Below are 144,179 nucleotides of genomic sequence, written 5' to 3' on the forward strand. Positions count from 1 at the left end.
TTAGATTATTAATTTTTTTTTCATCGGCACTAAAAAAGACACTCTTATCTTCTGACTTAGGAAGTGCTGAATATCTATAAAAAGTCCACTCTTAACTCAAACAGCAGTAGTCAGCAATATTCACGTTCACAGGAAACATTTTTCATCAGAAGAAGCTTACAGCACATCAGTGGATTTTTTTGCTTCTAAGCAGAAAAAAAATGAATAAATGGTCTCAATCACTGTCTAGACAACAGAAAATAAAACAAATAGCAATCTTGGAACTACTTACACTTGTTTAAGTCTCCAAATATTTTAGTTTTTAGCCAGTGACTCTGCCTTCTAGGTATAATGACTGTCCTTTAAAGCTCCTTATGCCTCTAGGCTAAAGAGAATCTTTGTAGCTATTATCATGGGAATTGTTCTGCAAATTCACCTACTGCCATGTACACGAAAGTCAATCAGTTGTGTCCAACTCTGGGACCCCCATGGATTATATGGTCCATGGAATTTTCCAGGCCAGGATACTGGAGTGGATAGCCTTTCCCTTCTCCGGGGATCTTCCCAACCCAGGGATCCAACCCAGGTCTCCAGCATTGCAGGCAGATTCTTTACCATCTGAGTCACCAGGGAAGCCCTTATTCAACAGCTTAGCCACCAGAAGGCTTCCCTGGCCTTCACTATCTCTTGGAGCTTGCTCAAACTCGTGTCCATTGAGTCAGCGATGCCATCCAACCATCTCATCCTCTGTTGTCCCCTTCTTCTCCTGTCCTCAATCTTTCCCAGCATCAGGGTCTTGGACACAAATGGTTTAGGGAACTTCTCCTGAAAGGTGGGGATTTTATTAGATAACTTCGAGAATTCTGTGCTATAATTGTATAAAACGCAGAAAAGACAAGGAATGAACAGGTAAAAAGGCCCACTGACTAGTTAAGCAGAGTGGCAGAAAATACTTTATCCTTTCGAAAGGACAAAACTGTGTTAACTACATTCTTTACTGATTTATTAGAGGATTCCCAGGCAGCACTAGTGGTAAAGAACCCACCAGCCAATGAAGGAGACGTAAAAGACGTGGGTTCAATCCCTGGGTTGGGAAGATCCTCTAGAGGAGGGCATGGGAACCTACTCCAGGATTCTGCCTGGAGAATCCCATGGACAAAGCAGCCTGGCAGACTATAGTTCATAAGGTCGCAAAGAGTCAGACAAGACCGAGCAACTTGGCATGCAGCTCTGTTCTCTTCCCCTCTGCAAACAGTACCTCGCGTTACTCTTGGCCACTGATTTATTACAAACAAAACCCTCGCAGGAAACAGAGGCTTGGAAAGACCTGAGAAATCACTTTGCTGACATCCTAATTCTTCTCTTCTGAACAATGACAAGTTCAGTATTTCTAGTATTATGTTAAAATTAAAGATTCATTTCATATATATTTGAAACCCAGTCCCCCTAAAATTGAGTTCCCTTTGGAGTTTATAATTAATCTCTCTATCTAAAACTCTTTCCTTTGGTCCCCTCTGACCTCCATCCTATATTAATTTAACGTCAACCGGACTCAGGTAACTAACATTGCTATTGTGACAACACTATGAATGACTATAATTATGATTTAGGTATCATCAGTTAACAACAGAATCAAGTTGTTTCTCCAGGGAAAAGATCAGCCCCTGAGCCATGAGAATGTAAACTGGATGCAACCTGACTTCCCTGAAACTAACATTTAAGAAAAGTCACAGAAATTTCACAATTTTAAAATACCCTCAAGCCTTCCTGGAGAAGGAAATGGCAACCCACTCCAGTGTTCTTGCCTGGAGAATCCCAGGGACGGGGGAGCCTGGTGGGCTGCCGTCTGTGCGGTTGCAGGGTCAGACACGACTAAAGTGACTTAGCAGCAGCAGCAGGCTTTCCCTGGTGGTCCAGTAGTTAGGAACCCCCCTGCCAATGCAGGGAACACAGGTTTGATCCCTGGTCCAGAAGATTCCACGTGCAGCAGGGCAACTAAGCCCATACGCCACAACTGCTGAGGCCCTGTGCCCAGACCCTGTGCTCTGCAACAAGAGAAGCCACTGCAATGAGGGGCTGCTACATCCTCGCCAGAGAGTAACCCCTGCTCGCCACAACTAGAGAAAGCCAGTGTGCTACAACAAAGACCCAGGGTACCCAAAAATATAATAAAAAAAAGACAACTCAAAGATCAAGTTGGAGTGGATCTAAGACTTGTCTCCACTCCCTATTCAGTGCCCTGAAAATAAACCTTTACTTTGCTGCAAACAATACTGTCAGAGCTGCTCTCTGCACAGGGGCACACCAGTTCTATGTTTTGTTTGCATATAAGCTCGCCCAAAGCTTTATTCACAAGATATAGTGGTATCTATGCAAAAAAGTGACTCATACCCTGAAATCACACGGATTATGCTTTCTGAGTTTGCTGCTTGGCAAAGTGATTCATTTACCTGTGCAGGTCCAGGTCCACGTAGGGAAAAATGAGTTTCTCTTTAATCAACTCCCAAATGATTCGTGTCATTTCATCTCCTTGCATCTCTACCACAGATCCGCCTTGGATTTTGTGAGACATGTTGACTTCAATAAACCTCTAAGAGGAAAAAAAGATAAGACACATACCTCATCATTTGTTTCATTACCATGTAAAAGCAAAATACAATTTGGTGATTACTAAAAAGAACAATTCATAATAGCATGATTGCACAGAAAGCTAATAACAATTATATTAACCATTAGAATTGAATACATTCTCTGTATAAAGCATTGTGTTACATGCCTCTTGTGTGATTTGAGTCAACAGTCACAACAACCCTGTACGATGGAAATTGTTTTTCCATTCTACTTTGCTAAAAGAAAGCAAGCTTTCCAAGGCCATCCAGCTAGAGCGTGGGGGAGCCGGAGCCTGTCACATGCCCTTAATAATGTCAATCACTATTCTTTATTCTTGACTGTTGGTTTGTCTTATCAAATGGGATTATTTCCAAAATATCATGTTTATTTGAACACTTCTATCCAACGCCTCATTGGGCTACACCTTCAAGATGCACAGAATGACAGGCACTACTATTTCCCCTCTTTTAAGAGGCTGTTTTGGTTAAAACAACTATCCTTAAGAAGATTCAACAAGTTCTAGTGACCCATTTTAAAGAAAATTTAATTAAGTCTTTTTACAAGTGAAAGATGAAGAATTCCTGGTGGAACTCTATTTTCCTAGAGACAGTAAAAGATAGTGGTGGTGATACACTGAATACAAAGTGATTTCTCAGTTAGAGCAATCTGTATGTATAGAGATGTATGTCTTCCTGGTAGGTCAGAGGTTAAAGCGTCTGCCTGGAATGCAGGAGACCCGGGTTCAATCCTGGGTTTGGGAAGATCCCCTGGAGAAGGAAATGGCAAGCCACTCCAGTACTCTTGCCTGGTGAATCCCATGGAGGGAGGAGCCTGGTAGGCTACAGTCCATGGGGTCACAAAGAGTCGGACACAACTGAGCGACTTCACTTTCACTGCTCAGAACATATCCCTGGCCTGTCCTTGGTATCCCAGCTCCTGGACTATTCTTCCAGCCATTAGTGGGCAAAGGCAAACTGCCAATGGGTGGGAGAGGGGATTGGAGTTGTTCCAGGAAGAGGTGTCTTCCTGGGATGTGGGGGTAGCAGATGCTAATCCATCTGATTCCCAGAGACAGCAGGGCTACACCCTATGGACGCACTCAGTCACCTCCCACTCTTTGCGACCCTTTGGACTGTACCCACCTGGGCTCCTCTGTCCGTGGGATTCTCCAGGCAAGAATATTGGAATGGGTAGCCATGGCCTCCGGGGGATCTTCCTGACTCAGGGATTGTACCCGTGTTTCTTATGTCTCCTGTATTGGTGGTTTTTTTTTACTATAAGTCTCACCTGGGAAGCCCTTTGTAAAAAGTGAAAGTGTTCGTTGCTCAGTCACATCTGATGCTTTGGAATGCATAGACTATAGCCTGCCAGGCTCCTTTGTCCACGGAATTCTCTAGGCAAGAATTCTGAAGCAGGTTGCCATTGGGCTTAGGCTTAAAGAAAGGGATGTTTCCTGAGAGTAAGAGGCACTGAGCCTGCTAAAGGTATCTGTTCCCTTTCACGGTGCTTTAATGGAAACTATTTTCCCCCCTAGAAGATAACAACAGATTGCTTTTATTCTATTAATTTACAGTTGAGGACTGAAAGGAGAATTGACTTTAAAATATTAAGGAAGAGGTCTATAAACATCTCAAAGAGTTGAGTTAAAGTTGTCTGGCCTTTATATTTTTAAATGTAATGATTGACTGTGAGCTTCAGTTCCTCATGACAAGCCAAGATATATTCCTAACCTCTAGGCCCATTTTCACTTCCCAATTTGCAATTCTGGGATTTTGCTTATTATATTAGTATTTAGGAGGTTCTCTAGACCATTACTGGGGGACCATCTGGAACTCAACTAGAATAAAAAAGTGAACACACTGGTATGAATGAGTCAGCTACTTCCCATTTGTAATTTCAAATATAATTTAAAGTACAGCTTAAAGTATATGATTTAATCACACTGATCCCACAGTCACATCTGTATTATGAACAAAACAAAAAGAGGCAGCAAACTTATCTCAGTTTTGATACATTTCCAAGGCCATATTCCTATGAAGTATTATGCAAGAGTTATGACTTGGCTATTTTTCTTTAATGGCAAATACAGTTAATAAAAGGCATACAGCAAACTTGAAATTTCAGTAATAAGTGATATTATTTTTTGGTTAAGCAAACACTTTCTGATTAATCTTTCTATATTTCATAATGCATAACTGAAACATTAAAGGTTTTCTTCCTGATACTTACCCATTACATTTTTAAATTTAAAATTCACTTTTAATTTAAAAAGTGAAGCTTTATTGTGGACCCTGGGTTACTACACTGTAGGACACTATTTTATTTCTTCTAGATTTGAATCCTATGAGGTTGGGCTTCAGATACCACTGAATTCACTTTCCACTCTAGTCCCTCAGATCTTTTGTCTCCACCCAAACCCTGATTTCAGAAGGAAGGCCTTTTCCAACAAGCTAGTTCATTTATGGAGCAGCTGAATTCCAATCTCCTGACACACATGTGCAATGCTAGAAAATAAACCTGAACTAACAACAAAGTAGCTTAAGAAAAGCTGCTTCCGGGGGTGTGTGGGGGGTGAGGGTGCTGAGTTCATGAACAACACTAATTTCTGTGCAAAAAAAAAAAAAAGTGTCTTGCAGAGAAGACTCTAGACTGAAAGAAACAAGGAAACAGTTGCAATTTATTGGTGGAAAAATTCCTGAGTCATTCCCTTACAGGGCCTCCGACCACCTCCAAGACCTCCACCAGTTAAACACAGTATTGCCATATGAAAGAATGGGGAGGAATTACTTATTCTCACCTTTACAATTTCTAATCACCCCAACTCCTCTCAGTCTCGCAGACTCAGCTTACCTCCTAAAACAAAACAAAAAAACAGAGACAGGGATAAGGTACAAGGCACTCCAGCACTCTTCTCCGGAGAATTTAGCTTTTTTTTTTTTTAAGCCAGGCAGCCCGGTTTATCTGTTTTAAAGTACAGTGCCAAGTGCACCCTAAGGGGCAAAGGGCAGTTTTAGGTTAGCATGCACTTTCCAAATACAGTATAATAAATACCCCTGTTTGCACACGGAGGAGGACGCGTCCGTGGGCGCGGCCCGGGTTCGTTGTCCGTTAGCTAGTCTTGAGGTTTGTGCGTCCTTCGGGGACCAGCCGGCTCTTGGCCTGCATGCGTCTTTGTGGCCCTTGTGCAACCGAAGCCAGCTGGGTTCCTCCTTCCACGCCCGACCCTTCCCTCCTGAGCGCAGGGACCTTTAACCCCTCTCCACCTTAACTTGAAATGCCGACAGCGACATTTCCTCCACCCCCGGCAACCACCAGGTGGCCTACCGACCGCCTCTCGCCGCCCCCTTAAAGCTCCCCAGGAGGACTCCTCCAGCCCGCCGCACCATCAGTCCCATCGGCCCCAGTTCCATGCACACGCTCAAGTTCTCCAACAGCCGAGGCCGCACGTCTTCTTCCTCCTAAACCCAAGTCTTCCACAAGTCCCTGCATCCTCCTACCGCCCGATTTTTTCTTCTGCTGCAGACCCGGCATTCCATCCGTCACCGTATGCCACCTCCCCCTGCCCAATTTGACCCTCCAATGCGAACAGCGGGCCGCCTACACAACCAGGCATCTAGCACAGTCTTCCTCCCATTTCCTTCTCCCACGCCCACCACCTGGATTTTTTTCCCGCTGCCGTGCGACCAGGACGTGCCGCTAAATTTCCCCTAGCATGCTCAAGATCTGAGCGTCCTTTTCCCCACATTAGCCACTAACAGCCTTCTCGCAGGGGCCAGAGACCGGGGCCGCCCCTCGAAGCCTGCGGCTACCTGCGGGGAAGGTACGTTGGCGATGACTCGGGAGCACACAGTCACTCAGTGTCTACTCTGGCAATCCCGGCTAGACCACAGCTGTTCCGGCTTCTCACGGGGCCTCAGCAGAAACCCAGAATCTGGCCACCCAGGCAGGGCTTTTTCTCTTCCCGGCTTTTGTCCAGACCCGGGCCCGGCCCCCTCAGCCCACCTCCCGGAGCTCCGCCCCCGAGCCCCCGCCAATCGCCTCGGGCCGACCACCCGAAATGGGCGGGGCCATGGGGCGGGGCGGGCCCTTCCATTTGGGGCTAATCCGCGGCCCCGCCTTCCTTGCGCTGGGATGGGGAAAGGCGGGGCCAGCTGCGCGGCTGGGTTCCGCCGCCGCCCCTCTTCTGCTGAAGAACAAGCTTGCCACCTGCAGGCTGGCGTGTTGGGCGCGTCGGCGCTGGTATTCTGAATCCCACGCCACGAAGAGGCGCCCCGGGCTTTGTAACAACCTTAGGGTCAGGCTGAGTGAGTTTCTAGGTCTCCAATAAAGACAAACCGGAGACTTGGACCTATCCTGTTCCTGGCACGCTCCGGATGTGCGGTAGACTGGAACGCGCTCGGGCAGAGTTGTGTGGGCAAGCGTGAAGTCACTTTGGGGGCTTCTCCGCGCAGCTGGAATGCAAAGGATTGAACAGTTGCACAAGCAGGGACGCTACAGTAAATTTCACCCACCGCCGATGACTAGGTCTTCAGAGCTAATGTATCTATTACTTTCAATTTCTATTGCATGCTATAAATAGTGGAGAAGGAAATGGCAGCACACTCTAGTATTCTTGTCTGGAAAATCCCACAGAGAGCGAAGCCTGACGGGCTAGAGTCCATGAAGTCGCCAAGAGTCGGTGGCAACTTGGCGACTAAATAAGGAGAACTATAAATAAATGCAGTAGTTATTTGCGGTAGACAATAAGGTTAATGAAATCATCTGAGTTCCAGTAACATTCAAGTAAAGATCTAAGGAGGCCTTAGAAAAGAGGGGATTAAAATAAATTCTGTCCTCTGCAGGAAATTATTTTTAGTGTATTCCTTAATTTTGAAAACATGGAGGGCTGGGGAGAAGTATTTTAGATTATGATTTGTAGGATAAACCCATGCTTAGTCCAGGATTCAGTGCCCCCAAATTTATTTATTTTAAATTTTATTGAAATACGGACATCCTGGAATGAGAAGTCAAGTGGGCCTTAGGAAGCATTGCTAAGAACAAAGCTAGTGGAAGTGATGGAATTCCAGCTGAGCTGTTGTAAATCCTTAAAAATGATGCTGTGAAAGTGCTGCACTCAATATACCACCAAATTTGGAAAACTCAACAGTGGCCACAGGACTGGAAAAGGTCAGTTTTTATTCCAATCCCAAAGAAAGACAATGCCAAAGAATGTTCAAACTACTGCACAATTGCACTTATCTTACACACTAGCGAACTAATGCTCAAAATCCTTCAAGCTAAGCTTCGAAACACAGGAACTGAGAACCTGAAGATGTGCAGACTGGATTCAGAAAAGGCAGAAGAACCAGAGATCAAATTGCCAACATCCCTTGGGTCATAGAAGAAGCAAGAGAATTAAAAAAAAAACCAAAAACTGCTTTATTGACTATGCCAAAGCCTTTGACCATGTGGATCACAACAAACTGTGGAAAATTCTGAGAGAGATGGGAATACCAGACCACCTTACCTGCTTCCTGAGAAATCTGTATGCAGGTCAAGAAGCAACAGTTAGAACCAGACATGGAACAACAGACTGGTTCCAAATTGGGAAAGGAGTATCTCAAGGCTGTATATTGTCGCCCTGCTTATTTAATTTATATGCAGAATACATCATGCAAAATGCTTGGGCTGGATGAAGCTGGAATCAAGATTACCAGGAAAAATATCAATAACCTCAGATATGCAGATGACACCACCCTTATGGCAGAAAGCAATGAAGAACTAAGGAGCCTCTTGATGAAAGTGAAAGAGGAGAGTGAAAAAGTTGGCTTGGAACTCAACATTCAAAAAATGAAAATCATGGCATCCAGTCCCATCACTTCATGGCAAATAGATGGGGAAACAATGGAAACAGTGAGAGACTTTATTTTCTTGGACTCCAAAGTCACTTCAGTTGGAGACTGCAGCCATGAAATTAAAAGATCCTTCCTCCTTGGAAAAAAAGCTTTGACCAACCTACACAGCATATTTAAAAGCAGAGACATTACTTTGCTGACAAATGTCCATCTAATCAAAGCTATGGTTTTTCCAGTAGTCATGTATGGATGTGAGAGTTGGACTATAAAGACAGTTGAGGGCCAAATAATTGATGCTTTTGACTTCGGTGTTGGAGAAGAGTCTTGAGAGTCCCTTTGAACTTCTAGGAGATCAAACCAGTCCATCCTAAAGGAAATCAGCCCTGAATATTCACTGGAAGGACTGATGCTGAAGCTGAAGCTCCAATACTTTGGCCACCTGATTGGAAGAACTGACTCATTTGAAAAGATCCTGATGCTGGGAAAGGTTGAAGGCAGGAGGAGAAAGGGACAACAAAGGATGAAATGGTTGGATGTCATCACCAACTTGATGGACATGAATTTGAGCAGGCTTCAGGAGTTGGTGATGGACAGGGGAGCCTGGTGTGCTGCAGTCCGTGGGGTCACCAAGAATCAGACATAACCGAGCAACTGAATTGAACTGGAACTGTCATGGCACCTCTGGGTATGTCATTTCAACTTGCTGATTGAGGATCAAGGTCTAGTCTTATCTGCCATCTTGGCCCCATTTGTTTCTACTAAGTTTATGTTGTGTCCTTGGGCTATGTCATTCTTTCAAAACTTGTGCCTTGCCCCTTTCCCTCCTGTTATAATGGACATGAGTTTGAGGAAACTCAGGGAGATAGTGAAGGACAGGGAAGCCTGCCATGCTGTAGTCCATTGGGTCACAAAGAGTTGGGCATGACTTAGCAACTGAACAACAGCAACAGTTGATTTATAATGCTGAGCTGATTTCTGCTGTACAGCAAAAATGATTTAGATATACATTACATAAATATATTATTCTTTTTTAATCTTCCTTTCCATTATGGTTTATCACAGAACACTGAACATAGTTCCCTGTGCTATACAGTTGTTGTTACTTTTGCAAAGTCACATCCGGCTCTTTGTGACCCCATGGAATGTAGCCCACTTGGCTCTTCTGTCCAAGGGGTTCTCCTGGCAGGAATATGGAGTGGGTTGCCATTTCCTTCTCCACCAAAATTTATTTTTTAAGTTATCTCTAATATTGGATTTTTATTACTCTTGAAGATTATGAAGGGCACTATGCAAACTGCATTTTGGACATTTGAGGGCACTGGTATTTTTCCCAAGAGAAAAGGAAGATTTTTTAGGTTGAAAAAACCTCTTGATGAAAGTGAAAGAGGAGAGTGAAAAAGCCAGCTTAAAACTCAGCATTGAAAAAACTAAGATCATGGTATCCTGTCCCATTACTTCATGGCAAATAGAAGGGGAAAAGTGGAAACAATGACAGATTTTCTTTTTTCTTGGGTTCCAAAATCACTGCGGATGGTGATGGCTTGCATGAAATTAAGACGCTTGCTCCTTGGAAGGAAAGTTATGACTGACTTAGCCAGTGTATTAAAAGGCAGAGACATCATGTTGCTAACAAAGGTCCGTAGAGTCAAAGGTATGGTTTTTCCAGTAGTCATGTACGAATGTGAGAGTTGGACCATAAAAAGGGCTGAGCACCAAAGAATTGATGCTTTGGAATTGTGGTGCTGGAGAAGATTCTTGAGAGTCCTTTGACACCAAGGAGGTCAAACCAGTCAATCCCAAAGAAAATGTTTGTGCAGAATTGATTACATATGGTTTTGTAGTTTCATCTTGAATCCGAGACCCCAAATAACCTGAGATTATAAATTTACTTCATGTTATATCATGTTCTTGTGGTTTATTACCCCTTGCCCACTACTAAAATTATTTATAAGTGTATACACTCTTGTTCCAAAAAGGATTTAGGGCAGTCTTCAAGATGTATACAATATAGCATGACAGAAGACATTGAGTATAGGTGAAGAAAATGAGGTAAAGATTGAATAAATACAGGAAAGTATACAGAACCAAGGTGAGTTTAATCACAAAATGTATTTCGTCAAATCCTAAACAGTGCCAAAAGGGGGCTACACATTTGGCTCTAAGCCAATGTGGGAGGCAAGGTGACACTTAAGAGGGTCTCAGCATCTAAAACAGTGTTTCCTAAGCTAGTAATATAGGAAGTACTTTTCAATTGAAAAGCTTTTTTTTTTTTTTTTGTAGAGTCAGAGAAGTGGCTTATATTAATATATATAGATATATGCACCTTATACTGATACCTCTCATACAGCTATAAAATAAAAAATTTATAAGGAAAATGATTAGGACCAAAACTATAAAAAACATTACCATTGTGTGTTAGTTCGCTCAGTCATGCCTGACTCTTTGCAACCCCATGGACTGTAGCTCACCAGGGCTCACTGTCCATGGAGTTCTCCAGGCAAGAATACCGGAGTAGGTTTCTATCCCCTTCTCCACAGGATCTTCCTGACCCAGGGGTCGAACCTGGGTCTCCTGCATTGCAGGCATATTCTTTACTGTCTGAGTCACCAGGGAAGCCCATATTACCATTTACAACATCAATCAAATGTAATAGATAATAAATGCTGAAATTATATTACTCTTGCAATTTGAATATGAGACTTTCTGCTCACATTCTGATTCTTTTGAATTTAGCTTGGCTTTTCTATTGGATGCCATGTAAGGATTCATTTAGAAATTCTTCCAGACTTACAGACATAAAGAACAGACTTGCAGTTGCCAAGGGAGAGAAGGGGTAGGGAGGAATGCAGAGTCTGGGAGGAATAGATTGGAAGTTTCTGGTTAGCACATGCAACTATCATGTATTGTTGTTGTTCAGCCACTAAGTTGTTTCCAACTTTTTTCAACCCTATGGACTGCAGTGTGCCAGGCTCCTCTGTTCTCTACTGTCTCCCAGAGTTTGCTCAAATTCATGTCCAATGAGTCAGTGATATTATCTAACCATCTCATCCTCTGCCACCCACTTCTCCTTTTGCTTTCAATCTTTCCCAACATCAGAGTCTTTTCCAGTGAGTCAGCTCTTTGCATTAGGTGGCCAAAGTAGTGAAGCTTCAGCTTCAGGATCAGTCCTTCCAATAAATATTCAGGACTGATTTTCTTTAGGACTGACTGGTTTGATCTCTTTGCAGTCCAGGGGACTCTCAGGAATCTTCTCCAGCGCCACAATTCCAAAGCATCAATGCTTCAGCTCTCAGCCATCTTTATGGTCCAACTCTCACATCTGTACACGACTACTGGAAAAACCAGAGCTTTGACTATATGGACCTTTGTCGGTAAAGTGTTGTCTCTATTTTTAATATGCTGTCTAGATTGGTCATAGCTTTTCTTCCAAGGAGCAAGCATCTTTTAATTTCATGGCTGCAGTCACCATCTGCAGTGATTTTGGAGCCCAAGAAAATAAAGTCTGTCACTGTTTCCACTTTTTCCCTATTTCCCATGAACTGATGGGACCCGATGCCAAGATCTTAGTTTTTTGAATGCTGAGGGGGTTTTGTTTGTTTGTTTTATAGTTTTATTTATTCATTTATTTCACCTGCACTGGGTCTCCATTGCTGTGTGAGCGCCTTCTCTAGTTTCGGAGAGTGGGTGCTACTCTTTGTTGCAGTGCAGTGGCTTCTCTTGTTGTGGAGCACAGGCTCCGGGTACACTTGCTTCAGCAGTTGCAGCCTGCAGGCTCTAGAGCATGGGCTCAGTAATTGTGGTGCATAGCCTAGTTGCTGTACATCATGTGGAATCTTCCCATACCATGGATCGAACTCGTGTTCCCTGCGTTGGTAGGAGGATTCTTCTCCACTGTGCCACCAGGGATGTCCAAATGCTGAGTTTTAAGCCAACTTTTTCACTCTCTTCTTTCACCTTCATCAAGAGGCTCCTTAGCTCCTCTTCACTTTCTGCCATTAGCGTGGTATCATCTGCATATCTGAGATTGTTGATATTTCTCCTGGCAATCCTGATTCTAGCTTGTGAGTCATACAGCCTGGCATTTCGCATAATGTATTCAGCATAGAAGTTAAATAAGCAGGCTGACAATATATAGCCTTTACGTATTCCTTTCCCAATTTTGAATGCCAACCCACTTCAGTATTCTTGCCTGGAGAATTTCATGGACAGAGGAGCCTGGCGGGCTACAGTCCATGGGATCAAAAAGAGTTGGTCACAACTGAGGGACTAACACTTACACTTATTGTTCCATGTCTGGTTCTAACTGTTGCTTCTTGTCCTGCATACAGGTTTCTCAGGAGACAGATAAGGTGGTCTGACATTCCCATCTCTTTAAAAAACTTTCCACAGTTTGTTGTGATCCACACAGTCAAAGGCTTTAGCATAGTCAATGAAGCAGATGTTTTTCTGTAATTCCCTTGTTTTTCCTATGATCCAACAGATGTTGGCAATCTGCACTCTGGTTCCTCCCCCTTTTCTAAATCCAGTTTGTACATCTGGAGTTTCTCTGTTCCTGTGCTGTTGAAGCCTAGCTTAAAGGATGTTACCTTCTAGCATGGTAAAAAGGTTCGCATTCATGTGAAATGAATGCAATTGTGTAGTAGTTCAAACATTCTTTGGCCTTGCCTTTCTTTGGGATTGAAATGAAAACTGACCTTTTCCAGTCCTGTGGCCACTGCTGAGTTTTCCGAATTTGCTGGGATATTGAGTGCATCAATTTAACAGCATCATCTTTTAGGATTTTAAATAGTCCTGGTCCCATTAGTTCATGGCAAATAGAAGGGGGAAAATTGGAAGCAGTGACAGATTTCATTTTCCTGGGCTCCAAAATCACTGTGCTCGGTGACTGCAGTCATGAAATTAAAAAACTCTCATGTATAGAATGGATAAACAACAAGGTCCTACTACTGTACAGCATAGGGAACTATATTCAATGTCCTGTGATAAGCCATAATGGAAAAGAATATACAAAAGAATGTATATATATATATGTATAATTGAATCACTTTGCTGAAAGCAGAAACATAAGATTGTAAATCAAATATGTGTTGATAAAAACAGGCCACAATCAATTTTCTGTTTGATTTATACTGCGTGCCTTCACACCATTTGCCTTTCATTTGGCCAATAAGAAAATTTGAATATTTTAATGTTACCAGGTCCCAAATATTATAAACACAAATATAAACATGTGCCATGAAATTTCAGTTCAGTTTAGTCACTCAGTCACGTCTGACTCTTTACGACTCCATGAACTGCAGCACGCCAGTCCTCCCTGTCCATCACCAACTGCCAGTCTACCCAAACTCATCTCCATTGAGTCGGTGATGCCATCCAACCACTTATCCTGTCGTCCCCTTCTCCTCCTGCCTTCAATCTTTCCCAGCATCAGGGTCTTTTCAAATGAGTCAGTTCGCATCAGGTGGCCAAAGTATTGTAGTTTCAGCTTCAGCATCAGTCCTTCCAATGAATATTCAGGACTGATTTCCTTTAGGATGGACTGGTTGGATCTCCTGCAGTCCAAGGGACTCTCACAGTTCAAAAGCATCAATTCTTTGGCGCTCAGCTTTCTGTGTAGTCCAACTCTCACATCCATACATGACCACTGGAAAAACCATAGCCTTGACTAGGTGGATCTTTGTTGACAGAGTAATGTCTCTGCTTTTGAATATGCTGTCTAGGTTGATCATAACTTTCCTTCCAAGGAGTAAGCATCTTTTAATTTCATGGCTGCAGTCACCATCTGCAGTGATTTTAGTTCAGTTCAGTCGCTCAGTCGTGTCTGACTCTTTGCGACCCTATGAATCGCAGCACGCCAGGACTCCCTGTCCATCACCATTTCCTGGAGTTCACTCAGACTCACGTCCATTGAGTCCGGGATGCCATCCAGCCATCTCATCCTCGGTCGTCCCCTTCTCCTCCTGCCCCCAATCCCCCCCAGCATCAGAGTCTTTTCCAATGAGTCAACTCTTCGCATGAGGTGGCCAAAGTACTGGAGTTTCAGCTTTAGCATCATTCCTTCCAAAGAAATCCCAGGGTTGATCTCCTTCAGAATGGACTGGTTGGATTTCCTTGCAGTCCAAGGGACTCTCAAGAGTCTTCTCCAACACCACAGGTCAAAAGCATCAATTCTTGGGCGCTCAGCCTTCTTCACAGTCCAACTCTCACATCCATACATGACCACAGGAAAAACCATAGCCTTGACTAGATGGACCTTAGTCGGCAAAGTAATGTCTCTGCTTTTGAATATACTATCTAGGTTGGTCATAACTTTTCTTCCAAGGAGTAAGCGTCTTTTAATTTCATGGCTGCAGTCACCATCTGCAGTGATTCTGGAGCCCCCCAAAATAAAGTCTGACACTGTTTGGAGCCCTCCAAAATAAAGTTAGCCACTGTTTCCCCATCTATTTGCCATGAAGTGATGGGACCGGATGCCATGACCTTAGTTTTCTGAATGTTGAGCTTTAAGCCAATGTTTTCACTCTCCTCTTTCACTTTCATCAAGAGGCTCTTTAGTTCTTCTTCACTTTCTAGAACTGTGAGGAAATAACTTCTGTTATCTAAGCCACCCAGTCTGTGGCCTTTTACAGCAAACTAATTCAAGCCTGTGGGCTTTCCTGGTGGCTCAGACAGTAAAGGATATTCCTGCAATGCAGGAGACCCAGGTTGGATCCCTGGGTTGGGAAGATCCCCTGGAGAAGGGAATGGCAATGCACTCCAGTATTCTTGCCTGGAGAATTCCATGGGCAGAGGAGCCTGGTTGGCTATAGTGCATGGGCTCGCAAAGAGTCGGACAGGACTGAGAGACAAAATAACAATGAAAACATGTGTTGATAGTAGCTGAGGCCATACAGTGACTGAGATCATCCAGAAATAGAGTGAGAAGAAAAGTCTGCCTCCACAAGAACTCTGGAGAACACTTACTATCTCTAGGAGCCAGGTGAAGAAGTCCTGCAAAGAGAATGAGAGGGATTCTCAGTGGTGTGGTAGAAGAGTCAGCAGAGCCCAAGGGAGAGCCAAAGGAAGAGAAAGTTTCCATAAAGGAGGAAGTGCTACAGAGAGGTCAACGAAGACAAAGCCTGAAAATAATTTTGGTAAGTAGAATGCACTTTAAGAGGAGTAATTCCAGCAGAATGATTTTGATAGAAGTCATACTGCAGGACACTGGTCCCCAGCCTTTTTGGCACCAGGGATCGGTTTCGTGGAATACAATTCTTCCATGGATAAGGTGGGAGGGTAGGGGTGGGGGAGTCGAGGGGGTGGTTTTGACATGATTCAAGCACGTTACATTTATTGCGCACTTTATTATTATTACATCAGCTCCACCTCAAGATCATCAGGCATTAGATCCCAGAGGTTGCAGACCCCTGTTATAGGAGACTGAAATGTGAATGGGAGGTTGGGGAAGGGAGACATGAAAACTTTTTCAAGAAGATTGATTTCAAGTGAAGAAGCATGCTTTATTAAGTCTTGCATGCGTTTTGTGTCCAACTCTTTGCGACCCCATGTACTGTAGCCCGCCAAGCTCCTCTGTCTATGGTATTCTCCAGACAAGAATTTGGAGAAGGAAATGGCAACCCACTCCAGTGTTCTTGCCTGGAGAATCCCAGGGATGGGGGAGCCTGGTGGGCTGCCTTCTATGGGGTGGCACAGAGTCGGACACGACTGAAGTGACTTAGCAGCAGCAGCAGCAGAATGCAAAAGTGTAAATGAAACAAAGTAAAAACCCAACAGTTTAAAACGCTGGTTTGGATTCCAGTGAGACCACAAATGAACGGAATGATTAGGGCAAATTATAGAGGTACTCTTGCCTTCAATTACTCATGCACCTTCCAGCAACATGCCTTCAATTACCCATTCACCTTCCGGCAACAAAGAATCTTCAAGGCAGTTGAAAATTAAGTTTCTGGTCTCTATTTTAGGAGAATAGTTATTTGGCTCTTAGTTCTGATCCGGTAATTGTTACTCATTCAAGGGTTAAATCTTGGAGACGTCCAGTCCAAGGAGTAGTTGAAAAACAACTGTTGCTAGGTGTATTCTGGTAGCTAATGTCTTTCCCTCCGTAGGTAACTGAATTCTTCATCACCTATGATCACTTCTCTGCTTCAGCTGGTTTTTTCCTGCCTGCTTCTATGTCTGGGCTAGATTGGTACTCCCTTCTTCCTCTTCTATGTTCCTTTCAGTCAACTACCAGCTGTTACCCTCTTCCCTCTGAGATGTTCATAGGATAAATAAATGCATTAAAAAAAAAAAAGAATACTGGAGTGGGTTGCCATGCCCTTCTCCAGGGGATCTTCACGACACAGGGATCAAACCCATGTCTCCCTGTGGCTCCTGCATTGTAGGCCAATTCTTTACCACTGAGCCGTCGGGGAAGCTCTTATAAAGTCTTAGTAAGCATAATTTCTGATGATTGCATAATTGCCCATCACTTGATTGTATTACTTTTATGTTTGTGTTGATTAGAAATGTTTCCTTATTTATCTATTTACTTATTACTATTTTAAATAACTGTGACAAGGATATTTTATTTATTTATCTGGCTCAGTCAGGTCTTAGTTGAAGCATGCAAAGAGCTTCATTATATCATGTGAGAACTTTCATTGCAGTGCCGGACTGTCTAGTTGTAGTAAACAGGCTCAGTAGTTGGGGTACGTGGGCTTAGTTGGCACAGGCTCAGCAGTTGGGGTACGTGGGCTTAGTTGGCACAGGGTCAGTAGTTGGGGTGCGTGGGCTTAGTTGCACCATGGCATATGAGGTCTTAGCTCCCTGACCAGGGATCGAACCCACATCTCCTGCATTGCAAAGTGGATTCTTAACCGCTGGACCACAAGGCAAGTCCTGACAAAGATATTTATATATCCTTTATTTTACACTCAAATCAATTTCTTAAGTTAGATTGCTAGAATTACAATAGTGGAATCAAGGAGTACAAACATTTTTAAGGTGTTTATTAGATCCATCAAATTATTGTTTAGGAGGGATATACCAATTTATGTCTTCACGTGCAGTGTGAGAGAGTTCTGACTTCATTACATCCTACCCAGAAATGAATTTTGTGATTTTTAAAAGCATCCTTATATTACCTATGAAAGGGAACTATGCCTCCCTAGACAGCTGGCTGGTTCTAGGCCTGGGGAGAGGAAAGTTCAAGAGGAGCCTAGTACGTTTGTGACAGCATGTGAGGAAATGCTCAAAAAGTGATGGCGGCATGTTAAGTGGACTCAAAAGCCAGCTGATGGGGCTCTCACGGAGCAAACTGAGAACAACTCGAGCATCAGAAAGAATGGTCTCAGTAATAAATTATAACATATTAAAAGAAATCCTCACAAATTCATACTGATAGTGTTAAAAGATAAACTGAGGCACGTTACAGTTTTTAAGAGTTTATTTGACCGAGAATTGGTCATCACCAAATGGAAAGTGGTTAAGAGCACTCCATAGAAAGGGGCTAGAGGAAAAGACTTTTATAGAGAAGAGGCAGAGGTCAAGCAAGGAACTTTATTTAATTGGCTATGGCTTAAGCTAATGGCTTATTCGAGAAAGCCTAGGTGGTTGGTTGTGATTTTGTCCCTGGGTTTTGAATGCCTAACCTTGAGGCATTAGAGGCTTAGGTTTTGGTTTGCTTACACAGGCTACTAAGGCACTGGAACTGCCTCAGTCTAATGGCTTCCTTATTTAATTCATTTAATATAACTAATCAATATATAAAAAAAGAAAGACTAAGACTTTATTTTCAGTACAAGTACAGATAATACATATAGAGGAATATAAGCATAGTACTGTCATAAGAACAATAGACTCAGCAAAAATGATAAATACGTGCCCTGATTGTTACCGAAAGGAGTGTGCGTGTCTGGCTGCTCGCTGCTCAAAAGCTGATAAACAAGCCAGGTTAGTGGAAAGGAAAGTTTGTTTGTTCAGATGCTGGCAACTGGAGCGGGGGAGGGTGGCAGACATCTGTCCAAAGGCCGACTCCCCGACACCCCAGCCACGGGGTCCCACCCTCCCTCAACACCCACCCCCCAACAAGCAGGGGGTGAGGAGAGCTTTTATAAACAGAGTGGTGGTGGGAGGGGGTGCTACATGCAGAAACATCTCTAACAGTCATCTTCAAATTTGTCATCAGTGGTCTGACCAGCATTATCTTTATTGTTTCAGGTACAATTAATCTTCAGTTCCAGGGTCCATTTGTTCCCATTTTGAACTGTGGCAGCTCATGTCCTGGGTACAGTCTGGTCATCATGTCACTAACTTCTCCACCTGGTGTTTGGTATCCATAAGACAGTTCATAGGCTATGATAACCCAGAATATTATCTACAGCCCTTGAGAAAGAACTAAAGGTCCTTGACTATGCTTAATGACGACATTATTATTATCTAGTCTCCTTTCACTGTTTTCCTTTGTTTACACATGTTCTCATTTCTCTGATTAAACTTATTCTTTGACTAAAGTTTTCCACAGGCAAGAGGCAGGTAGATGACATGGTGCAGGGAGGTCCTGCTTCGTTTCATGATGAGTTTTTTTTTCTTTCTACTATATATATATATGATATATTTGAAGTATAATTGATTTACAACCTATGAGAGTTTTAGAGGAGAATGTTTACACAAATATCTCTCTACAGATATAATTCAACTGGAGTTAATTTTGATGTCTGGAGCAAGTTGAGAATGTAAACTGATTTTTTTCCCCGTGTTTTCTCTTTCCTTTTCACAGAAATTAAACTGTATGCCAATACATATATTAGACTGTAAGCTTCTTGAGGACATCCTGTTCACAATTTTATCCCTTGTGCAGAACTAACACATTTTCCATCAAATTAGTCACTCAAAAAATATTCATCAAATAACTGTTTTGTTTACCATTATTAAGTTAAACCAGGAGGATCTTAGACAGACTTGGCTCTAATGTCCTAGTAGCCTAAGTAAGCAAACCAAAACCTAAGCCTGTAATAACTTGACGTTAGAAATTTGAAACCAAAGGGTAACCAATTACCAATGGCCACGTAGGCTTTCCTAAATAAGGCAACTGCCTAAGCTAGAGTCAATCCATTTTCTTACGTTGACTCTTTGTAAGTCTATCCCCCAATTCCTGTTTCCGGAGTGCTTCTAACCACTTTGCATTTGGTGACGCCCCATTCTTGCTCAAATAAATTCTTGAAGGTTTTAATATGCCTCAGTTTATCTTTTACCATGTATGGAGTTTCTTTATTTACTAGGGTCTTAACTGGACTATCCTGTTCATATGATGTCTTGGTCTAATCTATACTTTGTTGTAGGTTTGTGAAGTATTAACATCACCAGGCTAGTTTTCTGAAAGGCATAGACATTTACGAGCTGAGGAGGAGTCACTGGAAAAAGAGAGGTTGAAGACATGATGTCAACTCCTGTAATAGGGAAGACACTTTGTACGCTACTACAGCTGCTGCTGCTGCTAAGTCGCTTCAGTTGTGTCTGACTCTGTGTGACCCCATAGACGGCAGCCCACCAGGCTCCCCCGTCCCTGGGATTCTCCAGGCAAGAGCACTGGAGTGGGTTGCCATTTCCTCCTCCAATGCATGAAAGTGAAAAGTCAAAGTGAAGTCACTCAGCCGTGCACAACTCTTAGCGACCCCATGGACTACAGCCTACCAGGCTCCTCCGTCCATGGGATTTTCCAGGCAAGAGTACAGGAGTGGGGTGCCATTGCCTTCTCTGACTCTACTACAAGTTAACCACTAAAGGGATATTACCTCTAAGCTTCTGTGCATGTGTATTCAGTTGTATCTGACTCTACTATAGTCTGCCAGGCTCCTCTGTCCATGGGGATTCTCCAGGCAAGAATACAGGAGTGGGTTGCCATGTCCTCCTCCAGGGGATCTTCCCTGATCCAGGGATTGAACCTGCGTCTCTTCTGTCACCTGCACCGGCAAGCAGGTTCTTTACCACTAGCACCACCTGGGGAGCCCTGCCTGTAAGCTTAAATTATACATAATAACCCACCTCCAGGAACTTTGCCTCCTAGGTAATGAGCATTAAACTAAATTGCCTTTGTTTAGCACACAGGAAACAACCCTGACCAGGCACACCGAAGGGAGGGAAAAATTAACACATCCCCTTAGGGGGCTGACTGGAATCTGGAAATGTTTGACTTGACTCCTTTTCCTTTTAGTATAAAAGAATCCTAAATTTTCACTCAGGCAAGATGGTTCTTTGGGGTATGAGTCTACCATCTTCTTGGTTTGCTGGCTTTCTGAATAAAGTCACTCTTTCTTGACCCAACAACTTGTCCCTCCATTTACTGGCCTGTCATGCTGCAGTATTATGAGCTTGGACGTGGTGACTTCCAAGGGGAGCAATGAGAAGGTGGGTTCCGAGCTGGGAGGACTGAACCTGGCAAGAAGAGGCTCTTTTTACTCAGAGGGCAGGAGTCAGGCCAGAGTGGGTGAATGCACGTGCATACTCAGTTGTGTCAGACTCTTTGTGACCCCATGGACTGTAGCCCGCCAGGCTCCTCTGTCCAAGGCATTTCCCAAGCAAGAATACTAGACTGGGTTGTCATTTCCTTCTCCAGGGGATCTTCCCGACCCAGGGATCAAACCCATGCCTCCTGCATTGGCAGGTGGATTCCTTACTGCTGCACCACCTGGGAAGCGGTAAGGGTGGATGTGGATGCAGGTAAATGTGGTAGGGGTGGTTAGGTACTTAGGGATTGCACTGAATAGCTCAGGCTGTTGCACTCAGGTAGAATAAGATTCTCTTGCTGAGGATAATATAGCGCGGGTAGGGGGGTGGTGGTGGTGGTGGTGGTGGTGGCTATTGCAGTAGCGAGGAATGGAAGAGGAAGTTGACTTACCAATTCCTAGGGTGATTGCTGAGGTGCTCAGCTGAGGATGGTAACAGATTTATTCCGCTACCAGACTTCAGGCTTCCATGCTACTGTCCAGTGGCTGCAAAGATCCAACTCAAGGAAAATTGGGTGAGAATTTGCCAAAACTCTTGGGGGAACTAGGCCTGCAGAATTTAATTAAAATAGCACCTCACTTTGGGGTTCATTTCCCTTCTGACTGCTCCTGCCAACTTCCACATCCTGTCAGCAGGACAAAATGATGGGTAAGGAGAGCCAGGCTGAGCAAGTCGGGGCTTGGTAACATGTGCACCAGTCTTTGCATCACAAAACTTGAATGAAAGAATCAGCTATAGCGCTAACATCACTGGATTAGACACATTGTACAAATGCTTTACTTACAGTGTTTTACCTAGCCTTCACAAAACTATCTGTGAAGGCTACTATCGTTAGTCCCACTTTACAGATAAGAGGTCTAGTGAAGTGAAGTCGCTCAGTCGTGTCCGACTCTTTGCGATCCCGTGGACTGTAGCCTGCCAGGCTCCTCTGTCCATGGGATTCTCCAGGCAAGAATACCGGAGTGGGTTACCGTTTCCTTCTCCAGGGGATCTCCCTGACGCAGGGATCGAACCCGGGTCTCCCTCATTGGAGGGAGGGACTTTAACCTCTGAGCCACCAGGGAAGCCATAAGTCTAGAGCCTGAAGAAATCGGTAATTTGATTAAGATCACGTGTCCATTTAGCAGCATCTCTCCAGTCTGATAACAGTGTTCGCTCTAGGCACAAGTGTCAGTCCGTAAGAAAGCTGAGCGCGGTAAGATTCATTTCAGTTCAGTTCAGTCGCTCAGTCGTGTCCCATTCTTTGCGACCCATGGACTGCAGCACGCCAGACTTCCCTGTCCATCGCCAACTCCCGGAGCTTACTCAAACTCATGCCCATTGAGTCGGTGATGCCAACCAACCATCTCATCCTCTGTCGTATGAGTGCCCATATTATCGAAAACATACGGTAACCACAATCCGCCTGCACCCGTCTGGTGACCCGGCACGCCTGATACTCACGCGCGCAGTCGCCGTGGCTTCCTCTAGGAAAACAGGCGGCTTAATCTCGGTCAAGGTGTCGAGCACGACTCTATCTGGGCTGGATTCCTTCTGCCTGAGCGTCCGATCCGAACGTCGTGAGGGCGGGGCACGGAGGGCGGAGCCGCCGCCCGGAGAGTTGCGGATTGGAGGGGAGGAGGGACAGGGGGCGGAGCCTTGGTGAGAAGCGAGAAGCTGCAGCAACCATGTAAGCAGCTTTGGTTCTGCCGCAACCGCCGACGGCTTCAGTACCGCGTTGCTAGGCTCTCAAACTGCTTTCCTGCGCCTGGACCCGGTGAACCCGAGGCTGGGGTGGAGGGTGGCCTGCGGGGTTGGGGCGGGAAGCTCAGGTAAGGGAGGGACTTGGCGCGCGGACGGTTGGGCCTGAGTGTGGGGAAGAAGGCGGGTTTAGGAAGCTCTATGGCTGGAGCGGTGGGGAACTCTGAAGTGAAGGAGACAGCTGGGCTTCACAACTAGGGCTGAGGCCGGGCTGCGGCGGAGGCCGGGTAAGGAAGGGCAGAGAACCTGTGCTCCAGTTCAGGCGGCTCCCCTAATTCCCCGGCTGCCCCTTGTGTAGCGAGTGGGGAAGGGATCTGGGTGGGACTGTCTTGGAGAGGTTTCCTTGGAAGCATTTGAAGTTCCCTTGCTCCTGTCTTGTTCCGTGTACTTGAACTTATTTCTGAGGTCCCTAGTCCAGTTCCTCCTCTCTCTCATGGATTAAGCTCTGAGCCTGTGTTTCAGAGGTGCATACGTAGACTAGACAAAAAAGTTCCTAATCTACAGAAACGATACCAATAGTGAGGTTTCAGATATGTATTTACTTCCTATAGTGCTTGTCTGCTCTTTGAGACCATTCCGTTTGTACCTGTGTCAGTCTCTTGAGGAGAAGACCTGATTTCTCAGTATTTTCCCCTTGCTTAGAACGTTCCCAACAAGCGGATGAGAATGGAATATTTTTAGGAATTTAGGGATCTTCTGGTTTATATAGAAGTTATTATTAAGACATTCAAAAATATGAGAAATACTGGAATTCCGTATGTCATTTCTGTTTATCTGATGCGTGTACTTATTAAATTATCCCGTACTGATTTAGTGCACATTCTTGTAAAATTACTCCGATATTGACAGGAGAGATGGTCTTTTGTTATATTGTAGTGTTTTGTTTCTGATTTATTTGAATCTTGTTTTCTAGCGCTCCCAAGCTCCCAATGTTAGAATTCTTACAAAAAATATTCTTAATTTTTTTCTGTTGGATTCGAGTTTGTGACAGAGGTGAGCAGGTTAAGTTTCTGTTGAAAAAGCAAGACTACTCTCCCATGTCCTCTTTTTCTTCTATCTGGGAAGAAGAATATGAATCATGTGGTTTTCCTTTAGAAAGCCTCCATCTGTTGGTTTGTCAGTCAACAATTGAACACAAAAAATCTTTGTAGATGGAAACTACCATTTCTAGTGTTCAGCTGTCCTGCAGTTAGATATATTTTGAGTTTGTTTTTTTTTTTTTAAACACTGTAGTACTTAGAAATGACTGAACTGATACTTGGGTTTTTCTGTCTGCTAACATTTTGATTTAACTAGTGGAGTAGGCTTATTTTCTAAATGTCAATTCCTGACAAGCCTTTTGATGGTGCTTAGTGGAAGTGCATGTACAAGTCTGCAAAGGAAAAGAGGCAATGTGTTGGTGATACATGAGAGAGGTCTTTGAATGAGTAAGTGAATACTTCACGTTACCTCTCAGATAGGAAATAATCGTAGTTTATGTCACAGACAGTTATTATTAAGCTACCAGAGAAAGAGTTATGTAAGGTAGGTTTTTCATGGTTGTGATATTGTTATATAATTATTATGATTAACTCTGTGTGATTGTATCTTTTAGAGACTCCATCGGTCAGTATTTTCATGGTAATTTTTATCCTCACATCTCCAAAGTCTAGTAAAAGTTGGTGGGTGACTCTCTTAGGTGTGATGCTAAGACTCTGCAGGAAGGTTGCTTTATTCCTCTCATGTTACTTGTGTCAAAGCAGAGTGTAGGATGTTCTCTGAGGCCTTCAGCTTGCTACTGTTGTTACTGCGGTCACCTCTCTTTTTACTTTTTTGAGTTTACACTTGGTCAGTCAATCATCAGCTAATTTCCCAACCCTTTCTGTGGCAGTGTGGGTTATCAGGACACTTTAGAAGGACGTGTCCTTTCCTTCCTTCTCTTCTCCTCCAGTCCCTTCCTCTTTTTCTTCCCCCTACCCCTTTCCAGTAAATGTTGCCAAAATTCTTTTTGTTAGTGGTTTTATTTTTGTTTTGTTTAATGAACAATTAAATTATTAATCAGGCAACATCCTTAACAGTTAGAATTCAAATAGAACAGAATTGAAAGTCTGTGAAGAGCTACAAAATAATTTTGTTCTAAAGACTAATTCTGTGCCTTTTATGGGCAAGTACTCTGCTAAAAGTGCTTCATATACACTATCCCACTTAGTCACACTATGCCTCAGTTTCCACTATGTAAAATGAGGATGGTAATATATATCTTACAAGGCTCTTAGGTGGGTTTATTCAGCTAAGAAATTTCATAGTCAAAATTTGAAACCGAGAGTGTATGCCTCCAAAACCATTACAAACTTGAAATACCTCTTTCATTAAAAGAGGAAATAGCTAGATAAAAAATGCTGCCCTTTTGGGGGGAAAAAGTATTTCTGGAGTGAAACTTGGCGTCTAGTTATAGTTGGACCACTGAAGAGCTTATGTGACCCTCAAGAAAGTTGTTTTGGGGTCAGTGTACATTGCTTGCCTCAGAGGTGAAATGTAGTAATAAGGCCAGTTCTGTGTTCCAGGCATTTATAGAAATGAAATGAGATGGTAGGTAGGATTTTGAAAGTGAAGAGCTTTTTATAAGAGTGTAGTGTCCTTGTAAATATAAGATTAGACGCTACAGCATTTTATGAGTTATGCGTAGTTCATGGTCTTCTGTTTTATTTGAAGTGTTAATCAATATGGCAGAAAATAGACATCTGTGCTTTTCTGGTACCTGCATCTGAGGATGTAGGTAATAGTCCTTTGGTTGAATTATGAGTTTTGGTTATTTAGGGAAAAAAAAGCACTTTAAGATCTTCATTTTAATGCCTATATGAGTTTAGACTTAAGGAGAAAAACCAGGCTTCTGTACCTTTCGAGGACATGTAATGGGGATCAGCTTTGTTGGTTTAGATCGTTCTCATAGCTGATGAGACATAGTTTGAGGTAACTTTTGAGGTTATATAGAAATGCATTAAGGAATGACTTTTATTTCCCGTTCTTGGAAGTATTTAGTTTTTAATACTTTTTTAAAAAGCAAACATGGGAATAAGTAAAATAAAACTTTGAAGAATTTGTATGCTTTTGTAAAACAAGTTTACCCCCCCCAACTTTAAAGAGCTGTTTCTTTTTCAAGAAAAAAAATCTTAAAATGAAAAACATATAAATAAAGTGAAAAATCTTTTTTTCCTTTTTGCCTGTTCACATTTTTTCCTTGCCTTCAAATTTTTAATACTTTTGGTTTTTTTTTTTTTTTTTTTTGGGTATTTGAAACTGCAATTACATATACATAAAATACAAATACCTAAAAATATATTAATTTTGAAAATGAGATTGACTGTAAACATTCCTAGTTTTAGATAATTGAAACTCTTCCTTATCATCTAGACTGCAGTGTTTTCCAGTATTGATTTGGAACGTATGTTGAAGTAGACTTAAGTACTCTGGTGTTCTTAGGTGTGAGCTTTTGAAGTCAGATTTCTAGACCTTTGGGTGCTGTTTGGGCTTCCTGAGGAACTTACTTTTGCTTATTTCTTTTGTTTATTAGACTCATGAAATGGCCACAGATGATAAGACTTCCCCAACATTGGACTCCGCTAATGACTTGCCTCGGTCTCCTACCAGTCCTTCTCATCTCACACACTTTAAACCTCTGACTCCTGATCAGGACGAGCCTCCTTTTAAATCAGCGTATAGTTCTTTTGTCAATCTCTTTCGATTTAACAAAGGTAAAGACCTGTTAAAGATCAGACATCCTGCCATCTTGATTCTCTGAAATTCTCTTGTTCAACTTTCATGCTGTGTCTTTAACAAGAAAGTGAATATTAACTAGGAAATAGCCTTCATCATAGGTCCTTGGGTTTAATTGCATAAGAAAAGAAAGCTAGAATTTTCTCTTTAATCTTAGTAATTACTGGAATGGAAAGTTGGAATTGAAAACTAAATGTTAAAACGAGGTTAAAGTTAGCATCATCATTTTTTTCCTTTGTTAATATATCTGTATTCTTAAGTCCATAGGATGGACTTCGCTCTTTAAGAGGTTAATAGCCAAAAGATTTTAATGAAAGCAGTGAAACTAAAGAATGAGCACATGGGAGGAAGGGTTCATATTTTGCAAAAATTAAAAGCTGTCAGCAGGCTTCTTGTTAATTTGTTTAATACATTTAATGATATCAAATGAAAATGTGTTTTTAAAATGAGCTCTTTCTAAGTAATATTTTTTTACTCATTAGAAGAGTTAAAAAACATGGTCTACATCTTATGCTTTATATTTGACAATATTGTTTGAAATGTGTTGGAAAGTAATCCCTCTCATTGAAAGGGATTTATGGGGTAATAGTTTAACTCAGTGGAAATTTTAATAGTGTTAACTGACTTTTATTAGCAGGCATGTTTAAAGCTCTGTGAAACCTCCCATTAGTCCCATCATTTTGAAAACAGTAATCTTTTTCTTTTTTTTTTTTAAAGAAACCTCAACAGTCTTATTTTGAATAATTCTGAATTTATGTAAAAATTAGGAAAATAATACAGAAAGTTCTCATATATCCCTACAGCCTGTTTTCCCTGTTACTAACATCTTACATTGGTAGAGTACATTCATTATAATCAGTGAGCCATTATTGACAAAATATTACGAACTAAAGTATGTATTTTATTCATTTTTCTCCAGTTTCTACCTAATGTCCTTTTTGTGTTCCAGGATCCTGTCTAGGATACATTACATTTACAGTAGTCTTTTTATTAAGCAAATGTTTATTGAGCACCTGCTCTCCACTGGGCACTATGTTAATAGTCAAGGAGAGTGAAGTGAAGTCACAGTCGTGTCCGACTCTGTGCGACCCCATGGGCTGTAGCCCACCAGGCTCCTCCATCCATGGGATTTTCCAGGCAAGGATACTGGAGTAGGGTGCCATTTCCTTCTCCAGGGGATCTTCCCGACTCAGGGATCGAACCCCGGTCTCCCGCATTGCAGGCAGATGCTTTACTGTCTGAGCCACCAGGGAATCTATCCCATAAATGAAATAGAATAACAAAAGATCCCAGCCTTCATGTGGAGCTTGCAGTCTATTTCCATTAACATGCTCAATAAATTTCTAGTGAAAAGTAAAACCCACCAAAGGTCACGTATACCAAGGATGTAATTATTGGCCTGTGATTTTGCCACCTGTTTTGAATTTTTTTTTTAACTCTTTTACTTAGTATGTGATACAAGTATACATTTTTTTTCTGAAAAATCTCCTCTATTTCCTTTTCTTTGCTGAGCTCTTGAGTCTTAGTTTTTCCAATAATTCCAAGTTTTCCTTTGCTACAGAGAGAGGAGAAGGGGGCCAGGGAGAGCAACAGTCTCTGAGTGGAAGTTGGACCAGCCCTCAGCTCCCTTCAAGGACACAATCTGTGAGATCACCTACACCTTATAAAAAGCGGCTTAATGAGGAGTTCCAGCGTCGATCTTCAGTGTTAGGTATGATACTGTTCGCATTTCATTCCTCTCTGAGTATTAGACTTTTCCCAGTCATTGTGTTTCCCAGGTTGTTTGTTGACTTAACTTTTTTGCTATTTGGAATAGTCAGGTACTGTTGAGAATTAATGAAACTTACCTGGATAGTGAAATAATTTGTTGATACCTAAACAGAAGTTCTTAAAACATTTCATTAAACTTTAATTTGGGCTTTCCAAGTGGTGCTAATGGTAAAGAACCTGCCTACCAATGTAGGAGACATAAGAAATACGGGGTAGATGCCTGGGTTGGGAAGATCCCCTGGAGGAGGACATGGCAACTCACTCCAGTATTCTTGCCTGGAGAATCCCAGCAACAGAGGGATCTCCAGGGAATCCTGGTGGGCTACAGTCCATAGGGTTGCAAAGAGTTGGACATGACTGAAGTGACCTAGCAAACAAGAGTTCTTAAACATTTCACTGAACTTTAATTTGGTCAAGGCAGAGATCTGATTTCACTGAACTTTAATTTGGGCAAGGCAGAGATCTCTTGACTGTTTTTTTTTGATTAATTACTTGCTTGGGTTTCAGCAGAGGACAGTTTGCAACACCCCCAGGAGAACTCAGGTTAGTCTGAACCTTGTGACTGCCACATCTGTTCTTGGGGTGGCCAGTGTAATGTGATGTGCATGCCGCTGGTTGCAGAAGTCTCTCAGTTCCATCAGTGGGCTGCCACTTGCTCTTGGCTTTCTGTCCTTGTCGGGGTGCAAACTGTCAGTGTGGCTGGATAAACTGAGCTCCTCTCCCCTGTTTGTTCTCCATCCTGTTCTGCTATACCGTCATCTCCTTCATTTTCATGCTCTTCTGTTGAGTACAGCCTGGGATCAGTGCCTGCATCAAGAGACTAGCTAAAGTGAGTTGTTGTATGTTTTATTTCTGTTAGATTATTCAACTCAATGCAGTGGTTTGCCTGACTCAAGGTGGTAGGGGAAGGGCAATGAGAGGTGGCGTAAGAGAGGGAAAGGGGTACAGCACTGAAAATCAGGTGTCTGCGAATGTCAGCTCTTGTCTTGTCTGGCCAGTCTTCCCCCCAGGGTCTCGAATGACAAGTAGGCAGGCACAGGTAATGGTGGTCGGCAGAAGCATATTTTATTAATGGCTAGTTGGGACTTGTCTCAGAACCTGCTACCAGTAGGTCAGAGGAGGCGGCGAAGCCGAGCAGAAGGAGAGCTTTTCCCAGAGGACTGGAGCAGAGCTGCCTGCATCACCTCTGCAGGTTTCCCAGGGCAGAGGGCCCTAGCCTGGGTTGTGTCAGCTGTTTGGTAGGAAGAATAAGAAGGAAGGAAGGGGGAGAGGGAGAAGTAAGTTCCTTTCTCCAGATGGATGGAAGGAAGAGACCATCCCAATCTGACTTTGAACCTTAAACTCCTTAGCTCTTGAACCCGGTTCAGAGTGTCACTCCTATTTTTGTTAAGGGTACTCTTTTGACTATATCCTATATTGAATTAAGCATAGGATTTCTTCATTTATAAAATTGAGGAGTTAGACTAGAATCTAGTCTTTTAGGGATTACAAACTGACAGCTTATTGTCTTGTTATTTTGATAAGCTTGCATTTAAATATTTCTAGGTGGAACTTGTAATGTCTAGTTTGCTGCATTCCTTACAGTCTTTTCTCAGTCCTCTTGCTTCTTTGATTCTTCCTTAGCAGCTTGAGGCATTTGAGTTTGATGAGCCTGCGACTGTTTGACCAGTCTAGTTCCTTTTCCTATTAAAATACTGTGATTCCACAATTTACCAGCTCTGTGACCCTGGCAAGTCATTTGATTTTCTATTAAGAATATTCATTTTACAAGAGAAGTAGCTGAGATGATTGCTTGAGGGCAGAGTGCTGAACCAGATTTTCTCTCCTTTTTCTTTCATCCTCATCCACGTTGAAGCCATCATCTGTTGTTTCTGGGAATAGCCTTGCTCCTGCTTTTTCAGGGGATGATGCTGTTTGTGTTCTCTTATACTCCTAAATGGCTATATGCAAGGGGCTTGGCAGTTAATTATTTCCCGTGCATGGGACCACAGCTTTACTGTTCTGACAGCTTCATCTGTCTCTCCTTTTGCAGTTCATAAATCATGGAGAGTTGGTTTATCGCAAAGACTCAATAACAGTTTTGTCATTCTAACCCATGTACATTTTTATTGTAGTAATAACGTATCTGCTGAGGTTAAGGTATTGTTTATAGAAAGATAAAGTTTTCAGTTTTGTAACGTAAGTGCCATTTAAATAATATATTTCCATAAATAATATATTTCCATAATTAATATATGGAGAAGGAAACGGCAACCCACTCCAGTACTCTTGCCTAGAAAATCCCATGGACGGAGGAGCCTGGTGTCCATGGGGTCGCAAAGAGTTGGACATGACTGAGCGACTTCACTTCACTATAATTAATATCGATGGAAGTTCTTCATCAGTTTAGATTTAAATATTAACTTCTCATTTGTTTGTAGTCTTTTCTTTGCCACTCATCCAAAACAAAGAACATCTAAAGCAAATGTAGCAAATAGTGAGTTTGGGAAGGATTTAGAGAGGGCCTTGCCATAGGTTATGAGGTTAATGAGATTAAGCTAATAGCGGTGTTCATCCATTTTGTCAGGCCAACTCTACTTCATCCTTAGGTTTAAAAACTGCTGGAGCCAGGGATAGGTAGAAACCTTAGTTGTAATCTTGGCTCTAAAATAAGGAAGTAACATGATAGCTTTGGTGGGCATAGCCCATTCTGGCCACGAAACTGGAATGTAGGCCTGTTTTTTTATTGACAGGACTGGCTTCAGTATTGCTGTTTCAAGAGCAAGTGATTCCTTCTTGTTTGGAGCTATAGGGGAGGGGAGGTGGCAGGGAAGGGTAGGGTTGGAGCTCTAGCAGTTCTTTGGTAAAAAGAAGTCTTTCTTGGACATTGGTGAAGGGAAGTCTGTGCATAAATTACCATCCTGGGTGTTCTGAAGTCTGTCAGACTCTGAGGTTGGCTATTAAATTCTTTCCTCATGATCTGCAACACAAGCCTTTGGTTTTGTGATCTGTAGGCCTAGCCGAACTGTTCAGCCCTGTTGCTGACCTGATGACTGTGGAGACTAGGCTAGGATAACTCACTGGCATTGCTTTTCCTTCTGCTAAATTTCTAGTGGAAATTTATTCTGACTTGGGACTGAAGGGCCCAAGAAATCACTAATGAGTTTTGTGCCATTTAAGTGATGCTCCCATCCAGGCCTCAAAATCATCAGTGGTCTCAAACGGTGCTGTCAGTCCTCATTTGCTTGTGAAGCAGTGTTTTATACTTTCAACAGCCTCTTACCCTTATAAAGACTAGTTTTAACTCTCAGTCTCTGTCACTGGCTGGCGAATGTAAGTATATGCTAAAAGTAAGCAGCACTTTGCACTGATACTATTAAAGTAGTTTTTTGTTTTGTAATCCTAACTCAGACACCAGAAGGAAGGCAGAACCTACTTTTGGAGGTCATGACCCTCGCACAGCTGTTCAACTCCGAAGCCTCAGCACAGTATTAAAACGCCTCAAGGAAATCATGGAGGGGAAGAGCCAGGTATTGTCTATATTCTTTAGAAGATTACTTACTAAGCACTTATATGGGGATCGTGCAGTGCTCTACAATGCCACTTGAAAGAAAGTTCAGTTAATGCTTACTCCAACTGTGGACAGCAGATTTTTACTCATAAGTTCCTTATTTTAATTTATCAAAACTTTTTCTTTTTATAAGTTGTGCTTTTTGTGCTCTATTTATAAAGTGTTTTTCTAACCCAGGGGCAGTAAAAAATGAACCATGGGAGACTATCTTCCATGGTTTCTTCGAGAAGCTTTATTATTGATATGAAGGTATATGGATCAAGATTCATTTTTTTCCCCATTGATGTTCACTTGGACCCAGTACCCTTTTCTTTTTTTAAAGACCATCCTTCACTGATTGCATTACAGACCTTGTCATAAGTCTACATATATGTGTGAGGGTGTGCCAGGGCTCTTTTCTTTCTTCCACAGCTCCATTTTTCCTTATACTGTATCTAAAATTACTGTAGGTTTAGAATAAATCTTGACAGACATTATAAGTCTTTCAGCTTATTCTTTAAGATTGCCTTGGTTGGTTCTCTTGAACTTTTGCATTCTCTTGTGAATTTTACAAATAGCTTGTTAATTTCTGCAAAAGAAATTTTCTAGGATTTTGACTAGCATTGTATTTGCCTTTGCATTTTGATAAATCAGTATTTTCAAGACGCCTTCACACATTTTTATTGTTGCAGGATAGTGACCTGAAGCAATACTGGATGCCAGATAGCCAGTGTAAAGAGTGCTATGACTGTAATGAGAAATTTACCACTTTTAGGCGTAGACACCACTGCCGACTGTGTGGGCAGATTTTCTGCAGTCGTTGCTGCAATCAAGAAATCCCTGGAAAATTTATGGGTTATACAGGTAAATGAGCTTCATTAACAATTCTACAGTTTTTAAAGGTCATAGCAATAAAATAGTTGCAATAGGGGACCCATGTTAAGTCATTTTTTATTTTGGACTTTATGTAGGAGACATGGGGAGATAAACATGAAGGAGACACGACTTTGCTTTAAAGGACTTTGTAGTCAAGTAATGAAGTAGATGGAGATGTTCATAAATAACAAGAGTAAAAGACAGTGTATCATAGGCGGTAGTGGAAAATCCACTGCACCATTCATGTTTATTAAGCAGGATGGTTAGAGTGATGGTTAGAGTGGTTTATGTTACCGTGAGAGTTTTTATTTTACAAAATACAAATTTTATATTTTATATATACAAAGTATATACAGATATATATTCCTTAACACTGTGCTCTAGCGAATTACATTTACTCATATTCTTTCCTAAACTTTAGTAATACAGAAATTTAAAGTTATTTATTGAAGTAGAAGAAAACTAAGCAATGGTGTGTGTAGCGATTAGGGAGTGGAAGGTGTACAGAAGTTACCAAAAAGAGAACATTCTCAGTATCTCTCTCATGTTATTTTTATTATCATGTAAATCTTCCTTGTGGCCTTATTCACTGAAAATTTCTTTTTAAACCTAAACTGCTTCAGAGTTCAGACCCCAGTTATCTTTCATCCAGATTATGGCTACAGCCTTTCAAAGTTTTTTTTTTACCTTTAATTTTTCCCTACCTCAAATTGTTTTTTCATACTCTAGTCAGTGTCCTGTTAAATGCTAGTTTGATCGTGTCAGGGTATTTCCCCTGCCTAATACCCTTTCAGAGCTCCCATTACTCTTTGGGTAAAATCTTGTCTTTTTAATGTGGTTGATACCTCAGTTGCCTAGGGCTCTCTTAACAAAATACCACAAACCAAGTGGCTTAGAACAAACAGAAATTTGTTGTCTGGAGGCCGGAACTACCATAATTGCCCTTACTCCACAGGTCAGGGAACGAATGTAGGGGTTTTGCCATTTGCTGAGAATGTCTATTCCAGTTACATATTTTAGAACTGAGATATAACTACTACTGGCTTTGCAGACCTGTTGAACCCACTGTAAGATGGACCTGAGCTGAAACTCTATTGATCATGACCTCTGTTAGCCCGTGCTGACTTGAAATCATAGTAACGTTTTGGGTTCTTGGTATTAGTGTTAGTTCAGAGCCAAAGTCCAGTAATCCCCGAGAAGTTTGACTATTACCTTTTTCTCAGTGCATGGTCACTCTGGTAAAAGGCTGTCGGTCCTCAGAGGAGACCTTGTAGGAAGATTAACAGTATATGTTTTTTGGCAGTGTAGTGGATTCCTACCTCAGGGTGACCCAGTGTCCATTCAAAGAACTCTGGGCCTGAGAATTTGTTGAGGGGTCATGACTCATTTTGATTCAAGATAGACTTTTGTCGTCTTGATCTAGAATGCTTTTTCTTATACAAATCCAGTAAGGATTTAGAAGACTGCCCATTTGCTTTAGGAGCACCACGGTCAGAGGTGTCACAGATCTCTATATGTGTTATACTATTCTGGTTACCTCTTTGACTCTGATGTCCGTTCATGCTAACCTTGTCTCTTGAGATTAAATGCCCCCATTCTGCCCCTGCCAACCTGGGATCCAGTGGTCCCAGTGCCTTCAGGTTTTCCAGTGCAGCACCAACAGTTCCATGATAATTCCTACAGAGAGAGGTGACTACAAAACTCTACAGGGGATGCTGGTGCTCCCTCACAGATCTTTTTTTCTCATAGTCATGGTGAAAGGTTTGTGCCCTGGGTCCTCCTGGGGTAAGTGAGCAGATCTTACCCGGTACATCTGCTCTTAGCAGACTCTCTAAACCTTTGGATCCCTTCCTTTAGAGCATTCTGCAGGCCTTCAAATTATTGGATGAGATGCATCCACATTATGGAGGGTAATCTACTTAAAATCACAGATTGTAAATGTGAATCACATCTTAAAAAAAAACAACCTTCTCAGCAGCAACTGGACTGTTGTTGGACTGACTCATCAGTCTTGGCAGGTTGACACATAAAGTTGACCTTTACAGTTGGGATGATAGATTCTGAACACAAATGTATATTGTGGCCCTGAATGCCTAGAATACTTAGGCACCTAGAAACAGATCAGTGGATGTTATTATTGTTAATGGTAGTAGCAGTGTTGTCTTTGTGTCCGCCTTACAACTTTTGAATTGTATGTGTCTTGTCTCCAGTGAACTGAGGGGCTGTGTCTTGTCAGCCTTTTCACCACCTCATGTAATTTTATTTTTTTTTTACTGCTCTATAGGCCCTTGCTGGTGAGGATTCTCCATGAAATGAAAACTTTTCTGGTCAAGCTTGGCTCCCTTAATTTACCTGATCATTTTCATTGTAATAGCTGACTGATTAAGGGAGATTTTCTTTACAGTGTAAGAACCAAGCCTTTGTTGTGGCAACTTAAATACTTTTCTGCAGGAAGTAATTTTATCTCTTTTCTGAAATGCAACCTTGGTCAGCTAGTGGTGGTATGTCCTCCACTCTCATTTATCCTGGGCTAGAGTTCAGTTTTTTTTGGTGGGGGGAAGAGGTTTGGGGTTGGTGGTGGTTCATGATTGGAGACATTTTTCTTTAGATTTGTCTGAATTGTGTTAGAAATGAGTAACCCAACAAGTGATATTTAATTTTGCTTAAAATACATGCATAATTTAATAAAATGGAGTACTATAAAATAGTTGTCTTAAAATAAAAAATAAGACCATATATTGCCCTTCGTAGTAATTATGGTAAAAACCCAGTACAGTTGACTTCTAGAAGTCTTTTGTTCCATGTCACTTCAGTTGTCTAACGTTAATGGTAAAAAGAAGGTAGAATTGCTATGTAACATGTTATTAGTAAAGTTTAATTATCTTACCTCCTTTTTTAGTATGCTAAAATGTTATAGAATCACACAAAAAATTGTTACAGAAGAACAGGGTAGAAATGAAACTTATATTTGGGTAGGACTGCTTCCAGGAAAAAAAAACCACTTAAAATTATTAAATAACCTTATTGTCTTCCCAAGAATATTTCATTTCCATCCTAACTTTTACCATGAGAATTTCCTTTATAGTTCCCCCATCCATATTTCTTATTGTCTGTAAGCCAGTTTTGTTTGTTTTTAAACAGTTTTTGAAACTGTGCCCCCTTGTGGAGGTAAATATGACTTCACATAAAGAACTAAATACCATTTTCCTCCTTCCTTGTTACCGAGGTAAAAAGTGTTCCTTCTATTTGTGTTGGTTTATGTATTCAACTAAAATTTTTTCTCCTGAGCCTCCTGTCTTTGATAGATTCCCTTACTTTACTTTTAGAACCTTGAGAAATACTCTTTTAGCAGTTTTCTAGTACATTGAATCATATTTTCTTAAGTTGTTAAAAATATTTGCAGTAATTTGGGTAGCTGGATGGATTTATCATAATTTTGGTTTTTATTTAAATTTTTTTCATTATTTTATATGGTAAATGCTTATTTACCCACATATTTGCTCTTCTTATTGCTTTTCTTTCATTTTTTAATTGGAGTACAGTTGGTTTAGAATGTTATATTAGTTCCTACTGTACATTGAAGTGAGTCAGTTATATGTAGACCATATCCCCTCCCTCTTAAACCTCCCTCCCACCCCCTTTGGTTTTAAAATATATAATGGAGCTAACAAAGTTACTTCACTTTTAAAAAAAGGTCTTGTTTGGTAGTCTTTACTTGAAGATGGTTCCCTGTTATTAGATTAACTATTAAGCCAAGGGTTTAATAGTACTGGTAAGTAGATACGTTAGTTATTGTCTAATAAGTTTTCTTCTTCTTTTTTTTCCTCCTCCTAGGGGACCTCCGAGCCTGTACATACTGTAGAAAAATAGCCTTAAGTTATGCTCATTCCACAGATAGTAATTCCATTGGTGAAGACTTGAATGCTCTTTCAGACTCTGCTTCCTCTGTGTCTGTACTTGATCCGAGTGAACCCCGTACACCTGTGGGGAGTAGAAAAGCCAGCCGCAACATATTTTTAGAGGATGATTTTGCCTGGCAAAGGTACAGTCACTTATGTATCTGCAATTCTATTCCACTTAGTTATGGGGACTAGGAATAAAATATTTGAACTCAGGATTTCTACCCCAAAGCACTTCTGTTTTGTATATGTGATGTGAAGAGTTCTATAAGTTGCTCGTTCAGCCAATTTTATTGTTTCATTGCCACCTGTTATACTTTATAACTAGGGCTTCCCTGTGGCTCAGCGGCAAAGAATACATCTGCTTGCAATGCAGGAGATGCAGGAAATGTGGGTTTGATCCTTGGGTTGGGAAAATCCCCTTTAAGAGGAAATGGCAACCCACTCCAGTATTTTTGCCTGGAAAATTTCGTGGACAGAGGAGCCTGGTGGGCTGTAGTCTGTAGGGTCTCAAAGAGTCAGACATGACTGACCATGCACGCACATGCACACACACACACACGTGCACACACACACATTCTCACACATATACCCTCACTTAATAAACTTCCTCTGTTGATCTTTTGGTGGTGTTATCCTGAAGACAAAATTTATCCTATTTCTACCTCCGCTGAAAGAAGAAAATAAGAATGACCCATAAGCTCATTATTGTAGAAAACAACCTGGTTTTAAATGTTATAGCACTCTATTGAAATTGGATTTGCCTGTAACTCTCAAATCATCTCAGTATATTCCTATTTTCTTTCTAGTTTAATTCATCCAGACTCCTCAAACACTGCTCTTTCAACAAGACTTGTATCTGTTCAAGAGGATGCTGGGAAATCTCCTGCTCGAAATAGGTGAACTGCCAAATGAAAACGCTGTGTTCTGTGCCTGTTATGTCTGTTTTTTTCCTTTTTAAAGTATTGAGAAGAACAAACACAAAATGGATAGGATTTATTTTTGTACATTTTCTTAGCTCTAAAAGCCGAATTAAACTTTCGTTTTCTTTTAGCTAGTCAGCTGTCACTTGCGTTCTCACAGTGGCCCTTTTCTACTCTTTTCTGCTGTCTTCAACCCTACTTTCTTCTGACTTATTAGCAAATGACTTCACTTTCAGCTACAGAGCAAAAAGGGGAGATGACAAAAGTGGATGACTCACCTCTTAGCATCAGTTACCAACTTGATTACGTTTGGAGCTCATTCTTTCCTCTTCACCTTGCTTCTCCATTTGTATTCTGCTTGTCATCCCTTATTCTTCCTTATTTAGTTCAGTTCAGTCGCTCAGTCATGTCTGACTCTTTGCGACCCCATGAACTGCAGCATGCCAGGCCTCCCTGTCCATCACCAACTCCCGGAGTCTACCCAAACCCATGTCCATCGAGTCGGTGATGCCATCCAGCCATCTCATCCTCTGTCGTCCCCTTCTCCTGCCCCTAATCCCTCCCAGCATCAAAGTCTTTTCAAATGAGTCGACTCTTCACATGAGGTGGCCAAAGTACTGGAGTTTCAGCTTTAGCATCATTCCTTCCAAAGAAATCCCAGGGTTGATCTCCTTCAGAATGGACTGGTTGGATCTCCTTGCAGTCCAAGGGACTCTCAAGAGTCTTCTCCAATACCACAGTTCAAAAGCATCAGTTCTTTGGTGCTCAGCTTTCTTCACAGTCCAACTCTCACATTCATACATGTCCACTGGAAAAACCACAGCCTTGATTAGACGGACCTTTGTTGACAAAGTAATGTCTCTGCTTTTTAATATGCTGACTAGGTTGGTCATAACTTTCCTTCCAAGGAGTAAGCGTCTTTTAATTTCATGGCTGCAGTCACCATTTGCAGTGATTTTGGAGCCAAGAAAAATAAAGTCTGACACTGTTTCCACTGTTTGCACATCTATTTGCCATGAAATAACGGGACTGGATGCTGTGATCTTAGTTTTCTAAATGTTGAGCTTTAAGCCAACGTTTTTACTCTTCTCTTTCAATTTCATCAAGAGGCTCTTTAGTTCCTCTTCACTTTCTGCCGTAAGAGTGGTGTCATCTGCATATCTGAGGTTATTGATATTTCTCCCGGCAATCTTGATTCTAGCTTGTGCTTCCTCCAGCCCAGTGTTTCTCATGATGTACTCTGCATATAAGTTAAATAAGCAGGATGACAATATACAGCCTTGACATACTCTTTTTCCTATTTGGAACCAGTCTGTTGTTCCGTGTCCAATTCCAGCTGTTGCTTCCTGACCTGCATACAGGTTTCTTAAGAGGCAGGTCAGGTGGTCTGGTATTCCCATCGCTTCCAGAATTTTCCACAGTTTATTGTGCTCTACACAGTCAAGGGCTTTGGCATAGTCAATAGAGCAGAAATAGATGTTTCTCTGGAACTCTCTTGCTTTTTCAGTGATCCAGTGGATGTAGGCAATTTGATCTCTGGTTCCTCTGCCTTCTCTAAAACCAGCTTGAACATCTGGAAGTTCACGGTTCACGTATTACTGAAGCCTGGCTTGGAGAATTTTAAGCATTACTTTACTAGCATGTGAGATGAGTGCAATTGTGCAGTAGTTTGAGCATTCTTTGGCATTGCCTTTCTTTGGGATTGGAATGAAAACTGACCTTTTTCAGTCCTGTGACCACTGCTGAGTTTTCCAAATTTGCTGCCATATTGAGTGCAGCACTTTCATAGCATCATCTTTCAGGATTTGAAATAGCTCAACCGGAATTCCATCACTTCCCCTAGCTTTGTTCGTAGTGATGCTTCCTAAGGCCCACTTGACTTCACATTCCAGGATGTCTGGCTCTAGGTGAGTGATCACACCATCGTGATTATCTGGGTCATGAAGATCTTTTTTGTACAGTTCTTCTGTGTATTCTTGCCACATCTTCTTAATATCTTCTGCTTCTGTCAGGTCCCTACCATTTCTGTCCTTTATTGAGCCCATCTTTACATGAAATGTTCCCTTGGTAACTCTGATTTTCTTGAAGAGATCTCTAGTCTTTCCCATTCAGTTGTTTTCCTCTATTTCTTTGCATTGATCTCTGAGGAAGGCTTTCTTATCTTTCCTTGCTATCCTTTGGAACTCTGCATTCAAATGAGTATATCTTTCCTTTTCTCCTTTGCTTTTCACTTCCCTTCTTTTCACAGCTATTTGTAAGGCCTCCTCAGACAGCCATTTTGCTTTTTTGCATTTCTTTTTCTTGGGGATGGTCTTGATTCCTGTCTACTGTGCGGTGTGACAAACCTCCATCCATAGTTCATCAGATACTCTATCAGATCTAGTCCCTTAAATCTATTTCTCACTTCCACTGTATGATCATAGGGGGTTTGATGTAGGTCATATCTGAATGGTCTAGTGGTTTTTTTACTTTTTTCAATTTCAGTCTGAATTTGGCAATAAGGAGTTCATGATTTGAGCCAGAGTCAGCTCCTGGTCTTATTTTTGCTGACTGTATAGAGCTTCTCCTTTGGCTGCAAAGAATATAATTAATATAATTTTGGTGTTGATCATCTGGTGATGTCCATGTGTAGAGTCTTCTCTTGTGTTGTTGGAAGAGAGTGTTTGTTATGACCAGTGTGTTTTCTTGGCAAAACTCTATTAGCCTTTGCCCTGCTTCATTCTGTACTCCAAGGCCAAATTTGCCTGTTACTCCAGGTGTTTGTTGACTTCCTAATTTTGCATTCCAGCCCCCTATAATGAAAAGGACATCTTTTTTGGATGTTAGTTCTACAAGGTATTGTAGGTCTTCATAGAAACATTCAGCTTCAGCTTCTTTAGCATTGCTGGTCGGGGCATAGAGTTGGATTATTGTGATATTGAATCGTTTGCCTTGGAAACGAAAAGAGATCATTCTTACTAGTCACCCTATTAATGTTCCTTATCTTCCACTTCTCTCTGCTGACTCCTTACCGTATGCATTTAAACAAACTCAGGTCTTACCTATTAAAAAGAAACAAACCCCCTTTGTGTTTTGCCTTTAGTTTTCTATATTCTCAATATATTTTCTTAGCCAAATTCCTTGAATTAGTTGCTTATAATTGTTCTGTAACTGCTCATTTCCTTTTCAACCTGCTAGAATTTTACTAACATCCACACCTCCCCCTGAAAACACTTTGAATTATTACGAAGTTAATCAGTGAGTAAGTTGTTGTAAACCCAAAGGAATAGGCATGTGACTCACCATGGTTTAACATACATTCAGTTTATTCTTTCAGCAAGTGCTTAATAAGTGCCTGCAAAGCAGATATTTGTAGTACAGCAGTAAATACCGTTATTGATGTGCTGTCCCTCAAAAGGTGCACCTCATTTGCTAATGTGATTCTAGTTGTCTTTCTAGTAAGAATGAGTTTGCATTGCTTCATCTAAATCAGAGTGCCTACTCTGTACAGGGTACTGTCTCAGTTAGCTTTGTACACTTTATTAATGTCTGGGAGCTTAGGTTTATGAGATACCTGGCCTGGGGTAAGGTTGAAGTCTGTAAATATGGGATAATGCAGGAACAGGTTTATGTCTGGAGGGGGCAATGGCAACCCACTCCAGTACTCTTGCCTGGAGAATGCCATGGACGGAGGAGCCTGGTGGGCTACAGTCCATGTGGTCAGGAAGGGTCGGACACAACTGAGTGACTTCACTTTGACTTTTCACTTTCATGCACTGCAGAAGGAAGTAGCAACCCACTCCAGTATTCTTGCCTGGAGAATCCCAGGGATGGAGGAGCCTGGTGGGCTGCCGTCTATGGGGTGGCACAGAGTCGGACATGACTGATGCGACTTAGCATCATCATCAGCAGCAGCAGTGAATCAGACAGAAGTTTAAAGGACACAAAAGCATAAGGAATAGGGGAGGAGGTTGGAATTTTGAATTCTGTGCTCAGTGAAGACCTCACAGAGAGGGTGATGTTTGAGCAAAGACTTGAGGATATGGGGGAGTAAACTATGCGGGCATTTTATAGAGAGTTTACCAAGCAGACAGGGAATAGCCAGTTCCCGAGAGGAAACATGCCTGGCAGGGAGTAACTGGGAGTCCTGTGTACCAGGAGTAAAACCGGTTACTGTTCATTGTAAGGATTTTGGTATTTAATCAGTGAGTGGGAAGCTGTTATAGATCTTCATTTTTTTATTTATTTTGAGAAAATTTTATACTTGCAAAAGAGTTGCAAGAAATAGAGTGGAATAAGTTTTCATACATTCTTCATTAAGATTCACTAATTTACATTTTGCCCATTTACGTTTTTTTTTCCCCTGGACTGTTTGAGAGTAAGTTGCAGACATCATCATCTTTTACTTTAAAAAAAGCGTATAAACTTCATTTTGTAGAGCAGTGTAGGTTCAGAGCAGAATTGATCGGAAAGTGCAGAGAGTTCCCATATAGCCCCTCCCCACAACGTCCCGCATTATAAACAAACATCCCAGGCTAGAGTGATATGCTGTTAAAGTTGATGAACGTACAATGACACATCACTTTTACTCAAGTCTGTAGTTTGTTCTTGGTGTTGTATATGCTGTGGGTTTGCACAATACATAATGACATACATTCACCACTGAAGTAGAATCAGAATAGTTTTAGTGTTTTAAAAAATCCTCTGTGCTTATTGATCCCTTACTCCCCCAACCCATGGTAACCACACATTCTTTTTACTGTCTTCATAGTTTTGCCTTTTCCAGAATGTTACATAGTTGGAATCATACAGTATATAGCCTTTTCAGATTGATTTCTTTCACTTGGCAATATGCATTTTAGTTTCTTCCATGGGTTTTGTTTTTGGCTTGATAGCTCATTTCTTCTTAGCATTGGAGAATAGTCCATTGTTTGGAACTACAGCAGTTTATTCATCCACCTACCTACTGAAGGACATCTTGGTTGCGTCCATGTTTTGGCAACGATGAATAAGGTTTCTATAAACATGTAAATGCAGGTTTTAGTGTGGATATATTTTTCATTCATTTGGATAAATACTAAGGAGTGTGATTACTGGATCCTACAGTTAAGAGTATGTTTAGTTTTGTAAGAAACTGCTTTCCACAGTAGCTGTACCAACAATGGATGGGAGTTGTGGTGTTCCCTATCCTTGCCAGTATTTGATGTCATCTGTATTCTGGATTTTGGCCATTCTGATAGGTGTATAATGCTGACTCATTGTTTTTAATGTGTGATTCCCTTATGACATGTGATGCTGAACATGTTTTCATATGCTCCCATCCTTGCTGTCTGTATACCTTCTTTGGTGAGGTGTCTGTCTAGGTCTTTGCCCTGCCTTTTAACTGAGTTGTTTTCTTATTGTTGAGTTTTTGGAGTTCTTTGTATGTTTTGGATAACTGCCCTTTGTCAAAGAAATTTTTTGCAGTTGTTTTTTCTCAGTCTGTGGCTTGTCTTCTAATTCTTGATGTTGTCTTTTGCGGAGCATAAAAGACATATTTATGCTCATCATTTTTAATTTTAATCAAGTTAGCCTATCAATTTTTTCATGGATGATGCTTTGGTGTTGTATCTAAAAAGTTATCTCAATATCAAGGCCATCTGGATTTTCTCCTATGTTATTTTCCAGGAGTTGGCTTTGCATTTTACATTTAGATCTGTGATTCATTTTGAGTTAACTTTTTAGAATGGTCTAGGTCTAAAAAGGTCTGTGTCTAGGTTAATACTTTTTTGCATATGGAGGTCCAGTTCTAGCAGCATTTCTTGAAAAGACTATCTTTGCCCCATTAAACTGCCTTTGCTCCTTCATCAGAGATTAGTGACTGTGTTATGTGGATCTGTTTCTGGGCTCTGTATTTTGTCCCACTGATGGTATTTGCTGTTCTTTCACTAACACCACATTGTCTTTGTTGCTGTAGCTTTATGGTCTGTCTGTAAGCTGGATGTGTCACTCCTCTGTTTGTTCCTTCCATATTACGCTGGCTGTTTTGGGCCTTTGCCCGACACATAAACCTTAGAATCAGTTTTTCATTATCCACAGAACAGCTTACTAGCATTTTGACTGAGATTGCATTGAATCCATAGATCAGGTTGAGAAATAATAATATCATGGCAATATTGAGTTTTATTATCCATGAACAATGACTTTTTCTCCATTAACTTAGTTCCTTGATATCTTTGATCAAAGTTTTGTAGTTTTCTTCTTTCAGATCTTATGCATATTTAGATTTATACTTGAGTATTTCATTTTGGGGAATGCTAATGTAAATGGTAGTGTGTTTTAATTTTTAATTTAATTTGTTCATTGATGATATAGGAAAGTGACTGACTTTTGTATATTAATCTTGCATCTTGCAACCTTGTTATAATTTTGGGAGTCTTTTGGTTGATCTTTTCAGATTTTTACATAGATGGTCATCTGTGAAGAAAGACAGTTTTAATTCTTTTTTTCCATTCTGTAGTCCTTTATTACCTTTTCTTATTGCACTAGCTTATGCTCCCAGGATGATTCTGAAAATAAATGCTAAGAGAGGACATTCTTGCTTGTTCCTGCCTGAGCAGTTGAAAAGACAGAGTTGCCATTTATTGATATGGGGAAGACAAGGAGGAACAGTTTAGTTTTAGACATGTTGAATTTGAGATACCTTTAGACATCCAACTGAGATATCAAAAAGTTGGATGTATAAATCTAGAGTTCAGGATAGGGATTCAAGTCAGAGATATAAACTTGGGTGGTGTTATCATGTGAATCATATTTAAAACTATGAACCTGTGTGAGAACATCAAGAGAGTAAGTGTGGAAAGTGAGGAAGTAAGGACCAAGGACCAAGGTTGGGGAAATGAAGAGGAACCAGAAAAGGAGACTGGGAAGGAGAGATGAGTGATAAGGTCAGAGGAAGCCAGCAGAGTAGGTTGTCTTAGTAGCCAAGTGAAGAAAGTATTTCAAAGAAGAGGGAGTTATCCTGCTGCTCTGTCAGATGAGGAGTGAAAACTTGGCTGTGAACAATAAATATTGGTATAGGAAGTTTCAGTGGGTTGTTCAGGATTCTAGAGAGAGTGAAAGGATTGGAGATGAGTTTTATTGTACTGAAGCAGGGGAATGCAGCAGAGGAATGCAAAGTCAAGATAGTGTTTTAAAAGATGGGACAAATTACAGTATTCCTTTTGGTATGTGTAGGAATGCAGAGATAGCTGCATTTGGACTGATGCTTTATATTCATCAGTTCAAAAAGAAAACATCCTAATTTCCATCATTTTAAGAAGAGTTTGTACCTATTTTGTTTGGGGTGTTACTGCTATATGCACTACAAATATAATTTTTTCTTATAATCCTCTCATAATGACTTCCTTTTAAACTTAACTTGAAATAATTACAGACTAACTTAGAAGTTGGAAATAATAGTGCAGAGAATTCCTGGATACTCTTCTTCCAGCTTTCCCAGTAATAATGTCATACACAACCATCATAACTACTTTTAAAAGTGCCCCTAACATTAGCAAGTAAGCATTTATTTAAAAATGAACTTTCACTGTAATTCTCTCTGTTGATGAAGAATTTACAACTGTGTTTTCACTTTCTGTTTTCAACTTCCAGATCAGCCAGCATTACTAATCTGTCACTGGATCGATCTGGGTCTCCAATGGTACCATCATATGAGACGTCTGTCAGTCCCCAGGCTAACCGAACGTATGTTCGGACAGAGACCACTGAGGATGAACGCAAAATTCTTCTGGTACTGGTCCAGTATCTTTGACCCGTTGCAAGTTTTGTGCATGAAGAATGTTTCGTCTCATTGATTTTTTTTTAAAGGCAAATGAAATTGAAATAGCCAGTTAGCATATTAATTAAATAGAGAAACTAGTTTGCTTAAGTTTTTATTAGGCTCACCTGAAATTGGTCAAGCAGCCCATGCTCATATGCTGCATTAATATTTTCTTGACCACTATAAAGATCAGAATTCAGGTGCCTCTATAATTCTAGAGCTTAACTTTGAGTTATATCCCAGATTGCTGCTTAAACTTTGGGATATGTTTCTCATACATGTGGAATACATTTTAGACATTTAATATTATATGTTTAAGTTGGTAGTAATCAGTTTATTAAATTTATCTCTGTAAACTACTGTGTTCAATCATAAGAGTGACTCAAAGAAATGGAAGATATGGTTTCACTCCTCAGGTTTATAATTCAGAAAGTAAAAATGAGGTCAATGAGCAGGTCTGTAATAGTAAAAGAAGTAATACTTTACTATTAAAAAAAAAAGGAAGAGCACTAGTAGTAGAGAAGTCAGGAAAGGCTTTAAACTGAAAGGCTTGCACTGGACCTTGAAGGATCGAATGGATTTGGGTGGGCAGTGAAGGAAGAAAAGTGAAGTGTGGGGAAAGGTATAGAGGTGAGAATAAGCCTGGCATTTTCCATGGACTGAATTAGAGTTTATGATTTGGGAGAGGTTTGGAGGGATGTTAAGTTTGATTCTGTGAGCAATGAGAATGGAAAGTTATTTGGGGCTACTTGGTGGAAGGTGGTGTATTCAGTCTTTGTAAGTTTTGGATTAGAAACTGTAGATGCTGAGCAGTGTTGAAGTGTTCTTGAGCAGGGAGTAATTCCCTGATGAAAGCTGGGTATAGGTGAGAATCTGATGAAGTGAAAGCTACAGAAACAGTTACTTAGAGTAACATGATTGTTCCCTTCTTATTCGTTCTGTCTCCAAAGAGGGATGTGAAATTTTCTGCTCATATAATCAGGAGACTGATAGTATATGCCATTCACTGAAAAAAAAATTAGTCGGGATAGTTTTTCCCTAAGAGAAAAAGTTGTTTGGAATTAGATGAGCTGAGTACAAATTATTCTCCATGCATGTGTTATTTCTATTAAATCATGTAAGTTAGCTCTGACAAAGAAATCTGAATTGAGTTTCCTTTCATGAGTCTAAAAATCACAGGAAGAAATCTGAAAAGTGTATAGTATCTTTCTCAGGTGTAATTGCTTGCTTGTAATGTGATTTCAGGACAGTGTTCAGTTAAAAGACCTATGGAAGAAAATTTGCCATCACAGTAGTGGAATGGAGTTTCAGGATCACCGCTACTGGCTGAGAACACACCCCAATTGCATTGTAGGAAAGGAGTTAGTCAACTGGTTAATCCGAAATGGACACATTGCTACAAGGTAATGGGTCTTAAGAAAAATTTATGAATTTATTTTTAATGACATGTCATAAAAGGAACAGCTTTCTTTGTGAGTAGGATGCTGTTTGATTTTTGCATTTGGTGTTTGGGGTGTTAGTTACTCACGCCTCCTCCCTTCTGTGTTGTAATTAGATGTAAGGAGCCAAATGGGGGTCCCAGTTTACCTTATTTATTAAAAGCAGAAATGTGCAGTAGTTCCCAAAACTCAGAGCTCTGCAGTTAAGCAGGATTGGGGAATAGAGCTAGAACTCAAGGCCACAGTGGAGTCTCTTGTTTCTGCTCCCTAATGTGGACTTTCGACCTGTCTTCAAAACTGGGTCCATTAGCCACATCTAGAGTGTGCTAGCCGGCCTCACAAATCATTTGTGTGAAAGCACCAGACAGGTCCTGTTGCCTTTCAGGGTGGTGTGTCGCTTGGCTTTTCTGCTTGTTTAGAGTAGCTACTCCTCCTCCCATAGGAAGAAACAAGCATGTGGAAGAGAAAAAACAGCTGTAAACAGTGAAGCTCTGGCTTCCAGTTTGGATTGTGTCTTTTTTTAACTTTATGCCCTCTGTGAAGTTATTCAGTCTCTTTGAGACTTGACCTCTCAGCTCCAATGAGAAAAATATGAAAATATGATCCTGTGAAGAAGCTGTGAAAATGAAATGCAATAATATGGACTAAATTTTTTGATAAATTGTGAAATGCCATATAAATCCAATGTGTTAGTGTCTATTTCATGTATATATATGTGTGTGTATATATATACATTTTATACTTACATCTATAATATTTGGTATTCTCTTCTCAAAGACTGTAAGCTCCTTGAGGACAGGAGCCATACTGTTCTCAACAGTCTTTTTTATCCTCCTCTACTAAGTACAGGAATATGCTTGCACAATTGCATTCATCGCACATGCTAGCAAAGTAATGCTCAAAATTCTCCAAGCCAGGCTTCAACAGTACATGAACTGTTGAAGCTGGATTTAGAAAAGGCAGAGGAACCAGAGATCAAATTGCCAATATCCATTGGATCATTGAAAAAGCAAGAGAGTTCCGGAAAAACATCTACTTCTGCTTTATTTACTATGCCAAAGCTTTTGACTGTGTAGGTCACAACAAACTGGAAAATTCTTAGAGATGGGAATCCAGACCACCTGACCTGCCTCCTGAGAAATCTGTATGCAGGTCAAGAAGCAATAGTTAGAGCTGGACATGGAACAACAGACTGGTTCCAAATCAGGAAAGGAGTATGTCAAGGCTGTATATTGTCACCGTATTTAACTTATATGTAGAGTACATTGTGAGAAATGCCGGGCTGGATGAAGCACAAGCTAGAATCAAGATTGCTGGGAGAAATATCAATAACCTCAGATATGCAAATGGCACCACCCTTATGGCAGAAAGCAGAGAGGAGCTAAAGAGCCTCTTGAAGAAGATGTAAGAGGAGAGTGAAAAAGCTGGCTTAAAACTCAACATTGAAAAAGCTAAGATCAATGGATGTGAGAGTTGAATTATAAAGAAAGCTGAGCGCCGAAGAATTGATGGTTTTGAACTGTGGTGTTGGAGAAGACTCTTGAGAGTCCCTTGGACAGCAAGGGGATCCAACCAGTCCATCCTAAAGGAAATCAGTCCTGAGTTTTCATTGGAAGGACTGATGCTGAAGCTGAAACTCCAATACTTTGGCTACCTGATGTGAAGAACTGACTCACTGAAAAAGACCTTGATGCTGGGAAAGATTGAAGGTGGCAGGAGAAGGGGACGACAGAGGATGAGATGGTTGGATGGCATCACTGACTCTATGGACATGAGTAGAGTAATCTCTGGGAGTTGGTGATGGACAGGGAAGCCTAGTGTGCTGCAGTCCATGGAGTTGCAAAGAGTTGGACATGACTGAGTGACTGAACTGAACTAATGATGCTTGCCTTGAATACTTGTTGATGTTTGTGTAATTGAAATTAGGTCTTGTTGGGACTGCCTTGTCTGTAGGTTCTTCTTTACCATGGTACTTGAGAAAATCTTTTAATTAAGCTTCAAATCTCTCTTGTTTTATCCCTCACCTATCCAAGGACTGTTTGAAATTCCAACTCTGATTAGAATAGAAAATAAATTTAGTTTGTGTGTCAACTTGTAAAATTATTGTCTTAAAAGTTTTCGTTTTCTCTGGTCTTGATTCAGGGCCCAGGCTATAGCAATTGGACAGGCAATGGTGGATGGACGTTGGCTGGATTGCGTCAGTCACCACGACCAGCTCTTCAGGGATGAGTATGCGCTGTACAGGCCGTTGCAGGTAGTCTTCAGTGGTGCGGCTACAGAGAGCTTCATTACCAAGTCTTCCTCGTCATTGGGAATAAAAAGTAGTTGAGTTACCCGATGATACACTTTTCTAGTATGTTTTCCCTGCCATTTGAGGAAAGCTCTAACATTTTTACTTGGTTGGTAGTTGTGATGAAAAACCCTTTGAAATCCCAAACTTTTCAGTTTGTACAGCTTGCATTGGAGAAGGAAATGGGAAACCACTCCAGTGTTCTTGCCTGGAGAATCCCAGGGACGGGGGAGCCTGGTGGGCAGTCATCTCTGGGGTCACACAGAGTCGGACATGACTGAAGCAACTTAGCAGCAGCAGCAGCTTTTCTTAAGCTTGACTTTGTAGTGTCATTTACCCTCAGTGGTTTTTAATTTTATTATGTCTGTTGTTTTTAGGATTAAGAGGAAGTGTATGTAATAAAATCATTAAAAAATTTAATGTTACTGTTACAATAGATTTTGACTCCATAGCAGTATTAAATTGTATAACTGATAAAATGGTGACTATTCTTTTTCTTTTCTGTTTCTTTAGTTTGATTAGGAACATGGAAATCACATACTTAGAAGTTTTAAAAAACTTTAACATAAACTTTTTGTTTGTATTAACTTGATAAAATAATGTCCTGTAACACCTTTGTGAACTAAAGTTGGAAAATGATTGGGTAGAAAAGATGGATGCTCCCAAAGACTGGTGGTAGTATGTCTGAAAATCTAACAGTTTTCCAAGTTGTGTCCTAGCATTGGCACAGGGTTATGATAAATTCTAAGCCATCTTCACTCTCAGGAATAAAAGAAATGAAACACTATAAAATCTGTATAATATGTTTGGTCATAATATGCTGCCTTTTAGCCTGCTGATTCGTGAATATTATAGTTGTAAGAGTGGAAATGCCAGTTACAATGCTGGCTTACAACTTAAAGTTTCTACTGATTTGCTTATTTAATATATTCAGTGGTTAGCCTTATACAGTTATTAGGCTGGAATTTATTTGTAGTGTGGCAGCCTCAACATTGTTGCCATTGTGAGTCAATTGCTTGGATTCTGTCTTGACTCGTTCAGAGTACAGAATTTTCCGAGACCCCTTCTCCGGACAGTGACTCGGTGAACTCCGTGGAAGGACACTCTGAGCCATCCTGGTTTAAAGACATCAAGTTTGATGACAGTGACACTGAGCAGATAGCTGAAGAAGGTGACGATAATTTGACTAGTGAGTTTCACTTTCTGACGTTTTAGTTTTTATGAATCATTAACGTGTATGTATGATAACAGTGTTTTGTTTATTTAGTTGCAACAATCCTACTGTTAAGTTTTATGGCTTCAACTAAACGTAAAGAACATCTGATAGCAATCGTCCTAGATACAGTATTTTCTTAAGAAACCAATTTGTTGAATCACTGGTGTTTTCAGATTTCGCTGTAGTCTTTAGTTTGCAGCAGCTTAAAAATAACTCCAAGCTAATAATATTGCAGTAGACAACTTTCTCACCTCTTCGCTATGATATCAGGCCTTCTCTCTGCAGAACCTCCAATATATTTCTTTATTTTAAAAATTCATTTTATATTTAACTGGTTCAAATTTTATTAAGTCTACACAGAAGTATCAATACATGAAAATACTGTATCCATTTTGGTATTGCACATTGGGCTTGTATATTAAAAAAAAACCATTTTTCTCCTTTCCTCCAATACCCTGATGAAACCCGTTTTTACTCCCCTCCTCTCCCTATATGTCTTTCCCCTCCCCAACACTAAAAGATTCTGCCAGTCCTAGCAAGCGCACATCAGTCAGCAGTTTCCAGTCCACAGTGGACAGTGACTCAGCCGCTTCCATCAGCCTGAACGTGGAGCTGGACAACGTGAACTTCCATATCAAGAAGCCCTCCAAGTACCCACATGTGCCCCCTCACCCTGCTGACCAAAAAGGTAGGAGGGAGTCACCACCTGGAATCTGAACACAGGCTGGAGAGTTGGGCCGTAGATCTCATCCGGCCTGTCCTTCTTGCTTCCTCTGTCCCCATGGCTGAGGGGATTTGCTGTGGTTTTGGTCCACCCTTTCTCATTTTTCCCACACCTCTTCTCCACATGTTTTTTTTTCTTTTTGGTTGGTTCCAGTTCCTTTCATTTCTTGTTTCCTCCCTTAGTACCACCACACCCAGCTTAAAGCTTTTAGTCATTAAAGGGAACAGCATCAGACTACTTTTCCCTTAGCATAATGTGCAACTTCCAAGGTGGCATTTCTTTGCATTATAACATGGATGTTCTGCTCTATTCATTTCTCTTTTTTCATTTAATATTTTAAAGCCTCTTTGCTTATGCTGTTACCCAGTAGCATAGTGTTTCACTAAACCTTTCCAGGTGCTTGAACTAGACTGGCGAAAAACATTCACACATTCCAAAGCATCTTTATTACTTAAAATGCTTGTTGTATACATGCTGTATTTGTAAAAAAGTTTTCTTCTCTAATACAAAAAAAAAAAAAAATCATTCTTTTAGCTGTTCTATTTAAGGTTTTAGTCTACTGACTCAAAAATCATAATTCAAAGGAGATTTGGTATAAAAGGAAAAATAAGTTTAAGCCATTACTAAAATTGAATATAGCAGTATGCAGAAAAGAAATTTTTTTTTTTTTTTTTTAATGGGTGATGAGGCTTACTTTGTTGGATATAATTAAAGGCCAGTTTAGGTTTAAGGAAAGGAGAGACCTGACTAGCACTGAACATGAGTATGATACACATCTGTATCAGAATCCTCAAATCAGAAATTGGAGAAGTGGTGGTGAACACTGGGTGAGTATGAAAGGACATTGACGCAGACTGGGCACTTGGGTGAGATTTAACTGTAGATGCTGGTCATGTGGAGGATTTGGATTTTTGTCATATGAATGATAGATGTGGTTCAGAGGTGGCATGATCTGTCATGATAGAGGTATCTATTTCCTGGACGTAGTTGGTGGCACTTTCATTGTGCTGAAAGTAGAGTTATGAAATACATTTTTGACTTGATGGTTTCATCTCTTGGAAAGTTAAGGCGCTTTTTGAAATCATGAAGAAAGTGACCTGACATCATGAAATTCATAATAGCAAACAGTGAGCTGCTGAGCCCAGTCAAGCATTTGCTTTAGGAAACCCAACTTCATAATGTTAGGAGAAGAATGAAATAGAAGGCCCCATTGACGTTTTGACAGTGCACCCTTAAATTGCATCTCTAAGGAAAATGAAAGGGGAAGCACCGACAGTTGGAAAAACTGTCACAACTCCTCTGGCAGTTTTCTGACCTCAACCTTTGAAAAAAAATTTTTTTTCTACTAAAATTGTGAGAGTTAGCCTTCATATGAGGATCAGTCTGAAAGAGGGTCAGTGCTTTCAAAAAAAGTGGCAGGTTAGCAGAAGTCCAGATTGTACTGAAGACTGCAGGAAATGTCAACGATATCTTGGAAAATATTTTTAAAATTGTGATGCAAGGAAAGAAAAGTTAGGTCAGTTATTTGGGGAAGTTGATATAATATTAACTGAAGCTTTATTTTTTAACTTCTGTCAAGATAAGAAAGAACACTCACTGCTAAGAAGAAGTGAAATTCAAGATAATAAGGAGATGGAGAGTGCCTGGTGGTTGTTGTTGTTACTTTTTCCCCCCTTCTAGTTTTATTGAGATAGAATTGACAAAAAGCCGAATATAACTTTAGGGTATACAGTATAGACCACCCTTATGGCAGAAAGTGAAGAGGAACTAAAAGCCTCTTGATGAAAGTGAAAGTGGAGAGTGAAAAAGTTGTCTTAAAGCTCAACATTCAGAAAACAAAGATCATGGCATCTGGTCCCATCACTTCATGGGAAGTAGATGGGGAAACAGTGGAAACAGTGTCAGACTTTATTTTTTTGGGCTCCAAAATCACTGCAGATGGTGATTGCAGCCATGAAATTAAAAGACGCTTACTCCTTGGAAGAAAAGTTATGACCAACCTAGAGAGCATATTGAAAAGCAGAGACGTTATTTGCCAACAAAAGTCTGTCTAGTCAAGGCTATGGTTTTTCCCGTGGTCACGTATGGATGTGAGACTTGGACCATGAAGAAAGCTGGGCGCCGAAGAATTGATGCTTTTGAGCTGTGGTGTTGGAGAAGACTCTTGAGAGTTCCTTGAACTCCAAGCAGATCTAACCAGTCCATTCTGAAGGAGATCAGCCCTGGGATTTCTTTGGAAGTAGTGATACTGAAGCTGAAACTCCAGTACTCTGGCCACCTCATGCGAAGAGTTGACTCATTGGAAAAGACTCTGATGCTGGGAGGGATTGGGGGCAGGAGGAGAAGGGGACGACAGAGGATGAGATGGCTGGATGGCATCACTGACTTGATGGATGTGAGTCTGAGTGAACGCTGGGAATTGGTGATGGACAGGGAGGCCTGGCGTACTGCGATTCATGGGGTCGCAAAGAGTCGGACACGACTGAGTGACTGAACTGAACTGAACTGATGGGTCAAACGGTAAAGTGTCTGCCTGCAATGCGGGCAACCCGAGCTTGATCCGTGGCTCGGGAAGATCCCCTGGAGAAGGAAATGGCAACACACTCCAGTACTTTTGCTTGGGAAATTCCATGGACAGAGGAGCCTTGTAGGCAACAGTCCATGGGGTTGCAAAGAGTTGGACCCGACTGAGTGACTTCACTTCTTCATCACAGTATAAGTTTAGTGAACATCTATCATCTCACATAGATACAAGATAAAAGAAATAGAAAAAACTTTTTTCTTTATGATGAGAACTCTTAGAATTTACTCTTAAAAATTTTCACACATGATATATAGCTGTGTTGATTATATTTATTGTGTTATATATTACGTCCCTGGTATTGAAAGTTTGTACCTCTTCACTGCCTTCCTCCAGTCCCCCTTCCCCCATGCCCTTTGTCTAGTAACCACCAATCTTATCTCTTTTTCTGTTTGTTTTTGAAGTATAATTGATCAACAGTTATTCCATCTTACTATACATTTTGAAATGATTGCCAGTTCAGTATGATATATTACCATATAAATATATTACACAGTTAATTGACTATATTCCCCACATGATACATTTCATATCCATGAGTTAGTTATTTTGCAACTCTGAGTTTGTACCCTTTCATCTCCTCACCTGTTTCTTCCCTTCTTCCACTCTCCTCCTCTCTGGCAACCACTTGTCTGCTCTCTGTATCTATAACTCTATTTCTGTTCTGGTTATTCATTTGTTTTGTTTTTAGACTCCACATATAAGGGAAATCATACAGTATTTGCATTTCTCTGACTTACTACACCTAGCATAATACTCTCTAGGTCAGCCTATGTTTTCACAAATAGAAAGATTTCATTCTTTTTTCATGGCTGAGTGATATTCCAGATTGAACCCAGGTTTCCTACATTGCAGGTGGATTCTTTACTGTCTGAGCCACCAGGGAAGCCCATATATGTGTATACACACACACATACCAGAATAATTACCTTCTTTCTTAGTAATGACTTCAGAGAGCCTGTAATTTGAGAACTTTTACCCCTTAGTAAATGTTTCTGGCTTTCACACTTCTCTCTCATTAGCTTTTAGCATATAACAAGAATTAATTTTTTTTCTCTTTCGTGAAGTTGAGACATAATAAATTGTTTTTTTTCTACATAGTAATTAAGAGGAACACTGGTTACCAGAAGCTAAAGTCATCAGAGTGATCTAGTTCAGAAAATGAAAGAATAATAGATTTCCCCTGCGTCTGGTTTTCGTTTCTCTTAAATACAAATGAGAATGGGTGATTCTCATATTTCCATTAAAATTAATGGTTACTAAAATTGTTACATCTTTTCTTAGGGATCGTTCTCTAGCTTTTAACACTGAGGAAATATGAATTGTTAAAATTTGTTTAAGTATCTATGCTTAAAAAGATGCTCATTTTTTTTGTATTACATAAGCTAACTCATTTTCAGAAACTTGTAAAACCGAGTCAGTGTGGTTTTCTGGTTTGATGAATTTCTCACTATTTGTTATGGAGAGCTATGCAGTTAGAATATAGTTTATTATGTGTTGGAAGCAGGATTCTGAACTATTCTTGGAAAGTTAGCAAGTAGTACCTAGAAAAGAAAATGAAAAGCATGACTTCCTCAAACCCCTAGACCTAACTCCACATTTATAGGGAAACATGGGGGTATCAGTTCAGTTCAGTCGCTCAGTCGTGTCCGACTCTTTGCGACCCCATGAATCGCAGTACGCCAGGCCTCCCTGTCCATCACCATCTCCCGGAGTTCACTTAGCCTCACGGCCATCGAGCCAGTGATGCCATCCAGCCATCTCATCCTCTGTCGTCCCCTTCTCCTGCTTCCAATCCCTCCCAGCATCAAAGTCTTTTCCAATGAGTCAACTCTTCGCATGAGGTGGCCAAAGTAGTGGAGTTTCAGCTTTAGCATCATTTCTTCCAAAGAAATCCCAGGGCTGATCTCCTTCAGAATGGGCTGGTTGGATCTCCTTGCTGTCCAAGGGACTCTCAAGAGTCTTCTCCAACACCACAGTTCAAAAGCATCAATTCTTTGGCGCTCAGCCTTCTTCACAGTCCATCTCTCACATCCATACATGACCACAGGAAAAACCATAGCCTTGACTAGATGGACCTTAGTCGACAAAGTAATGTCTCTGGTTTTGAATATGCTATTTAGGTTGGTCATAACTTTTTTTCCAAGGAGTAAGCGTCTTTTAATTTCATGGCTGCAGTCACCATCTGCAGTGATTTTGGAGCCCAAAAAAATAAAGTCTGACACTGTTTCCACTGTTTCCTCATCTATTTCCCATGAAGTGATGGGGCCGGATGCCATGATCTTTGTTTTCTGAATGTTGAGCTTAAAGCAGACTTTTTCACTCTCCACTTTCACTTTCATCAAGAGGCTTTTTAGTTCCTCTTCACTTTCTGCCATAAGGGTGGTGTCATCTGCATATCTGAGGTTATTGATATTTCTCCCAGCAATCTTGATTCCAGCTTGTGTTTCTTCCAGTCCAGCGTTTCTCATGATGTACTCTGCAGATAAGTTAAATAAGCAGGGTGACAATATACAGCCTTGACGTACTCCTTTTCCTATTTGGAACCAGTCTGTGGGGTATAAGAGCAAGTTAAACAGCACCGTGAGGAGACAGTCCATCAAATCCAGAATGTGACATTTGGCCTAAGTTCTTTCAAAATTCAATATCAGGAGAAAGAAAAAGGTAGAAGGTCTGCTTTAGATGAAGAGAAAATGAAGAGAATGTAATGTATGAACCTAATGGATCCAGGTTTGAGGGGAAAAAAAATTTATTAAAGCATTTTGGAAACAGATAAACTTGAATATGGACTAATATGATGATATTAAGAAATTATCAGTTTTCTTAAGTGTGTAAATATTATGGCTCTAGAGGAGAATGCTCTTAGTTTTTAAGAGATGCATGCTGAAGTATTAGTGGTAAAATGTCATGATACGTGTAACTTCAAATAGTCTGGGAAAAAAACACACGGAGAAATCAGATACGGCAAGTCATTAACAATTGTTCAGTCTCGATGGAGGATATGTAGGAATTTCTGTATGTTTAAAGTTTTTTCATAATTAAATGGGGAAAATCTATTGCCTCTGAAATTATATATATATATGTACATATATATCCTTTAGACTGAAGAATAAAGCTTCTAAAGCCTCTGTATATTAGTTGGATAAACAGGCATTGGCATTATTAATTTCTGTGAGGGAGGTGTACAAATAAAGTATAATATCTGTTTTTACTGGTCCACATACTTGATTATATTGTATTTGGCATGGCACACTTGAACTTGCTAAATTTTTTTTTCTCTGCTCTTTTGTTTTGAAGGATGAGTGTTTTGGCTTATAAACACATTGACTTTGAAGCCCTTTTGTTTATAAATGAGATCTACTTGAAAAGAATTTTGTGGATCACCTTTACCTTAAAGGACTTAAAATGCATTGTGGTTAAATTTGCACGGTAGAAAGAACCTCATTTGAGCTGTGCTTGGTCACAGACCTAGAGGAAAGGTCATGAGAAAGTAAAGAATAAGTTTCACTTGTAATATTTAATATTCTAAAAGTTTTGAAAGAACACATTCAGAGTGTGTTCACAAGTTATCTTTCGGCAACAATTTAGAAGTGTTTGGTTAGAATTTTTGAAACATTAAAACTCAAATTAAAAACTAATATAATCATTGTGAGTTATATCTTAATTCCCTTCCATTATCATTTTTGTATTAATTTGTTTTATAGCTTATATTTTGAAATTCAAAAAACCCCACCTTATTTTTTTATGCAACGTATTCTCTATCTGAACTTATTATTTGTTATATGGCTATGGATGAGATAAAGAGTGTAACTTTTTAGGCTTGTCATGCAAATCTGTGACAGACCTCAGTTTTCATAAAGCAGTTCAGGTTTGATAAGGGAAAAATGATCTGTTAAAAAGATTATCTGTCATTGCTGTCTCATGGCTCTGTTGAGTTATTAAGTCTATCAAGTTTAGTATGAAGTATGCAAAACAAGTTATAAACTGATATTTTAGCCTAAAGTTTACGTGACTTGGCTGTGATGGGTTTAGTGTGAGTAATACTTTGTGTGTGGGTGTGTTTTCTGTATAATTATGCTAGCCTGTTATAGTCATAGGCCTCTCCTTTTCCTTCCTCCTCTCTCTGTTCTCTCCCTGGCATGCAGAGTATTTGATTTCTGACAATGGAGGACAACAGCTATCAATAAGTGACGCCTTCATCAAAGGTAATTTTATCAAAAGCTATACATGGGATCGTGTCTCTTGTTCATGGAGATACACTGTGGGCCCAGGATACTGATTGGCACTGAGTGAGTACTGACAATGCATTATATTATTTTAGTACCATAGGAACACACTTTTTCAATATGTGCAGTAGCCTTGAGACTGCTGAAAACCAAAAATATAAACTTGGACTTAGTTTGAGAGGTCTCTGATCTGAAAAATAATTGTTTAAAAGTCTTTACCTAGATTTTGAATTTTATTCATTTAAAGGCTTTTCTATATCACGGAAATGCTTTTCTGTATCATGAATATAGTATTAAGTATTGATAGACATATCATCAAGTGATTGTCAAGCTCATCAAAAAGCCACAGGCAGATCTTACCTAATTGAGGATGCTGCTTGCTCTCTGGATTTGGACAATAAGTGGACTGAAGGAAATAAAGAACTAATTCTGCTTATGATTTCCTTGGGGACGAAAGGAAGTACAGAAGAATACAAACCTTTCCTAACCCCACCCCTACTTAGCTTGTTGTGGAGTGAAGACACACTTATTTGGTCCATAACATACTACAGTTTAGGCCTCAGATAATGGGAGGGTTTCATATAAAAGAGAGAAGGTAGGGTGAGCTGGTACAAGGGCAGCTGCTGACAGATAGTGTCACAACTTATTTCTAAATTCACCTTCAAGCATCTGGTTCAACCACATGTTTATAGACCAAGGGTTTACATAATTGAAATGTGCTGTTCTTGTACCTCACCTGTCATGGACACTGGCTTTACTCTAGAGGCTGCTGGACTGTTTAGTTGAAGGTTTTTTGTCATTTGTTCAGTTTGCTTTAAGAGGGGAAAGACTAGAGAATTTTTACCTCTTTTCTTTCCATTTATTCAATCACAATTTCAAAAGTTATTTAGTGAGCATCTTTTTTGCAAAGCATTTAGTATTACCTATTTTTTTTTGTTTTGATCATTTACAAAATTTTATATAAATTACTATTTACCATGTTTTGATTTCTTCAGTTAATTTTTTGGTCTGACTTGTAAAAGTATTGCCAATTAAGAAGAAAGCCTTTTTTGTTCTAGTATTGAAAAAGAAACACTGAAAGGATTGTTTGAGTAGACTTTCTAGACTGTCATATCCTGGTTCAGACGAATCAAAGCTGAGCTTTTCTCAGCACCCACACTATCACAAGTTCTCCTTGCATTCTGATTTCTGTTGAATGCAGTGTTCAGTTTGTGATTTTATAGGGAAAATTAACCACCTCTCTTTCTTAATATCCCCAAATAAATAAAAAGACTGTAAACAAATCTCATTTCATTTGCTTTTCAAAAGCCGTATTTATAGTTACTTTCTTGAGAGCCCTGGTTGCTTATGTAAATTTACTCTTTACACTTCTGTCTCTGATTTTGGCTGTTGAGAATGTTGACTTTCTAACTCAGACTTAATTTTTTTAATCTATGAATTTAAACATGTCCTTGCTTTTTTTACATCAATAATTTGAATTGGCTAACTTAAAAATTTTTTAAAGATAAGTTGGTGATTTCTAAATCTCTGAGTAGATGGTACAAAACTTGACAATGAATATAATTTCTTATTTTACACTTAGAATCCTTATTTAACCGTCGAGTTGAGGAAAAATCCAAAGAACTGCCTTTCACACCTTTGGGCTGGCATCATAACAACCTGGAGCTGCTGAGGGAGGAGAATGGAGAGAAACAAGCTATGGAGAGGTTGCTGTAAGGCAGTGAGCTTATTCATTTTAATTCTCCATTTTTCTAATCTTAAGTGACTTGATAAGCATTTGTATAGCTCTTCCTTATAAAGTCAAAAATGCTAACATTACTGAGGAAATAAAGCCTGTTCTGGTAAAACTTCTAATAAAGCAGAGCGTCCTAGTTGTGCTTGTCTATCCCCATTGTTATTTATGTGTTAAAATTTAATTGAATTAAATAGGGTTTTTTTTTTTATCAAACCCGTAGACTTTTTGTTTTATTTATTTTTCAATTTTTTAATTGGAGGATAATTGCTTTACAGTGTTGTGTTAGTTTCTGCTGTACATCATGAATCAGCTACAAGTATGCCCATATCTCTTCCCTCTTGAACCTCCCTTAAATGGGTTATCTTAATTGAAAATATTCACAGATTTTCTTTATATGCAAAAGCATTAAGGTGCAGATATGCTGAAAGAATAAAATGACCAGGAAGATCTTACCTGTAAGCCATTAAGTCGTGTGCTGGTTTCTTTGTAGACTGTGTTGCATCTTCAGAGCTGTTTTCCGTGGCAGTATTAACTGTGCAAACGTCTTTCCTGTAACATTTTTGTAGTTCAGCTAATCATAACCACATGATGGCGCTGCTCCAACAATTGCTCCACAGTGAGTCATTGTCAACGTCTTGGAGGGACATCATCGTATCCCTGGTCTGCCAGGTTGTTCAGACAGTCCGACCTGACGTCAAGAACCGGGATGATGACATGGATATCCGCCAGTTTGTCCACATCAAAAAAGTGAGCTCTGCCAATGTTTTCCTCATGTTTGGTGTTCATGAGATGGGCCCAATTGTAACTTGTCTCTTAATGGTAATCTGAAAGGGTCATTGCCAGGAGGGATGCTTGGTGAGGAGAGGGAAGTTTTTCTGTCCTATTTGGTAGCAGTGCACTTAAAGGTCATAAAAGCCACTCTTAGGAAGTGAGAGATGAGTGGGGGCGGGGGTAAGTTGGGCTTGCAGTGAGTTGGGAACCCAAACTTTCCTACTTCCTCCTCTTGATGTGTCATCTATAAGAAGGCCTCTCTTCACACATGCTGTTAGTGTTCTGAGGAAAAGCAGGGGGTAATTGTTTTATTTAGAGAGTAGTGGAGTTTTGCCTATATTTTTTGCCTATGATGTTTAACTTAATAGTGGTTTTAATTGACATCTGGCATTAATTTGTTTGGTCAAATGGGTATTCTAGAGTATCAGATAGTATGTTAGAGAGTTGATGATTGTAGGAAGGTGCCATTAATTATTGGTTGAAAGGAAGAAATACATCCTAGAACTTTCTGTTCTTATTTGGTTACATAATAGTGAAAACAAAAAGTGGAAATAAATACTTATAGAATTCATTTGACTGCATTCTAAAGATGTATATCGAATTGTATTGTTTTCTTAATTGTTTCATTAGATCCCAGGTGGAAAGAAGTTTGATTCTGTGGTTGTCAATGGATTTGTTTGCACCAAGAATATTGCACATAAAAAGGTAATGTGATTCAGTTCAACATTGAAGTTCAGCAAACTATGACTGTGTGCCAAGCCGACAAGCTGAGGGTGCCCTCACCATGGAGGGAAAGGAGACTGGACAGGGAGGAGTGACTAGCAGTAAAATTTGGGGGTTCAGGGAGAGTCTCCCAGAGCTGATGATGACAGGGACTTGGACAGTGAAAACTCATCAGACAGAAGAAGGCTTCCCAGTCAACAGGCTGAGAGGATGCTGGTGTCATTTCTCTCTTGACCCTGCCACATCTCAGGGATAAAAGATTTTCTAACAGACCAGAATTCTTCCAGAGGCCTACCATTTTAAAACTTTGTTCTTCCTCATAGGGCTGAACACAGAATTATGACTGGAATTCTGTATCTTTCTCTGTACCTTCAGCTGTGAGGCCTCTTTCTAGTACCAGAACAGAGAGAAGGGTAAATAACCCCTTGTACTAAGGAAAGTCTGAGATCCTAAGGTGCCAGATGGTGCCAGGAACTGGCAGGAAATGAGGCTGGAGGAAGCAGATGAGGACTTTGTCTCTCATTTTATTCTGAAGGCTACTGGTTAGCAAATGTAATATGTGTCAGGACCTTATTAAAAATGTAGATTCCTAAGCCCAAACCTTAGAAATTCTCATTTAGTAGTTTTAGGGGAGTGAGAATGGGGGGTGGGACTACTTTTTTAATGAAATGGAATTTTATTTTAATGAAGTATAGTTAATTGTGTTGTGTTTCTGGTATACAGCAAAATGATTCAGTTATAGGTATATGCATATATATATTCTTTTTCATATTTTCCATTAAGTTTATTACAAGATATAGAATATAGTTCCCTGTGCAATACTGTAGGATCTTGTTTATCTGTTTTATACACAGTGGCTGCCATTTCCAAACTCCTAATTTATCCCTGCCCCCCACGCTACACTTTCCCCTTTGATAACCATAAGTTTGTTTTCTATGCCTGTGAATCTGTTTCTGTTTTAAAGAAGCTCATTTTTATCATATTTTAGATCCCACATAGAAGTGATATCATATGATACTTGTCTTTGACTTGGTTAGTATGATAATCTCTAGGTCCATCCTTATTGCTGTAAATGTCATGATTCCATTCTTTTTTATGGTGGAGTAGTATTCCTGTGTGTGTGTGTGTGTGTGTGTATGTGTGTGTGTGTGTGTGTGTATTTACATCTTTATCCATTCATCTGTGGATGGACATTTAGATGGCTTCTGTGGCTTGGCTGTTGTAAATAGTGCTTCTGTGAGCATTGGGGTGTGTGTATTTTTCAAACTGGAGTTTCTCTCTGGATGTCTGCCCAGGAGTGCAATTGCAGGATGATATGGTAGCTCTGTTTTTATTTTTTTAAGGAAACTCCCTACTGCTTTCCATAGTGGCTGCACCAATTTGCATTTGGGTGGGACTTTTTAATGGAATCACTCTGGGTGTTTCCAGTGTTGTTTATTTGTTTACTGGTTCTCACTTTTAGAGAAACTGATGATCTGTAACAGTGTTCTCAGACCCTGCTGTGCTTCAGAATCACTAAGAGAATGTGTTAAAAATAGAGACACCTGGCCTCATCTCTGGTACTGTTGGTTTGGTTACAGTGAGAGCTCAGGCAAATTTCAAGCTTGAGCAACTGAATGCATAAACTACAGTCTGTTTTCACTCTTTTCTAAGCTGAGAATAATAATATATTTTTATAAGGTATTAAACTTCCTAAAAAGTATTAGTGACCATAGATAAATAAAATTATGTTTGAATTTGATATTATTTCATAGCAATGATCCAAAGTCCATATTTCTACATAGAGTCTTATTAAAACAGCACTGTACCCATCAAAGTAGTACTTTAAATCTGATTAAATGATGTTTGTTGAATTCAGAGGTAGGTATGTTGTGCTCATCTCCAGAATTAAAAAGTTATGTGCGTGTGGTGGTCACATATGGGTGAATGAATGTCTGGCCCCAATGACCATGTTTAGAGATAGTCTTTAATTTGTAGTTACTAAAAAAGCCCTGCTAATAAGTTTGGTCAGATGGAAACTTCTGTTGCAGGATGCAGACTCCTCTGCCTCTGGCTTCAGTTGTGTGGTTAGGGTATATTGTTTGAGTCTCTATTTCTGGATGTGCTTAAAGATTTTCTGTTGTTAACTTCTTGTTTCTCAGTTTAGCTTGCAAATTTACAACTGCTGGAAATTTATTCCATCAAAAATATGTTCAGCAGATGTTTTAATTCCTTTCTCCCTCCTCTACTTTTCTTGAGTCTTAGAAAAGTTAAATTCTGCTTTTAGAATTGCTGATCTCTGGGAGTTTATCAAGTAGCCTATTTTTTAAGTCCCTCTCCCTCCTACCGAGGGTGTGATAACTTTTCTTAAAAACATTAAGGATTTAAAAAAAGATAGTTAAGAGTATAGAAAATTGGGTAAAATAGCATTAGTGAAAAAGAAGCCAGTTTTTAAAGAACTTTGCATGGCTTTAATTATTTGCTTTGAAAAAAAAGAATAGCACAAAATAAATGAGAGTATTTTAATCTGAATATAATGAGGGAATCTATTTAAGAGGAATTATGACCAGTATGAACTTAGAGTTGTGATTAAAGGAGGTCTGTAAATTGAAAACTTTCAAAGTTTTAGCAAACTGTTCATTTATATTTTAGATGAATTCTTCTATTAAAAACCCCAAAATTCTTCTGTTGAAGTGTTCCATTGAATATCTCTACAGAGAAGAAACCAAATTTACTTGCATTGATCCTATTGTGCTTCAGGTAAGAACTCCTTACTGAAACCATAATCTGGAGGAATGTTTGTATACTAAGGTACTTGCCAACTCTTATACTTTCTTCCAGCTGGTTAAATTTGATAGGCAAACTTCATTGCTCTTGTTTCATTAAAAAATGTATTATAGAAGACATTCTTATGTATCGTACTTTAGAAGCTTACCAAAGCCTTTGTCACTGTTTTTAGTTGCAAAATGTTAATGGCAACATGTGACTTTTGGGGAATAGTTGAAAAAAAGGTAAAAATCCAAATCCTGTTTTTTCTTTCCACTGGGGTCATGAACTTACTTTAAGGATTTGTCTAACGATTTTTAATCAGGTTTCCAGCAGTAACACCTGTTTTTCAATATAGACCATTCTACTAAAACATGTTTCTAGAACACCAAGTGTCAGTAAAAGGGAGTGATGTCAGATGGAAGTTGTGTCCATTTCTGTGTGGTTTTTCTTAAGTGAGGAGGCCCAGAATAGCTTTAGTAGGATTATAGTCCTCAGCTGGAAGGAAGAACAGCCTCAGCTCAGTTCCCACCCAGCCCTTTAGCTCCATTTTAAGAGATTAGAAATGAGCTCCTGCTGAAAGAGCTCTCTCCCCAGGGAGACCCAGCCCCTGGTCCTGGATGGCTTTTGGGCACTCATTGCTTGGAGCTTCATTTCCACTTGTACTGTTGCAGTTGATTTTGTACATTTAAAATTTCCCTTGAGGCCACCTCCAGCTAGGCTAAGCTGCTTGGCTGGGCTGTCCAAGTCCTCTGTCAAGGTACCACTTATTATTCTTACTAGTGCTTTTGATATGAAGTTGTATAGGTTGTCTGCCCCAACTTCTTTTCTCCCATAAATGCTATTAATTAATTTGTAGTTGCTCAGAATGGGAGGTTTTCAGAAATGTGTTTTTCCTATTATAGCAGAAACACTTAATATTTGGTTCCAGAAACATTTAGGAAAAGCATTACTTGGAAATTCATGAGCTCACTTTTGCATATGATAGGAGTAGTAACTTTTTTTAAAAAAATTAATTCATCTGGCTGGGTCTTGGTTGCTGCATGGACTTTTCTGTAGTTGTGAGTGGGGGCGACTCTCTGGGTATGGTGCACAGGCTTCTCATTGTGGCAGCTTCTCTTGTTGTGGAGCACGGACTCTAGGTTGCGTAGCTTTAGTAATTGCAGCTCTTGGGCTCTATAGCACAGCCTCAGTAGTTGTGGCGCACAGGCTTAGTTGCTCCAAGGCATGTGGGATCTTCCCAGACTCGGGATTGAACTCATGTCTCTTGCATTGGCAGGTGGATTCTTTACCATTGAGCCACCAGGGAAACTTTTGTTCTCAATTCACAGACACAGAAAAAACTTAATTGTGGTGAAAGTCACCATGCTCTGCTGCTTAGTGAACTCTGTTAACTGGGACTGTTTCCTTTTTGGAATTCAGCTAGGTATCAGTAAAAATGAGGGGTTTCAACCATATTTATGCCATTCCTTCTAGCTCTGATTTACTGTGACTTTTCAGTGAGAACTGAAATAAGGAATCAGAAGAAACACAGTTATGGTTTGTGGAAAACTGAGCTACTTTGATGCTGGGAATTTTCGTGATCTCACTGGTATCAGTGGAAGACTTACAGACTTAAATCACAACCACATGGTTTGCAAGATACATCCTGATTGCAGAGATGTAAAATTGTTGTAAAATTGTATTTAGTTACCAAAAAGTTGTCCTTAGATTTATCCACTGTAACTCCCCTTTTATGACCAGGTTAATAGACTGAAGTCTTCATGTTGGACACATATGCTCTGGGCAAATGTATATTAACAAACATGATTTAATTAATATAACTTGTTAATTGTAACTTGTATAATTATATTAAGATGATGCTGTTAAAGTGCTGCACTCAATATGCTGACAAATTTGGATAACTCAGCAGTGGCCACAGGACTGGAGAAGGTCAGTTTCATTCCAATCCCAAAGAAGGGCAATGCCAAAGAACGTTCAAACTACTGCACAGTTGGATGTCTGAGTAAATTCATAATCTGAAAAGAAGCTTTAAGATAGGAGAAGATGTTTAATGCCAGGCTGGATGAAGCACAAGCTGGAATCAAGATTGTGGGGAGAAATATCAATAGCTTCAGATATGCCGATGGCACCACTCTTAGGGGAGAAAGCAAAGAGGAACTAAAGAGCCTCTTGATGAAAGTGAAAGAGGAGAGTGAAAAAGCTGGCTTAAAACTCAACATTCAAATAGCTAAGATCATGGCATCTAGTCCCGTCACTTTATGGCAAATAGATGGGGAAACAATGGAAACAGTGACAAACAGTGACTTTATTTTTGCCCTAGAATTACTGCAGACAGTGACTACAGCCATGAAATTAAGACACTTGCTTCTTGAAAATGAAGCTATGACAGATCTAGACAGCATATTAAAAAGCAGAGACATCACTATGCTGACAAAGGTCCATATACTCGAAGCTGTGGTTTTTCCAGTAGTCATGTAGTAATGTGAAAGTTGGACCATAAAGAAGGCTGAGCACTGAAGAACTGATGCTTTTGAACTGTGGTGTTGGAGAAGACTCTTGAGAGTCCCTTGGACAGCAAGGAAATCAAACCAGTCAATCCTCAAGGAAATCAAGCCTGAACATTCATTGGAAGGACTGATGTTTGAAGCTGAAACTCCAATACTTTGGTCATCTGATGTGAAGAACTGACTCATTTGAAAATACCCTGATGCTGGGAGATTGAAGGTGGGAGGAGAAGGGGATGACAGAGGATGAGATGGTTGGATGGCATCACTGACTCAGTGGATGTGAGTTTGAGCAAACTTTGGGAGATAGTGAAGGACAGGGAAGCCTGGCGTGCTGCAGTTCACGGGGTCTCAAAAAGTTGGACAGGATTGAGCAACTGAATAACATCAACAAAGCATCTTGTTCATCAGTGCTTCAGAACATAGTTTATTGTATCTTTAAGTCCTGACCTATTCAGGCTTTTAGTTTGAATTGACAGAAAATATCAGTTGATTTGACACTCCCCCGCCCTTTGCTTGGAGTGGGGGAACTCATCATGGCATGACCAGTCAAAGAGGAAGCTGCAGGGTAGCTCGTAAAAAAGGAGAATGAGAAAAAAAGGGCAAGGATAAAATTAGGCTGGGCATCATACTGTCTTCACAAGGTCTGCCCCAGAGGTCTGTTGGTCTACCCCTGCTCCATTCTGTCTCCCGGGCCTGCCTCCTGATACTCGTTCCCTGCTGAGCCTGGTCCAAGCCCCAGTTGTAGCAAGGCGCTTCATGTACAATCATAATAGTTGACTGGAGCTGGAACTGTGAGGAAATGTATTTGCTATCCCTATACTGGTGGCCAGAAGCTTAAACAAAAATGAATTTATTTTAGTTCTTCTTTATTGAAGCTGCACAAATAAAATAGTCTAAAATGTCATTACATTGCAATTTAATAAGCAGAGTAGATTAACACATTTCAGGGAAAAATATTTCCTTTTGTTGGGACTTCCCTGGGGGTCCAGTGGTTGAGAATCCGCCTGCCAATGTGGGTCTGGAAGATCACGGATGCTGCAGAGCAGCTTGTGGGCCACAGCTACTGAGCCTGCACTCCGGAGCCCATGAGACACAGCTGCCGAAGCCCACGCGCCTGGAGCCCGTTGCTGTGCAACAGGACAAACCACCGCAATGAGAAGCCCGTGTGCTGCAACTGGAGAGTAGCCCCCGCAACTACAGAGAGCCCTCATGCAGCAACCAAAAATAAGTAATTAAGAAAAAAAGAAAAAAATAAAGTAAAAATAAAAATTAAGAAAAAATTAAAAATTAAAAATTAAGGACAAAAGTTTAAAATGGGAAAAAATTTTCTTTTTGTCAATAATGGGATAATTTGAGAATGTCCAGTTTCTATTAGTAAGACAGAGAAAGGTGAAAAGAAACATAACAGGGCAAGTTCATTGCAGGGAATAGGCTCATCCATTGCTGGTGGCTCTGACCATGAATACAAAATTGACTCAGAAAGCACTGGGCATTTGGAGCAGAAGTGACAGGTGTGTCCCCACCTTCCACTGTCTCCTGAGTCTAGAGATTTTATAAAGCAATTAACTAATTACATTTTTTAAACTCGAGTTGTTATTTACAACATTCATTTGCTTTGAGAGTAAGCCTTTGTCATGAAATTGTATTAAACATTGTTTTAATTTGTCACTACCACTGTTCTAAGTAGAATATTATCTGTTGGGAGATAGAAATTAGGAAGTAGCTGAAACAGTGTCTGTTAGTTATTTATTCAAATACCTGAAAGAAGAGTTATTCTGGTTAGTTTCAGAATGTAAAAGGGGAAATCCATAATTATATTAAAAATACTTAGTTGCTTTCATTTGGGAAGCTGTGAGAATTTTTTGATTTTTTAAGCTTTGAGAGCTAGCTAATTGGATTCTTGGCTTTTATTACAAGTTATTAAGAACTCAGAGTCCTTCAAAGAAAAATTAGTGAGTTGGAGAATAAAGTTTCTTCTGAAACTCTTTCTAGCATAGTCAGCAGTTTAGAATGATAAATAGTATTCTTGGTTGTGTTTAAATTAATTTGCCTACACAGTGGTAAGTGATATTTAGCATATTTTTACCTGAGATTGAGGACCTGAAAAATGAGTTAACACATCAGTACAATGTTTACTTAGTAGGAAACTTCTATTAGTAGTGGTTTGTGGATGAAGAAAACTTAGTTTGATGTTACTAGTCACACTGCCCTAGTATTTTTACATGTCTAGATCTTGATTTGTACCGCATACAATGTTTTTTATTTATCTTGCTTAGGAAAGGGAATTCCTAAAGAATTATGTTCAGCGAATAGTTGATGTTCGACCCACACTGGTTCTGGTTGAGAAAACGGTATCTCGAATTGCACAGGATATGTTGCTGGAACATGGCATTACTTTGGTCATTAATGTAAAATCAGTGAGTGTTCTTATTTTTCTATTATTTCTAAAAATGACAGCTTGTAAATTTATATGCATGTATGGTGGATATACAGTGTTCTTTGATTGTTTATTTCTTAGCTGTACTGTATATATTGAAAGTACAGGAACGGCAGCGCTTTCCTTATTTAAGACTGGAGGATCTCAGGCTTGAAGAAGTATAATTAATGTAGCACTCATACATAATGAGTTATGTAACACTCATTATAAGTGTCTACCGAACCATAGGTGTAGTTGACATTAGTTACTAAGTAGTCTTTGTAGAGGCGTCATTTTGTTTGGGGAGTCATACAAAGCAGAAAATTTTCTCTCCCTTGAAAAATTACCTTCTTTAGTATGGAGGTCAGTTGTGGAAATTCCCCACCCACCACCGCTGAATCAGTATCTTGTGCCAGTGAATAATACTTAAATGTCTTTTGATATTATTAATGTGAGTATGGTTTATTTTAGTAAGCACATATTGATTGCTAAGTGTAGACTTATCTAGAATCAGTAAAAGTCATATAATTACTAAAATCAAGGAAATTCATCTTGAAAGAAAATAGGGCATTTTCTATTTTCTTTTTTTTTTTTTTTTTTGGTGAGGGCATTTTCAAGTGTTTCTATTGTTTTTCCATATAAAATGTACTAAAATTTTATTCTTCTTTAATTTTGTACTATGATGTTGTTCTGTGTTCTAGCAAGTTTTAGAACGAGTTAGCCGGATGACCCAAGGCGATTTGGTGATGTCAATGGACCAGCTGCTCACCAAACCCCACCTGGGCACCTGTCACAAGTTTTACATGCAGATGTTTCAGTTGCCTAATGGTGAGTGGTCTTTAGTGTAGGTTCACCTGAGGAAATGGATAAACTCAGCAGAATGATGATGTTGACATATTAATAGTAGGAAATGGCTGTTAGCATACAACTATGGTCTTAAGAGTTTTTATCTGGTAGATGTTAAGATAATGAACTAATTCTGTCTGGACTTCTGGATTGCCACCTAAACCTTCTTAACCTTGTGTTTGTTTATTTGTAGAACAAACCAAAACACTGATGTTTTTTGAAGGCTGTCCACAGCACCTGGGCTGTACAATCAAGCTTAGAGGAGGCTCTGATTATGAGCTGGCTCGAGTTAAGGAGATCTTAATATTTATGATCTGTGTAGCTTATCATTCTCAACTAGAAATCTCCTTCCTTATGGATGAATTTGCTATGCCTCCAACATTAACGCAAAACCCTTCCTTCCATTCTCTGATTGAGGGACAGGAGGATGAAGGGGCTGCACAGGAGCCATTCAGCGGAAGTCCCCTCCCCCGGGAGCCTGACTTCCCTCCAGACTTTCTGCCTTCTGATGATGGCAGTTTGCTAGAATCAAGGATTCTATTTGAGAAGGGTGACCAGGAAAATAAGAGTGTGCCGCAGGATGTTGCCTCTTTGAAGCCTCAAGAGCATGCCCCAGCAGTTTGCCCGATGGGTGCCCCCTGCGCTCTCTTTCCATCAGTACCAGAGTCATTGCTGCCACTCCATGTGGATGACCAAGAGGACGCCATAGGCAGTGAGCAGCCAGAGGCTTTGCAGCAAATAGAGGAGCTTCCGGATCCCACAAGCCAGATGAGAGCCTTTAGAGACCCTCTGCAGGATGACACCGGCCTGTATGTTACTGAAGAAGTAACCTCTTCTGAAGATAAACGGAAGACTGATTCTTTGACCTTTAAGCAAGAGTTGAAAGATGTGATCCTCTGCATCTCGCCAGTCATCACATTCCGGGAGCCCTTCCTTTTAACTGACAAGGGCATGAGATGCTCTACCCGAGATTATTTTGCGGAGCAGGTTTACTGGTCTCCTCTCCTCAATAAGGAGTTCAAGGAAATGGAGAGCAGGCGGAAGAAACAGATGCTTAGGGATCTCTCTGGCGTTCAGGGCATGAATGGAAGTGTTCAGGCCAAGTCCATTCAAGTCCTGCCCTCACATGAGCTTGTGAGCACCAGAATTGCTGAGCACCTGGGGGACAGCCAGAGCTTGGGGAGAATGCTAGCTGATTATCGGGCCAGAGGAGGAAGAATCCAGCAAAAAAATTCAGACCCTTTTGCTTACTCAAAGGAGGCATCAGGTACCTCAAGTGGCAAATCAGGAAGCAGAACTGAAGGTGATGAAGAAAAAGGGTTGATTACAAGTGATGCAGTGTGGTCGACAAAGGTGAGCAAGACTGCTTTTGTGCTTGTGTACATTTACGATGGGTGGAAAATCTCTGCTGTGGCAAGGTAAAAAAGTCAAATATGACAGCTTGCATGCAGATTTATTAAATATTTCGTATGTGGTTTTTTTTTTTTTGGTCTCTTGTCTTATGTGTTACTTTAAAATGTATGAAATAGGAGTGTAATGTGATGAAACTAGATTTGAAGGTTTCAGGCTAAGCTCACAGCAAACTCAGAACTGTGAGGTAGGGGGCAGTGTGGAGCTGCTTAGAATTTCTGACATGATAACTTGGGTGTAATGTGATGTCTTTGATCCTTTTAATGGTAGCCAGCTGGAGAGTAGAGTTAGAAGCTTATTATAGGAAATGCGTGTGTTTTTTTTTCCTTATTATAGGAAATTATAGGTGATAAAACTCATGAACAAATCCATCTTTTGAGGAGAAAATGCAGTTGTTTAATAAAACAAATAGATGTTCACTTTCACAAGTCTGCTGCTGCTGCTGAGTTCTTCAGTCATGTCCGACTCTGTGCGACCCCATAGACGAGTCTAGGAAGGATTAAATAATGATAGTATATTGTTTTTAATACATGAAATTGGAAAAAAGGAATGTGATAAGAACCATGGTTAATGAAGTATGGAAAAATGCTTACAATAAACTTTATATGAATATATGTTTTATACATTTATGTAAACTTATTAAAAGTGATTTGGGGGCCTTTTAAATTTACATGAGCACATATATATATTTTTGGTTCATGAGTTCTATCTTTTATAACTCATTCCTTGTACGTTATCTACAAAGCACAGATAAATAAGCATTTTGTGTAAGGATGCTTACATTTTATTGTAATGTACATACAAGGATATTTACTGAAGTGGTTATTTCTGACTGTTTGCTGTTAAAAGGATGAGTTGGATCTCATTGAATGACCCAGAGAGAACCCATGACATATTTTCTTGTGTTAAAAAGCAGATTGTATTTTAATATATGTAACATCCCATTTTTATAAAAAAACAGAATCACCTGTGTATACTTCTGTGGGTGTTTCCATGTGTATATGTGTATCAGCTGCGCAAATACATGATTTTTAACCACACAGTCAAATTTTTATCAGTTTGGGAGTTTGGGAGGAGGAAAGGCTTTATGTACTTCGAGGACTTGTGCATCTTCCTCTGACTGTTTAAATTTTTACAGAGACAGATGTTACCTTTGTAATGATCAAAAGCAGGTATAAAATACAAATAAATACCTTAGAATTTAGATTTCTGGGTGTCTCAGGTTGAGATTATATCCAGCTATTAATTCAGACTGTTTCATATTTAAATAACTACTCCCAAAATAATTTAATGTAGTTTTGTAAAAATAAAGAGTAAGAAAACAAGTTGAGACATGCTTGCATTTTTAAACCTTTTGGATTGTTTTAACTTAAAAATTAACTGCTCTTCTTCCTTATATTTAGTTCCCTGTAGTTTTCAGTCTTCACTGGAACCCCTGTAGTGCTGATAGAGGCTTTACAAACCGAGTGGAGTGTGTTGGATGTTGGAGGCGGGCATTGGAGTTGGAGTGCTCACTCGGATGTTCCTTCCCTTCCAGGTGGACTGTCTGAACCCTGTCAACCACCAGAGGCTGTGTGTGCTCTTCAGCAGCTCTTCTGCCCAGTCCAGCAATGCACCCAGTGCCTGTGTCAGTCCTTGGTAGGACTCCTTCCCTCCCTTGCATGTTGTACTTAAGAACAGAATTCCAGCAACTGTGAAAAAAATTCAGCCATTAGGCTGTGTAGGTACACAGCAAGCTGCTGGTCATATGTGAATTGATGGAACTTCTGAACTTGTAAATTAAATTATGAAATTTGGATTTGTTCATGAGTAGAAGTAAATAAAAGTATGTTAAGAGTGAAGAGGGATACAAGAAGAGTTAGTAATTATAAAAAAGTGAAAGTTGATATATAAAAGCTGGTTTTAAGCACTTTGATAACATGCACAAATCAGGCAGGTTTTCTTTGGGCATTGTTTTTATAAAAGTCAATTTTTTGCCTTAAGTTTTATTCTAAAACTTAATTCCAAGTAGATTGATAGAAACACATTTTATAATGTTATAATTTGCTTCCAATGATAGTCATAAAGCCTAGTTATTATACAGTTTACCTCTGATCTTAAGTACTATAGAACATAACTGCTTGTTGTTGGAGTACTTGCCACAGCAAAATGTCTTCCATATTTTAATTTTGGACACCAGAAAGATTAATTTCTACCAGTGAGATCAGGGAGTCTCCTACATCGCTGTTGCTCCAGCAGGTTGGGTCTGGTTGAGCCCATGGGAATTTAGGTCTAGGTTTGAATAAGATGTCAGTTTCAAAAGGGTATGTGTAGCTGAACTCTCTTACTTAGGTATAAAGTTGGATGTGAATTTGGGAACTGGCTCTCCTGGAAGAATATGAGCTGCTGCTCTTCTTGCTTAGTAGTGGTGTAGACTGGAGAGCAGAGACAGGAGTCCCATTTTGTACTGGTGGAGTTTAAAGCTTGGTAGAGGGAGCTTGTACTTCTTCCTCATTCAAATCAGACTTACCCATTTACTGTTATTGTTATGTATCCTGGTTAAATAGTTTCATAAGATACTAATGGACTGGGAATGGATACGATGCTGTAATATGGTAGTCCAAACCTATTATATCAGATAAGGTAAAACCTGTTCCGTAACAACAAAAGAATATTACCTGTTTTGTTGGTAATAGTAATACTGTATTATAAGTACATCTAACAGATATCAGTTTGGGGTCTGATGAAAATGTCTTTGCTGGGTTGTAATTCTCATGATATGTTTCTAAGAAATGATCTTTTCTTTTAGGATTGTAACAATGGAATTTTATGGAAAAAATGATCTTACATTAGGAATATTTTTAGAGAGATACTGTTTCCGGTAAGAACCAATTTTCTCCTTATGTTGTATTTATGCTTTTTTTGATGCACAAAGTTTCAACCTAAACATAAACATGAGTTGGAGTATTGTTGTTTGACCTTCCTGTTCATGCCTAATGTCAGGGCTTACTGTACAGAGAAGTAATCTGTTTTATATTCAACCCAGGAAGTCTTCTCCAGTTCATTTTTCAGATCTATGCCCATCTAATTGCCCTGCAGTCCTGCAGATTTTTTTTTTCTAGGATGTCTGTTTTTAGTGATTCAGATGAGAGACAAGAGAAACTAAGGGCCTCAGTTTAAATCTTAGTGCCTTCGCTTGCCACTTACATGACAGAGAGCAAGTAACTTAATCTTTGTGTGTGCATGCTCAGTTGTGTCCAACTCGTTGGACTCCATGGACTGTAACCCCCCAGACTCCTCTGTCTGTGGAATTTTTCAGGCAAGAATACTGGAGGGGGTTGCTGTTTCCTTCTCTAAGGGATCTTCCCAACCGAGGGATCTAATCCGCATCTCTGTGTCTCCTGCATTGGTAGGCAGTTTCTTTAGCACTAGTGTCATCTGGCTTAATCTTTACCAGCCCCCTTTATAGATATTAACAAACTCCACGAGCATCAAGAGTTTTAATAAGTAAAATGAGATGATGTTTTAGAAATGCTTGGCAAATGGAAGGTGCTTAACAAGTGGAACGTATCACTGTGATGTGGTTGAAGGCGGGGTGTTCAGCCCTGCAGACTCATAGCAGGACAAGTGGTACCCTGATCAGATCATCCACCATCCTCCTTACTCTGGAGAGGATGCTGCACTTTATCGTCTGCAGTCCTGATTAGCCAGCATTCACTATACATGGCTCCTCGGTTTCATGGTTAATGTGAGGACTTTCTTTTTGTCAAAGGCCTTCCTATCAGTGCCCTAGCATGTTCTGTGATACCCCCATGGTGCACCACATTCGACGCTTTGTCCATGGCCAAGGCTGTGTGCAGATAATCCTAAAGGAGCTGGATTCTCCAGTACCTGGATATCAGCATACAATTCTCACCTACTCCTGGTGCAGAATCTGCAAGCAGGTAAGTGTACTCTGTTGCTGTACTATTTCGTGTAGTATCATTTCTTTCTATAGTTCTCTCTTTGTGGGGGAGGGGCGCCTCTGTTATTTTGGATTTGATATTTGTCTTTGGGCCCTTATTTATTTTACCTGCTGTATGTTCTCTTTAATGTTCATTTCCTGAAGGTTCCATTTTAGGATTTATCAGTTATTATAGAAAATGTAGGTACCATGTCCAGTATAATATATGGAGACTTTATCTTGACAGTTCTTGTTTATTCATCAGTAAACACTCATTTAGCACCATGTAGGTACCAGGTACTGTGGTAGGCCTTAGGAATGAAGAAAGAACAAGGTGTTGGCTCCTGTCTTCTCGGGGAGGAAACAGTCTTATAACACAATAATTACGGTACGCTAGAATGCTTGTGTAAGTTAGTCTAGGTCAGCATTTCTGTCTTAAGAGATGCAGATGAGGACATGTTTAATTGATCTCTACTGTTTCTCATATTCATTCTTGGGGACAAAACTGTATATTTTATTTCCTCTCTGTGCTTTTCTATCTCTGGAGGAAATATTTGGTGCTAGTATTTTGCTTTTAATACATACTTTTTATTCAGATTGTTTGCAATGTGTATGTGCCAGATTTAACTTCATTGTTATATTAATTGGCTTATTTTGGAGTGTGTTTAGAATCACATACAGGAATTACAGACCAAATAATAGTGCAGCCTATTTCAGTATTAGTGGTTGAGCAGGCCAAAGTCAAAGATAGTTAGTCTTTAGGAGAAACATACATCCGTAAAATCATATCTTGCAATAATTGGTCTTTATATGCTTGTTCTTCTAGGCCTTTAGTCATTGTTAGGCAGCTGGCAATATTTTGTTGTAGAAGGTGTGAACTTTTGTAGATTGTCTAGTGAATTAAGTAACTTAAATTTGATCTTTATATCTTGTATGTTTGGTATATACACATGATTGCAAAACAAAACTTCAGCCTTTGGAGTTATGCTAGAAAGAAAAAGGTAAACAGTTTTTGTTACACAGAAGTGAAAAATTTTATGTGTCAAAAAAAGTTACAACATATATGACCCAATATTAATATATTTACTATTAAACTTCTATAAGCCATAATAGAAATAATGGGAAAAGGGCATGAGAAAGCGATTTAATACAAATGGCCAGTAGACGTGTGCAAATACATGTTATTCATTAGTAATAATAAAAGATAAAATAAGTGAAGTATGTTTTTATTCATTTTTTAAAGAAGTCACATTTCAAAGATATATAATTCCTGAGATCAGTAAGAAAGTAGGGAAATGGGTACTCTCAGATACTGGTGGCAGTTGTGTCTCCAAATAGGTCTACTGGTTTATGCAGTATGGCAGAAAGTATCAAAGACCAGATAAATGTTCATGCCCTTCTTTGACCCACCAATTTCCACTTTTATTAATTTATTGCAAGGAAATCATTATGGATACTTATAAGTGTGTTTTATATACCCACATTGAAAAGTTCATCAAAATAATGAAAAGCTTGAAATGTTTTAAATGCCCACCAATAGGGATTGGTTAAACATGTCCATATAATAGGATATTCTGCAGCCATTAAAAATCAAGCTGCATAAGAATATTCAATGTGGGAAAATATGGTATATTACTAATAATCAAGGTTATGAAACTATAAGAAAGAGTTTTTATTTATAAACATCCTGGCTAAGGATATATGTTTTCATGTATGGAAAGAAAGCAAACGTATTAGCATATTGATGGTGGTGGTAGGATTACTGATGAGACAGTTTCCATAGCCATCCCTCACCCTACCTACCTCTAAATATTTTTTTGTTTTTCTAGTTTTCTGCAGTCAGAATATACTAGGCTTGTACTAAAGAAGAAAACACATTTTTTTAAAAAGAGGTTCTCAGTATGTGATTAGATAACAAACAATTTATGCTGAATTTCAGGTAACACCAGTTGTCGCTCTTTCCAATGAGTCTTGGTCCATGTCATTTGCAAAATACCTGGAACTTAGGTTTTACGGGCACCAGTACACCCGCAGAGCCAATGCTGAGCCATGTGGTCACTCCATCCACCATGATTATCACCAGTATTTCTCCTATAACCAGATGGTGGCATCTTTCAGGTAAGAAGTCTTGTAACCTTGTCACAGACACATGTTCCCTGGAAGGCTCTGAAGCATTTCCACTGTTACTAGATTGAACTCACTTCTGATGTGTGTTGTTCCCCACCCATCAGCCGTGCAAATGCAGGGCCATAGTCTGTGAAGAGCTTTCAGTGCTATTATTTATTTAATCCTTTAAGAAATGTGTTACTATTACCCTCACTTAGAGACCTTATAGCTACAAATAGAGCTAGCAAGTGATGGAGTCATGATATAAACTGGTAGATTTGCTATTGTAGGTGTGACTCTTAACCATTACTTTTGCATCTGAGAGCCTGTCAGAATTTTTGCTAAGACATTACTTAGCATAAGGATAATTGGATAGAACTGGATAGAGCTGAAATTACTAGTTTAAAGAATGGTTTTAAATGACTGAGAAAGCCTTCAGAATATATCCAGAATCTAGGGACTTCCCTGGTGGTCCAGGGGTTAAGAATCTGCCTGCCAACACAGGGGACATGAGTTTGATTTCTTGTCCCGGAAGATCTCATGCTGTGGAGCAGCTAAGCCCTTGGGCCACAACCGCTGGGCTTACCCCCTAGAGCCTATGCTCAGCAACAAAGAACCTACTGCAGTGAGAAGCCCACTCACAACAGCAAAGACCCAGCATAGCCATGTATATCCAGAATCTGAACATATCTCAGCACCTCCAGCACTCCCCTCCTGAACTGAATCTCTGTTGTCCTTCCCTAGATTATTGCAGTAGCCTCAACCAGCTTCCCTTTAGCCTCCCCTGCAGCACAGCAGTCAGAGTGGTCCTATTGTATGAAAATCAGCTTAGGCCACTCCTGTGCTCTGGAGCCTCCAGCGGTTTCTGTTTGACCCCGAGTGAAAGCCAGAGTCCATTTATGGGCCTCTAAGCTCCTCATACTCAGGCTTCTCACCCCTACTCCTCTCCCCTTGCTTGCCATGTTTCAGCCTCGCTGGCCTCCAGGCTGGGCCTCAGTTATGCCAGGTAACCTCCTTCCTGGGAGCCTCTCATTGCTCTTCCATCTCTGTGCTGCATGCTTCTAGACATTTGCTTATTTTTCCTTACTTTTTTCAGCTCTTTGTTCAGATTTCACCTGCCCTGACTCCCTTTCACCCCTAGCAGTCCTTGCTGCTTTTTCGCTCTTTATTTTGCCCTGTAGCACCTACTCTCTGGCATAAGGTACGTTTTAAGTATTTGTTTTTATTTATTGCCCAAGTCTTGTTCCTGAATCATGAGAACAGGAATTTTGGCCCTTGCTCTGCACCTGAAACAGCATCTGACACATAATAGGTCCTCAGAAAATATTTTTAATTGAACCTATTTCCTTCTTTAAGCAAGAGCTATTACCCATGAACCTAGGGCCTAGGTCGGATATAACATTTACTAGACAACATGAACTTCAGGTGGAAAGGAAACTCATGAAGAATCCTTGGGAGCTGAGAAGGTAGTGAATACCTGTGTCCAAGCTAATTGTAGGAAGGAGTTCCTCTCTCTTCATGGAGGTTTCTATCCTAGTCATTTGTTTTTAAAGCACATGAGGGTGGCCTCAGGGGATAATTGATGATAGCACAATGCAGGGGAAAAACAACACAGAACAAAATGTTTTTAAAACTGGGAAGGATATTGGTAATGATTGAATGTGGTCTTCAGTATTTTTGATTGTTTGAAAATGCCATTTTATAGAAACTTTACGATCTCTTATGCCCATAAGACTTAGTTGGCTGTCATGATACACTTCTACTCAAAATATTAAAATATTTTTCACTTTTCTACTATTACTTGTATTTTCTCCTCTCAGTTATTCGCCTATTCGGCTCCTTGAAGTGTGTGTTCCACTTCCCAAAATATTCATTAAACGTCAAGTCCCATTAAAAGTGTCCCTTCTTCAGGATCTGAAGGACTTTTTTCAAAAGTAAGTTTCATTTTCTCTGATCATCTGTTTTTGTTTAGTACTGCCTGAAATCTAAACTACTTTAAATGTCTTGTTTGTTCATTCAGCTTTCTTTGAAAACAGAAATAACCTATTTTCCTAATTGTATGTTTTATATGTCTGATGTAAAAATGGGAAAATGTAGACAATACACCGAAGTATTAAAAAAGAAGTCAGACCCTCCCAAGCATAACAACTGTTAAATTTTGATGTACATCCTTTCAGGTCTTTTTTGTTCTGCAAAATTATATGTGATTCTTAGTTAGATAAGATATTAGTAAAGTTCTGTATATATCGTTTTTCTACTTTTTAAAAAAATTTATTTATTTTAATTGGAGGCCAATTATTTCACAATATTGTAGTGGTTTTGCCCATCTTTTTTCTACTTGTGTGAGATTAGACGATTTGATTCTAATTTTTCTAAAGTGTTTAATGTTTGTTAAGAGTTTCACAGGTATATCTTGCTGTGGATGAAAGACTCGCGTCTTTGAAAACTGATACATTTAGCAAATCAAGAGAGGAAAAAATGGAAGATATCTTTGCACAAAAGGAGGTAATTCACTTTTCTGACAGAAACCAAGCAGTTAGTTGTGAACTTGTTAGCAGTTCCTTCTGGGGTGCGTCTTAGATTGCTGGAGTGGTTTTTGTTCCCCTAGATGGAAGAAAGTGAGTTCAAGAGCTGGACTGAGAAGATGCAGGCGCGGCTCCTGTCTTCCTCCATGGAGACCCCCCAGCAACTGCAGTCAGTCTTCGAGTCACTCATCGCCAAGAAACAAAGCCTCTGTGAGGTGCTGCAAGCTTGGAATAACAGGTGTGCCTCTGCAGTCAGGTGTTTCTTTCATATTATTGCAAAATGTGCTCTGCCATGATGTTTTTGATTTAAATATCCTTGTTAGTTGTGGATGTTGGCTTTTATTCTCAAGTTGTTGGAGGTTTTATTTTTATCGCTCCTACCACCTTCCACTTCTTTCATCCTTTAAAGTGCAGTTTGCAAAGATACAAAAAGAGATGAGAATAGTCTTTGTTGCTGTTTCTAATATAGCATGTGTGCTAACTAAATCTAATTTATCTGTAGTAGTAAACCATGGAGTAATTATTGGGTGCTAGGCCATGCGTTTCAACTGATTATTTTGTGTATTTTATACCTGTATTTAAATATTTATTTGGGGAAATGTTTCCTTTTAATGCATATTGAAAAGTTCACTTGGATTAGTATAGCATTTACTTATTGAGCACTTGGATGATGCTAGGCACTAAGTAAGGCACCAGATGGACATGCACTCTTTTATTTGATAGTGAGTCCCACATGTGTATATACTGCTTCGTTTTACAGAGGAAACTATGGCTCTACGAGACTAAGGGATTTGCCCAAGTTATACAGCTGTTGATTTTCAGAGCTGGGCTTTGGGCCTTGGGTCTGTTGGTGTCTCATTATAACTCGCTCTTCTTTTCTAACTATAATCATATCAATAACAACTGATTAGTTGATTTTAAATAAAACTTAGTTATGTACAGCTGTAAAATCTATTGCATTTGAAATAGGAAAATAAATTTTTGTGGTTTCAAAGCTATAAGGAGAATATGTGTATTCATTATTCAGGATATTAGAAAGAAAACCATGTTCTTCTTTTCACGTTTCCTTTTTTTCTTTAATTGTAGGCTGCAAGACCTTTTCCAGCAAGAAAAGGGTAGGAAGCGGCCTTCAGTTCCTCCAAGTCCTGGACGACTGAGACAAGGTGAAGAAAGCAAGGTAATGTTGTTTTGTCTTGGGGCCTTCATTGTGATAAATAGAATTAATTTTTCTTATAACACTTAGAAGTGGTAGTTTAATACATACTTTATTGACAATATTAGCGTTTTTAATTTTGAAGCAGTCAGGTTTCTTGGTGTGACCTGGATTAATTTTTTTTATCTTTGCCTGAAATAAAATACATTATAATTCATTTATTTGAAATACTTATCAAAAGCTGCTGTCTACTGGCATCATTGAGGATAACATCACAGAGGCAGTAGGTGCTGAAAAGGAGAAGGTGTGCATATACTGGGTGTATAACAGAGCCCTATTTTACTACGAGCTTTGGGTGTTCTTTGTGCTTAAGTGAGAGGTTTTTCTTAAGAGGCCGCACCAGGTTAGTTCTATGTGGTGATTTAATTAACCCTTCCTAATTGTATTAGTTTTCTCTTGCTCTATAACACCTTACCCCAAACTTAGTGACCTAAAACATAAATCTCTTATCTCACAGTGTGTCAGGACTCTGGCAGAGTATATGGCTGGGTTCTTTGCTCGGTCTCACGGCTGAGATGAAGGTTTGGCCAGGGTGATTATCTGAGGCTCAGGATCTTTTGCCAGCCTCATCTAGGTTGTTGGCAGAGTTCAATTCTAGTGGTGATAGGACTGATGTCCCCCTTTCATTGCTGGCATTTGACTAGAGGTAAATCTCAACTCTTTGAGGCTGCCTGATTCCTTGCATGTGGCCCATTTCATCCTCAAAGCCTACAGCAGTGGATTGAATCCTTCTCATGCTTCAAATCTCTTGAGTTCTTCTGTGTCTAACCTCTGGACACAGATTTAAAGGACACATGATTAGGTCAGGCCCACCTGCTTAATTTCCCTAGTTTAAGGCTGACTGATTTGTGATCTTACATACGTGGTAGAATCCGTTCACAGCAGTATCTGGATTCATGTTTGATTGAAGGTATGTGTGGTGTGTGTGTGTATGTATCTCACGAAATTCTGCCACTGTGCAAGCCACGAACAGATGAATTAATGTCAGTATATTTTAAGGACTTAATATTCTGATACCATGAGGGCTTTTGAGAGAATGTTTCTTTTTGTACAAGTGTATAGTACTTATAGCAGAGTATTTTCATGGAATGATGGGTACAAGTGCCTTAGATCTTTGTATTGTTTAGGAACACTGTGTCACTGAATTCTACTTTTTGTCTCATAAATAACTGTGTAGGAATCACTTTTCCTTAAAGTTTGGGTGAGAGTAAGAATTATGAAGATGATTTATTAGTATTTCAAGTAGTCTGGGACCGTTAATGGCTCTCACACACTGCTAGAAGCCTTTCTGTTTGCCTACTGATGAAACTGCAAAGCTAGTGCTGTAAGACACGAAATTGAAAATATAAAATCAGTTAATAGATGATTTTCTTTTTGAAAGATTGAAAGTTGATTTGAAAATCTGTAGCACTGCCTTTGTGTTTATATTTGTTCATTTGATAAATACTTATTGAGTGCTTTTAGACACTGTTCTGAGTGCAAGGCTCTCAGGGTTCACAAACATGGACACGAAAGTTCACATTTGTGGATGGAGGCCATAGTTACCGGTCCTATGGAATGTTTGTTTGTGAGACTGACAATAAACAGATGAACCAATAAACATTTAAAAAACAAGTGGAAACAAAGCTGTGAGGAAAAAATTAACGAGAAATGGAGAGTAATGCCAAGGGAGTTGGTGATGATGAGTTATTTCATATAGGATGAGCAGGGTGGCCTCTGCTAGGGTGAGCAAATCAAAAGACATTGTAAGTAGCAGTATAAGAAGTGACTTTTAATGACATTGTACACAGGGCTGACAGTCATTTAAATATATATTTTATCAATGGATTATGGGACTTGAGAAAGTCCAATGGATAGTAAAAGGTTGCTGGGCTTAATGGATAATCATAAGTAGTTCCTGGATATTTTAATGGGTCTGTGAGCTACTGTTTAGAACAGTATTCTCAAAATGTAGTTCAAGGACCGTGGAGGTCCTAGACCCTTTCAAGGGCTCTGAGAGATTTCCTGTTTTCAACTGCATAACTCTGTGAGGCTAGATTATCTTTATAAGTTCAGTTGTAATAATACAGCTCAACTGATTAAATGCAGAAGTCAGAGAGGAATTTAACTGTCTTCTATTAAAAGAAGACTTTAATGTCTTCTAGACATTGAAATATTTGTAAAAGCATAAAACAATGCCACTCTTTTACCAATTAAAAAAAATCTTTTTAATTAAAATGTGTTGTTTATAGTAATATGTAATGGGTTTTTTATTATTTTTAAATGAATATTAATAATTCTTGAGGTTGAAAGCGTAAGATTCACTTTGTTAAAAATTTTTTTAGTGTGATTTTAACATTTCCTTAAGAACAGAATATTTCCTTCTCTACAGATAAGTGCAGTGGATGCATCTCCACGGAATGCTTCTCCAGGACTTCCAAATGGAGAAAAAGGTTGGTCCTTGAGTCTGGTGATCACCTGTCATTGAATTTAAAGATGTGTCTTAGTCTAGAAGTTGTTTTAAACACTAAATTTTGAGAATTTTTTCCAATGCAGTTGGTCAGAGACTTTTTTTTCCTTGCTGTAAAGCATTTGTAAGCAGTCTCATTTAAGATTATTACAAAATACATTGCATAAGTTAGGATAGAGAAATAAATGATCAATAGTGAAGTGAGTGAAAGTTGCTCAGTAGCGTTCGACTCTTTGCAACCCCATGGACTATACAGTCCGTGGAATTCTCTAGGCCAGAATATTGGAGTGGGTAGCCTTTTCATTCTCCAGGGCTTGCCCAACCCAGGAATCGAACCCAGATCTCCCTCGTTGCAGGCGGGTTCTTTACCAGCTAAGCTACCAGGGAAGCCCAAGAATACTGGAGTGGGTAGCCTGTTCCTTCTTCAGTGGATCTTCCTAACCCAGGAATTGAACTGGGGTATCCTGCATTGCAAGCAGATTCTTTACCAGCTAAGCTACCGGGGAAGCCAGATGATCAATAGAGAAGGCTGCTTTTTAGGAGAAGAACAGAAAGATAAAAGAAAACTGAATTTCTCTCTTAATTGTGTTACAGTTAAGTCCTTGGTTTCGTGGAAAAAAAAAATCGGACAAAGCTTAGTTGATATTTTTATATTGCTAAAATTTTCTAGACTTAAGCCTGTTTTTCCTCAATATTTCATTGAATAACTTGGTGCCACTCTAGGGAATTAGAAGGGAAATTTACTTAGACTATCTTGGTAGAATAGCAACTCAACTTGGAATTCTTGGCATTTTAAAAATTATAATTAAGTGAATTCCCCCTTGAGAATAAACATGATTTTTTTTCCCCTCGGTAGTGTCATAATTTCATTCCTTATTAAATTGAATGAGCAAAATATTTAAGTAGGTATTGTGAAGTTGAAGTCGCTCAGTCGTGTCTGATTCTCTGTGACCCCATGCACTAAAATAAAAACTTCATGGAATTCTGCAGGCCAGAAGACTGGAGTAGGTAGCTGTTCCCTTCTCCAGGGGATCTTCCCAACCCAGGGATTGAACCCAGGTCTCCTGCATTGCAGGCAGATTCTTTACCAGCTGAGCCATCAAGGAAGCCCAAGAATACTAGAGTGCATAGCCTATCCCTTCTCCAGCGAATCTTCCCAACCCCAGAATCAAACTGGGGTCTCCTGCATTGCAGGCAGATTCTTTACCAGCTGAGCTACTAGGGAAGCCCAGGCATTATGGTCTGGTGCAAAGAATACTGGAATGGTACTAGACTTGGTTGCCAGTCATCCTTCTGTCACTAAGATCTGATTGTGGTCAAGTCATATAACCTGTCTGGATTTTTGTATCCATTTCTAAAATTTCTGAAATTCATTTGTGAAATGACCTATGTAACTTTATTTAAGAAGCTAAAATTCTTTGGTTTATGAAGTAGAAAAAGGTTTTGGCATTTTGAAAGCATTGTTATTAGGTAGAAATGGACATAATGTTTTAAAGTGACTCATTTGCATGGTGTTTTTCTTTAGAGGACCGCTTCTTGGCCACCCTGTCCAGTCAGAGCTCCACCAGTTCCCCCCATCTCCAGCTGCCTACTTCTCCTGAAGGCGTGCCTGAGCAGGCCATGGGAGGGCCCCCCGAACTCGATACTGCCAGCAGTTCTGAAGGTACAGGTCAAGTCACTATTTCTGTACTTCGTCCAGTAGGGACGAATGCTCTGAGTGCTGGGTTACAATGCTTTCTTATCCCTTGGGATTTAAAATTTGTGCTGTTGAAAGTGCTCTTTTAGATGTAGCTTTTTACCATATCCCTTCTTCAGTTGCACTGCTTGACATGTGACTTGTCTCAGTAACAAAATGCTATTCAGCTTTATCTACTTTCTGGGGATGTTAATATTTTCTTAAGTCTCATAAAGCACATGATTGTTCCCTTATAAGAAAGAAAGAGAAAATTTCAACCATTTCTCCAACGACAGACATTTGTTTTGCCAATAATAGATGTAAGCCTTTTCCCTCTCTTGCCTTGCTCTCTGTTTAAGCACCAATTACTTAATTATAGTGTGAACTTTAAACGTAACTTTTAAATTGCAATTAAGCTCAGATATAATAGCCACAGTGCTCATAACTGAGTTGAAGTGGCAACAGGAACAGCTGGGACTGAATTCATGCATGGTTGGCCAGTAATTTCACCACAGCTGCTGCCTGGCCCCTTGAGGGTAAGAGGCTGTTGATTGCAGGATGATCTCAACTTCAGACATGTTGAAATGTAAAAAAAAGAGCCCCTTGGCGTCAGAGCTGTGTATGTTTTACGGTTGCTTCCTGTTAGATAGTCATTATTCCTAGATCAAAAATTTTACACTATAATTGGTAATTATGGTGTGCCTGTGTCTGTGTTCCAAAAAGGAAAAGAAATATAGTTGACACTTTATACTTTTACTCTTCCTGAATATTAATATATAAGTAGAATATTTTTTATTCTAGATGTATTTGATGGACATTTGCTGGGATCTACAGACAGCCAGGTGAAGGAAAAATCAACCATGAAAGCCATCTTTGCAAATTTGCTTCCAGGAAATAGCTATAACCCTATTCCATTTCCTTTGTAAGTATTATATAAGTCAGTGGCTGTTGGGTGGTTTTATTTTCACTTCATTTTAAAGATTTCTCTATGGATATACTCTCCATATTTAAATATGTTTATTTGACTTTATATATGTATTTCTCAATCCAAAATTAGCCTCCATTACCATAAAAGCGATGTCTTTTTGTATAATGTACTTTGTGGAACATGTAGTCTTTATATATTAACAGTAGATAAGTAGATTAATAAAGAATTGCTTTTATATATATATATATATATACACACACACACACACATTTTAAAAGATACAATGCTCCATTGAGAGCAGAAGGGGAAGCGGATGACAAAGGATGACATAGTTGGATAGCATCACTAACTCAATGGACTTGAGTTTGAGCAAATGCCGGGAGATAGTAAAGGACAGGGGAACCTGGACTGCTGCAGTTCATGGGGTCGCAGAGTCGAACATGACTTAGCGATTGAATAACAACAATAATTGATCTCATGATCATAAAAACATATTGCTGGTTGTATATGAGGGTATTACTGACCTGGTGCTTAACTGGGACATGGTGCGTTTCTAACAGTGGTGATGAATTGCAATGGCCCATTGAAGTTTTTGTGTGATCTTGTGTGTACCAGGTCCTCTCACAGTGGGGGGAAACAGGCTGAATGTGAGTTTTTCTTCCACTGGTTGACATGTCTGGCTATCAGCTGATGATGCTTGCTCCAGTGAAACAGTGAAACAGATGTATGTTAATACAGATTTTGTTCTCAATTGACTTCTGTATTTATTTATTCAGTTAATGTTTAAGTGGCAGCTTTAGTGCCTCAGGACGTAGAGAAAGATCAGTAAGGAAAACTGCTCTCAGGAGCTCATGTCTTGAGCTGTATGTTCTGTGGTATAAATGTGTAAAAGGCCTCTGTTTTCTCTGCTTCAGACTTGAATACTTTATGTCATTTACTGCTGGACTAGTACATTTTCACAATTTCCAAAAGACTTTTCTTTCAAACTTAAAGCAGAACAAAATCTCTTAAACTTCTGCTATTCATTGTAAATATTTTTTGAGATAAATATGACCCAACGTCTTGCCAACGTGGAAAACTTTGTTTGATGATTCCAGGACCCTCTGATTTGAAAAACAGTTCTGATCATTTTCAGTTGCCTTTAAAAACTTTCTGTTGATCTGTTTTCCTTGACTCTTTGTTCAAGTTCTGCATACATTTTGGCTTAATTATGTTCATGTAATTGTGCATTATTTAGTTAACTTAAAATTGTCCTGAGATTTACTTGTAATTGTGCTAATGGGTTGTATATGTGATTTTCTGCTAATTTTGTTCTGATTTACATGTTTTTGAACAGCGATCCAGATAAACACTATTTAATGTATGAACATGAACGAGTGCCCATTGCAGTCTGTGAGAAGGAGCCCAGCTCCATCATTGCTTTTGCTCTCAGGTATTACTCAGAGGGCTTTTTCACCTGTGTTTGTATTTTTATATTTTATGTGTATTTATTTATTAATTGCTATATTGTTGAGCTCTGTTACATAGAGTAGAGCAAAATATAAGTAAATGTAAAGTAGTAAATATAAGTACAGAATATGTATCCTTTGGGTGCGACAGTTTATTCTTTTTGTATCTGGTAATGTACTGTTTACCCAAGTATTAACAGGATGATTCTTAAGCAAGCTCCTAATAATTGTTAACTAGGCAAGTTATTTGCTAATTCTTATATCCTCTGTCCATTCTCTATATTATAATACGTGTCTATTGTATCCTTTCCTTTGGTTTATTTATTGATATAATACTTGGAACATATCTGCCTTTAATCCTCTGAATATCTTTTTTGTATTCTTCATTTATTTCCTTCCTGCTTCCCACACATAGAAGGTCAAGTTTCCCTAGAGTAATGCTGTTCCTATACCTTAACTCATTTACATGCTCACAATTATGTGTCTTAAAGAAGGACCCCTGTTTAGAAATTTTTATATATCGTGTCTAAAATAACAAAGCGTTTTAATCTTAATGATGTCTCGGCAGTGATAGTACCTAGTTTAAGTAGAATCTAGGATATCTAATAAAAAAAATTTTTTCCCTATTGAAAGATATTGAAATTAAAATTTTATTTTTAATATTGGTTACAAGTTGTCCACTTATTCAACAAATATTTGAATGTTGTAATGTGTGGTATACTAGGTACTGGGTATAAGTGGTAAACAAGATAGATTTATAGATTTCAGCATTTATAGAGTTTAGAGTTACTATTTGGATAATGAATTTTTTCCTTTAGAAGATTCCATATGATACATTTTTTTAAATCATTTTTTTTTTATCATTCATGAAGTTTTTGCTTCTTTACTGGTTAGTCAACTGGAAAAGTCAGTTTTCATTCCAGTCCCTAAGAAAGGCAATCCCAAAGAATGCTCAAACTACTGCACAATTGCACTCATCTCATACGCTAGTAAAGTGATGCTTAAAAATCTCCAAGCCAGCCTTCAGCAATAGGTGAACCAGGAACTTCCAGATGTTTAAAAAAGGCAGAGGAACCAGAGATCAAATTGCCAGCATCTGCTGGATCATCGAAAAAGCAAGAGAGTTCCAGAAAAACCTCTATTTCTGCTTTATAAACTATGTCAAAGCCTTTAACTGTATGGATCACAATAAACTGGAAAATTCTGAAAGAGATGGGAATACTAGACCACCTGACCTGCCTCTTGAGAAATCTGTATGCAGGTCAGGAAGCAACAGTTAGAACTGGGCATGGAACAACAGACTGGTTCCAAATCGGGAAAGGAGTATGTCAAAGCTGTATATTGTCACTCTGTTTATTTAACTTCTATGCAGAGTGAGAAACACTGGGCTGGAAGAAGCACAAGCTGGAATCAAGATTGCCAGGAGAAATATCAATAACCTCAGATATGCAGGTAGCACTACCCTTATGGCAGAAAGTGAAGAAGAACTACAGAGCCTCTTGATGAAAGTGAAAGAGGAGAGTGAAAAAGTTGGCTTAAAGCTCAACATTCAGAAAATGAAGATCATGGCATCTGGTCCCATCACTTCATGGCAAATAGATGGGAAATCAGTGGAAACAGTGGCTGACTTTAGTTATCTGGGCTCCAAAATCACTGCAGATGGTGACTGCAGCCATGAAATTAAAAGACGCTTACTCCTTGGAAAGAAAGTTATGACCAACCTAGACAGCATATTAAAAAGGAGAGACATTACTTTGCCAACAAAGATCCGTCTAGTCAAGGCTATGGTTTTTCCAGTGGTCATGTATGGATGTGAGAGTTGGACTGTAAAGAAGGCTGAGCACAGAAGAATTGATGGTTTTGAACTGTGGTGTTGGAGAGGACTCTTGAGAGTCCCTTGGACTGCAAGGAGATCCAACCAGTCCATCCTAAAGGAGACCAGTCCTGGGTATTCATTGGAAGGACTGATGCTGAAGCTAAAACTCCAGTACTTTGGCCATCTCATGCAAAGAGCTGATTCATTGGAAAAGACCCTGATGCTAGGAGGGATTGGGGGCAGGAGGAGAAGGGGACGACAGGATGAGATGGTTGGATGGCATCACCGACTCAATGGACATGGGTTTGGGTGGACTCCGGGAGTTGGTGATGGACAGGGAGGCCTGGTGTGCTGCAGTTCATGGGGTCACAGAGTCGGACACGACTCTGAGTGACCGAACTGAACTGAACATGCTACATGAATAGATAAGAAAGGCAGGAAAGGCAACCAAAAAAATATGTGTTTTGTAGTATTAGGAAGCAGGTTTTCTAGTTGATGTCACCTTTTTCTAATATCTTGGAAAAATAATATGTGTTCACATCTGATTTATCTAAATCAGGATTCCCAGGCTGCCAGTTGGATTTTGTTGGACAGTGCAACCAGAAAAATGTTTTTTTCTCTAAGTTCAGTACTTTTAAGTTGAAAAGCACTCTCAAGTCCCTTTCCTCTATTACACTAAATGGTGAAGTTTCATGCTTTTCAGTGAGCTGTTCAACTCCTGAAGGCATTTGATCTAAATGTTAGTATGGAGGCCTTCACAATCATTGTTTAGGATATTGAGTCTGGCTGGCATGTTGGATTATATTGTATTATTTTTTGGTGAACATATTGACTTTCTTCATGAAGTTTCTACTTGATAACTTTTGTGAGGTAACTCTAATGTATTTGTAAAGTACATTAGATATGGATGCTTATAATGTTTGTGTTTCTATAATGCAGAGCTTATTCTAAAGCATATGATTTACTATAAAAGAAGACCTTAATGTTTAACATATTTCAACCTGTTTCTATCTTAAGTTGTAAAGAATACCGGAATGCCTTAGAGGAATTGTCCAAAGCCACTCAGCGGAACAGTGCTGAAGAAGGGCTTCCAACAAACAGGTGATATGTGATTGAGGAAAATTTATTTTAATTGAACTATATCATTTTCTAGGTGTTCCTATTTCAGTTTTATTACAGCTTATTGTTGATGTAAAAGTTTCTAGAATATAAGCAGTGGGACTCAGTTTTTAGCCAGTAATTGACAGAACAAAATTCAGGTATAGCAAAAGACCTTAAAAAGTCTACTAGGTTACAGTTTTCTTATAATTGTCATAGAAGTTCAAAGTGTATTGCATATTTACATTTTTAAGTTTTTAAGTTCTCTTTGCTGTTTTCATTTAAAAAATATTAACTTCTGAAATTGGTAAACTACTGCATAGCTTTGTACTTTAAATAATTTAAGAATTTTCCATAATAATTAAAGATCTTAACAGCTAAAAAAGCAAACCTCTGCCAAACCAGCTCTTTTAAGTATTTTTGTTATTTTAGGTATTTGAGACAGAAATTGTCATAATTGTCACCATTGACTTATGGGTGCTATAATATAGCTCTGATAGACCTGAGAAAAATATTTTAAGACCGTATACTCTTATAGCTTTAACAGTTTTCTTTTTCTTAAAAGTCTAGTATACATTTCAAGACTTTCTTCCATGCGAACCTGTGTTTATATAAAATTATGAACCAGATTTCTGATATTGTAGGTGGGGTTAGGTGGAAAGTAGATTAATATAGGAACTAGAGTACTTGTTATTTTGTGTCTGAATCATATAAAACCAACTTTTCTTCTGTTTCTCATTTTAGTACTTTAGACAGCAGACCAAAGAGTAGCAGCCCAATTAGATTACCTGAGATCAGTGGAGGACAGACAAACCGTGCAGTGGAAGCAGAACCACAACCAAGTAAGATTGCAAATGGAGAAGTGCTTTTGTTTGTAATTGTGGTTTGAAGAAGAAAACACATTGAATAAGAAGTGCCATCTGGCAAGGATTTATTGTTTCTGATCTTTGAAGTATAATATGGATGTAAAATTTGTATATCTCTTCTTTTGTGTATATTTCACTTTTCTTTGATTTTTAAGTTTTTGAGTTTGAAATGCCTAGAAGCATTTCAGGCAAAAAGAAGCAGGATCGGCCTTCTTGGTTAGAGCTTTCAGCTTAAAGCATGCAACATAAGAAATATAACATCAGTTTGTTTGTTTGTTTGTTTGTTTTTGCAGCATTGTTGACATTGTGAAAAGAATTTTTCATGTCTTATCTTCTTTAATTCCCACAATAACCCCATATTTGACATATCTCCATTTTTCAGAAAGTGAGTTAAGACTTAGATTAAGCACTTTGCTCAAGGTTACACAGGTAGTGAGTGGGGAGCAGAGATTTGAAGTTGTGTTTTTTTGACTTTGTCAGTTAGGAATATTCCCTACAAGTAACAGAAAACCCAGTTAGTGATGGACAGGGGAGCCTGTCATGCTCCAGTCCATGGGGTTGCAAAGAGTCGGACACAACTGAGTGACTGAACTGAACAGAAAACTCAAATCTACTGGGGCTTAAACCAAGGACAGTTTATTTTTCTAAAATAGCAACATCTGCAAATGGGCAGTAGCTGGCATTGGTTCAGCTACTTGGCTTTGTCATGACAACATAGGGGTTAGTTTCTCTTTGATTTCTCTTAAATTTTACTCATGGTCAGAGATGTCCCACTCTAATGTCTGCATTTAAGGCAGAAGGAAGGGAGGTACAAGCTTCTGCTCTTCCCTTTCGTTAGGAAATTCCCTTTCCTTTTCAGTCTCATTGGTTAGAACTGAGCCTCATGGCCACCCTTTCCTGCAAAGGAGACTGAGAAAGTGGTGAGCATCATTGTCCTGGCCAGTTTATACAAATCATGATTATTTTCCTGGGACTCTGCATGCTGCTGCTCTAAAGAAAATTGGAACTCTGTTAGCAAGGAGCAAGGTGGGATTGGATATTGAGGAGACTGTGATAGTGTCTGCCACCCTAAGCACTTAATGATTGAGATTTCATGTGGATTTTGTTAATGGTAAATGTACAAAGGGCTTCCCTAAAAGCTCAGTTGGTAAAGAATCTGTCTGCAGTGCAGGAGACCCAGGTTCAATTCCTGGGTCAGGAAGATCCACTGGAGAAAGGATAGGCTACCCACTCCAGTATTCTTGGGCTTTCCTTGTGGCTTAGCTGGTAAAGAATCCGCCTGCAATGCGGGAGACCTCGGTTAGATCCCTGGCTTGGGAAGATCCCTTGGAGGAGGGAAAGGCTACCCCCAAATTAGGATCATTAATGATATGATAAAGCTCAAAAGGAAGAATAAAAGTATAGAGCAAGCTTTAGTGATATCTTTGGTCATCCTGTACTACTTATTTTTGAAAAATGCTAAAACTCAAATTATATATTTTGCTGTGTTAAAATATGGAACACAGACGATATAAATATGTTACTTTTAACTTTGAATCCTCGTAGCTTGAATACTGTTCTGTATTAGTTTAATGAGCTGTACTGTGATACTATAAGAACCTAGCCCTATCTTAAACTTGTTGCTTAAGATACTATGACAGCCTTGGAAATAAATTTTTTAAAGTCTTTCTCTATATTTAATAATTTCTCACATTTTTATATGTAGCTATCTGAACATTGCTTTTCTTCGTTTTTGATAATAGTGCTTGATTGCCCCCCTAAAGCCCCCATAAACCATGTGGAATAATAATCTGTGCAAATGAATCTATCAGTGTTACTCTTATTTATTACTTTCATATAATGGTCCTGCTTACACAGGAATGAATTGAAAATTTTTATTTTTCTGCGTGCAGTGACCTGTACTTAATATGTTACCTCTTATTTTTAGCCAAAAAGGCTTCTGGAATGTTGTCCTTCTTCCGAGGGACAGCAGGGAAAAGCCCTGACCTCTCTTCCCAGAAGAGAGAGACCTTACGTGGAGCAGATAGTGCTTACTACCAAGTGGGGCAGACGGGCAAGGAGGGGACGGAGAATCAAGGCATTGAGCCTCAAGGTGTGTTGAAGGAGACCAATATGCTTGTTTTAGGCTTCAGTTTACTTACTTCCGTTGGTTATGTTTCTTACAGCTTTAAGTAGATGCTTCTCCTGCAGAAATCAGGGCCTTCCCGTTCTTCTCACACCATGGTGAGGTAGAGTGGGAAAAGCCTAGTGCTGGGAGAATCCAGCTGGTTTCAGCTATCACTGTTCTCATTTACCGAGTGGAGGAATCAGAAATCTTTACTTGCTGTACCGATAAAGTGGAAAAGCAGTGTCTTCCAAGGTTTACTGAGGACTAAGTGATATTACACATCTGTCTCACTGTGTAGCTCAGTGTATGTTCAAATGAGGTCATCCCATTGCCCTCCCAGACATCCCCTTTCTTCTCCAGTCTCTGTAAGGTGGGAGCTACTGATACCCACCTTCATTTAGGTATTAAAAAAAATACATCTACCTGATGGTGTTTGAATACAGGGTTAGACCAGGAGTCAGATAACTAAGCTGAGCTGTCTTTGTAAATAAAGTTGTAGTGGAACACATTTAGTTACTGTCTGGTTGCTTTCCCATTATATTGGCAAGTTGAGTAGTGGCAACTGAGTAAAATACTTACCATCTGGCCCTTTAGAGGAGTAGTTTGGCAACCCCTGGATTACAGCATGAATTAGTAGTTTAAGAAATAGAAATTGCATGACACGTTTTCATTAATAATTATGATCTGTGTTTAGTATTCTATAGGCTGTGATCCTTAGAAGGCATTGGTGCTTTGAAAAAAATAATTTTGAAATGGGAAACTTAGAGGATGACTTGTTCTTCTAGATGTTAAAATATATTACAACTTTACAGTAATTAGAGTTAAAATATACTACAACTCCACAATAATTGTCTGGCAGTAAGTTTGCCAGACACATAAGTCAAATTAAAAAAAAAAACCAGCTCTGATATAGATATTAGTATATTTTCTATAGTGAACATATATCTTAGTATATGATAAAGAAAGCATCTCAGAATATTGGGAAAGCATTACTTTATACACAGGGAAAACTGGTCATAAACTCTGGTGAAATAGCCACAGAAAGTCTTGATATTAGAATTGAGTAAGTTTATTGCTATCATAGGGATTATTTAACTATAAGAAAAATTATTCTTCAATCTGAATTCTCTGATTTTTAATCTAAAAATTGATCTTTCGAAAGGTACATACATTTTTATTGTAATAATTTACAGTTAATTGTATACATGATGCTTGCTTGAGCATGGCTTGACTAGGATAATACTAACTGACTTAGTTTTTAGTTTATATCAGGGAAAAAGAACACACAAAATAAACTGATACCTGCCTAAAACTTTGGCTTTACTAATGATGTTAAATCTTTTAGATGAAGTAGATGGAGGAGATACACAGAAGAAACAACTTACAAATCCTCATGTGGAGCTTCGTACGTATGAGATAAATCTCTGGTTTGGGGACCCAGGACTATAATTGAACAACTTCATTATTTGAAACTCTAGCTTCACACTAGATAAATATCCTATCTCTTGAAATGAATGCTAAGTCTTTGTGCTGATGAGCATTTGTTTCATCTAGATTTAGTTTATAAAGTATACATTATTTAATTTAAAAGGAAATCTATTTGTAAATGTAATTTAAATATAGTTTATAAATTTTAATTTACTTAGATGTCTAAGGTTTAAATAATTTGTTCCTGTATAATTTAGAGCCACAGTACCTTACCAAGGCATCTAGAATTGTGTGTACGTGTTTTGTTACCCAGAATAGTAACACAGTGAAATTTAAGATATAATCATACAACAATGAAAATGCAGTCACCAGCATAAAATTAGAACCGAGTCTTGTTTTATGTTTGTTTTTTTTTCTATAAATATGTAAGGGTGGTCCTAAGGTACTGTCTTAATCCTTCCTAAAGATAACAGAATAGTGATGAACAGGAATGTAGTAGACTTAACATGAAAAATACTATCATGGAGAAAATTAAATGCTTGCATTTGGTGTGGGGGTGGAGAGTGGGCAAGAAGGAAAAGATATTTCTGATTCAGAAGAGCTTTTTTCTAAAAACATTTCTGTTTATAGAATTTTCAGATGCCAACGCCAAGTTTTACTGTCGGCTCTACTATGCGGGAGAGTTTCATAAGATGCGAGAAGTGATTCTGGGCAGCAGCGAAGAAGATTTCATTCGTTCCCTTTCTCACTCTTCTCCGTGGCAGGCCCGAGGAGGCAAATCAGGAGCTGCCTTTTACGCTACTGAAGGTGGGCCTTTTTGCTGTTGTTGTTTAGTTGCTCAGTTGTGTCTGACTGCGACCCCATGGACTTAGCCTGCCAGGCTCCTCTCTCCATGCAGGAATACTGGAGGCAAGAATTTTTCCAGGCAAGAATACTGGAGTGGGTTGCCATTTCCTTCTCCAAGGCCTTTTTGATCATTTGCTAGTTAAGCAGCATCCATCTTTTTTTCCCTTGGATAATTTATGAATCCCTTGAACTGAGGTAATGTGATGTGTCATTTAGCAAACATGTTTTTCTTTTTATGCTTGAGAGGATGAAAGAAGAACATTGAAAAAATACATGGTGTAAAGTGTATAATGAGAGACAAGTATTGATCAAATCCCTACTAAATTCTTTCTAGTCCCAAGTTTTCCACATGTAAATAGTAACAGAACTTCTAGAAAACTCACAAGGTACCTCAGAGCTGATGGGAGAAAGATAAAAATTGAAACATTTGACTTGCGGAAGTTGACAGCAGATTTTGACCATTTGTACTACATATTTGAGTTCTCCACACTCACTGAAAGTGCAGTTACTTGAGAAAATGCATCAGGAAAGATGTGCTTGATAGGCACTTTGATAACTGTTAGTTCCTCGATTGCTAATAAAGGAGTTTGTAGCATTGTACTTGGTAGTTTTAAAAAGTACATCATATAGCTATGACTTCAAGTGTGCAGCTGTCAAATGTAGAGTTTTCTTGACTATATAAATTCTCAGAAGCCCTTCCAAACCTTCAACTTGAGAACTATGTTCTGATCAAAATCTTCTCAGTGTTATCATATTAAAAATATCCCTTCAAAACATGAAGTGAGCAAGTCATTTAGGATTCTTAGAATGATTTATTTTAGATTACCTCAGTAAATATTGCAACTGAATCAACATGAAATTTTTGCCTTTTAGATGACAGATTCATTTTGAAGCAAATGCCTCGTCTGGAAGTCCAGTCTTTCCTTGACTTCGCACCACACTACTTCAATTACATTACAAATGCCGTTCAGCAAAAGGTAGAAACCTAAACCCTGATCTGTAACTAGAGTTTACTGGTCCATTTCACCTCCTGAAAGTCCTAAGGGCAGTTTTCTCTATGGTGATAAGTGAACAGAATCGTGCTTTTGAGGTGTGGTGGAAAGCAGGGATTTCAAACTTTTCCCTGCGTGTGTGTGTGTGTGTGTGTGTGTGTGTGTGTGTGTGTGTGTGTGTGTGTGTAGTTTGTCCACTTGTCATTAAACAGAGACCCTTCCAGTGAGAATATGAAGGAGTCATGTAGATTTTTTCTTCCATTTATTGGTTTGTTGCCTTTTATTGGAAAAATTATGTCATAATAAAATTTGTGAATTTTAGAAATTGTGAAGGATTATCCCTTGGGAGAATATTAAAGATCTAATAATTTTATTGGCGTTGCTGCTTTACTTGCTTCATAGATTCAGAATCTCTTTTAAGGTCTCCTGACCCATATTAATAGAAAATCATGTCTGGATAATACATGAATAATCCAGATATTGATATTATAAATAATCCTTTCTTAAAATTTAGTTGACTTACACTATTGTATTAGTTTCAGGTATACAGAATAATGATTTAGTATTTGCAGATTATACTTCATTATGATTTATTGTATGATAATGGCTATAATTCCCTATGTGTTAATATATGACATATCCTTATTGCTTTTCTGTTTGTTACAGAGTAGTTTGTTATTCTCCTAGAAAAATTTGTCCCTCCCCATTCCTTCTCTGCATTGGCAGCCACAAGCTTGTTTTATATTTCTTAAGTCTGTTTCTATTTTGCATGTACATTCATTTGTATCTATTTACTTTTGCTGAATTAGAGGCCTACTGCATTGGCCAAGATTCTTGGCGTTTACAGAATTGGTTATAAGAATTCTCAGAACAACACTGAGAAGAAACTAGATCTCCTTGTCATGGAAAATCTTTTCTATGGGAGAAAGATGGCACAGGTAAGGATAATGAACCACGCAAACTATTTAGCTGCTGGATCCCTTCATTCTTCTGGTTCCTGAACATGATGATTAGAGAATAACATGGTATTTGATAGTAAATATTAAACTTTGGTTACTAGGTCAGCTTTAACTTTCGAGTTACTGAAAGAATAAAGAGGAATGTTGTGGTCTGGTCCTAAAATTTAACATAACCAATATCCTAGAAACACAGAATTATAGAGTAAGAAGGCAGATCCAATGGGTCTGGCCATTTTAAAGATGAAGAAACTGAGGCTCAGGGGAATTGAGGGCTGTATCAAGGTCTCACAGCTCTTCCTAGAATTCAAGTTGGTCTAGATTCTAGAACAGTGCTCTTCAATGTGCTGGTCTTTGAACTGTTTCCAGTCTGTGGAGCTAGGAGCTTGTACGAGAATATAATTTTTTTTTTAGAATGTAATTTAATGTACTGCTTTCTTCATTGAGAAAGTCTTGCTATAGCAAAAGCAGCTGCTGAACTAAACTGTAGGTTTAATGATGTAATTAGTTTACATTCTGGCACCAGCTTCTCCTTCATCTTGAGTCAGGAACAACTGACTAGTGGTCTGTAGAATACGCCTCAGGTTCCACCGGTCTAGTTCCCAAGTCCCCTGACTAGCATTGCTTCTTCTACTGTCTAGAAATTCCTAGAAGTACGCTATTGCTTCTGCATTGTCCTTTATAATTGCACAGTTTTGATATCAAAACTTGAAATTTCCTACGACTGTTTACATCTGTTTTTCAAACTGCTTTATGATTCAGCAATATATTTTTGGAGTTACTTGTTAATGTTTCTTATAGTTGATTAAATGGGTCAGTATATTTCTGACATATTTGAATATTTGGGTACCTAGTTATTAGTTTCATATGATACAGTTATATCACCATGTGCTTTTTGTATTATACAATTACAATGTATGCATTCAATGACTTACATAAGTTATAAGTTTTAAAGTTAAATATTAAAGTGTTTATAAGGATAATGGCTACAAGGAAGCTTTCTGCCTTTTAAATTTAATTATATTAATTAACCATTTGTAGCAACTCACATAAATGACAGAGAATTTTCTTTCTGCTAGGTTTTTGACTTGAAGGGTTCACTTAGGAATCGAAATGTAAAAACCGATACCGGGAAAGAGAGCTGTGATGTTGTTCTTCTGGATGAAAATCTCTTAAAGATGGTTCGAGACAACCCTCTGTATATCCGTTCTCATTCCAAAGCTGTGCTGAGAGCCTCGATCCGGAGCGACTCCCACTTCCTTTCGAGCCACCTCATTATAGACTATTCTTTGTTAGTTGGGCGAGATGATACCAGCAATGAGCTAGTAGTTGGAATTATAGGTAGGTCAATGAGCATGTCTTATGTGCAGTTCATGATTGAAGCCAGAGTAATCTTTGAAGACTATACAGAACCGGTGTAGTAATAGCTTATTGAATGTTTTCACAAACTCATTTGAAATTTTAAAAATAATAGTTTTTCTGTTCTAGTACTTTTATTCATATTTCTCATTTCCATTTTCATTATCAAAAATATATGTATTCAGGAATTTACTTAAGATGAAGGCCTGTGAGGTTGTTATGAGGTTTGGAAGAATTAATATGGTAAAAATAACCCTTAGGACAGCCCTTGGCGTATTGTCTGCACCTACAGTATTGCCAGCACTCAATGTTAACTAATGTAGAAGTAATAGCCGTGGTAATTGTGATTGTTATCTGCTTATATTTATTAAGAGAGCTTTCACTGCTAATCTCACCCCCTGCAACAGATTATATCCGAACATTTACCTGGGACAAAAAGCTTGAGATGGTTGTGAAATCAACAGGAATTTTAGGAGGACAAGGTGAGCAGGATTTTTGTTCTGTTTACTCTTTTAACTGTTCTCATTATCTTCCTCATCAGTTAACATATAACAAATGGATACTTCAGAAAAAATTATAAAACATAACTGGTTATCTTTGACTTTATCATCATTTCCAAAATGATCAAATAATAAAAGGAATTGTTTAAATGGGGAAGTATGGGATTTAAATATGTGTTAAGATGCGGTATCTGCTGCATGCTGAGTTATGTCTGACTTTGTGATCTCCTGGACTATAGCCTGCCAGGCTCCTCTGTCCATGGAATTCTCCAGGCAAGAATACTGGAGTTGTCATTTCCTACTCCAGGGGATCTTCCCGACCCAGGGATCGAATCCACCTCTCTTGTGCCTCCTGCTTTGGCAGGTGGACTCTTTACCACTGCATCATCTGGGAAATTCTGTTAAGAAACCAGAGGTTCTCAAAATGAAATGTTAAAGGAAAGAAAGGCCAGAGTTCCCGAACAGGAGGTTGTCCTGATTTAACGCTTGAAGTCCTTTAAGTTTTCTTAGCACTGAGAGCACCAGGTTGCTTTCAGACATCTCTCATTTCTAGGCAAGAGCGTCTTTTAAAATAAAAAAGTCCTACCAGGAAGGACCTGTCCCTTGTCATGTCGCACAGTGAGCACCCTTCCTTTTTTCTGAGCCCGTCATAGTGGGTGTGTTTACAGGACATGGCATTTTATGTTCGTTTACATGAAAGAACATAGCTGTCGAAGTCAGTGGTCTGGTCAGTTATGTAACAGCTTCCTTTTTTTCTCTTTACCCTTTTGTAATCCTAGGTAAAATGCCGACTGTGGTCTCTCCAGAGTTGTACAGGACTAGATTCTGTGAAGCCATGGACAAATATTTCCTGATGGTGCCAGACCATTGGACAGGCTTGGGTCTGAACTGCTGAAATGAAGCACATACTCTGAAATGGACCAGGAGGAAAAGGGGCTTGGAACCAAAGGACCACAAGTCAGCTACATGTTCTGTTTCTTTGTCACATTCACCACAGTGTGCAGAGGCCTTTCAGTTCTGAGGTTGGGTAGGCCATCTGTAGCTGAAGGGTTGAAACTCCATGGATTTGCACTTTGGTTTTTGATGCCTACAAGTTAGCTAACCGTGGGCTGGGAAATTGCACAAGTATTTTGTTCACGTAAGCTGAAATCTAGATTCATTTCAAAGGTCTGAGAACAGATGTATGGTTGGAGATGAGATTGGTTGAACAATGGGTTGTCATGTTTGCTGACAATCCCCTTAAGCAAACAGTGTCTCATAGATTGTGACTGTCCTGGCCTCACATTGGATACATTCTTTATCTGGAAAGGATTGGTAGAGCTGGTGAATTTTTCTTGTGCTTATGTAACAATTTAATGTTTGCCTGTTATCAGAATTTCTGAAACTTTAAAACAATTCTGAATTATTCTGTCAAGGGCCCGTTAAAGAGATGGATGCAAGCTGTTCTTGTTCTGCTGAGGACTTTGACTTAAATTGGGAATCCTGTCGTGTTCTGTATCTTGCCTTGTTTTCAAGTATGTTTGATATTTTTCAAGTTCTATCACTTCTTGTCTGTGGGTGACAGGAGGCCACAGCCATTAACTTCAGGCCTTTTTCTGGAGCTGTTTTTTAAGCCTGTTTACAACTTTTGTGCAAGTAATACGCAGAACTGCACTTGTCTGCACATGCTCATAGTTGAGGTTTTTCTCCTACTTTCAGGGAGATATTACTAAATGAGTCTAAAATGACTAAATCCCCAAAGGGATAGTTATTAATGGGAGATTATTTTTAATCTAAAAAGAAAAATTAGGCCTGATCCAAGAAATTGGGTGAGGGGAGCACTCGCCTGTTCTTTGTAGAGGTAAAGGACCTGTAGTGTATTACAGTATACTATAGGTATAACTAGTGATTTATGTAGCATCTATAAAATTACGATGTTTCCCATATGGACATCCTTGTCCTCTAACTTTCTGTATGAATTTCTAGGCCAGTTCTGACTGTTGAGAAATGTAAAGAAATAAGGTATTCTTAGTAAGAAACTCCTTGTTTAATAGTTTTTGTTTGTCTAAAAAGTGATCAGAAGTACTAAACTATGGCTAACAACACAACCCCAGATACTTTCTCTCGGCTTCTTCCCATAATAAGGCCAGTTTGGGGATTTATAACATTTTAAGGTTTCCACTCCTTCAGGCTTCCCATAGTAGCATGTTTCTTTTGCATCTTCCACATAATGAGAAAAAATCTGGATACATTCCAGTTACAGAGACTTAAGTTTATGAAATAGGAACATTTTGGAAAGTTTACTTGAGAAAATGAAAGCATTAGTTCGGTGTTTGGTGCTTATTAGAGACATGGTTTGCACTAGAAACAAGCTGACCAAGGACCTCTGACTGATCTGATGACAAGCTTTTTTTTTTTAAACATATGGTGTGCCTTTTGAACAATACAAAGCCCTGATGTTGGTTTTGATGTCAAAGACCAGTCAAGGACTGGAAGATGCGGAGATACTCACTCCTCTCGTGTCCAGGAACAATGGATACTGCATCTCATTTCCAGTGTAAACATGTCTTGCCGTCTCTGTTTATTTTTTTGTGTCAGGATACTTAGGGTTGTTTACCCTATCCATTGCTCACACCTCTAGTCAGGAACACTTACAGGAGCAGGTGTCTTCCCCCAGATGCAATCAGATTGTTTCTCTGTTTTGGTCTCAATACCATATATACAGCTTGAATGCTCCATTGGAATAGGTCTTGACAATAATGTGTCTTCTTGATTTTGGTTTCCTTGCCCATGACTTGAAGAACCAATTATTATTATTTTTTTTTAAGTACTGCTGTTGCTTAGGTATTTTTGTGGCTAAAAAATTCCAATGTAATGTAATCTGAAGCAATACTTGTTTCCTTGCAAGGGTGATCTGTCCATTTAAAACTGTCTTAATGAAGGGAAAATATAAAACTTAATTTGTCATGAGTGGTGTAACTGTATACCTGGCCTCCTGCTGCTCTTATTTAGGCCACTACCAGATATATAAGGCTTTTCAAATACTGTATACTCAGTGTTAGGCTCTGAGTGACTGTTTACCTCTGTTGAATTCCCCACTGAGGCCTGGAGAACCTTGATCCTGAAAAATTAAGAATGAGGAAGAAATCTTAATACTTTCCTCTGTAGCATAAAAAACACATTCTGAGAATAGTTGATAGTAGCACAAGAAAGCTATGTAAACATGTTGCATTGTATGAAAATCATATCTACAGATATAAACTGTTTTAATGCCATCAGAACTAAAAATATAAAGGATTTCCTCTTCCTTTTTTTCTTTTTACCCAAGCCTGAGAAAACAAGAGGAATAAACTGTTGCAAGCCCTTTTGTAGTCTATTGAATGTTTTAAATTTATAGATACTCAAATTTTCATACAGAATGTTCTACTTATAAATGTTCCCTTGATTCAGCAAGTGAGTGGTTTTCTAGCTTTGGCTTTTATTTGGTATTGTAAATAGTAGGGTTGTATTGGTTTTTGTGGCATTAGTTTCTCCTTGGCTTTTTACCCATTAATGGTGGACTTATATAAAACTGCTGAGGAAAGTTATCTACCTACAGAAAGTTTGCTTTAGCTAGCAGAGTACAAACCCTTGTGAATGAGCCTGGTGATAAAACAGACTAGGCCATTCATTATTCCTCAAGTGTTAACATACTGACTTAAGCAGTATTCAAACCATCTAGTGCAATGCCTTTTTTGTTTGTTTTTGTAACATGGGTGCAGTTGTATTATAGAAAAATAAAAATTACAATCATGAGCAGTTTTATTAATGCTGCTGTGCTGGTTTTGTAAAAGAAAAATGTACATTATGTCTTTGACAGGTTTAATTTTAATGAGAAATGACATTGTAAATCAGAATAGCCTCTTTTAATTTAATATGAAAAATCCAGTTAACAATATTGAAAATACTTAGTGTATTATATTGTATATATTTCTCTACTTTGGTTCCGGCTGTTTTATATGATTGACATGTTATTTAAGAGATAAAACTGCCTTGACCTTTTGGAAACTTAACACTGTAAAAAGAGGACTTACAATAAACTGAGAATCAATTTCACTTTGTTTTGAATCTGCTTGAGAAAATTAACAAAAGGAGATGGGAGTTGGCACCTAAGCCTAGCCTGGGCCCGGCTGTGTTGCCCTCTGTTCATTCTGTCCTCCTTCTATTGGGAGAATCGAAGCCTTTCTCTAATAAGTAACCCTTCTCTATAGATCTAAGAAAGGCGGGTGCTAAATCCTTGGGTTCACATCACCCAGTAGGGGCCTGGCCTTTTCTGTTCATCTCCTTTTCCTCAGTTCTTCTGTGTTTCGTTAGGGCGCTCAAGAAAGTTCAGCCCTTGCCCAGTGGGAAACGGCTGAGTCCATCTCCAGGACAGGCTCTATTATTAGTTGCTCCCACTCTTCACAGGGTCCCTGAAGAGGATACAACAAACTGCATCCTGCAGCTGTAAGCACGGCAGCTCCCACCACGGCTGGGACTCAGGTCACAACAGTGAGAGCCCCTGGACAGAGTCGGTGGCTCCTGCCCCCAGGGATGCCCGGACGGCCTGCTCCTGCTTCCCCAAACCCCCAACTGTGGCAGGAAAACCGTTTGTTTCATTGGATTTTTTTTCCCATTGTTTTTCTATTCTCTATTTTGTTTGTCTCTGCTCTAATCTTTATTATTTCATTCCATCTGCTCACTTTGCATTTTGTTTGTTCTCCTTTTTCAGATTCCTTAAGGTATAAAGTTAGGTTATTGATTTGAGATCTTTTTTAATGAGCATATTTATACATCTTTGAACTTCCCTCTCAATTCTTCTTTCACCACCTCCTGTAAATTTGATACATTGTATTTATATTTTCACTTATCTCGAGGTTTTTTTTTAATCTCTTGTGATTTCTTCTTTGATCTTTCAGTTGTTCAATATTTTGTTTAATTTTTACATTTTTGTGACATTTCCAGTTTTCCTACTGTTACTGATTTGTCATTTCATTCCATTGTGGTTGGTAAAGATACTTGGTATGATTTCATTCTTGTTAACAATTTATGCCTCCTCCCCCCAAATTTTTGTTCTAGAGCATGCATTCTGATGTCTTAGGCCAAAGCAAAAGAGAAGAAAGGTGAGGCAGAGATCTAAGTGTTTTTGAAACTGATAGACATGAGTAAAATACATGAGGAAATCACAAGTTGCTGATCTAGGAATTTTTTCTGATGTCTTCACCTATTGAAAGTTTAGTTTTTTTTAATTAAAAATTTTTTAAGTTTATATCTTCCTGACTTGTTAAATTGAAAATAAAATCTATGAAAAGATCATTTTACTGTAGTCAGTGTCCTTTAATGCATCTTTGGAGTCAGTTGTCTTGAATTTGGCCGTGATTGGTGGTGGTTTACTGATTATTACTTTAACATTTTTCAAATTTGCCACATTATGTGTGGCAGAGTGGAAAACTTTTTTAATTGTATGAATTCTCACCTTTAGGACATTGTTTGTGCTTATGTGGCGTTTAGCATGGCGCCGTGAAAGCTGCCCTCATATCCTTGGTGGAAGAAGATATTTTCAGGGAGATTGCTATTGTCAAGAATGAACCAAAATGAGGTTACAGTGGTGAGCAGTGACCAGTAGAGGGCTCTGAAGTACTTGATCCTAAAATTTCCAAATCTACTAGGAGAGCAGTTTGAAGCCCTTAGAGGGACCAGTGGGACTAGGGGAACCCAAGTCCCCCAAATCTTTGCCAGAGTCCTAAGTGTCTTCTACGTTATTCTTTTACAAGAGTGTGTACATCTCAGAATATATAGTTTATATTTGGAGGTTTAAGATGGAAATAGCAGTATTTTTTAATGAGTGTAACTCTTTTTTACAAATCAGGGTAACACTAAAAGCTTTTCATTTGAAAGAGCACATGCTTGATGCATTTTCTGTTCATAACATCACTGAAATAGTAGTGTCAAGGCTGTACAAATAAGTGACTGTCAGAAAAGGGACATTAGGAAAAACTGGAGAACTCTCAATAAAGCATGGACTTGAATTAATAACGATGTCTCTACATTGTTTTATTGTGACAGTTGCACTTTAATAAATGTAAGATATCAGTCACAGGAGAAACGGTGCGGGACATCTGGAGACTGTCTATACTGGCTTTGTTATTCCGACAAACAAAACAACAAAAACAAGTGAGTTCTTATACAGTGGATAGGAGTAGGCCTACTTTAGAGGTGTTGGTTTTAGTGAGATTAAGTTAGAGGGTCTTTTTTGTCCTTACTAGCCTGTTGAAATATTTTTTCTTTCCCTGTTTCGAAAACCAGCTGCTCTATATGAAGTAGCTAAGCCAGTGAAATGAAGATACCAGTTGGGTTCCACAGATGTGGATATGGATGGTCAGCTGCAAAGGACTGGAGCAACTGTGGCTTTTGATATCTGTGGTTGGCCTGGAACCATTCCCTCAAAGATAATGAGGGACAGCTGGACGGCTGTGTCCCTGTCCTTGGTAGTCTTCGTGTATCAGTATCCTGAGGGATACCGATCAGATCAGTATCCTGAGGGATACCCATCCCCCACAGATCTCTGGGTCTCTCTCTCTCTCTGTGCAGCTCCCTCCTCTCCAGTATTCTGACCTCAGAACTGAGGGTCTTGGTCTCCTGGGATTCTCAGCTATCTCCTTACCCCAAGGGACAGATCAGGGTCCTTCCAGACGTAACTGAAGACACTCAGGACTTGTTTCCTCTCCAGGATTCCTGTCCTTGATTGGCTGATATCTACCCCTGTCTTGAAAATTGCTGTTTTATATATTTTGCCTGGTTTTCTTGATTGTTTCAGACAGGAGGGTGATTCTGGTCCCTATTATCTCACCTTGGCCAGAAGCAGAAGGCCAAGTCAGATGATATTTCATAGAGTATATCTGAACGCCGTGTTGGATTATTGTTACAGTGTTTTCTCCGTCTAGGGGCTGCTGCTGTGCATGCTCAGTTGTGTCCCACTCTTTGGACTGTAGCCTGCCAGTTCCTCTGTTCATGGGGGTTTGGGGGCTGCAGTACTGGAGTGGATTGCTATTTTCTCCTCCAGGGGATCTTCCTATTTGTAACTGTTATAAAAATGATTTTTGAAAAGATTTAGTCTCCTAGTTGAAATCCTGTTATCTGAAGCAGTGAGAATAGATGATAGTATACCAGGAAGAGAATTTTTTAATTAGTTCAGTATGCAAAAATATGCCTTGAACTACTTCCAGCTGGGTGTGACCCTATCCACAGATACACATTATATCCTGGACAGGGTGTACTCTGGGGAGGTATAAACCCTAAACCAGACTCCTGATGGTGCCACCATCTTTGCCTTTTAGCTTCTCATCCTGAAAGTACTGTTGAACACCAAGATTATATAAGAATGTTAGGATATAATTAATCTCTCTTTTGTGTATTGGTAGCAGAACTTGGCGGAGAAGGCAATGGCACCCCACTCCAATACTCTTGCCTGGAAACTCCCATGGATGGAGGAACCTGGTAGGCTGCAGTCCATGGGGTTGCTGAGTCAGACACGACTGAGCGACTTCACTTTCACTTTTCACTTTCATCCATTGGAGAAGGAAATGGCAGCCCACTCCAGTGTTCTTGCCTGGAGAATCCCAGGGATGGCGGAGCCCAATGGGCTGCCGTCTGTGGGGTCACACAGAGTTGGACACGACTGAAGCGACTTAGCAGCAGCAGCAGAACTTGGTAGGTGCTTCTAGATTTTTCCACATAGAATTTGATGGCCATTTCTGCCACTAACTTGCCGCTTTATCAGGAAAAACACATCTATCTGGCAGCTCCATTCCCCTGCTCTCTGACGGTCACCATCCTCTCCAGTAACAGCACTTGAAGGGCCAAATGGCAGCACGGTATCACTAAAGAACTTACTGTTAAGAGTGGCACAGCTCAAGTTACTGCCAGAAGTGCACACCTCTAGACTCCTTCTAGAAATGATTCTTTTAGTCACATCTCTTTTGACTGGTCTCATCTCTCTTGCACAGGGTTCCTGGTGTTTCTTAATCTGTGGTCATCTCTAAATGCCCAGAGGTGGAAATTACAAGGATTATCCTTACTTTCAGAAGACTGCTTTTTCCTTCCGTCCACTGGGGGGTGTGTGCGTGCTCAGTCGTGTCCGACTTTGTGACCCCATGGACTGAAGCCCGCCAGGTTCCTTTGTTCAAGGAATCTTCCAGGCAAAAATACTGGAGTGGGTTACCATTTCCTTCTCCAGGGGATCTTCCCAACACAGGGATCAAACCTGCATCGCCTGCGTTGGCAGGTGGATTCTTTACCACGAGCACCTGGGAAGCCCTCTGTCCATTGGATGTGAATAAAATTACCAGTGATCCTGAAGAAACTGGATGAGATGACCGAGAAATCCAAGCTCTTTGGTTACGATGGAAGGTAGACACTCGCTGCCTTCATCCAAGCTGGAAAGCTGTTGTTGGAAATGCTCAGGCTGGCTTGCTACAGGAATGGGACTTTTGTCTGCTACTTTTCAACAGTGTGGTGTGTGCTATTCTCCATACTATAGCAGCAACACTTTATCATGTATCCTGGTGGTAATAAGCCACCAAATGAATAGAGGGTTTCCCTGGAATGAATCAACCTATGGTTATTTGCTTCACGTTATTTTGGTTTCCAAGTCTTATTTGATTTTGCAACATTTTCCCAAATTGCTCTGTGTGTGTGTGGGTATTCAGGTTCACTGGGAAAATTATCAACAGCTGGGTGATTCTAAAACACTTTCTCTTTTGTTTTTGCTTTTTGCTTTTAACCAAGTTTAATTAACCAGAGAAAACCTATATTGTTGTTTAGTCTCTTAAGTCATGTCTGACTCTTTGAAACCCTGTGGAGGTTTGAAACCCCTGCCAGGCTCCTCTGTCCCATGAGATTTTTCCTCCAGCCCAGTGTTTCTCATGATGTACTCTGCATAGAAGTTAAATAAGCAGGGTGACAATATACAGCCTTTTCCTATTTGGAACCGTCTGTTGTTCCATGTCCAGTTCTAACTGTTGCTTCCTGACCTGCACATAGGTTTCTCAAGAGGCAGGTCAGGTGGTCTGGTATTCCCATCTCTTTCAGAATTTTCCACAGTTTATTGTGATCTACACAAAGGCTTTGGCATAGTCAATAAAGCAGAAATAGACATTTTTCTGGAACTCTCTTGCTTTTTTGATGATCCAGCGGATGTTGGCAATTTGATCTCTGGTTCCTCTGCCTTTTCTCCAAACAGCTTGAACATCTGGAAGTTCATGGTTCACGTATTGCTGAAGCCTGGTTTGGAGAATTTTGAGCATTACTTTACTAGCTAATTTGAAAAACTGCCAACTAATTGTTGTTCCAGAACAACATTTACATGTATGTGAATGAAGAGTTTTATTGTTTTCAGGGCAGCAGTAAAATACCATTTTTAGAATAAGGTGAACCCAGAATCCATGAACATGTTAGATTTACAATTCATGTGACATTTCATGGCTCCTCAGAGTACTCAGTATTACTGTATCATCTGTTTATGTTTATATAATATTTTAGGTCTATGTGTGAACTAGATGAATTCTTTTCTCAATTCATCTGTATTCCTGTCAGCCTCATCCTGAAAGGAAGAGTGTCTTCTCCTCTCTAAGATAATCTCCTCTCTCCTCTTGTATTCTTTTCAAGTTAATTTTTACTGAAGAATAGTTGTGTTAGTTTCTACTGTACAGCAGAATGAATCAGTCATACATGCACACGTGTTCCCTCCCTTTTGGACTTCCTTCCCATTCAGGTCACCACAGAGCATTAAGCAGAGTTCCCGGTGCTATATAATATGTTCTCATTAGCCATCTGTTTTTATGGGTCAGCAGTATATATGTGTCAGTCCCAGTCTTCCAGTTCCTCTCACCCTCTCTCTTATTCTTGATCCTTTACTCTCCCATCTCCTGCTGAGTCTTTCTCCAAAAGTAGCCTTTATTTTTCCTGCACCTTTAACTACTTCTGCTGTATTTACTCTTTCCTTTCAGTATGCTGCTTTGTTGAAGTTCCAGTCACACAGTCTTCTCTCTCAACCCTCCCTAGTGCCATGATCCTCTCCTTTTTCTTCCTTCTGTTACAGAATTTGAGAAGGCACATGCTGCATTCATTGTTTCCTCATCCTCACCTCACCTCATGCCCTGCAGTCTACTTTCTGTGCACACTGATCGCTCCTTTGAAGGTTACTTTTCGATTTAGCATGCTTTTGAAATTAAATGTCTTAACTACATGTTGATTACTATTTAGAATTGAAAAGACATTTATTTTTTAATGGAATCCAGGCAATACCTTCACTCATTCAGTCAACAAACATATCTGGAACTAGGTCTTGACTAGGTCCTGCTGCTGCAGAAATGAAAGACATTACTCCCAGCCTCAAGGAGCTTACAGCTCAGTGGTGGCAATGGATTAGAAAACAACCATAATATGTGAATGTCTTGTCACTTGTGTTAGTCACTCAGTTGTGTCCGACTGTTAGCGACGCTATGGACTGTAGCCAACAGGCTTCTCTGTCCGTAGGATTCTCCAGGCAAGAATACTGGAGTGGGTTGCCATGCCCTCCTCCAGGGGATCTTCCCAATCCAGGGATCAAACCCACCTCTCTTAGGTCTCCTGCACTGGCAGGCGGGTTCTTTACCACCAGTGCCACCTGGGAAGCCCAAGATAGGAAAAAAGACTGTTAAACATACATTTTGTTGATAGAGGTAAACATTCTCTGATTGAATATGTTTATTCAGTTAGCAGCATGACCAGTTTGGTGATTGGAAGAATGTGGTTTAAGTGAATTTAGAAAGATTTGTTTTTCACTTTTTAAATTGAGAATTAGTTACAAAATTGTTTTATTCATTTTTAAGATGTAACCTTGAGGCAGTCTTCTTTGTAAAGTGATATATCCCTGCTGTGATAATCAAGAGAGTTTAAATAAAGCACCTAATTTTAAAGCATTTCTCATTTAACGTGCTGAATAGCTGAGGGAGGGAGTTTCTCTAAGTTAAGACAGAAGGAGAACTCAAAACTCCTGTGAGACAATTAGATGAAATCCCACCTAAAAACAAATTATTAATAGTTTGAAACTTCCCTAGGAAGTGTCTTGCTAGGCTTCTCTTGTGGCTCAGCGTAAAGAATCTGCCTGCAATTTGGAGACCTGGGTTCGATCCCTGGGTTGGGAAGATTTCCCCGGAGAAGGGAAAGGTTACCCACTCCAGTACTCTGGCCTGGAGAATTCCATGGACTGTATAGTCTATGGGTTGCACAGAGTTGGACATTACCAGAGCAGTTTTGATTTTCTTTCCCTAGGAAGGCAGAGACTTCTTACTTTTGTGTCCTCCATAACAATTCTTTGCATAACTTAACTATGAGACAAGGCCATGGCACTCTAGGGACAAACTGCTACTACTTTTAGCCATAGTTGAAGAAACTGAAGAAGTTTCTTGTCATGTGACTTGATTTTCATGACCCTTACTGATTGATCCAATCTTTTTCTATGCCCAACTCTCCGAATAGGTGGGAAGCAGAGCCCACCAGCCAATGAGGTGATCTGGTTCGAAGACTCAGTCCAATAGGACTCAGCTCCATGTTGCTGCTGCTGTTAAGTCGCTTCAGTCGTGCCTGACTCTGTGTGACACCATAGATGGCAGCCCACCAGGCTCCCCTGTCCCTGGGATTGTCCAGGAAAGAATACTGGAGTGGGTTGCCATTTCCTTCTCCAGTGCATGAAAGTGAAAAGTGAAAGTGAATTTGCTCAGTCGTGTCCGACTCTTAGCGACCCCATGGACTACAGCCCACCAGGCTCCTCCATCCATGGGATTTGGATGGTGCCAAATGTGTGTGTGCATGTGCGCGCACTGAGACAACAGAGGGAGAAACTGAGAGGGAAGCTGAGTCCTGAGCATGGTTTAGAAGCTAGGACTGTGTGTGTGTGTGTGTGTGTGTGTTCCAGCTCTCCGTGAAGCCCAATAGTGTTTAGGGCTTTTTTCCTCCACATATCCATACAGAGCCTGGGAGAGTCTAACAGGATATTTAGGTGTTAATAATTCTAAAAAAGGAATTATTAATGTCCCATTGCCATATCACACATTGTAGCAGCATGCCAAATTCACCATGTTGTTTAATGTTTTTCAGTCAGTAATGCTTGCATTTTTGCCAAAATAATACACCATTACCTGGTATTTCTTGAAATACTATGCTATTTAATGTAAATGAGCACTCTAAAAAAGTATTACAAAGAAAACCAACCAGTCAAGCTTGGGAAGAAATTTTATTATCTTTATTATTTTAGACAAGTTTTTACTTAAATCCAAACACCTGCCATTGCACTTTAACATAGTTTGTACATACAAATAAAATTAGAACTGGCAAATATGTGATTTTCATCAGATAGGCTTTGTTCGATTGGAGACTAAATATTTTTGTAAAACTTGTCCTTGTTTGAAGTTGAAATTTCATGTCACCACAAGAACTGACCAGCAGAAACTCATTTACAATGACCCACGGGGTTTTAGCTATTATTTTTGGACTTGCTCCCCAGCCCACACAGGCAATTAAGTAAGAATAAGAAAAAAGAACATACTCATCTGAATCATCTATTAAAATCTAGGTTCCACTCAGTAACATAGATTTTACTTCTTGATTCATATTCAGCAGATGCCTTGGTCATATTCATATATGAGTTCTCTTCTCTGTGGTAACCGTCCCACTTCTGTCTTTCCCTATTAGGTACTCCCATTTCCACCCCTTTAATGGAAAATGCCTCTTGTAAATATCTAAGGGACATTGGATAGATGATTGCCTTCAGCACCTCATGCCTCCCGCACCTCAAGCCTCCCGCTTCCCTCAACTTCTGTCTTTTTGTTTTTTTAAAAAAATAGGCTCTGTGTACACATGAAACCAGGAATTAAGATTAAAATGAGGGAGAAGCTCAGTTATTCAGGCATGTTTTATCTCAGATGCAGAGCTGGTATCCTTCCTCAGTGCCTGAGGCTGACTTGGGCTCTTAACAGAATTCAAATCTATTTTTGTTTATTAAGTTATCAAGCCAACTCAGTGGCCATGCCATTCAAGAGTTCCCAGGAGGCACTGAATTCACAGGGCGTCTGCCAATGTGGGTGTTTCCCTAGTTCGCACTGCTCTGTGGATTTAAAAGCATTTAGCAAATATTTTTAATTGATTAACCCAGGTTGGAGATTATGAGTGAAATGACATAAAACAAGACACACACAAAAGACAGACGCACACTCTGGCCGGAGGAACAGAACTGGGCACAAAACTAATTGCTGTTTATTATAAAAGCCCCCTAGGCAGAATTCCAGACTGCATGAATAAGCCTTTTCAGCACAGCACAGGTGCATACATGTTATCGTATAGCAAAGGGGAGTGAAATCCCTGTCTACTGCAGAGCCTGTCCAAAGCCCTCATCTCCTTCTTATCTCAAGAAGGGAATGCTCCCTTGTTTGCAAGGGGCCATTAAACTCAAGGCTGTGTCCAGACTCTTTGGCAGAACGCCTCGTTTGCAAGGACGCTCAGCCCGAGCAGAGAGACCCGTTTGCAGGCACATCTCTGCTATCCTATTAACCCTTCATCTCCCCCTTTTTTATTTGCTTTTATAAATTGTAGCATGGTCTGGATCTTCTCTGCTTCGTGCTTTAGTTGTTTCCCTTTCTGCCATCGCCGGAAGACTAGAAAAGCAACACAGCATAAAAGTAATATAAACACAGTGTTCCCAAAGGTAATCCCAATTAGTGAGGATACATGCCCTAATGGATTTAAGTTATTCATTCCCTCTTGAAGACTTTTCAGCAAATTAGACCCCGTAACGTCAGGTAAAGTCCTGCTAAAAGTAGACAAAATTTGTCGTTCCAGGTCCATAATCTCTGTAGTGAGATTTTGATGCCCAGTCAAGGATCGTTTTACTTTGTCCCATCCTTCACTCATCTTAAATGGTACAGGTGTTATGCAAAACTGAGAAGAATTCCAATCACATTTCAACACATTTTGTGTAGATAAAACAGCCAATTGATCTCCAAGCCAGGAAACGTGTGTTGAAGATTGAGCATGTCGGTAGCAAGTTGGGCATCCAAATCTCGCTGTTCTTGCCATAACAAATGAGAGTCTTTATGCCAGTCTCGAATAAAATCAGCTGTTTGAATTTCTTGGTGTAACGCAAGACCTGCCACCACTGCTGTTGCAGTTACTGACGCGACTGCTAGAATCGAAGCAATGACCACACCAAGCATACGTCAAGATCGGTGTAGCAAAGTCTGTACAGCAGTTACTAAAGAATCTGACCACGGCCGAGTCAGATTTATAGGTAACCATACTTTTGTCCGAGCCTTAACAATTACTAGCCAGAAATTGGAATTAAAGGCTCGTCTTTGAAATTTTTCCCACCAAGACTGATTTACACATTGAGTTAGATTACAATAATCACATGACACAGACCCCACAGTATCATTCCAGGTCCCATTCCCATGTAACAATGCAAAAGGATATTTTACACATGCCATTGCAGAATAAGATTTATTAACATGTAAATTAACATGGAATGGACCTGAAGAGTCACCACCGTCCAAAGTATAGTTTCCTGACCAGATAGTGAGATTACCAGAAACCGCCCATAGTTTCCAAATATCTCCTTGAATGTGCGGATATCCTTGCAATTGTAATTGAGGAGGGACAAGTGCAAATTGCTGCCATTTAATTGTTTCATTACCATTGCCCATCAAAGTGCTATTTGCACGAAGCCGCCTAAGAGATTTATTTGACCATTTTTCTAAGAATTGCCCATGATCTGGACTCCAATCTACAATGATGGCCCCAGAATAATTCATGACTTTAAAGGGTCGATGACCTCAGCAACGTTCCCATTTCAAAGATTCTAGAGAAGAAACAAAAAAGTTAACAGAACATAGCGACGTGTTTTCCATTATGAATATCCATCAGTTCTGTCGAGGTGTTAAATCCCCTGGTGGAAACAAACACAGTAAAAGTAGCAAAATGGTAATTATTATATTTTACCCCCCATATATTATAAGAATGATGAGAATGTTCCTTGATGGACAGACAAAAGGGGTGTCCCCCTATACATAAAGGAATACCTTCCACTGCAATGGTCAAATTACTAATATTATATTGTTGTTTATGATGAGATCGTTCTATTTCCCCGCAAGCTGGCGGGGGAAAGAAGGCAGTCTCGTTAGTACATACCTGCACTTCTGGTTCCCCCCAGGAAACTGCTCTTACTAATGGGGGATTAGGTATATATGCCCAATATGTATGATTACTTGCCGATACACCAATTACCTGACATGTCACCACTGCCATCATGGCAAGCAAAAGATTGGTAGGATTCAGAGGTTGCCCCACCTTCATTAACGTCTTCTCTGTTTCCTGGGTCAACCTCTTCATTTGACCTCATGTAGGAGGTGTTGCTTCCCTTGTACGGGAAGTAAGGCCTCTCTGCATAGTAAGCTCTTCAAATTTTTGAACAAGGGGATCAGCCATTGTTGATTTTGATCAATCTTGCTGGGTCCAAAACCTGTAGTTATCAACAGAAATGAAAGCATACCCTCATTCCAAATATATTAATGATGCTGGGATCCAACCTTTCTCTTTATCTTTATACCAAATAGGCGTATTCAAGATCTTCTTATCTTCTTTCCCTTGAAAATGCAACTCTGCTGCTGATAGATTTCCCTCACTCCAAACATTCAAAAAATTTAAGGTAAGTAAGGTTTTATTCAGAATGTCTTTAGGTTTCATAAATCTCTCTTGTTTTCCCTTTTTTATTTTTTTAAGATAATCACGCAAGGTATGATTAGCTCTTTTAATGATAGCTTGCCCTTGACTATTATAAGGAATACCAAAACAATGAGTTATATGGTATTGAGATAAAAAGTGAGCTAATTTTGTGGATTGGTAAGCAGGTGTATTATCAGTTTTTAATTTAATTTGTAATCCCATAACTGCAAAACGAGATAACAAATGAGTAATAACAGCATCAGCTTTTTTAGAAAGTAATGCAGTAGCCTATTGAAAATATGTGCAAGTATCTATAGTATGATGCACACATTTTTGTTGTCTGAAGGAAGAAATGTTAACTATATCCATTTGCCATATCTGATTTGTTTGTAGTCTTTTTATGTTGACACCTGGTGGGGTAAATGGCAAAGCAAACCGGTGCACATATGGAACAAGACCAAACAATATTTTGAACTTGTTTTTGAGTAATAGCATGAGATTTTTGTAACCCTTTGGAGTGGTATGTTGTAAGAGATGTTTTTGTTTTGTTGCTTTTATAGGATAAAGTAAGGCATCAATTGTAGCATTTTTGAATGATAAGGGTCCAGGAAGGGCAGAATGTGTATGGATGTGAGTAAAGAAAATTAACTCTGAACGTTGCAAGAGCAATTGTTGTATTTGGTAAAACAATTTATCAATAGCTGTTTTAAGGGTCAGTGGAAGGGAGACATGGGGAAGCTGTAGGCAAGAGAGAACAGCATATTGAGAATCTGAAACAATGTTAATAGGAAGTTGGGGAAAATCTTGCAAAACTATATAGATGGCCCACAATTTAACGGGCTGTACAGAAGAAAATGAGTGGGGGAGAACCTTGGAACTTTTTGGGGTCTAATATCTAGCAGTATTTTTATTTGCATCTGTAAAAATAGTGGGTCTCTTAACTGGAACATCTGAAATTGGGTAACGAGATATAATAGCATTAGTCCGGAGAAAATCAATCAATTTAGATGATGGATAATGATTAGAAAACGAACCAGGATATGAGGCAAGAGAAATTTGCCAGTTTTTATTAAATTGTAAACATCGAGATATTTGAGCAGTTGTTAACTGAGTAACAATCTGGTGTGGTTTACATCTTGATAACTGAAAAATACGATGGCAACCCTTTTGTATAAGGAAGGCTAATTTATCTATATATATAGTCAACTTTTTGGAAAAACTGTTAGGTAAGAAAACCCATTTTATTAATCTTTTTTTTTGAGCAATTACACCAGATGGGGAATAAGGGGTATGAAATATGATAAAAGAAATAGGTTGAGATGCATGTAAGTAAGTCAAAAAGCCATCATTTAGTCGTTGCTCAACAAATTGAAGTTCCTGTAAAGCCAAGGGGTTAAGGTCTGGGGGCTATCCAGAGCTGTATCTCTTTTTAAAGTATAAAACAAATGTTGTAATTGATAAGTAGGAATCTCAAGTACCGGGCATAGCCAATTAATCTCTCTCAATAACTTTTGAAAATCATTTAAGGTTTTAAGATGGTCTCTTTTAATTTGTAACTTTTGGGGCCTTATTTTATGTTGTTCTAATATTGTCTCTAAATATGAAATAGGAAAGTTTTTTTGAATTTTTTCCGGGGCTATTTGCAAATTGTATAGTCTTAAAGCCTCTTGTATTTTTAAAAAGAATTTATCACGTTTAGCAATATTAGGAGCTGCCAATAGGAGATCATCCATATAATGATATAGAATATAATTGGGGTATTTTTGTTGGAGGGATTGTAAAGAGCGAGCTACGAATTTTTGGCATAAGGCAGGACTATTTATCATTTTTTGTGTTAGGACTGTCTATTGATAACGCTTAACAGGCTGAGCATGATTAAGAACAGGAACTGTAAAAGCAAATTTATCTCTATCTTGCAATTGTAGAGGAATGGTAAAAAAACAGTCTTTAAGATCTAACACCATTAAGGACCAATTTTGAGGAATAAGAGCTGGAGAGGGGAGTCCCAATTGCAAGGTTCCCATAGGTTTAATACATTTATCAACTTTTTGTAAATCAGTTAACATTTTTTATTTTTTAGATTTTTTTTAAATAACAAAAACAGGAGAATTTCAGGGTGAGCTAGAGGGCTCTATATGACCAAGTTGGAGTTGTTCTTGTACTAATTGTTTTAATGCCTCAAGCTTTATTTGTGGTAATGGCCACTGCTCAACCCATTTTGGAGTATTAGTTAACTTTTAATGGGAGTGTTTGAGGAATTTGAGCAGTGGCTACTAGTTTTTTGATGGAATGGTTACAGAAGCCCCCAAAGGAGAGAGAAGATTTCTTCCCCATATATTAATAGGTATATTTACAATATAATAGAAAACTATAAAACACTGATGAAAGAAATCAAAGAGGACACTAATAGATGGAGAAATATGCCATGTTCATGGATTGGAAGAATCAATATAGTGAAAATGAGTATACTACCCAAAGCAATTTACAAATTCAATGCAATCCCTATCAAGCTACCAGCCACATTTTTCACAGAACTAGAACAAATAATCTCAAGATTTGTATGGAAATACAAAAACCTCGAATAGCCAGCAATCTTGAGAAAGAAGAATGGAACTGGAGGAATCAACTTGCCTGACTTCAGGCTCTACTACAAAGCCACAGTCATCAAGACAGTATGGTACTGGCACAAAGACAGACATATAGATCAATGGAACAAAATAGAAAGCCCAGAGATAAATCCACACACATATGGACACCTTATCTTTGACAAAGGAGGCAAGAATATACAATGGAGTAAAGACAATCTCTTTAACAAGTGGTGCTGGGAAAACTGGTCAACCACTGTAAAAGAATGAAACTAGATCACTTTCTAACACCGCACACAAAAATAAACTCAAAATGGATTAAAGATCTAAATGTAAGATCAGAAACTATAAAACTCCTAGAGGAGAACATAGGCAAAACACTCTCAGACATAAATCACAGCAGGATCCTCTATGATCCACCTCCCAGAATGCTGGAAATAAAAGCAAAATAAACAAATGGGATCTAATTAAAATTAAAAGCTTCTGCACAACAAAGGAAAATATAAGGGTGAAAAGACAGCCTCGGAATGGGAGAAAATAATAGCAAATGAAGCAACTGACAAACAACTAATCTCAAAAATATACAAGCAACTTCTGCAGCTCAACTCCAGAAAAATAAACGACCCAATCAAAAAAAATACCAAAGAACTACAGACATTTCCAAAGAAGACATGGATGGCTAACAAACACATGAAAAGATGCTCATCACTCATTATTAGAGAAATGCAAATCAAAACCACAATGAGGTACCACTTCACACCAGTCAGAATGGCTGAGGGGTGTGAAAGGAACCCTCCTACACTGTTGGTGGATGCAAACTAGTACAGCCACTATGGAGAACAGTGTGGAGATTCCTGTGTTCGCAAATAGAACTAATGACCCAGCAATCCCACTGGGCATACACACCGAGGAAACCAGAAAGAGACATGTACCCCAATTGTTTATAATAGCCAGGACATGGAAACAACCTAGATGTCCATCAGCAGATGAATGGATAAAAGCTGTGGTACATATACACAATGGAGTATTACTCAGCCGTGAAAAGAATTTGAATCAGTTCTGATGAGATGGATGAAACTGAGCCAAGCCAGAAAAACAATACAGTATACTAACACATATATGGAATTTAGGAAGATGGTAATGACGACCCTGTATGCAAGACAGATGTGTATAACGGACTTTTGGACTCAGAGAGGGTGGGATGATTTGGGAGAATGACATTCTAACATGTATACTATCATGTGAATTGAATCGCCAGTCTATGTCTGACGCAGGATGCAGCATGCTTGGGGCTGGTGCATGGGGATGACCCAGAAAGTAGGAGGGAGGTGGGAGGGGGTTCATGTTTGGGAATGGCGTGAATTAAAGATTTTAAAATTTAAAAAATAAAAACTAAAAAAAAAATATATATATATATATAAAAGGTAACAAACACTGATCTTTTATTATGAAATTGATATTGCAAGGGATGGGTACTCTTCCAAATATCTGCAATGGAGCCCAATCCCGTCAGCATTAAAGGGGCCATTGTTGAGAAGAAATGACTGAAACATCTGCCCCTGTGTCTGCTAGTCCCTCAAAGTTGTTTTTCTGTATAATCAAGGAGAGAACAGGGCGGGAATCTTTGATAAGCATTTTCCAAAATATATGTTGCCCAGTACTTCCAAATCTTCTTGTTTGTTCATTAGGAAGAGCCAAAAAGGGGTGATAAGGTAGGAGAAGTATTTGAGCAATAAGTTCCCCAGCTAACAATGAAAGCGTGGTAGAAGTAGAGACCATAATTAAAATTTCCCCAACATAGTCAGAGTCTATTACCCCAGGAATTATGGTTAAACCTCTCAAAGCCGCGCTGCTACGGCCTAATATCAAGCCAAAAGTGCCTTTAGGCAGTGGTCTAAATACATTTGTTTTTAATTTATAAATGCCTCCCCCTGGTGACAAAAGAACATTATCAGCTAGTGGCAAATCAGCAGCAGCACTCCCTGAAGTAGCAGACCGTAAGTCTGAAATCATCATCTGAGGTCTTTTTAATGGGGCATCGACTCGTAACAGTTGTTGGGAGGGAATAGGTTGGGGCAGATGGGATGGGAGGAGGGCAAGGAAGAGGTCTCCGGTATTGTTTTTGGGCCCCAAGGACTTAGGCCTGCAGGATGGTTTCCCGGTATCGGGTTGCCCATTTTGTCTGTTTTAGACCTGCATTCATTAGTCTAGTGAAACCCCTTCCCGCACCGACGGCAAAGTCTAGGAGGAGTCTTATTTTTTCCCAGCAAGAGATCTGTCTTTAGGAATTGCACCTTGATCAGCTTTTAATTTTCGACACTCTCTTTTCATATGGCCAGGTTTTCCACAATGAAAGCAGTTACTTCCCTTTGGTGGTCTCATGACTTTGGCCAAGGCTGTAGCAAAGACATTAGCCTGATGTTTAGTCCCTCCTATTCCCGAGCAGGCTCTGATATATTTAGCTATAGATGCACCCCATCTCTTTAAAGGTCCCAGTATACGCTTGCATTCAAGATTTGCATTTTCAAATGCTAAAGTTTGTAATAATATCTCTGAAATCTCATCCCTCCCTACAGCCCGTTCTACAGCTAACCTCAATCTTGCTAGAAAATCAGTATCAGGCTCATTGGGGCCATGCATTGTTTTAACAAAGGAGGGCTGGGCGTGGCCAGTAGGCACCACATGGCACCATGCTCGTAAAAAGACCTGGTGGATTTGTTGTAAGTCCTGATCGGAGTATTGAACCTGTTTTTTTAAAGCCTGATATTGGCCCTCTCCCATTAGCTTGTCTTCGAGAGGATCAGGAGGATTCTGTCCCTCATTAATCTGAGCCTGCTTTTTAGCTTCTTCTTCCCACCAGCTACGAAGTTGCAACCATTGAGAGCCCTCCAAGACAGCTTGGGCAATATATTCCCAATCTAATGGAATGATTAATTTGCCTTTTCCTAATGATTCCAACATAGCCAAACAAAGGGAGATTGAGGACCGTACTGCGCTACTGCAGCTTTAAGATCTTTAAAAAATTTATATTCCAAAGGAGCATATTGAACATTTATCACATTGCCATCCTGCTGTCTCTGGATGGGAAACAATTGTGGAGGATCGATAAACCCACCAGGGGGAGCAGGCAAGTCATCATCATGAAGCATAGACAAAGGAAAGGAGAACTGACAATGTTCCCTGCCCACGTGGGGCTGATTAACTGCAGTGGGGAAGAGAGAAGCACAAGGAGGAGCAGAGGGTATAGATTTTTTCTCCTCCTTACGGGATTTCCACCATTCCCGGAATAGATGGGTCATTTTTTTAATCTCTTTGCCCTCCTCTGACAAAACCGAAGAAGCCTCTGAATCTGATTTTGAATTGTCAGACGTTTCACCATTTACAGGAGGAGGCTCATTTGTATCCTTGCCTTCAGGCGATGCAGAAGCCCCACCAACGTCTGACACATCCTCATAAATTATTTCTCCCCTCCTTGAAGCATTAGATTTAGTTTCATTATCAGTAGAGAGCAAGGTCAAAGCCTGTGTTATAGCACTACACAAAGTCCATAACTTTAAAGGGATCACATTACCCTTCTGATGTTGCTTTTTCAATTCCTTTTGAATTATTTTCCATTCCTTCAAGTTTAACTGTAACTTAGTTTGATATTGAAACCAATGACAATGCTGCTCCACCAAGCGAAAGAGCTCACTCAACCGACGAGTCGAGGCTTTAACACCTATGGAGTGAAGTCCTTGGACTAACTCCATGTATTGTGCCCGTAATGATGATGAGGAATTCCCCATGATTTTTTAAAAGCTCCCCTCTGCTAGGGTGAGGAATTCCCCATGATTTTCCCGAAAGTTCCCCTGCTATGGATTTAAAATCGCCCCGGGATTACTCACCCTTTCGGTTTCACTCGAGCCCCACATTGGGTGCCAGATGTTGGAGATTATGAGTGAAATGACATAAAACAAGACACACACAAAAGACGCACACTCTGGCCGGAGGAACAGAACTGGGCACAAAACTAATTGCTGTTTATTATAAAAGCCCCCTAAGCAGAATTCCAGACTGCATGAATAAGCCTTTTCAGCGCAGCACAGGTGCATACATGTTATCGTATAGCAAAGGGGAGTGAAATCCCTGTCTACTGCAGAGTCTGCCCAAAGCCCTCATCTCCTTATCTCAAGAAGGGAATGCTCCCTTGTTTGCAAGGGGCCATTAAACTCAGGCTGTGTCCAGATTCTTTGGCAGAACGCCTCGTTTGCAAGGACGCTCAGCCCGAGCAGAGAGACCCGTTTGCAGGCACATCTCTGCTATCTTATTAACCCTTCAAACCCAGAACTTTCATACAAATACTATAATGAGTAAAAAATTGTAAGTATACATGCTGAAAATATAATGACCTCTTCATAAAAGCACAAGAATTTCATGAGAACATGGAAAAATACAGGAAGAAAGTAGTCTACTTATTTAAGGACTGTCGCTGGATTTGTATTAGGCTTCGATGAGTTTAAGCCTGAATTCACAGGCAAGCATTTATTGCTAAATAAAGATTGTGGAAGTTCTACACAGAGCCTGATCTATGATTCCATAAATGTTGGTAGTTTTTCTTCATTTGTCTTCTTTTTTTGACTCTTTTTGTTGGCAGATCTTCACTTACTAAAAATAATGATTCATATATAAGTAAGACACTTTATTCCAGTAAGTTATTTGTTTCGATAAAATTCAGTAATAGCTACTTCCTCTTAAACCAGAGTAATGCCAGCAGTACATTACAGAGATACCTGTTCTCAGCTGTGCTCTTTGGATTCTAATCGGTTGTTACCACAGAGGAGGTAAAAAGTTTCTTTGGTGCAGTCATGATTTTTATTCTGATTTACTGTCAGCCCTCTCAAACACTGTGTGGTTCTATTTTAAATTAGAGGTACTCAAGAAACAAGAAAAAAGTCAAATAAATAACCTAACTCTACAACTAAAGCAACTAGAAAAGGAAGAGTTGGAGAACCCCAGAGTTAGTAGAAGGAAAGAAATCTTAAAAATTAGCAGAAATAAATGCAAAAGAAACAAAAGAGACCATAAAAAGCTGGTTCTTTGAAAGGATAAATAAAATTGACAAACCATTAGCCAGACTCATCAAGAAGCAAAGAGAGAAAAATCAAATCAATAAAATTAGAAATGAAAATGGAGAGATCACAACAGACAACACAGAAATACAAAGGATCATAAGAGACTACTATCAGCAGTTGTATGCCAATAAAATGGACAACGTGGAAGAAATGGACAAATTCTTAGAAAAGTACAATTTTCCAAAACTGAACCAGGAAGAAATAGAAAATCTTAACAGACCCATCACAAGCACGAAATTGATACTGTAATCAGAAATCTTCCAGCAAACAAAAGCCCAGGTCCAGATGGCTTCACAGCTGAATTCTACCAAAAATTTCGAGAAGAGCTAACACCTATCCTCCTCAAACTCTTCCAGAAAATTGCAGAGGAAGGTAAACTTCCAAACTCATTCTATGAGGCCACCATCACCCTAATACCAAAACCTGACAAAGATGTAACTACAGGCCAATATCTCTGATGAACATAGATGCAAAAATCCTCAACAAAATTCTAGCAATCAGAATCCAACAACACATTAAAAAGATCATACACCATGACCAAGTGGGCTTTATCCCAGGGATGCAAGGATTCTTCAATATCCGCAAATCAATCAATGTAATTCACCACATTAACAAATTATCTCAATAGATGCAGAGAAGGCCTTTGACAAAATTCAACATCCATTTATGATAAAAACTCCAGAAAGCAGGAATAGAAGGAACATACCTCAACATAATAAAAGCTATCTACGACAAACCCACAGCAAACATTATCCTCAATGGTGAAAAATTGAAAGCATTTCCCTAAAGTCAGGAACAAGACAAGGGTGTCCACTTTCACTGCTACTATTCAACATAGTTCTGGAAGTTTTGGCCACAGCAATCAGAGCAGAAAAAGAAATAAAAGGAATCCAAATTGGAAAAGAAGTAAAACTCTCACTGTTTGCAGATGACATGATCCTCTACATGGAAAACCCTAAAGACTCCACCAGAAAATTACTAGAGCTAATCAATGAATATAGTAAAGTTGCAGGATATGAAATCCCTTGCATTCCTATACACGAATAATGAGAAAGTAGAAAAGAAATTAAGGAAACAATTCCATTCACCATCGCAATGAAAAGAATAAAATACTTAGGAATATATCTACCTAAAGAAACTAAAGACCTATATATAGAAAACTATAAAACACTGATGAAAGAAATCAAAGAGGACACTAATAGATGGAGAAATATACCATGTTCATGGATTGGAAGAATCAATATAGTGAAAATGAGTATACTACCCAAAGCAATTTACAAATTCAATGCAATCCCTATCAAGCTACCAGCCACATTTTCATGAACTAGAACAATAATCTCAAGATTTGTATGGAAATACAAAACACCTCGAATAGCCAAAGCAATCTTGAGAAAGAAGAATGGAACTGGAGGAATCAACTTGCCTGACTTCAGGCTCTACTACAAAGCCACAGTCATCAAGACAGTATGGTACTGGCACAAAGACAGACATATAGATCAATGGAACAAAATAGAAAGCCCAGAGATAAATCCACACACATATGGACACCTTATCTTTGACAAAGGAGGCAAGAATATACAATGGAGTAAGATAACTTTTAACAAGTGGTGCTGGGAAAACTGGTCAACCACTTGTAAAAGAATGAAACTAGATCACTTTCTAACACCGTACACAAAAATAAACTCAAAATGGATTAAAGATCTAAATGTAAGATCAGAAACTATAAAACTCCTAGAGGAGAACATAGGCAAAACACTCTCAGACATAAATCACAGCAGGATCCTCTATGATCCACCTCCCAGAATGCTGGAAATAAAAGCAAAAATAAACAAATGGGATCTAATTAAAATTAAAAGCTTCTGCACAACAAAGGAAAATATAAGCAAGGTGAAAAGACAGCCTTCTGAATGGGAGAAAATAATAGCAAATGAAGCAACTGACAAACAACTAATCTCAAAAATATACAAGCAACTTATGCAGCTCAATTCCAGAAAAATAAACGACCCAATCAAAAATGGGCCAAAGAACTAAATAGACATTTCTCCAAAGAAGACATACGGATGGCTAACAAACACATGAAAAGATGCTCAACATCACCCATTATTAGAGAAATGCAAATCAAAACCACAATGAGGTACCACTTCACACCAGTCAGAATGGCTGCGATCCAAAAATCTGCAAGCAATAAATGCTGGAGAGGGTGTGGAGAAAAGGGAACCCTCCTACACTGTTGGTGGGAATGCAAACTAGTACAGCCACTATGGAGAACAGTGTGGAGATTCCTTAAAAATTGCAAATAGAACTACCTTATGACCCAGCAATCCCACTGGGCATACACACCGAGGAAACCAGAATTGAAAGAGACACATGTACCCCAATGTTCATCGCAGCACTGTTTATAATAGCCAGGACATGGAAACAACCTAGATGTCCATCAGCAGATGAATGGATAAGAAAGCTGTGGTACATATACACAATGGAGTATTACTCAGCCGTGAAAAAGAATTCATTTGAATCAGTTCTGATGAGATGGATGAAACTGGAGCCGATTATACAGAGTGAAGTAAGCCAGAAAGAAAACACCAATACAGTATACTAACACATATATATGGAATTTAAGAAGATGGCAATGACGACCCTGTATGCAAGACAGGAAAGAGACACAGATGTGTATAACGGACTTTTGGACTCAGAGGGAGAGGGAGAGGGTGGGATGATTTGGGAGAATGACATTCTAACATGTATACTATCATGTGAATTGAATCGCCAGTCTATGTCTGACGCAGGATGCAGCATGCTTGGGGCTGGTGCATGGGGATGACCCAGAAAGATGTTCTGGGGAGGAGGTGGAGGGGGTTCATGTTTGGAAGAATTAAAGATTTTAAAATTTAAAAAATAAAAACTAAAATTAAAAAAATAAATAAATAAATTAGAGGTAAAATTTGGCCTATTTATATTAAACAAAGTGTATAATTGCTTTGTTTTTCCCCCTTGAAAACAATTTTATATTCATTTCTGATTTATTTGCAAGCATAATATTATAGATTTGCAGAGCTCAGCTTTAGTAATTTTTTAATTCTCTAATCAGAGAGACATTTTCTTTTTTTTTTTTTCCTTTCCAATAAGACGGGCAATGATTTATTTGAAATGGCCAAAAATAACATTTTACAGAAAAGGAACCATAATATTACACAATCAAGTGTAGCTACAAAATCTTAGACATTCAGGCAAACCTTTATTTAGATCACCAAAACAAGGCTTTATAGAAAAAGAACTGTAACAAGCAAATGTATAGCTGCAAATTTTCTTTTGTGAGTAATATCAATTCCCTTTAAAATATTCGGGGACTATTTTGAAGTATCCAAGCAAAACTAAAAATTTGTGGGACGGAGTTGCTCAGCCTCATCACAAGAATGAAAAGTTTGCAAAACGATTTTGTTTAATGCTAACAAATAACTAAAAGACATGGTCACTGCTAACAAGCACCTTTGTCTACTGAAACAGCCCAACCTAAGCACATGTTTATGAAAGATTCATTGTGAGCATAGATGCTGTTTTCCTGCCATCACAGATCACATGTATGGTGGCAAGGGTTGGATGTTGGAAACCATCGAGGCACCCAGGAGGTAATCCTTAACAGAAATAACTACAGTAGATAAGCAACTCAAACAAATAGACCCGCTTTTGCCAGAGCCCCCCAGGGTGTCACATTTGCTTTCTGTGTAAAGAAGGTCCACCGACTCCGTAGTTCTGTACTGGGAACCAAGAGATAGATAAAGAAGCTGTTCTTCTAGGACCATCAAAACCTTAATAAATCACCCTGGGGTTCTTCGTGCTGTAGTGCACTTCACAGGCAGCAACACAGGCAGACTCTGGGAAGAAGTCATCACGGTACTCTGCTAAAAACCTCAGAAAGAGATCAAAGTGCTTCAGTAAAGCCTTCAGTTTCTTCGCAGAAAAGGACATCTTTCCAAGGATTTCAGGAAGTTTCACAAACAAACGCAGCAAGTGTTGCGCCCCATAAATGTAAGAGGGTGGAGGTGGTTGGTCACCTGGAGGATAACTATCAAGTACAAGTTTCCAGGAGAGGACCTCATTTATTTCTTTGGTTCTTCTGCCTTCAAAGCCAGCAAACACTGCACTCCCTTCCTTGCTAGGGGTCAGAGGAACAGGCGAGGATGATCTGCTATGAACAGATGTCTTCTCTTCCATGTACAGGAACAGCTTGGGCATGCTAGCGGGCATGTCCTGCTGCTGTCGCTTGGGCTGAGGCGAGGCGCTGCTCTCGGACAGCCCGTCACAACTGGCAGAGTGGCGTGTGGCCCGCCTCAGAGACTGTAACGCTTCCGGCTTGGCTTTGCGCCTTTTGGGCGTGGTTGGTTTGCCTGAGGTTGGCTGACTCTCTGTAGACTGTGGTGTGGATGGATTCAACAAAGGTGGACTTGGAGAGAGCTCCTCCTGGTTCCTCTTATTGTTTGTGGTACTTTCCGTAATCCGAAGAAACAGTTTGGACGAAGTCACCTTTTTATACTGAACTTGTTCGTATGGATAGAGCAAAACCAATGGGAGAGTGTAATCAAAGGTTATTCTTAATCCATCCACCATCTCCTTACAAAGGTCAACGTTCTTTTCTGCTGGGAATGAATGCTGCACCATTCATGTTGGCGTGTGGCATAGCATGATAGTGACGAGGCCTCTCATTGGCCTCTCAAGCCTGCGTTGATAGCAAAATGCTTCACAGAAGATTCCAAAATAGTTATGATGTTGGTCTGGCACGGAACTTTCACTAACCATTTCCTCCTGTTGATATAGTAACAATCATCCTCAAGCTTCTTCTTCAGAACTTCAGGGATTTCTATAGTTACTGTTCTTTCTTCCATTTCCTTTTTTGCTTGCAGCCCTGGTCTTTCCTTCACTTCCGACTTTTTTCAATATCTTTTTCTTGCCTTATTTTCCTGTCCTTTTCTTCACTGTCAGAGGGACTGTTTATTGAGTTTTCTTCGTTTTCATCTTTCTCATCAGCAGGGAGGCTTTTTAAGACAGAGTCCACCCCAGGCAACCTGCCGCACTTCCTCTTTCTTCCTGTGCTTCTCAGGCGAGCTACAGCCTTTGGGGCCAATTTCCGCTGTAATCTCCGATTTTCATCGGCGTCACGGACACGATCCTCTGCTGCTCATCTATCCCAACTTCTGTTCCGACCATTAAAATGGATCAGATATTACGGGATCTTTCTGCCTTTTTCGTCTTTCCTAACAAAACATGGACAATTTTGGCATCATAGAGCACTCACGCCTTGGTGGGGTCAAACTCGAAGCAAGGCGCTTTCTCCCCTGAGCAGGCGAGAGAAGGCCGCGCTCCTCGCTCTTCTCTTGGTGGAGTGGAGCGTGCGCAGTGGGGGAGCGGAGGTCCAGGGAGACATTTTTTTTTTTTAATGCATATATATATGGAATTTATTTTTTGAATTTATTTATTTTTTAATTAAAGGATAATCACTTTACAAAATTTTGTTGTTTCTGTCAAGCCATAGGTATACATACATCCTCCTCTTGAACCTCCCTCCCCATCCCACCAATTACTTTTATTATCATTTTTTTAAATTTTAAAATCTTAATTCTTACATGCGTTCCCAAACATGAACCCCCCTCCCACCTCCCTCCCCATAACATCTCTCTAGGTCATCCCCATGCACCAGCCCCAAGCATGCTGTATCCTGCGTCAGACATAGACTGGCGATTCAATTCTTACATGATAGTATACATGTTAGAATGCCATTCTCCCAAATCATCCCACCTCTCCTCTGAGTAGGGAGACATTTTCTAATGTTTATATCTAGAGAATGGAGAAGTTACTAAATGTAACTTTGACAGACTTATAATTCTGTGCTAGTAAACAAATTGAAAATGAATGTAAAATTGTTTTCCAGAAAAAAAAGTTTTGTGTAACAACAGCAACAAAAATTCATGTTTAACTCGTGACAGCTAACCAGATGGGCATGTTTCATTCTTTCAGAAACTGGTCTTGAGATAAGAATTTGGTTTTTATAAAGGCTCTAGTAAAATGTTTTAGTAATAATCATACATCCTCCATTTATATGAAGTCAATACCATAAACAATTGATTTGATGTATTAAATATTAAAATATTTTAATGAAACAAGAAACACGAATGATGTTAAAATCACTGATAAAAATATTTACAAAAATACAGTTTTCACAATAATGAATAATTATTTTTGAGAAGATGTTTCATTTTTACCTTCCTAAGCTAAACTTGGGGTAAAATATTTCTTTTTTATTTCCTTTTTTTTTTTTTTTTCAAGAGATGCCTTGATATAATGAAATGCCAGGTTTGGTGAGGAAGAGGGGACATAACACTGAGTATCAATTTCAGCTCCCACAACTCATTAGCTCTGTGACTCTGGGCAAGTCACTTACCCTACATGCAGCCTTGTAGGGTTACTCGCTTATAAAACTGGGGTGATAATAGCTACCTTATTAACTAAATACATAGATGTGGAATTGCTAGGTCCTATGATAAGCATATGTTTAAGATGATAAGAAATTGCCAAATTATTTTCCAAAATAGTTTTTACTGTACCTAATTTTTAAAGGAAGAAAAGACTGCCTCTTTGAATTCTATATATCCACTAGCTTAGAGAATCAAGTAACTTTTCCATCAGTGCAGGAACTGTCCAGGTAGTGCACGGAGAGTATGAATGGAGCAGGTATACAGGAAACCTGGCTTGGAAAATTGCCCATTCCATCTCACTGCTGAGTCTGATCTCCTGTACCCCTCAAAAACACAGGCTTCTTCAGGCTTTAGGCCCTTTTCTGCTCTAGTTATAGAACCATAGATAGAAGCAGGAAGAGCTTAAGCTATTTCAAGGAAACTTTGATATGACTCTGTACTTATGGATCTCTGGTTGGCCATACAGGTCACCCAGCTGCCAACTCAACCTGGGGTTTATCAGTTCAGCATTGACCAGTGGATGCCATTATTCTCTGAGGTTCATTTTGTGCTGTTAGTGGCCCCTGAGTCATAAAGCTGAGCCTTCAGCATTGATTCCATTCCAAGTTCCTTGCTCTGCCTTCCCATTAATATCCCCTTGGGAGATCTGAGGTTCCTCTTATCATTATTATTAGTCTAGTCTGCCTAAAAACTGTACCTGAGCACTAACGTTCACTCTTCCTGTTTCACCCTAATGGGCAGAACTGGGACTGACCCCAACCCTCAGTTTCTGTGCCAAGACTTTCTACAGTCAAACTGTTATGTTCTCTAGAAATTCATCAGTGAGAAACTACCCCAAGGGAAGTAGTTAGAGGTTGTAAGGTGTTAAATATTTTTCTTTCTTTTTAAGTGTAACAAATATAAAGCAAGGGCTATTTTCCTTTTATTATTTGTACTGCATATACCGATTGATTCTGAAACTTTGGGCAGAAATTTTTTAAAGATCATGGATATGAAATAAGGGTGTATCTGTGTTGGTTCAAAACCTTAGGAGTTCCCTAGGTGAAATCTGAAACTGGCTCCTGGACATGGAGGGTGAGAGACCAAAGAGAGGCAGACCACTCCAAATTGGTAGGAGACCAGTTTAATTAGCATAGGACCTTCCAAATGAAGCTTGACTTGGGTGGCCATAGGAGGTAATCTCTGCATTTGCCTGCTGCTGCTGCTGCTGCTAAGTTGCTTCAGTCGTGTCCGACTCTGTGTGACCTAGTATCTTAAAAGTTGATATAGAGGAACTTCCCTGGTGGTCCAGTGGTTAAGACTCTGTGCTTCCAGTGCAGGGAGCATGGGTTCCATCCCTGGTCAAAGAACTAAGATCCCATGTGCTATAGGGCATGACCAAAAAATTTTTTAAATTAAAAAGAATATAGAGGCCTTAGTTGGGTTTAGTGTCCAGATGGTCTCAACAGTCCATTGATCTCTCAAATTTGTGTCCTTGAAAATGGCTCTAGCTATGGAAACAGTGAGCAGAATGTACATTCCAAGGCTGGGGAGGGGGTGGGGAGCTTCTGATTATCCAGACACAGCTTATGTAAGTGGTAGTCATGTCCTCTTGATGACTTCTTCCAACAGTCCAGTACCTCTGCTTATTGGTCTGCATGTAGCTACAAAGAAGAGATTTACAAGGGGAGTGGTATATACACCAAGGAGAAATAATAACATTGTCATGGACCCTAAAGCACTTTAGAAGATGAAAGGAATTCCTGAAATTTCCTGGTAGAATTGTATAAATGTTGAAATAAGATTCTTATGAAACTCATACAACATTCAATAACAACTCTAAAGATGCTCTAAAGCTGGATTTTTTTCTAGTTATATTGTGCAGCATAAAAAAATGTGGTTGTTTTCAGCCTCTTTATCTAAATTCTTCTGGCCTATTAACAATCCCAGGAAAAGAATCTGGAGATGTAGCATTCGATTGAGGTAATGAATGAGGAACATCGGTTGCTAAGAGCTGAACATAAAGTTTGGATATGAGGGATGGTGGTAATAACCCACAAGGAAAAGGGTTTACTATCAATTTCCTGAGACTTAGGGGATTATCCCTGACAATACTCCTAGAACATAAATAAAAACCTTTGCTTTAAAATATTAGATAAATTGTATTTTTACTTGTCTTTCTCCAAGTTACACCTGTTACCTGATAGTGACAATAATACTTTTGTTTGGTGCCTTTCTTTAAAAAAACACAGAGAAATGATCTGTTCCATGAAACTGCGTCCTTTAATTGTACACATTATTTTTTGAATGGGCTGTTAAGTAAAGGACATGAGCAGGTCATTTAAAAAACAAGCAGTAAAAGTGGTTAATAAGCATGTTAAAAATGTTCCCTCGTTAATATTCAAAGAAATGCAAGTTAAAATAATGGAATACAATTTTGCTGCTCAAATGGGTACTTTTAAAATTATTGCTTAAATTTTATGGATAGGGTTGCAAATCACATTTCTGGAGGGCAATTGATGCATATAATAGAAACTATAAAACTATTTTTAAATATTCTTATGTTCTGTGACAGCATTTCCACTTGGGGACTTTGCTACATTAAAGCTCTGTGATCACTGGAAGAAACCCTGATGAAGTCTATGGGCATCACAGAGTGTAAAGACTGGGAAACACTGCAGTTCTCTCCTGGGCTGTAGTCTTTTTGGCAGTGGTTCATTTTCTGTCAACCACATATTGCCAATCAATCTCCTAGGTCAGATTTGTTTGTAGGATTCTGGATTTGAAAGGGAATCTGGCTTTCTGCCTTGATGTGATTTCTCCCAACTTCATAGTAAAAGATCGATGAAGACCTAGACCCAGAAGATAAAGAAACAAACGTGACAGATAACATGAAGGTGAAAGTCGCTCAGTTGTGTCTGACTCTGAGTGACCCCATGATGTACAGTCCATGGAACCCTCCAGGTCAGAATACTGAAGTGGGTAGCCTTTCCCTTCTCCAGGGGATCTTCCCAACCCAGGGATCAAACCCAAGTCTCCTGGCAGGCTACAGCCATGGGATCACAGAGTCATACACGACTGAGCAACTCACAATTTCACTTTGCTTTCTTTTATCTTTGCTTTCATACCCAGATGACACAGATGGTTGTAGATGCAGTATTTACATAGATACAGACAGATGTATAATTACATCTATATTTCATATACATCTGGACTGGTATCTAAATAAATACTTACATTGAGTTGTGAAGCTTAAATAAATTGATGCTTGTGAAATGCTTTGCACTTGGCACATTGCCATCAGTCAATTCTAATTAGTGCAAGAGTCAAAGAGGACAAGTAGAGAGAGTCACACAAAAAAGAGAAACTGCTAATAAGTATAATAATATATTTGTGCAATATTTTAGTTCAGGCTGCTTTAACAAAATACCATAGGCTGGGACATTTATTTCTTGAAGTTCTGGTGGCTGGGAAGTTGAAGATGGTTGTTGTTCTGTTGTTCAGTCGTGTCTGACTCTTCACAACTCCATGGACTGCAGCATGCCAGGCCTCCCTGTCCTCCAATATCTCCCAGAGTTCACTCAAGGTCATGTCCATTGAATCTGTGATCCATCTTGTCCTCTGTCGCCCTCTTCTCCTTTTGCCTTCAGTCTTTCCCAGCATCAGGGTCTTTGCACTGAGTTGGCTCTTTGCATCAGGTGGCCAAAGTTTTGAAGCTTCAACTTCAGCATTAGTCCTTCCAGCGAGTATTCAGTGTTGATTTCCTTTAGGATTGACTGGTTTGATCTTGCTGTCCAAGGGACTTTCTAACACCACAGTTCAAACACATCAATTCTTTGGCGCTTAGCCTTTTTTATAGTTCAGCTCTCGCATCCAGATATGACTACTGGAAAAACCATAATTCTGACTATTCAGATCTTTGTTGGCAAAGTGATATCTTTGCTTTTTATTATGCTGTTTAGGTTTGTCATAGCTTTCCTTCCAAGAGACAAGCATCTTCTAATTTCATGGCTGCAGTCACCATCCACAGTGATTTTGGAACCCCCCAAAAGAAAATCTGTTACTGCTTCTACTTTTTCCCCTTCTATTTGCCATGAAGTGATGGGACTGGATGCCATCATGATCTTAGTTTTTTTTTTTTTAGTTTTTTTAATGTTGAATTTTAAGCCAGCTTTTCACTCTCCTCTTTCACCTTCATCAAGAGGCTCTTTAGTTCCTCTTTGCTTTCTGTCATAAGGGTGGTGTCATCTGCACATCTAGGGTGCTGGCAAATTTTGTTGCTAGTGAAGGCCCTCTTTCTGGTTGGCAGACAGCCACCTTCTAGCAGTAGCCTAACATGGCACAAAGAGAGCTCAGCTCTCTTGGGACTCTTCTTCTGAACACTAACCCCATCAAGAGGGCTCTACTCTCCTCACCTAATGATATCCCCAAAATGCCACCTCCAAATATCATCACACTGGGGATTAAGGTTTCAGCACTTGAATTTTGGGATACAAAATTTAGCCCACAACAGGTAAGGGAAAAGAATTGATGTTCTATTTAAGAGGTAATTAATAATTGATAAAACTTTTAAGTTAAAATGTTAATCCAACAGGCAGTTCCTGAATTATAACACTATGCTACTGCTACTGCTAAATCACTTCAGTTGTGTCCGACTCTTTGCTACCCCATAGATGGCAGCCCACCAGGCTCCCCCGTCCCTAGGATTCTTCAGGCAAGAACACTGGAGTGGGTTGCCATTTCCTTCTCCAATGCATGAAAGTGAAAAGTGAAAGTGAAGTAGCTCAGTCGTGTCCGACTTTGCGACCCCATGGACTGCAGCCTACCAGGCTCCTCTGCCCATGGGATTTTCCAGGCAAGAGTACTGGAGTGGGGTGCCATTGCCTTCTCCTCAAGGTGCAGCTATCACCTCAGAAAGTCATAAGATGTCAGGAGTACTGGAAAATCCCATGGACCAGGAACCTGGTAGGCTGCAGTCCATGCGATCTCGAAGAGTCAGACACGACTGAGCGACTTCACTTTCATTTTTCACACCCTCCTAAAAATCTCCCCCCAGTAGGTGGAGCCTGGTGTGTTGCTGTCTATGGGGTCGCACAGAGTCGGACACGACTGAAGCGACTTAGCAGCAGCAGCAGCAGCAGTACATTCTCTGTCCCTACCTTCTCAATCAGTGGAGCTCCTGATTCTGCTGCTCTGATACCTGCAGGAAAAATTCCTTGTCAGAAATGACAAGTCACTTATTCATGTTAGAATTTTATCTCTCATTAGAAGTGTGGCTCTGTTCTTTGCAGTTAGATCATTTCTCATAATGAACACGACTGAGTCAAAATGACATTCAGGAGATTTTGCTTCCCTGGTAGTTCACCTGGTAAAGAATCTGCCTGCAATGCAGGAGATCCAAGTTCAATTCCTGAGTCAGGAAGATCTGCTAGAGAAAGGATAGGGTACTCACTCCAGTGTTCTTGGGCTTTCCTGGTGGCTCAGAATCCACCTTCAGTTTGGGAGATCTGCTAAAGAATCTACCTTCAGTGTAGGCGACCTGGATTTGATCCACTGGTGAAGTGATAGGCTACCCTCTCCAGTATTCTTGGGCTTCCCTTGTGGCTCAGTTGGTAAAGAATCCGCCTGCAATGTGGGAGACCTGGGTTTGATCCCTGGGTTGGGAAGATCCCCTGGAGAAGGGAACTGCTACCCACTCCAGTATTCTGGCCTGGAGAATTGCATGGACGGAGGAGCCTGGCAGGCTACAGTCCATGGGTATAGTAATCTTTTTACTTGACTATTCTCTGAAAAGGAGAGACCACATCTGTTTCAGTCACTCACTCCATCATTGCAACAAATCTCTGATATAGGTATCTTTCACCTCTGCTTTGCTTTACAAAAAGCAGGAAACTGGTGCTTAAGGATTAAGTAACTTATTCTAGGATCACAGATGATCCTGGGAGTAACAGAACCTGGATTTAGGTGCAAGGCTCTCTCAAATCCCATTCATTGACTCCTTGAGGAAATAGACTACATAGTAGTAGATGACGTCATGAACTCACAAAAGCTTAAGACCAATAGCACTGGTTCCAACACTACTAGAGCTGGAATTTCACACATACTTTCAGGAAGACCTCACCTCAGGTGACATTTCATGCCATCGCTCAACACTGCCATGAAATCTCTTCTGCTGTGTCCACTCATGAATTCCATTCCATCAAGACTTGGGGTAAACTGTTAGGTCATATTTATCTCCCTATGTACATACTCTGTGTTGGCATCTAGATTTTTTAACTCCTGAAATTCTCTGTATTTGCATGAAATATATGTTTATGGATTGTGTGGTTTGAAATACAATGTAAGAGTAACTGCTCTGGAATAGACTAAGTAGAATTAGTGAAATAAACATGATAGATGAAGTAAACTTTAGAAAGAAAACCATCAACAATGATGACCAAACATATTAGGATATGAAAGTGAAGGTTGCTCTGTTGTGTCCAACTCTTTGCGACCCCATGGGCTATACTGTCCGTGGGATTCTCCAGGCCAGAATATTAGAGTGGGTAGACTTTCCCTTCTCCAGGGGATCTTCCCAACCCAGGGATCAAACCCAGGTCTCCTGCATTGCAGGCAGATTTTTTACTAGTGGGAAGTCCAAGAATACTGTATTGGGTAGCCTATCACTTCTCCAGCAGATGTTCCTGACCCAGGAATTGAACCTGGGTCTCCTGCATTACAGGCTGATTTTTTACCAGCTGAGCTATCAGGGAAGCCCTATTAGCATTTCCTTCTCCTATTAGAATATGAGGCATACCAATTCAATGCCCAAATCCCTGAGGCTCTGCTTCTAGTCTTTGGTTATTGTTGTCCTTATCTGGGGTCTGATACCTAGTAAGTACTCATGGATGTAAGCAGGGAATATCCTGTAGCTCAGATTCCTTGGAGCATAGCATACATAATAAAGCAACAAAAGAATATTTGAACTTTTAATGAATATGTTGAATTGAATAAAGCAACCCTAGCATCAACATTTTTGCCACCTTCATCTTAGAATCAAAAGATGATTATTAATAAAAGGGCATTCATAATGTGAAGATAATTTAATTATATGATAATTTAAGCATCAGAAAGTATCACAGGGACTTCCCTAGAGGTCCAGTGCTTAAGACTCCATGTTCCCATTGCAGGAGGCCAGGGTTCGATCTCTGACTAGGAAACTAAGATCCCACATGCTGCAACCACGCCATGTGTGCTGCAAGTAGCAAAGCCTGCACACTGTAAAGAAGACCCAGCACAGCCAACATAAATAAGTACATAAATAATTATTTTTAAAAAGGATTACATAGTCAAGCTATTGGGAAAGACTGAATTTCTAAAAATTTATTTTGTATTACTCTGAATGTTAGGAATATGCTTACTTTATAGAATAATATATTAAGAACAAGCATTTGCTAGGGAAACACACCATTTACTAGGGAAAATCTGAAAATTGACTGCCTACACTCTTTGGTGCTGCTCCATCCATACACATTCATTAAAATTCTTCCTTCAGTTTATTTTTAGCTCTTGACAATTGTTCTGCTTAATTAACTCAATCAATTATGGATTACTGCCAGTTATATTTGTGGAAACCATGGCAGTTTATTAACTCTCATAAATACCAAAAGATAACAGAAGCACCAGAGAACCGATAATTAAATACATCTTTTAATTTCTAGCTTATAAATAGGATTTAGCTTGTGTTAGCTTGCAGGTTGCTGTCCGTACGTAGCTCTGGAATAGCACCTTCCTGCCAGGTCTAGACTGTATGTGAACCCCAAGAAGAAGCTGTGAATTGTGGTTAAATTGACTCTGCTGTTCCCTCTACCACAGTGGGGTCAAACATTGATGCTTTATTGAAAACTATCAATGAGTAAAATTTTAAGATCCTTGGATAAAGTTTTTTTCTTAGTTTTTTAAAAGTTGCAGTATTGCCACAACCTAGAAGAGCATCTGGCACATAGTAGGTATTCAATAAATATTATTTGGGGATTGCCATTTCCTTCCCCAGTGGATCTTCCTGACCCAGGGATTGAACCCAGGTCTCCTGCATTGTAGACAGATGCTTTACTGTCTGAGCCACTGCCTTTAAACCTAGTAGACAAAGATATGCAAGTTGCTTTTAGTCCTGTTTTTGAGAGGGTGCTCATATTTTTCTTGGTCTCCAAATGCCACACATCAGAACATATTCATTGGAAGTATTTATCATCCAGTGAATAATAATAGTAATAATACAAGTGACTTAGTAATAGAAAGAAATTTATCATTCAACCTAAAAATAAAATCAAATAATAGAAAATTAATTTGGGTTTTTTTTTTAAATATTCTTTAAGCCACAGCTATCATGGGAAAAAAATTACTACCCTAGGCATTTTGTTTAGAAATATTAATTTCTTTTTCTCCCAGAATGAATTACTTTAAGTACCATAACAGATACATCTTCATTATCAGTAATGAAATGGTGATGCTTCTTTTTTTTTTTTTCAATTTGGCTTTTCATTTATTGATAATAAAGGGCCTATCTGCACCCACAGTGTGCTATTTGCAGAGTGCTTGCAAATAGCAGCCTGAAATCTGTCCCCTCTTGTCATGCATAAACAAAACATAGAAATTATAAAAATAACCCAGTAGTGTTTTTAGCTTAAAACTCCATAGTTTCAGACATAAGTTTTTCGAAAACAGCTTTAGCTTGTACTGGTGTTATGTCAGGGAGTTAAATCCCAAAATATTTTTAGTATACATACCATCTCCAAACCAGATTTGACATATTTTTTAGATTTATTTAGAATTTTATATTTACTTAGTATAATTTACAAAATTAGGCTTTGTCTTATACAATTTTTTCTGTATTTACTTTTAATTGAAGGATAATTGCTTTACACTGTTGTATTGGTTTCTGCCATACATCGACATGAATCAGCCATGGGTATACATATGTCCCGTCTCTCTTGAACCTCCCTCTCACCTCCCACCCCTTCCCCCTAATATATATAATTTATTTTATTTTTTCTTGTTAGTTATATATTTTATAAACACTGCTATTACTACTTTGTATGAAACAATGATGTTTCTTACTTTTCAATATACAGGGTATATGTCAGTACTCCTTGGAATTCTCTTTAAAAATCTAATAAATTTAAATTAAAAAAAAAGAATCTGCTGCCAGAATAGTCATGAAAGTCAAACACATGTTATATGCAAGAAACCAAACTACAAACTCACTGTGGGTTTACAGCAATGATTGGTTGAAAGTGTTTATTTTTTGTAGCAGCCTCTGTCAGTGCTTCACCCATTTCTAGTTACCATGGTGACTTAGTGGATGAGTTAAATGTGTGTCCTTAGACACAGAGTCTTAAATACAGAAAGAAGAAGACAGTCACACTCTTGGGTCCAAAAGGAAAAGCTTCTTTGTGTGTGTGTGTGTGTGTGTGTGTGTGTGTGTGTGTGTGTGTTTGTTCAGTCACATCTGACTCTTTGCAACCCTATAGACCATAGTTCGCCAGGCTCCCCTGTCCATGGAATTTTCCAGGCAAGAATACTGGAATGGGTTGCCGTTTCCTACTCTAGGGGAACTTCCTGACCCTAGGATCAAAATTTTCTCCCACATCTCCTGCATTGGCAGGTTAATTCTTCTTCTTCTTTTTTTTTTTTTTTAACTTTACAATATTGTATTGGTTTTGCCATACATCAACATGAATCTGCCAGTGGTGTACACGTGTTCCCCATCCTGAACCCCCTCCCACCACCCTCCCCGTATCATCCCTCTGGGTCATCCCAGTGCACCAGCCCCAAGCATCCTGTATCCTGCATCGAACCTGGGGCAGGTTAATTCTTTACCACTGAGCCACCTGGGAAGTCCTTCTTTAGGACTTCTTTAGGGACATTACATCTTTATTTAGGGAGTCTACTTATTGGGTACATGGATGTGGTTTCGGAATGTGATTAGAACGTTCCACTAACAATGTTTAAAGGACTTCTCTCTTTTCCAAGGTTGTTATATTACCCATTTATTTGCTATCTTGATCTTGCACCATTCGATTCAAACCTAGAACAATGTGTCTTAAATCAGAGAGGAGTTATCTCATGTCCTTGTGAACACAGCAGAGGCTTGAATCCTCAATTTAGACTCTTGAATTCTAGCTCTTAACCAGCACCAAACTTGACTAATGATTCAAAAACTCAGGGAAACATCAGGCACAAATAAATAGTCTTGGAAATGTCTGAGTGGTAACTCAGCAGAGCTTCCAAAAATGTCCCTGTTCTCCTGCAGTAGGATAAATTTTGGTTTTAGATTAAACAGACGAGTTTCCTTATAAGCAATCTCTGCAGTCATTCCCTGATATCTCATTTAGTAAAGAATCCGCCTACAATGCAGGCAACCTCGGTTCAATTCCTGGGTCAGGAAGATCCTCTGGAGAAGTGATAGGCTACCCTATCCAGTATTCTTGGGCTTCCCTTGTGGCTCAGCTGGTAAAGAATCTGCGTGCAAGGGGGGAGACCTGGGTTTAATCCTCGGGTTGGGAAGATCCTCTGGAGAAGGGAAAGGCTACCCACTCCAGTTTGCTGGCCTGAAGAATTCCATGGACTCTATAGTCCACGGGGTCACAAAGAGTTGGACGTGACTGAGTGACTTTCACTTTCACTTTGACTGCAGACACTGTTCAAACAAAGGGTATAGTTTTGGTTATGAAACTTTTCTTCTACACACTCTGTTAATTACCTGTTGTATGATCATTTCTCATTTTGTAGCAAACCATCTCACCCATAAATCTGTAAATTTTAAGTTTATTTATAATAAATAGCATGCACAAGGTTTCCCTGGTGGCTCAGATGGTAAAGAATCCACCTGCGATGCAGGAGATGCAAGAGATGTGGGTTTGTTTCCCAGGTTGGGAAGATCCCTTGGAGGAGGGCATGGAGCCCCCTCCAGTATTCTTGCCTGAGAAATCCCATGGACAAAGGAGCCTGGTGGGCTACAATCCATGGGATAGCAAAAAGCTGGACGCAACTGAGTGAATAAGCATATACGTAGTATTTGTCCTCCTAACAACATTTTATAGGTATAGATTTCTCGCCATTATCTTTCCATTCCTAGTAAATACCATTTGTATGCTTACTGGGAAGTCTTGTCATTAATGCATGTGCCCCAGCAGGCCTGGGAGGCTCTATCCCTGCACATCCCCCAAAAGGCCAGTCTTCACGATTACCTTGACAGGCTCCTGGGAGATGAGTGCTGAATCTTGGCACTATTCTGCTGGATAAAGGTGTTGTATGTCTGAGACCTTGCTGATTTGACCAGATAGTTTATGCTAATGAAGGGCTCCATGTTTGACTATCTTGTTTTTGCTTGAGGTAGGGGACACTGGAGTGGGTGAGATCAGTAAAAGCCCTGGACACCAACACTTGGGTGTGCGTCCCAGGTGGCAGTATTTTTTTTTTTTTTTTTTTACGTGCATCTTTGCCAGGAGAATTAGACGGGTCTCTGCTACTCCACGGAGAGAAGACACCTGGTAACTTGTGCTTGGTTTCTCCTGAATTTTGCCCCATGTGCCTTTTCTGCATGTTGAATTTAGCCTGTATCCTTTCATTGTAACAAAATGTAAGCACCAGTGTAATAGCTTCTGTGTCCTAGGAAACCTAACAATTCATCCAGAGTAAAGATGGTGGGACCCCCAACATAGCATGTTCAACAAAGAGATCTGAGGGTTTTTCTCTCCTTCTGACAGAGAAAAGTATGCAGCCTTGCTGCTTACCTTTTCCTCTCCAGCATCTATAGATACAAATCTCCTTGATAATACACTTCCAGCCATTTATAATGCCACTCACTTTTTTACAGAGCTTTAAGCCTTAAGCTATAAAGGCTTACCTCATAGCTCAGTTGGTAAAGAATCTGCCTGCAGTGCGGAGACTTGGGATTGATCTCTGGGTTGGGAAGATCCGCTGGAGAAGGGATAGGCTACCCACTCCAGTATTCTTGGGATTCTCTGATGGCTCAGCTGATAAAGAATCTGCCTGCAATTCGGGAGACCTGGGTTCGATCCCTGGGTTTGGAAGATACCCTGGAGAAGGGAAAGGCTACCCACTCTAGTATTCAGCCTGGAAAATTCCATGGACTGTATAGTCTGTGGGGTCGCAAAGAGTCAGACACAACTGAGCGACTTTCACTTCACAAACCTTCATTAATTATCTCATAGAAAATAAAACTCTGTTTCAACAGGTCGTCAGTTAAATCATCTGGAAAATTAGTCTCTTTCTAAATCTCACACTAATTCCTTGAAGTATTTGACCTATTTTGTTTTGAAGATAAAATTATACTTGCTGCTTTTTGAGTGAGTGAGTGAAAGTGGCTCAGTTGTGTCCGACTCTTTGCGACCCCATGGACTGTACAGTCCATGGAATTGTCTAGGCCAGAATACTGGAGTGGGTAGCCTTTCCCTTCTCCAGGGGATCTTCCCAACCCAGGGATTGAACCCAGGTCTCCAACACTGCAGGCAGATTCTTTACCAGTTGAGCCATAAAGGAAGCCCTGCTGCTCTTTATAGCTTACTAAAATAAATATTATAGTGGTTATATATCCAGAGGTTAGTACAGTACTTATTTATTGCAAACAACAAAATATGAATTCTAACTAGTAAGGTTCAAATTCCTCAAAAGGTGAGTGGTAGAACTGAATTTGGGTTTCCCAGGTAGCACAGTATTAAAGAATACGCCTGCCAATTCAGAAGACTCAGGAGATTCGGGTTCAATCCCTGGGTTGGGAAGATCCCTTGGAGGTGTAAATTCCAACCCACTCCTGAAAAATTCCATGGACAGAGGAGCCTACGGTCCACGGGGTAGCAAAGAGTCAGACACGCACGACTGAGCAACTGAGCACACAAACTTATACACAGAATTGACTTCAGTAGATGTTTCTCTTTTGTAATATTATAATATCCTGGAAAGTGCCTGTCAAAAATATCTGCCCGATATTAGTCATCAGTACCTATCCTTGGGACCACCTAAAATGAAAGGCTATGTCTATTTACTCTGTGAAGGGATATTCTTTTATTTTCAAGAATGGCAGGAGCTATTTGAATTTCTTATTGGAGCCTATTTTTTCAGATGTCTAGTTTAACCTGGTAACCTAGTAAAAATAGTAAAATTACCCAGGTCACTAATAGATGATTCAGAGTAAATTATGTTAGTGGTTACTTTGGTATTAGGTTTATTACTTTATCTATAACTTTTCATACATATCCCATTGATTTAACTTAGGGAAAATTATTAGACCTGAAAAATTAGATAATAATTTTATCTAAAAGTTTTTCAAATCAGGTGAGCTAGGGTTCAATATATAATTGCTATATTAAGTTTCTTTAATTTCTAAAGCCTATTTATGTTTTATTGGAAATATGGTATATGTGTGTTAAAATTCAACTAATCCTCAAGATATTCTTTTATCAAAAGATATTTGATGTCTAGACAGATATCTCACTAGATATATTTGTATCTCTTGAAATTTTCTGTACAAGTAAAAAAGTTTTGTGGAGAGAATAAAAGCAAATTTCATAGTAGATCTTAATAAGTAGTTGAGAAGTGTCGATCTCATAGTTCTTGACTAGAAACCAACTAGATATATTTTTAAAAAATATTTATTTGGCTGAATAAGGTCTTAGTTGTCGTATGCAGGCTCTCCAGTTGGTGCCTAGGATAACTTGGCCTCCAGGCATGTGGGATCTTAGTTCCTGGACCAAGAATTGAACCCCTGTCCTCTGCTTTGGCAGGGGAGTCTTAACCACTGGACCACCAGGGAAGTCCACCAACTGGATATTGACACATAAGAGTCAGTAGCTCTAGTTTACCAGCACTATGCTCCTTTGTTAATTGTACTCCAAATGTCTGAAGGAGGCGTACAATAGGGTTATGCCATACTCTGATCTATTCTATGTGTGTGTGAGTTCTATTAGAAAATAATTTATATTCTCAAATACATTGAATTCCTTCAAGTAATTCATGTACACCTGGTCTTAGCTTCCACCTGTGTCTAGACTACCCCTAAATCTGTCTCCAGCTCTCATCTTAGCCCCATCCTCCAATTTCACATGCTCTTCAATCCCCAAATTCTTCCCCACCTGACACCTGTGTGTTCTAATGTTACCTGAAATATATCAAGAGGGAGGTCAAGATTAGCTTCTCTTCCTTCCTCAAACAGTACTTTCCTGCCTTTCCGTTATAGCCAACACTACTCTCATTCTTTCGGTCCCCAAGACTCACAGCATTTGGGACTTTTTTATCATCTCTTTTATCCTCCAGTGCCATTCAGTAACCAAGTCCTGCTAATATTTTCTTATTCATCTTCTCGTTCTTATCAACAAGGGCATTTACTTCCTGGTTCACATTTTCTCTCAGTTTTGCCCTTTCCCCTGCATTTCTCTGCTGGTTGTTTTCATCCTCAGGACTTTTAGCCACATTTCCACTTCCTTCTCTCAGTGATGCTCCAACTGGCTCTCCCCCATCTCCTTCTTTCTGCATGGACATTGCTCTCTGTTGTGAATGCCGTCTTCAGCATCCCTCCCCATTGCTGACTCACACGTAGCCACTCTTCGCATCAGTTCCCATATTTCCTCCAGAAATCTTCTCTCACCCACACAGGGTATGGTGGGCTTCCACCTTATCCCCTGCTGCCTTTTGGGAACACATTGGAAACAGGATGAGATTGTTCTGCTGGAAGCTCTGGTGCCTAGCACACTGCCTGTAGGTTGTTGTTATTACACGTGGTCTTCTTACACAACATTCTGGCTCCTCCTCATTGCTTCTACACACAGCAAACAGAACGCTTGCTCTGTTTGAACAGAACAGAAACATTTTTTTCTTAACTATGAAAACATATGAAAACAATTTTCCTATGAAAACATCTTCATATCTTAACTTTCCGGTAGGGTATGACTGGCTACCATGCCATTCCAAGTTCCACATCTTAGTCAGAAAAGAGAGACTCCCAGCTCCTATTGCTTCTCATCTTCTCATTCTTACCAACAAGGCAGTTTTCTTCCTGGTTTCTTATGTACATTAGAAAATTACATTATATACTGTGTAATATAACCAGTTTCTTGGGAAGCTCATGCCACACAAAACACAAAATGCTCCCCTCTGTCATATCACCAAAGGAGCTTTGTGAACCTTCCCACCTCCTGAAAACTTTCGAGTGACTCCTCAGCCCCAGCTGATCATTCCCTCACTCT

At 39.5% G+C, this 144,179-nt stretch overlaps 2 protein-coding genes and 1 pseudogene across 53 annotated transcripts in view; 1 reads left to right on the forward strand and 2 right to left on the reverse strand.

The window, feature by feature from the left end:
* The window catches only part of IDH1 (isocitrate dehydrogenase (NADP(+)) 1), a 20,057-nt gene extending 13,525 nt beyond the window's left edge, over nucleotides 1–6,532 (reverse strand). Inside the window, exons 1-3 of one of the 3 annotated variants that reach the window (XM_027963886.3) lie at nucleotides 5,641–6,532; nucleotides 5,387–5,442; nucleotides 2,430–2,569 (exon numbers count right to left, since the gene is read on the reverse strand). In XM_027963886.3, coding sequence (XP_027819687.1) covers nucleotides 2,430–2,551 — 122 coding nt within the window. In that variant the 5' untranslated portion in view covers nucleotides 2,552–2,569; nucleotides 5,387–5,442; nucleotides 5,641–6,532. 3 annotated transcript variants of the gene reach the window in all.
* Nucleotides 6,533–22,552: 16,020 nt separating this feature from the next.
* On the forward strand, nucleotides 22,553–103,119 carry PIKFYVE (phosphoinositide kinase, FYVE-type zinc finger containing). 50 transcript variants are annotated; one of them, XM_042244112.1, is made up of 43 exons: nucleotides 22,553–22,720; nucleotides 26,200–26,380; nucleotides 27,964–28,113; nucleotides 28,680–28,715; nucleotides 31,563–31,681; nucleotides 32,394–32,565; nucleotides 36,412–36,619; nucleotides 37,286–37,375; nucleotides 45,011–45,149; nucleotides 46,425–46,582; nucleotides 48,761–48,872; nucleotides 49,950–50,097; nucleotides 50,645–50,812; nucleotides 57,575–57,634; nucleotides 59,238–59,367; nucleotides 59,957–60,137; nucleotides 60,792–60,866; nucleotides 63,516–63,623; nucleotides 68,416–68,556; nucleotides 69,257–69,383; nucleotides 69,595–70,754; nucleotides 72,349–72,449; nucleotides 73,600–73,671; nucleotides 74,563–74,734; nucleotides 76,673–76,851; nucleotides 78,660–78,773; nucleotides 79,236–79,344; nucleotides 79,448–79,602; nucleotides 80,451–80,541; nucleotides 82,949–83,009; nucleotides 84,552–84,695; nucleotides 85,503–85,623; nucleotides 86,966–87,061; nucleotides 89,911–89,994; nucleotides 90,736–90,833; nucleotides 92,785–92,949; nucleotides 94,310–94,369; nucleotides 95,023–95,199; nucleotides 96,112–96,215; nucleotides 97,040–97,168; nucleotides 98,266–98,527; nucleotides 98,953–99,027; nucleotides 99,825–103,119. In XM_042244112.1, exons 2-43 carry the CDS (start codon nucleotides 26,209–26,211, stop codon nucleotides 99,938–99,940), a joined length of 6,339 nt encoding a protein of 2,112 aa, XP_042100046.1. In that variant the 5' UTR covers nucleotides 22,553–22,720; nucleotides 26,200–26,208; the 3' UTR covers nucleotides 99,941–103,119. The 50 variants fall into 50 exon arrangements, with proteins under 50 accessions (XP_042100046.1, XP_042100051.1, XP_042100050.1 ...); XM_042244117.1 differs by having other exon boundaries at nucleotides 84,552–84,689; XM_042244116.1 differs by having other exon boundaries at nucleotides 28,683–28,715.
* Nucleotides 103,120–126,221: 23,102 nt separating this feature from the next.
* LOC121818519 (male-specific lethal 3 homolog) lies at nucleotides 126,222–143,256 on the reverse strand (annotated as a pseudogene).
* Between the last annotated feature and the right edge of the window lie 923 nt (nucleotides 143,257–144,179).

The sequence above is a fragment of the Ovis aries genome, chromosome 2 (assembly GCF_016772045.2).
Source record: "Ovis aries strain OAR_USU_Benz2616 breed Rambouillet chromosome 2, ARS-UI_Ramb_v3.0, whole genome shotgun sequence".
Taxonomy (NCBI): domain Eukaryota; kingdom Metazoa; phylum Chordata; class Mammalia; order Artiodactyla; family Bovidae; genus Ovis; species Ovis aries.

Bases quoted from the DNA above. Each gene is read 5' to 3' on its own strand.
- PIKFYVE (XM_042244112.1), top strand. From the start codon at position 26,209: ATGGCCACAGATGATAAGACTTCCCCAACATTGGACTCCGCTAATGAC. The intron at 48,873-49,949 runs GTAGTCTTCAGT...TGACTCGTTCAG, and splicing joins CGCTGTACAGGCCGTTGCAG to AGTACAGAATTTTCCGAGAC. The intron at 73,672-74,562 runs GTAAGAACCAAT...TTTTTGTCAAAG, and splicing joins TTAGAGAGATACTGTTTCCG to GCCTTCCTATCAGTGCCCTA.